This window comes from Pagrus major, chromosome 16 (genome assembly GCF_040436345.1).
Source record: "Pagrus major chromosome 16, Pma_NU_1.0".
NCBI classification, from domain to species: domain Eukaryota; kingdom Metazoa; phylum Chordata; class Actinopteri; order Spariformes; family Sparidae; genus Pagrus; species Pagrus major.
This window is the reverse complement of record NC_133230.1, coordinates 3,382,275-3,523,582: the sequence shown is the minus strand read 5'-3', so window position 1 is coordinate 3,523,582 and position 141,308 is coordinate 3,382,275. Positions and strand designations below refer to the sequence as shown.

The window sequence follows — 141,308 nt, the reverse complement described above, 5'->3', positions numbered from 1 at the left end:
TCATTGAGCTGGTGTTGTTGTTTTTACTAATTTTCAAAATGTTTATGGACCAAATCATTGATTATCGATAATGAAAATGTTTATACAGAACGACGACTTACATTTTAAAGATAACGTGTGAAAAATGTTCACTTGGTTTCACACATGAAAAGGTAAAAATAAATTCTCCTGGAATTTTTATTTTTTTTCTTATCAGATTTAATTTTCTTTGAAAAAGTTTGAATTTTGAATTTTTTTCCCGAAAATTTAGATTTTTTTTAAAAAAAAAATTGAAAAAGTTTTTTTCCAAAATTTTCAAAAAACTTTCAAAAATTCAAACTTTTTCAAAGAAAAAAAAGGCTGAAACAGACAAAAAAAAGTTTCCAGGATATTTTTTTTGCTTCTTTTACCAAATTAAAATGAATTCCAAGTCATTTTTATTCATAAATCTGCAGATTTTCTTAATCAATAGATTGTTTTGTCTCTAAAATCTCAGAGTACCTGTTACAATTTCTCACACCTGAAAGTGACGTCTTCAAATGTCTTTTTTTGTTCGACCAACAGTCTTAAAGGTAAAGATGTTTAGTTCAAAATAGTAGATGATAGTGAAAACAGTAAAATCCTCACATTTGAGCAGTTTGTTATATTTTTACTTAAATTATTAATCAAAACAGCTGCAGATTAATTTACTGTTGATCTGTTAATCAATTTATTTCAGATCAGACACGATGTATTCTTTGTTTGATATTTAAACTAAAACTCCTGTAAAAAGTCTTGAAAAGTCAGTTTTAGATCTTACTGGTTTATCCAGCAGACTACAGCTGAAACAATAAATTCATTGACCTGTTGTTGTTGTTGTTGTTGTTGTTTTTACTAATTTTCAAAATGTTTATGGACCAAATCATTGATTATTGATAATGAAAATGTTTATACAGAACAACAACTTACATTTTAAAGATAACGTGTGTGAAAAACGTTCACTCGGTTTCACACATGAAAAGGTAAAAAAATTATCCTGGAATTTTTTTTTGTCTGTTTCAGACTTATTTTTATCAGTTTTCACTTTTTCTTTGAAAAAGTTTGAATTTTGAATTTTTTTTCGAAAATTTAGAAAAAAATCTATTTTTGAAAGTTTTTGAAAAAGTTTGAATTTGTTCCAAAACTTTCCAAAAATTTCAAAAACTTTCCAAAATTTTTCAAGAATTAAAAAAAAAAAAAAAAAAAGCGTGAATTTTTTCCACAGATGAAAAGAAGCAAAAAAATTCTCCTGGTAACTTTTTTTTGTCTGATTCAGACTTTTCTTTCTTTGAAAAAGTCTGAAACGGACAAAAAAAGTTTCCATGTGAATTTTTTTGCTTCTTTTATCAAATTAAAATGAATTCAGTCATTTTTATCCATAAATCTGCAGATTTTCTTGATCAATAGATTGTTTTGTCTCTAAAATCTCAGAACCTGTTTTTCTTCAACCAACAGCCTTAAAAGTAAAGATACTTAATTTAAAATGATAGCTATGATTGTAAAAACAGTAAAATCCTCACATTTGAGCAGTTTGTGATGTTTTTACTTAAATTATTAGTTGAAATAGCCGCAGTTTAACTTTTTTTTTTTTTAATTTATACCAAAACTCCTGTAAAAGTTCCTGTAAACAGCTGGTAAAGATGAACACAGATGACACACAGATGATTTAAGTCCTCCAGAGTTTTTATTCCTCTTTGAGACCAAAGACAAAACAGGTTTCATTTTGCATAACAGTAGTACAGCAGCGGCCGAGGGTACAAAACACTTTTTTTTCTCAGTTTTCAGTGTAAAAATAATCTACTCATACCTCACACCTGTGCCGTCCTCTCGTAGTGCAAATTAAAGTTAGGCACATGATGGATACGATCGCAGTTCAATTACACTTAATTGCTGATGACAAGTGAAACGAGTCACTCCGAACTTTCCCAGTTCACGATCAACAATCTGAAGACATGGTGACAGCTGGAGTTTAAACAGCGATAAAAGGGCAGTTTGACTTCCTGTTTGTAGCTGATGAAGCTTGATTAAAAAAAAAAAAAGACCTATAGAGTCCTACTCCACTGACAGGATGAAGATTATCTGTGTCAGCTTCTGCGACTAAGTGCAACTGAGTTTTAATACTATCAAAGAAAAACAACTAATTACATCGCAAGCTTATGGTCCCAAGCAACGATCACAACTTCTCCCTCGCTGATGCTTTTGCTTGTAAATATCGGAGCGAGCGTTTAAGTGGCAACTTGACATCTCTCTACTTTTTAAAGGAACAGATGGCGCAGAAATGAAAAGTCAGTCGTTATCTGCTCACTGGTGGAAAGTTTAGTAGCTCACAAAACATTTCTGGAGCTTCACAGCTAAACAGCATTCTCCTAAACAGCTGAAGAAGCGAGGGACTTGTTTTAAAACGTAAGAAAACCACTAAAAATACATAAAATGGCTCCATGAAGCTCGTCTGAAGTGATCCAATAGTGACGATCCCCTGGCTGGGATCACTGATAACTCGTATTACGGCTGTCACGATATATTTTTAACCTCACGATTATCAAAGCCAAACGAATTCACAATAACATTATCGTGATATCTGTAGACATTTTTGCAGTTTTGCGGCGTCTTTGCCGTCACAGGGCTCCAGACTAGCTCTCTGAGCTGTAGGGATAAAGGTGCAGATAAATGTTTAATGGTAATTTGGAGTAAATCACACATTTACTCCAAATTACTGAGATTAGATATCGATTGTTCAAGGAAAATCAGTCCTAGAACAGAGATGTTTGGGAAGCGGATGTATCCATATTTCAGTGTAATCAAGTTACATCCTCAAGTCAAACTTCAGACGAGGTGCACACTAACGCTTTTAGCTTAGCGGCTACTGTGAAGATTTCTGCTTTACAAACGATGTAAATGACGTCTTTTTAAGATAAATTTATGATCTCGGGGCTTCCAGAGACTTAGATTTCACCGGATGAGCTGTATGGAGACATTTTATGATTTCTCCAGTCTCCAGCTGCTTCAGTTGTTTTGCTGTGAAGCTCCAGAAATGTTTTGTGGACAACGAAAGTTATCCCGACTTTCCACCCACAGGAGATAACGAGTGAGCTGGTATTTCAGACTGAACTGTTCCTTCAAGGGAAAAAAAAAATAAGAAAAACTAGCTCAAAATAAAGTAAAAAGTAAAATATTTCCCAGATTTACATATGTTACAAATAAAAAATAAATATCAGCTCTGTTTTTAATCTAGGCATTTTTTACGATTCATCCAGAAAAATAAAGGTACAAAGAGCGACCGTCGTTCTTTTCCGACTAACACAGTGCAGCTTATTTCTTAAGTGTTGCTCCGCCGTCAGGAGGCCAGCACGCCTCGGCGGATGATGTCAGACCCGTAGCGCCGGCCGAGAGACGAGTCGCCCCTCAGCTGGTGGGAGTGGCATCGTTTCAGGCAGGGCTCCATGTCGCCCTCGCCGGGTTTGGAGTCGGAGGCGTAGCCGTCGTTCTCCGTCCCCGTGCGGAGTCTCGTCCTGGGGTACGACGGCTCCGGCGTGTTGGTCAGCGGCCTCAGCAGCGGCTTGTGGTGCTCCTCCTCCTCCTCCTCGTCCTCCTCGTCCTTCATCAGAGGCCTCTCGCTCCTCTTTGGGATCCTGAACTTCCCCCAGCCCTTCAGATGTCCCGCCACAGGTCTGCTGGGCGTGTGCGAGCCGTTGGCGTGGTTTTTCCTCAGCCAGCCGTTAGTTTTGGTGGCAGCGGCGGCGTCCGACACCACGCCGGCTCTGTGGAGTTTAGTGTTGTTCACGTCCAGAGAGACGGAGCTTCTTTTCGTTATTCGTTCGTCCAGGAAGTAGTCGTCGCTGTCAGAGTTCCTGATGTCGACCAGCCTGATGGAAACGGTTTTCTCCAGATGTTTTGACCCGAGCTTGCTCTTCACCTGGCTGCTGCTGAAGCTCTCCATCACATCCTTATTCCTCTTCTTCTTCCTCTCCTCTTGTTCGTGGTCGTCTCGTTTCCGTCTGGCCAGCGCCTCGTGTTCGGGCCCCGGGGCCTCCCTCCTCGGGGCTTTCCTGCTCTCCAGTTTGTGCAGCTTGACGGTGATCGTCTCCTGAACGACCTCTGGCTTCTGAAGCTTTGGGAGCTGAATCTCTGCGCTGAGCTCAGAGGTTTGGATTTTGGCGTCGCTGATGGCCTCAGCAGGTGCAGACTCTTTGATTCGGGAGCCTTTACTGTCCTTCATTTCCAGTGGTTTGCTCAGATTGTCCTTCCTGTGAGTGTGCGGGGAGTCAGAGAGGCTTTTTCTGTCGCTGCTGCTGCTTTTCCTTTTTTCCTGCTTTAGAGAAGATCGTTTGGTTTTCAGTCCGGAGTGAGACTGGGAGCCCTGAGAGGATAACCAGCCCAGAGAGAAGAGCTTCTCCAAGTCCTTCGCTGAGGGATCACCTGCAACACGGAGAAGTGACGTAGTCAGATAAGCCACACAGTAAAAAATGTACCAGAACCAGCTATAATGAGTTTCTAATTTTAAAAAACGTTTCCTCGTCTTGCTGACTCACCTGTGAGCAGCTCGTGGTCGAGCAGTCGGACTTGGTGCTGGAAGATTTGCTCCTGGACTCTCCACATCGAGCGCTTCATCTTCTCCCTCCGAGTCACCATGTAGGTCAGGTTACGCACCTGAAGGAGCAACAACAATAAAATGCTTTAATTCTTTCTAATTGTATTTATTTACTTTTCTTCAATCAACCTACAACAACATGGTTCTGCTTCAAAATGACTCATAAATCAGGTTACTAGTAGCAGAAACCTACCCTCTCCAGGTCCTGACGGAGGTGCGTGAAGAGCTGCAGTCGTCGCAGCAGCACCTCCTGCTCGCGGCGTGCCAGGCTGTCCTCCTCGTCCTTCTTGGGCGTGAGGAGCGGCTGGTTGAAGTTGGCTTTGCGTTTCAGCTTCCAGTACTGGTACAGGAAGTCCACCACCTCCGGAGCCAGCTTCAGGTGGCTGGCCACGTCCTCCACCTCCACGTACTGGTAGAAGTCCTCCTCCATCGCCTCCAGCTTCAGTTTACGCATGTTGACTCTCTTCTCCTGCTGGGCGGTGAGCTGCTCCGCGTCGCTGGGCGCTCTGTTGATGATCTGAGGAGCCACATAGGACGACGAAGACGAGGAGGCAGCAGCGTCCTCCTCCCCTCTCACCCTGCCTCTCCTCTTGCCCTTCTTGTCTCTGGTGCTCTCCTTCTCCTTCTCCTTCTCCTCCTCTCCTCCTGAGTCTCGGTCCCTGGACTCGTCGCCCTCGAGCCCGGAGTGTTTGGGGCAGTAGGACTTGAACTTGACCTCGTCGTCCTCGGTGAGGATGGTGTTCATTTCAAGGCTGGCGTGGAGGCCGCACGTCACGTGGAAGGCAGTCCGGCAGTTTTTCGCTGAGCACTGCAGCGGCAAACACAAGATCGTTAGAGCTTTAAACATTTAAAACACACAGTACAACATGACTCAAACTCATTTAATGTGCAATGAGAGGACCTTCTTACAGATCAGAAAACTAGAATTACAAAATACTGTGTATCCAACCTCAAATACAAATCTGAAATAAACGTTTCTGATGTGTCCTGCTGAGCTGTGAAGTCATCTCAGTTTCATTCTCCTTGTTTGTTTGGTTGTGAAAAGCAGCAGAGACGCTCTGCAGTGTCTCAGTTATAACAACGCTGGCTCACACTTTGCTTTTTCACGTCTCATTAAATGTCTTTGTGAAGCGTGAGCGCCGACTCTACCTGTATACACGCTCCCGTCTTCTCTTTGCACATGCAGCAGATCAGAGCCCATCTGTTGCTGGGAATTTGGGACACGTTGGTGATCGGCTCCATCTTCTCTGGATTCCCGATGCTCACCTGCGCAGCACATTTAATAGATTATCGATCGCGTGTCAGCACAGGTGGCGCAGACTCGTTTAGAAATGCAAATACATCAACGTGTGGAGAGAAAAATCATCATCGTGTGTGCAGGAATACAACCTCCAGTTTGTGTCTGTGCTGTCAAAAAATACACACACATATACAGAAATACTGTAAAGAGGTAGATTTTATGTTCACCTCTGGAATCCACAAGGCACAGCTGACGTGGACCCACTTGGTTCCACTTCGGGTCGGCTTCATGGCTCCGCCCTTCTTGGGACACAACTGGCACTTTGGCAGGATGCCGAGGGCGCAGATCCGGCACAGCCAGCTGCCCTTTGGGACCTTCTGGATGCCGTAACACGCCTGGTGGTGAGAAACACACAACCACGGGGAGGCTCAGCTTCCAGGCAGCAAGCAGAAATCAATACAGCAGCAACAAATGAAGACGCAGAGTCAGCAGGTCAGAAATATGAGAAGCGTCACTTTCATTTTGCTTGCGACCACAGTGTGTTAAATAATCCTGCGTGTCGTTGACCTCTGACCTGGTGAACGCAGATGTTGCACTTGTCGCAGAACACCATCTCGTTGTTGTCCTCGCCGTCGGGCGACTGGCAGACGTCGCACACCACGTCCTCGTCGTACTCGATGCCCAGACCCTCCTCCGTCTCCATGGCGTGCGTCATGTTCTCGTGGCAGCAGCGCTCGAACTCCTCCATCACCCGCTCCATGGTGATCTCGTCCAACGGCGGCATGGCTGGAAAAAAAACAAAAACAGTTTAGTTTCCATTTTAACATCCAACATCCTCTCAGACTTTTATGCTCTGATTTTTCAGTTATTTCTTTCAGTTTTTAAAGACGTGCTGACACAAACATCAGCCTCAGTCCAAACATCCGCTCTATGACTCACCCATCTCTGCAAACTCCTCGTTGGCGATCTGCAGCCAGGACACGTCCTCCTCGTTCAGGTCGTAGCGACACATCCCCTCTGCCAGCGTCCGGATGTCCACGTAGCCCAGAGCCTCGGCGCCCGACGTCCGGATCAACTTCTTTGGCCTGATGAACATGACCTCCTTTCCTTTCTCTGCCAACACCCTGCAGGGCACAGACGACAGACATTTCAGTTCACAGTCCTGCATTTACAGTACGGTACGGAGCGAAAAGAGCAACGTTTCATGGGGCTTTGAGATTTCTTGGCCTTTTTGTGCCGTAACACGAGAGAGAAGTCAAAGAGCTGATGTGACCTAGATAAGATTTAAGCATCCGGCTGCTACACTCTCCTCACAGCAGTCGATCCTGCTCAAGTCAGGAGCCTTTTAAAGCATCTGCCATCTACAAAAACACAACCTGAAATGCCAGATAAAAGGGCACCTGCAACCGTCAACCTTTCACATCTAAATATATGATTCGCGTCTACGTACGTATCTGACAAGTGTGTCAAATCAAATCGGATCAAAACAACGACTCCCTCAAGAAACAGGCTTTTAAACTAGCCTCTCCTGGACAACAGGGGATTAGAAGAGACTTTCTTGGTCCCAAAGCGGTCTTTCTTTCTTTTGTCCTACCTGGTGACGGGCTGCGGGATGGACTGCGGGCTGACGGGAACCTGGACGCCTTTCTCCCACTCCTGCCTCCACGGGTCGGCGAGGACATAGTAGTCTTCGGGGTTCAGCTGGTACGAGTCGTGCACCTTCATGGCTGTGATCAGGTCTGTCCTGAAAACCTGCAGCAGGCGCAAAGAAAACAAGAGTCAGAACAAAACAGAATAACACAGCGCCGTCACGCTGCCTGGAGAGGAAACTTCTCTGGAAAAATGTTCGTCAAGTGAAATATGAGGCTCAGAAAACACAAAGAGAAACATTATAAATGAAGTAACACCATCAAATACTCTTTAAAGTAACCGTATAGCCACAAAAACTTCGGTACATCAGTGTTATAACAGCGCAATTACACTGTTTTTGTGGTTCACTTGTGGTTTTCCCCACAGAGATACTGTATATCAGTGTTTACACAGGGTTAAAGAAAAAAAGACCACGCTGTGTACATACTGACGAACAGGAACCAGCCAATCGGGATCCGGCTTAGACCAGAGTCATTGTTATGTTTTAATTTGATTGGCTCGTTGGTCACAGGGTGTGTACAGTGGCCTGCAGGGACCAAGTCCACAGACTGTGCAGGCAGATAACAGCAAGTCCGTTTCCACCTCAAGTGCCCACGTTACAACATGACGATCACAGTAACGAAGGCGTTAATGTCAGACCTCAGTGTGCTCCTTCAATATTTAAGATTATTTAGCAAACTCCTTTTGTTTTGATTTTAAATAATCACGTGTTTAAGGTCGTTTCCCCCCAAAAGATCCAGAAAATAAAAAGAAATAAATAAACAAACATCATCATCATCATGATTACGAGCTGAAGCCGACGTACCTCGGAGGGTTTCTGCCCCGTCCCCCTCCTGGGCTGTGATGAATGTTGGGACCAGCAGGTCGAATTACCTGAAGGAGAAACAACGGGAGCGTTAAACATCTCAGCATCTCTTCTTCGTCTGCTTGTTGTTCTGATAAACAACTACACATCATCAGAAACGTATGGATTTCCCCCACAAGGGAAACTTAAGGAGCTCATTTGAATAGTCAAAATGTCCCAACTGATATTTTCTGTTTGTTTCCTTTTCACCAGTTTGACTTTGAGTTTATAAAATTTAACAGTAGCAGCAGTTATTCAGCATTTAAAATCATCTGTGTGAAGCACAAGTGACGGGACGAGCTCTCAGTTTGCATTAATATCAGATAAACTGGACATTAATTAAATCCAAACATTCAGAGAAGCGTCTACATGTTTAATCACCGATGTCAGATTTGTGCCTGACCGACCGGGTTGTCTTTAAAGGTCCAAATGAGCCTCCTGTCCCTACTCTGCCTCTCAGACTGCAGTCTCTCTCTGTCTTTTCCTTAATCTTTGTCCATCTGTCTCCTCTCTTTCCTTCCTGTACGTGAAGAAGAAGACACAAGATGGAAGACACGTTTCCATGAAAGGACGAGATGTGACTCGACTTCTTATCTTTATGTAGTAACTTAGTTTCAGTCCAAAATAGACGTGTGGCATTGAAAGGATGATCCTCTGACCTCACGGTGCCACTTTGTAGTTTCGCTCGTCAAATTAAGGAAGTGGCAGAGACGCTGTACGAACCTCGTTCAGGTCTATATTTGGACGTGGTATGAATGAGTCAGGAGGGACTAAAGTTTGCTTACTGCCATTGTCAGAGTCCTCGCTGCTGCTGTGGTGCCTGCTTCTCTTCATCGTGGTCTGTCGGCGGAGCTCCGGCGTGGGGACACTTCACAAAAAAACCAGAACAAACCAGAAGTTTCGTTACAGGAGGGACTGGTGACAAGACGTGCAAGCTCTACACAGGGAAACCTGATGCACTCCTTGTATTTACTCATCCGAACAGCCCCTTTCTGATCTTCTGAAATGGATTTTGACCCCAGTTTTTAATCTAGTATCGTGATTATATCCCTCAATGTTTATCTGCTCTGCTAGAATATCAGTTCCTGGACACAGAGGAGGAAAACAGCGCATCAAAACAGTGTGACACATAGTATTTCCTTATTGATCTGGCAGCACACCAAGCCACAGTCACCGTTCAGCGATGTCAACAAGAAGCAACCACATGCAACACAAACACACACAGGGAAATACGCCCTGTGCGTTCAGCCTCAGGCGTGCACAAACACACCGGCAAAGGACTCTCAACTCCCGAGAAAAAGTGGAGATATCTCTGGGTCTGCAGCCAGCTTGCACAGGGGCGAGAAGTGCTAACCACAACTTAGCATGCTAGGCTAACAGCAAGCTTGTGTGACGCCCCTTTTTCAGGCAAACACATCAGAAAGTATCGGCTAACTAGCAAGCGGCTAACTTTGAGCTAGCGGGCTAAATGAGCTGGTTTTTTAAGTGTTAAGTTACACACACATGCACTACAATATTGTGTTCTCACGTGCTGCTCGCAAATGTGCTTAAAATCAGCACACAAATCGTTGCATTTTTGTAACGAGCCTGCAAAAAACACCAGCGGGGTAGCTAACATTAGCTAGCTGGCTAATCTCCCAGTAGCTACCGTTATGAAACGTGCGGGCCCACCCGCAGCCGGCGCCTCCGGTGGAAATGTTTACGACAAGGATTTTTGTCTTTTATCCGCTAATTTAACACAAACCAGAAACGGGCTAATATCAGAGGGAATCCCCGCTGGGTATGCACGTTTTGTTTCACGTTTCAACTTTAAGCTAGCAACATCGGCTAGTTTGTTAGCCGGACGTTAACACCCACGTAAGCGGAGTTAGCACTTAGCATTAGCCGACGCTGCTAACATGCTAACATACGGGAGGGGGGGCGGGTTGTTACGGTTTATTACAACCGTGTAAGCGCCCCTAAAGTCGGCTATCTGTCAAAGGTGAGGGGTCAACAACTGATCCAAACAAACTGACCTGAAATCGACGTGATTAAAAGTGATATTAAGGCCCGCGAGGGTGTTGTTGTTGTCGCTATCGGTGCTAGCCAGCGGGGCGCAGTGTGGCGGCTCCACCAGCGGTCCGCTGGCTCGGCTTAATCTTTGGCGCCATTTTAAAATGACGATGTCGCGTTTTTCCTAAGCGGACTTTGCTAGTGCGACCGACACCGAGCGAGACACGAACCCGCTCAGAATCAAGCCCGACCGGAACATTCTGTGCACACGAGTTTTAAATAAAAAAAAAAAAACAACCCGTGACGAGTTGAGAAGAAAGTGGACGGTACATACGGGAGCACGTCGGGGCCGAGGCGAGCCGGTGTTGTGAGTTTGACGCGAGGCGCAGCTTCAGCCGAGAGTTCCGCTTGACCCGCATTCCACATACACAAACACAGCGCGGCGGCGCGGCGGCGCGGCGCGGCCGGGGAGGAGGCGACCAGCGCGGCGCGGCGCGGCGCGGCGGGGCGGCGGGGCGGCGCGGCGGGGGGCCGCTGGAGGGCGGCAGAGGCGCCGCTCAGGTCCGGAGGAAGAAACGCTTTATAATATCTGTTAAATACACTATTATACAGACTAAAACATAATATCTGTTAAAATAAACTATTATACAGACTAAAACAGTGTATTTATGGTCATAATACTTTATAATATCTGTTAAAATACACTATTATACAGACTAAAACAGTGTATTTATGGTCATAATACTTTATAATATCTGTTAAATCATTAAAATAATCAATTAAAACTACTAAAAACATATATAATATCTGTTAAATCATTAAAATGAACTATTATACAGACTAAAACAGTGTATTTATGGTCATAATACTTTATAATATCTGTTAAAATACACTATTATACAGACTAAAACAGTGTATTTATGGTCATAATACTTTATAATATCTGTTAAAATAAACTATTATACAGACTAAAACAGTGTATTTATGGTCATAATACTTTATAATATCTGTTAAAATAAACTATTATACAGACTAAAACAGTGTATTTATGGTCATAATACTTTATAATATCTGTTAAATCATTAAAATAATCAATTAAAACTACTAAAAACATATATAATATCTGTTAAATCATTAAAATGAACTATTATACAGACTAAAACAGTGTATTTATGGTCATAATACTTTATAATATCTGTCATATAATTAAAATAAACTATTATACAGACTAAAGAAATATATTTATAGCTTATTAAACTTGAGTTAATAGTTATTTCACTGTTAAAAAGCAATTAAATGCTTTATAAACCATTTATTTGGCAATTTATGGTCATAACACTTTATAATATCTGTCATATCATTAAAATAACCAATTAAAACTACTAAAAAATTAAATTTATGGTTAATAAAACTTGAGTTTATAGTTATTTCACAATAAAATGCTTTGTTAACCATTTATTTTGCAATTTATGGTCATAACACTTTATAATATCTGTCATATTATTAAAATAAACAATTACAAAGACTAAAAAATCAAATTTATAGTTAATTAAACTTGAGTTAATAGTTATTTTACTGTTGAGAAGCAATTAAATGCTTTATAAACCATTTATGTGGCAATTAATGTTCATAATACTTTATAATATCTGTCATATCATTAAAATAAACCATTCTAACTATTAAAAAATGGCAAATTTATAGTTAATCAGACTTCAATTAATAGTTATTTCACAATAAAATGCTGTTAACCATTTATTTTGCAATTTATGGTCATAATACTTTATAATATCTGTCACATCATTAAAATAATCAATTAAAACTACTAAAAAGTTAAATTTTAAAGTTAATTAAACTTGAGTTAATAGTTATTTCACTGTTGAGAAGCAATAAAATGCTTTATAAACCATTTATTTGGCAACTGATGTTCATAACACTTTGTAAATGGTTAAAAAATGCTGTGTAGTTCATTAATAAACATTATTTGGAGCGCTTGATAAATGTTTTATGAACCCTTTCATCGTTTCTCAACAGTGAAATTACTTAGCTAAATATAATTAACTACAAATTTAGAGAAATAGAAATAAGTTTAATACATTTAAGTCAAAATCGGCCATTTTTGTTGCTTATCTTCTTCTTCTTCTGTCAGAATTTGAGTCCAGTTTTCACAGATATTATTTCCTGAGCGATTATTGCTCACATTTATACTACAGTCACATTTATACTACAGTCACATTTATACTGGTGGTTGGACGGTTCGGGGGGTTCAGGACCTCGGTAACATCTGAGCTCCGGCCCTGCAGCAGACGGTCGCTCCCTTCACAGCTTCATCTGTTTAAAGGGACACGACCACCAGCAACACTTAAAGTTGTGATTTAAAAAAAGGGAAATGTGAATTAATATCGCTCCGAAACACTCAGATCTGTGGGAGAGTATCAGCGCCGGGGGTGAGGGGGGAAAATTAGGTCGAAATGTCGAGAATAAACTTGACATTTCGAAATTAAGGTCGACCTTTTGAGACGACGTCCGGCCCTAAAACTCTGCACCCGAGCTCCTGTTACAGGAAACTCGACCTGCGAGCTCAACATCTTATTATTTCACGTCTTATTCTCCAATTATCTGATAAAACAACCTCATTTCAAACATTTTCACTTATTTTTTCCCCCGATTCAATTTAATTTTCCTTAAAGGGGCCCTATGAACTTTAATATTTACAGTATTAATGAGGTGATAATAACAATTTTCCTTTTTGTTTGTGTGTCTCTAGAAAGATATATAAGAAAACTGTTGGTCAAAAAGTGAAAATAATATTAAGAAATGAACAACAAACAATCCAGAATTATAAAACTTCTTGCAAAAGATCAATAATTATTTAAAAAAAGGCATTTTTCCTTCTATCTTTACGTATATTGTGTGATTTTAACCTGTGCAAACTAACAAAACAAAATAAAAACAACTGTTGTGATGAAAAGCGACAATATAAAGGTGTCGATGGGGCGTCCAGATGTTGTTTACACGTGCGTCGAACAACATTTTTAATAAATGAACAACAAACAAGAAGTCCGTGTTTGATTTAATGTGAACGATCAGGAGAAGATGGAGGTTACAGAACCAGGTGCCGATCCAGAAGATGACACACGTGCACATCACACAAATAAACACACACACAGAAACCTCGCTGCTCCTCTCCGGCTTCAACACGCGACGGCTGAGATGATGAAGATTATTTTCTGTTGTAAACATGTGACGCAACAAACAAACAAACAAACAAACACCGATCAGAAACAGGTTTTAAACATCTGAGCAGCAGCAGAGGAGGAACGACGGAGGTACAGTGAAGACCGTGACACAGAGTCTGATCTACATGCAGTCTGACAGTCGGAGAGGGAACCTGAACGCATCGCAGTGAAGAGGACACACACAGTCACAACACACATCTCAAAAACTCAGCGTTTTTCTGAAAACCGTGCTTCGTTGCTGTACTTTCACGGGTTTGGTTTGATTGTTTTTGTGAAGCAGAAACGACACCAGAATGAAAATAAATCCACACGACTGTAACTGAAGACTGACTTCACCGCTAAAGACTGCGAGAAAAATGATTTGTGGATTATAAGATGGGACAAAATGGCTGATTGTTCTTCAGAATAAAGAAAATGGCAGTCAGCTCCTGTACGAGCGATGGCATCCTTTCTTTTATCTTGTATTCTTCAACAACTTGATGATGTCGACTTAAAAAACAGATTTTATATCATGAAATAACACGTTTGCATAGATATTTTTGGTAGATTTCCTCCAACACTGTCTCCTATCGATGGTTTTAACTAGATTAAATCCAGATGTTTGCAGTTTAATGACGCGTTTAGGGGGCTCTTTTTTTATTTTCTTTGTATATCTCTAAAAAAAATATATATAAGAAACTGTTCAAGGTGAAAATAAGATAGAAATCAACAACAGCCAGTCCAGGATTATAAATACAACACTTCCTGTAAAAACAGAATTATTTACACACTATCATTTTGTGATATTCGTCCCAAATCTGCCTGAATATTCATAAAAAGCTCGTCAATAATTGGTTTACATCTTTTTTTAAATACACCTCCATGATACTCAAGATAACACTGTAAACTAACGCGACACGAGTGTTTGATTCTGGTTTATGTGATACGTGACTGCCGATAACGAGCGTATGTATCATATTTTGATATTTTTGAGAACGTTACAGGCAACAAAGTAAAAAAAAATGTATCAGTGCATTTATAAAGTATCAAAAAACTGACACCACATTTTGGGAAACGCTCGCTATCGACGAGAAGATTGAAAGAAAGATTTAAAATTCCCCAAATGTCAAAAATTTACTTGAACTAGAATCGAGTCTGTTTGAGTCTGATGCAACTTTTTGTATCCGATTCTTTTACAAAGACGCAGAACGTGTTTTTAAAAATATTATCTAGCAGCAACTTCAGTCCGGAAGGTTTGTATCAGTGCGATCTTTGAAAAAAACAAGTTGAATTTTGTTTACAACATCTCAAAATCATAAACTGAGATTCATGTGCCACCATTGATATGTTTGAGTCCACCTCCCAACCGCCTCAAGGCCTCGAAAACCTCCAGTTCAACTTTCCCGAGAGGCCGTCCAGGTCTCAGTCGTGAGCTCATCTGACGGCCAGGATGGCGTCGTACGACTTCCCGGTCCGGCACACCTGCACGTTGCGGAAGCCGGTCTTGGTGAGCATGCGGGTGTACTCGGACGGCGGGCGCTCCCGGCCCTCCGCCTGCACCAGCATGTTGAGGGAGAAGATCTGAGCCATGACGGGCCCTCGTCTGTTCTCGAACAGCATGGCCTCCACCAGCAGGACGCCGCCGCCTGACGGGGACGACGGACAAAAAGACACCGAGTGTTTCAGCGTTTATCAGCAGAGTTTTTTGGGGTTCAGATTCACCCGCACTCTTAAACTCACCTGGTTCGCAGGTGTCGTAGATCCTCTTCAGCAGCGTCAGGCACTTCTCTTCGGGCCAGTCATGGATGATTCTGGCCAGAACGTACAGGTCAGCAGGAGGGATCTCACCGGAGAAGAAGTCTCCTGCACACACGACAGAAAATACACGACCGCTTCAGTCAGCAGTCGTTTAATAAATCTTTATCTAAGTTGTTTTTGTTTTTCGAGGCTCACCTGTTTGAAACACGACGGCATCGTTCTCCTGACAGAAATGTTTCTGAGCCGTCTCGACGACCTGCGGGAGGTCGAACACCGTGACGGAGGAGGAGGGATACGCCTTCGCCATCTCACGGGCCAGAGCACCGGTGCATCCTGGGAGATATATACAGACATGAATAATGAAAACAAGGATTCACTGTGTGTAGTGTGAAATCACAGGGGCTATGTTTTCTCGTACCTCCGAGATCTACGATGTTGTGAAAGGTGGAGAGGTTGAACGCCGTCACGATGTCGTGTCCGTCGAGGACCCACGAGGAGTTCATCAGACCCATGAACTTCAGCATCTCCTCCTCTGATCTAGTTGACGATCGAACAAAAGGATTCAACACGACAGAGCGACGACGTTACAGACTAACTACACGTCTGATGCACCGACCTGTAAATAGCTTGAAAGATCTCCTCTGGTGGGAGGCCGAAGGTCTTCTCATTCTGGTTCTTCCCCTCTCTGAGTGGAGGAGACAGAAAGTTACGATCACTGAGATGAACTCCAGCAGCTCCGGAGGATTTTAGCTCACCTACAGATGACTTTATAAGTTTAGACTTCGGTTCCTACGTCTCAAACATTAACGAGCCAGAAAAACGTCACTCCTTCTGCTGCAGCCGAGCTCTGAAAACACTTAAAAGTCCCGGCGGAGCAGCGACATCCTGCTAACTTTAGGTCCATCTTCTTATCCAGTCACGTTACCTCGTCCACTCACCTGACAGCGTCCACCATGTTGTTCCACAGCGGGTAGATGGTCTGCGATTGGTAGATGATCATGTCGTGGAGAGACTTGGCGCTGCCTTTGGCCAGGTAGAGATTGGCCACGTCAGAGCTGCTGTACAGAGCCGCTGCAACGCAGGACGTTCACATTTAACAACTTCAGATCAGCGCGTCAGATTATAACTGAGACGATTAGTCGAGCAAGAGGAAACCGAAGCGAAACCACGTCGATAATCAATGAATCGTGTCATTTTTCAAGCTGAATACCAAACGTTCTTCACCTACACCTTCTCAAATGTGTAGATTTAATGCAGATAGTCTCACCTGTCCCCTTCGTGTTCTCCACCTCCAGGATCTCGATGCCCACCAGAGCGTCCAGCAGCCGCTCCATCCCGTCCTCGCTGGTCTTCAGCTCCTGAGCCACATGTCGGGCGCTCAGAGGCTCCTGAGACTTCAGCAGGAGGTCGAACACTCCCAGCTCACAGGCGGAGAAGATCACCTGGAGGGGACGAACACACTGACGCATCAACACCAACAGTTTCTTTTATTGCTCCATTGTGTTTTTGTTTTTTATTGTTTACAGCACCAACATCAGGTCACAGCTGACGGTGTTCCCATGAGCCTCGGCTGTGCTAATTAGCAAATGTTAGCCTGCTAACACGGTTAACACTGTAAAGATCCACTAAATATGTCAGAATCGTCATTGTGTGCACGTTTGCATGCTGATATTAGCATTTTAGCGAATTTAAAGGGACAGTTCACCTGAAAATTCAAAGCAAAATTGAGACACTGACAAGATTTCGACCGTTAAATCATAAAAATACCAAACTTCTGTATCATTACAGACGATGAAACGAGTAAAATAAGAGTGTGAGGGGCGTTTTTTAGAGCCCGATATCGGCCAATCACAGATACATTGGTAATCTGGCAATAACTTAACTTCTTTTTTAGAGATTATAATTTAGAAAAAGATGCTCGGGGAGATTTATAATCATCAAAATCTCAGCGAAGGTTACTGAAATAAAAAGATTACGTCGCAAAAAATGTATCGGTGCAGGCTGTATCGACCGATTAATCGATATCGGAAACAAAACATCACAAGACAATTAATCTTCATTCATTCTGATGATCTTTGTGTGCAGAAATATCCCAAAATTACTGTGAAATTTGAATTTTTGCACGAGATTAGCTTCATCAAACACAAAACTGCAATATGGGGATAATTTATGGACCAATAAATCAATTAACTGAGGCAATAATCACTGTTTGCAGCCAATAAAACATGCAAGTGACAACCCTGGATGCATTTCTGCAGAATGCATCTTCAATATGAATTAAATTAAAGTGTAAGCTGTCACCTTTGAGACCCTGAAGCCGTTGAAATACTCCAGAAGTTTGAATGGGTAGTCGAGCTCACTCTGGGACAGATGCTCTGCCATCTCTGCCCTCCTGATGGAGACACGAACCAAAACGAGAGAAAAAAACCTTTTTAATCTGCAGGAATCCAAACAACTTCACTCTGCATCCACTCCTGCATCTAAAATGCAGACGAGCATCTGTGTTTACGAGGTCAACACTCACCTGGTTTCCTGCAAAGCCTCTAAATGATCCGCGAGGAGGGTTTTTTTGGTTTTTAGGGGGCAGTTTTCAGCCCAAACAGCAGCCAAGATGTCGGTGTTGTGTTCAGGAGCTGCAGTCTGGGGGGGATGAGCTCGGTTCGAGATGATCGATGGATCAGCACCGGGTTGAACGCGTCCCGTGTCCGGTTCTTGAGGTTTCTTGTCGGGTCGCAGCTGCGATGGTCGTGAAACAACCGCAGCGACTGAAGCTTCACCTGAAACACACGCGAGTCAGCGTGAGGCTGCAGTTCAGGGAGCATCCGCAGCAGCAGGGGGGGCGCTGCTGAGCCGTGTACTCACAGGGCAGTGTGCACAGGAAGTGGTAATAGATTACATGCAACTGGGATTACATTTGAGAAAAGTGTGTAATCAGATTATAAGATTATGAAGGATTACTTCTTCAAAATGTGGCAATTAAAAGTGTTTTTCTTCTTCTCTAGATATAAATATGGTACATTTTGAGTACGAGTAACTAGTAACTTAAGAGTAACTAGTAACTTAAGAGTAACTAAAGCTGTCCGAGGTTGCCAGTTTTGTTTTTATTTTATTAATGAGGATGATTTAGTTTTTATTCTTTTTTATTTACATTGAAAATGGAAGATAAACATTTGGAGTATTGGTAACTAGTAACTAAAGAGTAACTAAAGCTGTCAGACAAATGTAGTGGAGTAAAGAGAAGAAGAAGCTTATAAGTTATTCCTCTGAGGTTGCCAGTTTTGTTGATGGCATCTTAACTAGTATTTGTTTTGTTTTTTAGTTGGGATTATAAACTGTTTATTCTCTTTTATTTAAATTGAAAATGGATATTTTGAGTAAGAGTAACTAGTAACTAAAGAGTAACTTAAGCAGTCAGACAAATGTAGTGGAGTAAAGAGAATAAGTATGACGTAGCTTAAAACAGTTTCTCCTCTGAGGTTGCCAGTTTTGTTTTTATTTTATTAATGAGGATGATTTAGTTTTTATTCACATTGGAAATGGAAGACGGACACTTTGAGTAATCGTAACTTGTAACTAAAGAGTAACTAAAGCTGTCAGACAAATGTAGTGGAGTAAAGAGAAGAAGTATGAAGTATCTTCTAACAGTTACTCCTCTGAGGTTGCCAGTTTTGTTAATGGCGATTTAGCTGTTATTTGTTTTGTGTTTTAATGATAATAAAGTGTTTACTCTCTTTTATTTACATTGAAAATGGATATTTTGAGTAAGAGTAACTAGTAACTAAAGAGTAACTAAACTGTCAGACAAATGTAGTGGAGTAAAATTACAATATTGGCCTCAGAGATGTGGAGAAGAAGAAGTAACTTTTGTTTTTTAATGAAGATGATTTAGTTTTTATTCTGTTTTATTTACATTGAAAATAGAAGATCAACATTTGGAGTACTAGTAACTAAAGAGTAACTTAAGCTGTCAGACAAATGTAGTGGAGTAAAGAGAAGAAGTATTAAGTAGCTACTAACAGTTACTCCTCTGAGGTTGCCAGTTTTGTTAATGGCAACTTAGCTGTTATTTGTTTTGTGTTTTAATGATAATAAAGTGTTTATTCTCTTTTATTTACATTGAAAATGGAAGATTGACACTTTGAGTACTCGTAACTTGTAACTAAAGAGTAACTAAAGCTGTCAGACAAATGTAGTGGAGTAAAATGGTTGCCAGTTTTGTTGATGATGACTTTACTAGCACTTGTTTGTGTTTTTCGGTGATGAGAATCAGCTGGTTATTCTTTTTTATTTACTGTACATTTAAAAATGTAAGATTAACATTTCTGAGTACGAGTAACTAAAGAGTAACTAAACTGTCAGACAGATGTAGTGGAGTAAAAGTACAATACTGGCCTCGGAGATGTGGTGGGCAGGTTACTCCTCTGAGGTTGCCAGTTTTGTTGATGGCAACTTAACTTTTGTTTTTAATGAGGATAATAAAGTGTTTATTCTTTTATTTACAGTGGAAAAGGACATTTTGAGAACAAGTAACTAGTAACTGAAGAGTATTAGTAGTTAGGATACATTTTAAGCATTATTTTTAGCATTATAAGCATTTTTTTAGTCTGAGATCTACTTATTTATTAATCTTTATTTCATTTCCTTCAGATTTCCTTTCTTCTGTACGTCTTTATTAATAACGAGGGTGTTTCCTCGATATTAAAGCATCTTTATTTACGTCCTCTTTGAGCAGCGATAATTAAACGAGGTGCAATAATTAGTTTAACGATTTGTTTCTTATTTTCCCAGAAGCAACTTGACATCTTACTTCCTAATATAGTAAAAAAACAAAACTGTCTCTTCTCTCTCCAACAACTTCTCAGTCTGCTGAACATCTGGAGTTGATCATCCAGAGGTTTCTCATGAAGCATCTGTACGTTGTACATTCTGTTCCTGGTGTTTTTTTATGAACGCAGCACTTTTAAAGACCTCTCTTGCTATAACTGTTTAAAAATTTAGTTAAAACGTCTACATCGCCGTCATCATCACCTGTTGTTGAAACGTGGAGTTCATTTTTACTGAACAGATATGAAACCTCCCGCTCCGTTACCGTCTGTGTTGTACAAACGCTCCTCTGTTTGCTCGACACTCTTACTGAACATTAAAACATTTTTTCCTGGTAGCGATCCAATCACGGCGTCCCTAAAAGCAAATAAAAAACCCCAGACATCTTCAATTATTAACCAAATCGATTTATTATGCATGAACAAATCCCTTCCTGCCTCTGTCACGCAGACACGCACACACACACACCCAACATTTAAATACATGACGTGGTGGGAAATTTCGCCATAGCTCGCTTTGTTGTTGCACATGCTTTTTTTTTAATAAAATGACAGATAATATTTACAGGATAAGCAACGTCTCCGGAGGAAGAAAAGAGAAAAAAAAAAAGAAGAAGAACAGCTCCCGGTCCCGCCCTGCAGCACTTTGCAACGCTCCTATCTTTTTTTTTTTTCTTTTGTTTGTTTTCTTTTTTGGAAATTCACCCACGTTTAAAAAGAAACGAAAAGAAACACAAACCATGGGGGTGGGGGGGGGGTTTGGCCAATACGACATAGCATTATACATATATGGAGTTCATCAACTACATAAATATGGCAGTAACACTGAGTAATTCATACGGTCTATTTACAAAGTTTGTGATGTGGGGAAATCGTACAGTCTGTGCGTGGACGACTGACAGAACGCATGCCTTCTTTTAAAGTCTGGGGGACCGACACCTCCATCCATCCCTCCGCTCGCCTCCTCTGTTAGCACGGTCAGGACTGACGCAACGAACAAAATAAGGCACAATTAATACTTGGACCATTTTTCAGGGGAATCTACAGACTTTGCAGCTGGCTTGTGAGGCATGTAAACAATTGAGTCGATTGATTAGGACTGCCTTATCACCTTCCCTTTGTATTCCCGATCAGTGATTCAGTCCGTCTGATGTGATTCAAAACAAGATTCATATGGCAAGGACCTTTTTAAAAACCCCCGAACCCAGCCGGAAAAACAAACAAACAAACAAAACAAAACAAAATAAACAAAACTCCTCTCCCGCCCGCCCGCCTTCCCTCTATGCTACTCAACAAATACAATCACATGGTGACAAACAAAGAAAACTAGTAGTGCATACACTACAAACACAACAGGAAAATGCGACGCTCCCGCCAATTTCCACAGCGCTGCTTTTCTCTCGGGCCGCAGCGCCGCCCTCTCGACAAGGGGTGAAAATGATTCGAACAAAAAAAAAAAAGAAAACAGAACTGATTGATTAAGTGATTGATGAGCTGTCCCGAAGCTTGAAGCAGTTTCAGTTTGCGATGTGACTGAACCAAAGATAAAAAAAAGAGAGAGAGAGAAAAATCCGTTTTTCCCCGTCCCCGATCCACTGATCATCTTTTCTGATCATCTCCCGACTACCTCTGATCAACTTCCACCCAGCGCTCAGCGGCGACCACGATGACCACACGTTCCCCCCTCTGGAGACTAAAAGATTTTGTGGTTTTTTGTTTTCAAATACACCTAATGGCACAAACCCCGAACTCTCTCCCTGCCCCAGACGTGTTTTCTGTCGTTTAAAAGAGCCCCCCCTTCGTCGAAGGGTTTTTCCGATCGCTTTTCTGTTGGTGGTGATCTTCGCAGGATGAAGAGGGAGGGAGGTCTGGGCGACTTGAGTCCTGCCCTTCCAGAACAGCCACGGCACCGGACAGATTTCGGGAGGTGAAGAGTTTGGGGTGGGGAGGTGGGGAGGCGGGGGCGGGAGAAAGGAGTGGCAGGTAGATCGATGGGGCAGGAGGAGGAAGAGGAGGAGGTCTGGGGGCGGTCTGTCGCAGCTGTGTGGGGCTCCAGGCTTTGGTCGGTGTGATGGAACCGCTCAGTCGTGCTTCAGGTGGTCCTTTATGTCCTCCTCGTCCGTGTACTCCGACGGCTCGTCTCCGGGCTTCAGCAACCTCCCGACGTAATCGTATTTTTCTGGAAGATATCGAGGAAATGTTGCGTTAAAAGCGCTGCAATAACAGTTTTTCATAATGCTTTCATTGTTTCGACACGACAGCTTCTTAAATGTGAATGTTTGCTGCTTTTCTTTGACATTTCTAACAGTCATTGAAGAGTCTTTGGGTTTTGGACTGTTGATTTGGGCTCTTTGACGTTTTTTAGACTAAATAATTAGTCATGAAAATAAGTTTGTTGCAGCTCTCGGAGGAGTGACGTCCTTTAAGGACCTGCGACTACTTTTACGTTGGAGTTTAGATAGTTAGCTGTGATTTTTGCCTGATTTGCTGGTTTTCTTTCTCCTCCATGTAGAGCTGAAACTGTGATTTTTCTCATATAATCACTTGATCTACAAAACATTAACGACAGAAAGAAAGAGAGAAAGGTTGGACAAAATAAGACATTTGAAACAGTCACCTTCAGTTCTGGGAGTTTGTGATGGATATATTAAAAGTCCACAGACGTGAACTGGGACTTTAAATCTGGTTGTTGTCTGTTAGCATGTTGTTGTTGTTGTTTAGATGATCCTCTTGAACAAATGTTTTTTGTCGTTTGCATTAACGGTTTTTGTTCTGTGGGTTTTTATTTCCCGGGTTTTGATCATCAGGGTCGGGTCTGTGACCGCTGAGCTTTTAAGGATGAATGAATTGAACCATTTGCACTAATCCTAAAGTCCAAATACCAAAAGATATTTAATTCTGATTTTCTTTGCTTACTACTAAACATCAGGCAGGACTCTGGCCTCAGTGAACAACATGCTGCGAGTAATCTACCGACATCTTCTTTCATGATTTAATCAGCCGACGTTTTGGGAAGCGCCAACTCGCGAAGCTGCCCAGTCGAGCTTTAACCGTGTTATTTGTATCAAGCCGACCGGCTGTGAGGTCCAGAGAGAGACGTGTTGTTTAAGTACGTTACCGAGACGGGTTTCGCTCCAGAATCAGACGCCCACGAGTGAAAAAAGTACACGTGAGCTCTGAGAAACAGTTTTAAATGAGATGCTGTAACAGAATCTGAAGCTGTTTTACATTCACACTTTGACACATAAGAAGGTCTGTTTCCTTCCAGTTTCAGCTTCCTGTGCTAACTGATTTTCAGCAGAAGATATTTTTAGTTTAGTTTAGTTCAGCTGCACCTGCAGGATGAAGTCTCTCTTTTCTTTTATTAGATGATTCGTGAGTGATTAAGCGTCCAATTATTTCCTCAGTTGTTTGATCGATGTATAAAACATCAGCTGGGTTTGTACAGATGTTTGTCCGACGTCTTCTCATCTCGATATTCAGGTGTTACCTTCACATCTCTGACTCTTTCCTTGTGTTTTCAGCTGAACAACACTCTGATTTTTACTTTGTATCCTTCTTTATCGTGCAGATAACCAAACAGAAATGATGCGCTGCAGTATAAAACATTACTTCTGGACATTTTCATACTTTTTGTCGGCTGCACAGTGAAACTGAAGACTTGCAGTACGTTCTTCCTCTGAATATAAAGTCTGTGTTCTGGCCGGCAGCTTTAAATTCTCCTGATTTAATAACAGAAATCACTTTGTTCAAACACGCAGGACACAGGGACACACTGTGCTTTGACCCGACTAAATATGCAGAGACATGCGATGAACACGGTGGATGCGTCTGTGAAATCTGAGCCCAATCGATGTCCTGCGGAGCGTTATCTCTGGCGACATCAGGAATGAAGCTTTACCCATGAACTGCATCTCCCACTCCCTCACGCTCTCCATCTGTACAGCGTTGAGGTCCGACAGGTCGTCGTACTCGTCCCTCAGGGCGTCTTTCTCCAGGCAGAAGGTGGCCAGGCCTCTCGAAGCATCCCGACCCGCGAAAATGCCGTAAGGACCATCTGAGGAAGAAACACAACACACAGGATTAGTAAGATTCTGTCTTTATCGTCCAATCCGACAGGTTAACGATCACTCGGGTCCAGTCCAACAACAAGTTAACCCTTAGCGATTAGCTCGACCGGCGTCATGTGACCGCTGCTGCTGCTCCACATTAAAAGCCTCCAGAGCTGCCAGTAAAGTAAACCACTTGAACGCAGCGTGGATACAGTGAGTTCACACACAGACTTCAGGCTCCACAGAAAATCAGACAAGCTGCTCTTTTTCTGAACGACTCTCGAGGGTGACTAAGCAGAAATTTCTCTCAATAAGATGTTTTCACTGGAGCCGGAGGATGTTTTAATATACGGGACGCAAGATCGTCTCGGTCTCAGGAGGGCCGTCGACACGGTCTCAAAGAGGTTTTCATTTACATTAGAGGTAACGCAGAGCGGCAGTAATTAGTCCATTAATCCATTAATCCATTAGTCGACTGTCACAAAATTAAATCAGCAACACTTTTGATTAAACATTCACAGTTTCCAGCTGCTCACGTGTGATGATTTGTTCTTTTATTGCCCTTTTTATCAACTGAATGAAGGAAATAATCTGCAAATTAATCAAGATAAACATAGAAAATACAGTAATAAACCCTCTGATCTTTGAAAATGAACATTAATGCCTCTACCTGCTACGTAACAACACCCACACTTCTATGGATCGTTTCCTAATACGGCCCGATCAATACTAAACGTGTGATGCCAATACTGATACTGATATTTGAGAATATGCTGGAAATTTTAACTTTTTTCAGGCCTGTTTTACCCCAAAACACATCTCAGACATTTGTGCATTTGTTTATTGATTAATCGATTAGTCGTTGGTCTATAAAATGTCAGAAATTAAGCCGAAGGTGACGTCCTCTAATGTTTTTTAGTGTCCACAACCCAAAGAGATTCAGTTTTCTGTCACAGAGGAGGAAACTATTCACTCAAACTGATTAATCGATTATCAAAATGGTTGGCTGTTAATCTAATGATTGATTAACAGCTGCAGCTCTACTGCAGATTCTTGTTATTGCTTCTCATCCACTGACGCACGATGTGGTTAAATCTGCTTCTAGCTAACAGCTGATTTATCGACACCGGCTCGTCCGCTGGTCTGGCTCTGGTTTTAGTGTTTTCTAAATAAAGTCTACTTTCTCCGCTAACAGAAAGCAACAGTAGCTAACGTTAAGTTTAGAAACTGATCGCTGAAGACCCACAGAGCCTCTTCAGGTCCGGCAAATTAACTCAGATCTTTCACACTGAAGATGAACGTTAAGATTAATATTGCAGTGTCGGTGTTTCTCCGATGTCGTGCAGCCGCGTCATCGATAAGCAGGAACTGATCTGATGTACAAGTTTAAGTACACAGATACTTAGAGATGCCCTGAGTTATACAAAAAAGCAATCAAACTGCAGTTATTGTCACTGATTTCACTGATAAACACATGATTTTGAGGTCAGGGCGTCTCTGTAGCTCGTTGTGACATATTTTTACCTTCATCAGCTCCACTGAGCTGACGACTAAGACTCTGCATCGATCAGTAGATCTCAACACATTGTGAATATGATATTTCATTGTGCAACGCTGCTCCTTCCTTTCTGTTGTCCTGTTGTGCAACTTGTAAGAATGACAAGGACAAACTGAATTAAAACGTCTTGTGAGTTTAAGTGCATTAGAGGAGGATTTAACAAAGAGCGCCGTGTTAACATAACTTACACGATGCTGAGAAATGTATCCGACTGTCGGCGCTCTCGACATTCAGTCTGATCGTAAATCTCGTGAGCGTCGCCTCGGGGCTCCCCTCGACTTCTCCCACCGTTTTAAATCCGTCGCCGTCTTCCAGATGAACATCATCTGACCGGCATGTGAAAACTCTGCAGGCGCCTCAGGTTCTTCTAATTGTGCAACAAGAGAGAAAACACACTCCGGTCCAGTGTTCAAACGGCCGGCCATAAAGCCGCGAAGCCTTATCGCCTCGGAGATTAGATGTGCTGCCACCTTGCACAACTTCAGAGCGAGTTTACAGCGACAGCAGCGCACGGATGTTTTTATTTCACCGTCTCTTATTAGAATCAACAAAAGAGGAAATTGCTGAGCCTGAATGATGTGTGATGAGCCCGAGCGTCAGCTGTACATGACAGCTCCACACGGACCGGGCTGGAAAGTACAGCTCAGGTTTATAATAATGACAAATGCACATGTTCGCTGAGGCCCAGCTGCTCATCTTGTCCGAGCAACAGAGCTGCAGCCAACAGCAGAGTGGTGTATCAACAGAAAAGGAGTTGTCAGTTAATATTTCAGCCCATTTTTCATTAATTATGCTTTCAAAAAGCGATGTTAACATGCCCCCAGCCTCCCCCGGTGTAAATCACACCTGTGATTTTGATAATCGATCAATCGTTTATCATTTTTCAAGCAAAAATGTCAACGAATGTCTGAAATGTGAAGGTTTGCTGTGTTTTGAGCTGCTGGCCGGACAAAAGAAGCAATTTAAGGAGGTGACTTTGAGCTCTGGTTAATCGTAGCGAACACTTTATCACACTTATAATATTCGCTAGTTTCAGGCGCCGACGAGCGAACAAACTCTCACTTTTTAGAAGCTAAACTGAGAAAATGTTTTGTGTTTTTTTTTAGTCGTAACTGTGCTGATATGAAACTGATGCACCGATGTCATTTTGGACAATAAAGTTTATTATTAAAACTGTAAAACATCCCGATTAGGGCTGCAGCAACATACTGTTTCCAAGGTACGCCGTGGTTGAAAACTTTGGCGGTTATCATACCGATAAATAAATATGATAAGTGCACAACACTGTGTACTGCAGTGTCTTCATGATGTCCTGTGTTGTATAAGAAGAAGGATAAAAGTAAATGTTTGCAAACAGACAAGCTGCAAATCTCACTTTCAGGAGCTTAACACAGAAAATGTTGCATATTTTTCCTTCATAACTGAACTTAAACAAGCCAAACGTTACTTTTCACACTACTATTCGTGTCATATACGTCCCCTGCTGTGAACCACACTATGTAACATATGGTGGGTGTCTCTGCACCTGTGTGTCATAATAACGTGGTGAGCTGGATCAGATCCGCAGCTTGGCTCGCTGCTGTCGGTGTAAAATAGCAGACGTGACACTTGAGGCTGCTGGGAATGTGTTTGAATAATTATAGGCCTGGTTCATCACAGAGTTGATGGGTGAGTCAGCCAAGCCGGAGACAATGTGGAGAAGCAGGCTAGCCTAGTAACCTTGTTTCTCAGGCTCAAACAGACTCACCTGTGGGGACTGAAATGCAGTATTTACTCTGCATATTTGCCAACACGAGCTGCATTTTAACTTTGCACAGCTAGCAAGGGGGCTAAAAACACCCATTTCCACGCTAAGCTAAGCCTCCACATCCTCCACCCAGCAGAATATAGCAAAACTATTATAATTCAAGATTAAAAGTTTGGTGCAAAGCTCCTAATATTCATGCATGTTGAGTCCCCATCAGTGTAAACAAGCGGCGGCTGCAGACCAGACACCCAGACAGTGCAGCGTCTCCATGCTAGCAGGCTAACACTAGCAAGCTAGCTCGTTAAAATCCTGCACTTTAGCCCCGACAGAGGAACTTAAATTAAAAATAAAGTTGCCCACGTTGAGCGTGCGGGGATGTAAAGTTCAGAGGCGGTCAAACATCCACCGCGACAGTCACGACCTCCGGGGCGCAGCGCTAGTTAGCTCGCAGCTAGCATCCCATTCAATAACATGGACAAAGCCACGGAGCTAGCTAGCTTAAGCTAACCACAACGGTTTGCGCCCAAATTTTTGTTCAGGACAACTCACCACAAGCGCGGACGTGTCACGCCAGCTCACCCCGGCTTTGTCAAGTGCCGAACTCACCTTTACCGTAAAACTTTTTGCCGCTGGTCACGTCGAAAACTTTCATGTTGACGGCCATCAGGATGCGCGGGTTCTGGAGTCCGTCGTACTCCCGCAACTGCTCCAGAGTGAAGTCCCGTCTCCTCATCTTGGGAAGCGCCGAGGCCTCGTCGCCCCGGGCCGCGTCGGAGACGAGCCGCCTGCCCCACCGCCGGTACGCCGCCAGACAGACCGCCGCCACCAGAACCAGAATGCCGATATTCAGCAACATCGCGCCGAGGCCGAGCCCGTCCGACTCGTCCGCCGCCGCCTGCCCGCCGCTTGTGTCGACTGGTCCGCTCGAACTGTCTCCATCGTCCGCCATACTGCTCGGTTAGCGCCTACCCGCCCCTGGCCCGCTGCTGCGTTCACGGCCCGTCGGGAATAGCAGGAACCACTAGTTGAGCGAAACGTGTTGTCACATCGTGTTCTTGTTCCTTGGTGCAATGGAAGAAAAAAAATTTTTTAAAAAACACCGTCCCATCACATGGCATGACATTTCATCAGCAGGAAGCTTTTTGGAGACAAAGTGACATTTTGCATGTCAACAAAAGTCCAAAATCCAAAGATATCGTCTTCTGTCTCACTGTTTACTATTACAAAGTCTAAAAAAAAGAAACATTTGAGAAGCAGGAACCAATTATATTTTTAATTTAAATTACTTATTTGACTATAAAACTCCTTGTCAGCTAGTTAATTGATTATTTGCCAATAAGCCTACATTTAAAACTTGTTTATTGAAATCAATACCCCACTGTTTCCCCCAACTGTCCTAAAATTTCATCATAGTGAGCAAAAAAATACTTTAAGTGACATCGGTTGTATTTGCAGATAACATAAACTAAGATAAGATAAAATAGGTTGTGCAGGGACACCAAGGGATATAAGGGGGATATAATACAGGAATTGTATATTTGTATCTATTGTATTTCTCTAAATACACACACATCAGAAAATATAAATTTAATATTTAAAATTTGGTTGAATTTGAACAAAAACGCACCAGAGACCTTTTAAAGACAGAAGAGCACCTGAAAGCCCCATAAAGATCCACATCTTATTCAGGTTTCAGATTTACGAGGGGCACCTGAAGGAGGCAAAACACCCGCCCACCTCTGCTCTAAGTTGAGACTTTGTGCGTTGCTGCTTTTTGTCCCTCTGCGGGACCCGTAGTGTCACAAACTGCCATTTAAATGCAATAAAACAACATAAAACCCACAAATTTAAACACTTTACACACTTCTTCACATGTTTACTGACTGGTTGTCTGTTTCCTCATCTGTTAGTGTCACGTTTCTTAAATATTAAGTCATTTCTATCACAATAAATGACATTTTTCCTTTAAATAAGACATTGTTTTGCTGTTTTTAATCTCAAATGCTTCACTGGATGTTTTATTATAGTGTCTCTGGTGTTTACCCAACACTTTCTCCTGTTCCCCCCGTGACGCTGTTATCTGTACGCTATTTGCACACTTTATGTCAACACCTTTTCCTCTGTGCTGCTTGTTTACTCCGTCAGAGATAAGCACTCGATGGTACTTTAGATTTACAATCGACCGAGATCCTCAGGCGGCTTTTGATCTGAGTGACGAGACGCCCTCAGCTGTTGTTGGGAGCAAAAACCTGCTGATCAGGCTCGATGAGTCGCCCTCAGCAACACCAGAGAATATCAGAAAGGTACGGGAGAGAGAAAGTAGGACAGATCACACAGACGCGTTCATACAATCAACTGTTATTTTATATTTTTTTGCATTTTACAATTCAAGACTCAAGGCATTAACATGCATCGCTTTAACCTAGAACACACTCAAAAAAAAAAAGAAACCACACTACCGATAAAACAAATCACTTCTTAAAATCAAGAGAATAAATTGAATAGCAAATGATTTTTTATAGTATTTACATTTTTTTTCTTTAAATTCAACTCTAAAAACCTCTTCCGTCGATAAAGTAAAAGGAAAGTTAAACGATTTTAAGTGCTCTAGAGCACTAAGCCTCAAACATAATACGAAGTAAACTTCAAGCTAAGATATATATACTGTAGTTTCATGATGCTAGCTTCACACCCATAATCCAGCAGAAACATTTCCTTTATTATCATATTCGATAGCAGAAGAAGCCAATAAAAACTGCAATGATTACCTAAGACTATTCCATTAAAATCAAGTACAAGGAGAAATAAAAACAAGAATAAAACAATAAATTATACTAACTCTGGGTGTAAAACGGGACTTAAAGCTCCCCAGATTTAATTTGTCATCATTTCTGCAGGTTTTAAATTAAAAAACCAGCGCGATAGTTTAGCCGCGACGCCCCGTCAGTCCGACTTTGAGGGCGACGTGTGTTAAAAGGAGCAGCAGCCTCGGGGGGGGGTCGGTCCTTCACAAATTTACGACTGCAGCTGTCAAACTTGATTGTCACGATAATAAAAATAAAAACAAAAAATAAACGGAAGATGTTAATGAAAAACCTGCGAGTGGTGTCAGTTTTTTTTAAAACCCCCCGAATAATTAAATCGGAAGACTTTCGAGAGCGGATTTAGGGTTATTTCATCACCGGCCGCCCTCCTGGTGGTCACGTTAAGGCACACAAGAATCGAGATCTTGGCAAACTAGAATCACAGTTCAACAGGCTGAGCGCTCGTCTGTCGTACGAGATTGTGTCGAAGAGTTTTTGGCATCCGAGAGAATAAAAAGGCTAAAATGCAGGGAATGCATTTTTTTTTTGTTTTTTTTTGTGTGTGTTGTTTTTGTAAACGTTAGGAGCTGTCAGGCGCGCAGATTCAAGCTCACTGCCTACGCTTTGCTTGCTTGCTTGCTTGCTTGGCTTTAAAATGAAATGCACAGATAAAAACAATCAAATTAAGTCAACCACGCTCAGTCGCTCTCCAAACCCAAACAGTTTGCAGCTGAAAGAGCGAACGCTGAGCTCAGAGCTGCTGCTGCCGCCGCCGCCGCCGCCGCTGCACCGCCTCGCTCTGCATCTCTTCTATCCAACGCCCACACCTGCAGGAGGGAGGGCTTCATTTATTTGGTGCAGCACTTTCCTTCTTCGCAGCTCCGGGCTCGGCGGTCTTCTTCCCCTGGGAGGCGGCGGCGGATGTTTTCTGGGTGTTTTCTTTGGGTGTGTCTTTCTGTGCAGCAGCAGCAGCAGCAGCAGCGGCGGTGGAGGATTTGGAGGCCTGCGTGGGTTTTGAGGTAGAGTTGGAAGGATGTCGCCGACGCCTTCCTTCATCCCCGGCCGAGGATGAGTGACGTCTCCTCCTGCCTCCCTCCTCTCCCATCGGGGGCTGCGGACACAAAGGTCAGAGGTCAGAAGTCGTTACCTCTTGTTTGAGCAACATGTCGATAAATTCAAGCATCGTTTGGGGCGCTCACCACCACCCTGAAGTCCTCCAGGTTCTTGAACTGGGAGAGGTGTTCCTGCAGCTTTGGGTCGATGGGCTGGTTCTTTATCTTAGAGTATTTCAGGAAGGCCCAGAACTTCTCCAGCCCGTACAGCTGACCTGGAGGAGCGGAAACAGCACAGAGCACAAGTCGTTCAATGGAAAAATGTTTGCATTGAGAGTCGCACCAATATTTCACTTATTCTCTCCTCCTTAAATAACACACATGCAATACTTTTTGCCTACGATGATCGTGAAGTGAAAATCTGATATCGTGACTCTGAACTCATGCAGACAGTAAATATGTTGCAGGGACTAAAGGACTGCTGCAGACTATTCAGCGGAGGTGACGGCGTCGCCCGTCTCCACCTTGTGAGTCTGTGCGTGTCCTGGAGAAACCTTTGGTCGCAGCAACACCCACAGAAGCTTTGCCAAGTGTTAATGTGTCTGCAGCTCAGCGTCACAACTGTACGAGACGCGGTGATGAAACTTTACAGGTGTGACGCTGAGATCTCAACGATGGCAGAGATAAAATCAATTTCCCTCACACTTGAGTTCATTAATTAACCTCTCTGGTTATGACTCATGAGTAAAGTATCAGGGCGGCGACTGTGGCCACACATTTTTTGTTTAGTCTTCAGCGTCTCATCTCTGCGAGCGACCAGCCTCCAGTCTGAGGAGGAGGAGGAGGACTGAATGGGCAACATTTAACTGAACACCAAAATAACTCAGCTGGAAATAAGAGGCTGAAGGCTTCACTGGCAATCCTCCATTCTGCTTCACTGGGTCACTCGCTGCGTGTTGAAATCGTTTGAGAAATCGACTTTAATCCTTTTTTTTTTTTCTCTCTCTCTCTTTTCACACAACGACACGTTCAGATTTAGAGCCGAGCGTCCGCAGAGTGAACTTTTAAGTCGGGTCAAGAAGGTTTACGGGATAAATGTAGCAATTATTTAAGCTGTATGTCAACGTTTACTGAATGTTTATTAGAGCTCTACCGTAGCTTACATTTATGACCAAAGACTATAATAAACACTTAGAAATCTCCTTACATGGGTTATAAAACATATTAATGTTGCTGTAGGACTTTTTCTTTGAGTTATAAAGAACTAAATAAAGATTGATCGAGTGTCTGTTTAGATTTCAAACACAGCCGATGTTTAATTTCCTGAAACTCTCACTTATCTTTTATTCCCGACATCACCTCTCTTGTTATAGTGTCTACACTGTAACCGTGCAGTGTCATGAACATTTTCTGGTTTTACCTTCTTTTCCCAGAGTCTTTTATTACACAAGTATCTGTATTTTGTGGTTATTGGTGCAGCTTTTGGTTGCTAAAACTGAAAATATGGTAAGAGTGAGCAGTTATGTGATTTTATTCTGAAAACCAGTGGAAATGGGAGGTGATATTTGGGACTTGTGTGCTTTTTTTTGATGTTATTACCTTTCTCAAAGTCTCTGAGGGTCTCTTCTTGAAAGTCCTTGAAGAGATCTAACCTGAATCTCTTCTCCAAACCGTAGCTGTAGTATCTGAAGAGACACTCCAGTCCGTACCTGCAGAGAGAAAACAAATATTCACCTGAACTCCGACGGCGACAAGTAAACAAATGAGCTTCTAGACACAAGTATGTTCACATGGCCTCAGCTCATCTTTACTGTAACACCTGTTTTCCCACCTGTACCTCCCAACACTTCAAACTTTGTCTCACAGGATTATTAATGATTTATGAAGCTGTCAAAGGATCCGGACGGACGAGTCGACAGGTTTTCAGTCAAATTAAGTCGATGTCAGCTGCCGCTTAAAAAGCTGACGGGGTTGTTTGCCAACACACCCTGAAACTTCATCGAGTCCCACTTCAACACGCAGCGCAGACGCCTACTTATTTAGACAAGAACGTGGCTTTGGCAGGTGAGTGGAGTCGCCTCTGGCAGACGCACAACAATGCTTCAGCGAGGTCGCCTCCCCTGTTAACCCTCTGCTGCCGGCAGGCCAACGCTGAGGGATCATCAATTAGTCAAGTTTACACAGAGGACACTGCGACTAAAGTGCTCCTCTTTCTTTACCATGTTCTGGTGATTTGAAGAAGAACGAAACTACAACTAAGTCTGACTGTCGACCCGCTCGGACACATCATAACTCCTCCAGCTCACTCAGCTGTTAGCATTTACACGTTTAATGGCTCTCTGTCAACAGCTGGCAGCGAGACGACTCCGAGTCGAGCCGTCTCCACAGCAACATGATGATGAGGATGACATAAAAACCGTGTGTAGGCATCATGACTGACAGCTCAATCACCTGTTGTTTTCTTTGGCGTCTTCCAGCGCGTACTGTTTGAACTCCTCGTACATCTTCCTGTTGAAGTTGTCTCTCAGGAAAAAGGACCAGAACCTGAACAGAGTGTTCATCTCCTGAGACATGCCGACCCCCAACCGTTTCCTCTCTGAAACGCACAAAAACCAGCCTCGTGTCTTTAATATACAGAAGATTTAAACACACGTACCATATCATCTGTTTAGTGTTGTGAACTTTACCGTTTAGGCACCGTCGGCGGTACTTGTGGTACCCCTGCTGGGTGAAGCCGTTGTCTTTCAGCAGCTCGTGTGATGGATGCCAGAACTTGGGCAGAGACTGAGGGGTGCAGCCGTAACTCCCTGTCAGCGGGGCTCCTTCTGACGGAGACGCGTTGGAGCTGCTGTAGGAGGACGGAGGAGGAGAGAGGACGTTTGAGCGACGAGGCCCCAATAAATGTATATTTGTATTTATTGTATCCATTAAAGCTTGATCAAGGTCTGTAGTCTGTAGTCTAAACCAGCTGAATTGGTCGGCTAGCAGAAAATAAACAACAATTTTTACCAACAAGTGGTCGTTTGTGTCATTTATTATGGAAAGAAGCCAAATATTTACTGGTTCAAGCCTCTCGAACATGAGGACTCGCTGCTCTTCTCTCTTTTTTCCTTGCAAATTAAATATTTTGGGTGTAGAGAACTCGATTTTAAATAACTCAGGCCAAGAATAACTTGTTCAGCAGGAATTAATAAAATCGTTTGTGGCTCTCTGAAGCATTTTTAGCTCCTTGTTTGGTTAAAAAGGTGACTGTTACTACAGAGAAGTAAATAAAAGGTCAAAGCAGAAGAATCAAAACAAAGAGATGACGGATAACGATAACGAAGAACAGGTAACGGACTGAAAGTGGGAAGTGACCAGTTTGTGTTCTTGTTTCCAAGTTTATAACTGAAACAACATCTTTTACTGAATGTTTTTCGAGCAGACGGACCTGATGGATGCAGAGCGCGGCCGGTGTTCACGGGAGTCCATCACCCAGCCGATGTGGGCTTCCTGAGGAGGGTTCGAACTGTGGCTGGTTTTCTTCTTCCTCGGCGTCTAGAAAACAACAACAGGAATTAAATCGATCACCCCGATAACAGACATACTGGGAATTCAGTGCAGAGTTTGCATTACTGATGGTTTGTTATAGTTTAGAGACAGATGCTAGATAATCTAACAAATGATCGGTCTGTTTCCGATCTCGAAATAATATTTATAAAGACTTTTTGTAAGTTGACGGCTCAGTGTTGATAAAACGAGGCCTTTAGACACCCCCACGAAAAAAAAGAGAGAAGTGTTTACAAAAGCTTGTTTGACTCAGCGACTATGTAAACAAACACGCATGCAAAACAGGTAACAGTCCAACAGTCTGCCTGCAGTTCGAGCTCAAACTGAAATGTGTGCAGGTTACTGTACCATGCAAAACAAGAAACAAATCGGGTAACATCAAGACTTAAATGCAAAGAGAGACTCGGACGTCAACACAAACATAAAGTAGAGAGTACAGCGTCGACGCCAGACCTGAAGTATTGATCTGCATGTGACTGGGGATTCACTCCTGCAATAGCAACTGGACGCACTCACCTGTCCGTCGATGGTGCCGCTCTCCTTCATGACGGGGTAGAAGCGGGGCGTCTTGTTCGGGTCCTGGCGTCCGGGGGTGCGAGGCGTTCTGGGGGTTCGGGGTTGGTGAGCGTGGGGAGACTCCGGGACCGTTGTAGGCAGAGAGCGGGCCAAATCTGCTCCGCTGTCCACTGAGAAAACACACAGACAACATCATTAATATTCAGACAACAAGATTATTTTCTTATCGTTATGGTTACACAACATGGACGTGACGGTATTTGGACTGAAACCCGGACAACGTACTGAACTGTAACAACATTTTGATTTGTTTTAATGTCTTAAAGTCTTAATATTTGTACCCAGGACGTCTTTTGATACCGAGTGTTGAGCTTTATAAAAGAATATGAACGTGTTTAACTACTAAACCAACAAATGTGTGAATCTAAGAAAAGTAAAAAACAAAAAAAAGTAAAAGAAAGAAAGAGAAAATATTACAAATGAGGTTGAAATGCAGAAAGCAGCAAACAGGAAGCTGCTCGGCTCACGTGAAACCGACTTCACAGCAGCTCCACAAAACCCACCTGGCATGGGAGGAGGCGGGATGTCCTGGTTCTGGTCGACGGGCATTTTGGGGGCGAGAGTTTCGAACTCATCTTGAGTGATGACGTTCAGCTTCTTGAAGCTCTCCACTTCCTGCTGGGGGAAACACAAACGGTGAAAAAACGAGCAGCAGAAGAAGAGTTCAGCTTCCTTCCTGTGAAGAAAAACAATCTTTAATCTGCAATATTACAAAAAAGCAGCACTGTGGAGAGTAAAAGTCAAATATGTTATTTATTTTCTGTAATTCAACTTAATAAACCTGAAAAAATGATGTAAAATACACATGAAGAAGCGTATAAAAGGAAAATCAGCTCACTTTACATTTCTCAATGAGCTGAGCCTCGTGTACGATCGGATCTTGAATTAATTTATCATCTGGTCGGACCAATCAATTTCTTTCCCATATTATTTATGTAATTGTCCTTTTTAACGTCTCTGACTTAGTTATCACCCCCCTTTTATTTTGAAAACACACAAACATAATGACGATAACAGACTTTAATACCTTGTAAAGCTGCAATTTATCGATAAGTTGATCAAAAGAAAATTAACAGCCGACTATTTCGATCATCTTTTCAATCAATACTGTCAAACATTTGCTTCTTAAACGTGAAGATTTGCTGCTTTTCTTCGCCATTTTTGACGCTAAATCATCAGTATTTGGGTTTTTGACTGTTGGTTGGACAAAAGAACAAGTTTTTGATATAATATAGACAAAAAGATCAATCAATCTATTGTGAAACTAATCAGTAGTTGTAGCCTTAATCCTTTAATGTGAAAAGAAGAGATAAAAGAGGTGGTGCCGGGAGGGTAAACTCTATTTTCAGTTTATTTTATTTCATCTGAGCTTTTCTTCTGCGTCTTTGTGTAGAAAAAACTCAACAGCGACACAACACAACCAACATTAAAGCACTCCTGCAGCTCCTCTCAGATACGAGGCGTCTAACGCTCGACCCTCTGCGGCCGCCGCTGGCTGTTTGAACTGATAACACGACGGCGACATGGTGGTAAAAACACTTGATGTGCCAGCGGCTGCCGCCGCGTCAGCGTCAGTGTCAGTGTGTGACACACCGCAGATGTGAAGCAGACTTCGAACTTTTACACGTCAGCGTCACAGGAGGAGAAATCAGGTGACCTTGGCATGTGTGTGTTCAGGCGTGACTTTTCCCACATGTGGCGACATTACTGACGACCTTTAACCGAGAACGAGCTGAAAAACTGACCGTCGACTGAACTTCTTTCATTCGGCCTTCGAACTGTTGTTGGTGCGACTGTTGTTTACTCGAGTCCTGCTGAGTGTACAGATGTGTGTGGTTGTGAGTCTCTGTATGCTTTGAGTGTGTGTGTCTGTACTTTTGACAGTTTTTATTGTGATTTCTCTTTTACATTATTTTTATTTTATGTTGTTGTTGTATACTTGTTTACTTTTCAGAGTAAGATTAATGTAAAACACACAATAACCTGTGGTAATATCAGGCTTTAAGTCGTACTTGTATCATTTTCTTTTCACTTTTTTCAGTTTTTATGTTGCGTTTTCTTATTTCAACCCCCTCGAGTGTTTTATTTGTAATATTATTTATACTTAAAACATTTTTTGAGGGCAGAACGTGAACTTTTCCTTCAGTACTTTGCATGTTAGTATTTGTTTGCTTTAGTAAACTGCATGAAAACTTTTTAATCACTACCATCAAATCTCTGCTGATGAGTTAAAACCACTGACAAATGATCAATATTTGATCTTCACTGATCTGTTTGTTCTGTTTTATTGTCCTGAGGTTTGGACCTCAGTGAGGCGGACAGCGTTGAGGTGGCGGACCTGAGGTTACCGTCACTGTTGGCTATCAAAGGTCATGAATACTTGGCTCCTTTTTTTTCCTGCAGACCTCTGACCCGACACCGTCCGTCCACAAACACCTCATCAGGCTGCAACTCAATAGACTCTCGTTTGAAGGAGATCTGAAGTGTCTCGTCAACATCTAACCAGCACTGCATGACAGACAAGCGTCACCCTGTTCCCTTTTATCATCTAATAAATATTCTTACTAGAGGGTGCTTGTACTCGTAGGCCTCAACGCTCCGCTCAAGATGCAGCTTACATCCATGTCCGCCCGGTCTCGTATAATACAGCCCATGGGGCGAAGACTTTGGAAGAATTTTAAATGGACAACCCGAAAACACAACGCCTCCTTCAAAGGCTATCGCAGGCTTGGAGGCATAAGAACGGAGGATGTTGGTGCACGACAGCGTCCGACAGAAACGGCAAACAGATTAGCTGTGACAGCAACGACAACACCAGCAGCTTTCCTTAAATATCAAGAGATTTTCAGAACAGAACAGAACAACAGGAGGTCGCTGCTATCAGCCGATCGATCTCATGAATTATACCTTAAATTCAAAATGTTTGCACAGTTAATTGTTTTCAACGTTCACCTCACACTTCCTGAACTAATGCTGTACTTTAGTTCGACTTCCACCTCAAAGAAGCAACAACAAAGTGTTCAAGTGCTGATAAAATCTAATATAATCACTGCTAATTAAAAGGTAAGCACGACCATTCGACACTGTTTATACTGTCACTGATGTAACGTTAGAGCGATCCCGTATTACTACATAATTTTGTAATTAAATAAGATTACGTAACGGTGTGTAATCTACAGACGGTGTTCCTGCAGACGAGGCATCTCTTCTAAAAAGCAGGTCACTCGATTCTGGCAGCAGCTGCATGACTGACACACACAGACACACACACAGACACACACACACACAGTCTGCAGGCTTGTATAGTGGGCGATAAATACTCGTTTATTTCCGTCCCCTGTACAGTGGGAGATTTAACAGCTCTGTCACAAAGTCCCGGTGTCAAAGTGCTCAGAGCGCCGGGAGGGCTGAGCTTTAACGAGGCAGCCGAAACCTGAAACTGTGGAGAAAGAATAATTCCCTACACGAGTCTTTGTGAGAAATCATTTAATTGTTTTTATTGACGGCGTTAAAAGGCACAATGTCAACATTCTGCCGGCACAGAGGTCAATGGTCCAGAAAATGACTGACCTACTTTTCCGCCCCCAGGATCAAATGTCAGGTCCCTCAACAGACTCGTCTGCTGCCTCTTGTGAGATATCGTGTTTTTCAGCTCAATGATTCAACTTCGGGGTTTTAAAATCCCAACAGTGTGTGAACATTTGTGCTAAACGACAGAACATTTAGCACAAGAAAAGGGATTTCTGGATAGAAATGGTTGAGTTTGGTCTGCACGCCGGTAAACACTGAAAAAATCTGAATCTGCAAAGTAACCAGTAACTTAAGTTTTCAAATAAATGCAGTGGAGTGGAAGAATTAATTATGACAGCAAGATTCAGCTCCAAATATCAGTTATCGGTCTCTTTGATTACTGATAATTGGTATCGGCTCTGAAAAAAACATATCGGGTGATCACTAATATTCAGCCCTTTCTTTTCTGGGTCAACTGAAGTCCAGGGTGACATTTTAAAATGTTCTCCAGGGAGGTCGCCAATAAAACGTACAAAACAGCCGTTGTCTAAGTTGCCTTTTAAGTTATCATGTTGCAAACGTTATAACGTGATACTGATCCTTCGTCAAGAAAATATCTTCCCCCCGTCGATCATTGTTCATGGCTGCAGTGAAGCAGGGAACTCAAAATGATACGTTTTCCAGTTTTCTGGAAATGTTTCAGAGTCTGAAAGTGTACGATCACAGCATGAGGACCGTCGATTATGGAAAATGAAAGTGTGGCGCTCTCAGCGTGCTGTGTTGTTTGTATCCAGCAGCTCCGCTGTGGACAGAGTTTCTCTCCTTTGACCCGCTGGCACGGCTCGAGCATTCAGCGGTTTTCGCGAGGGGGGCAGCGAATTCAATAACAGGAAGTGAATCATGATAAAGAAATGCCAAAAGACTAAAAACAATCTGACTTTTACTGGCTGTTGGACAGCCGGAGCTCCGGGGTTTAAGTAGCTGGCACTCATCAGTCATTACTCTTTGTTCTGACTCGACAGGAATTATTATTTTACGCTTCATTATTTATCACGTCACAGGTGTTGACGCTGAAAATATCTGAATAATTGATGATGGGGTCAGAAGGTGACGCTTGGATGGACACCAGGTTTTATCTTCTGCTGTCTCCATTTAAGTCTGTTTCTCCTGGGTGGAAGACGAATTTCCCTTCTTGGACAGTAACTTTAACTTTAACTGCAGAAAAACTTGTAATTATCATGAAACATGAGCTTGTTTTTTTTTCCTTTTCTGTGAACGGTGCAATGATTTAAAGACCCACATGCTCAGACACGACTTGATGTATGTGTGTTGCATGTTGGTTTAAGTACAGGTTGTTCTTCGGCTCACTGTAACAGACCTGCTCATACATGTCATGTTCCCCACGGCGATATATTTTTAATTAACTGTCAATCCAAAGAGAGATAAAATACTGAATTCAAGTCTTTTACACTTCAGTGAAGAAGAGTCTGTCAAGTAGAGTAAAAAGCAGCAAGTTCAAGCACTTTCAAGGTGCCTAAACCAACAATTTCCAGACTTTTGAATGACTTATAAATGCAATAGCGTAAAAAATACCCACAACAATCAAAGTACATTGTCACTTTGCTTATTCAACCAGCTGTTTATATCAAATTTGACTATATGCTTTGATTTAAAATACTTTGCTACGCCGAGTTTTGGAGTTAAAATGTCAAATATACAGATTTTGGAGTCCAAACTTCCAAGAAATTGACAGTAGAGACTAAGATTCAGATGTAGTGGCTTCAACTCGAGCTTCAGAAGCTCTCTAGTCCATCATTCATTTGTAAAAATTCAAATTCTTCTACTTGAGACACTTTTCTCCTTGTTTTTCTTACCTTGGTGCACTCGACCGTCTCCTCTCCCTTCCACAGGTCCTGTTCGTAGTAGAAGAGCCCGTCGTTGATGGCTTTGGCCAGGTCCGTGGTGATCTTGGCTCGGGACTCGTGGTTTCCCGTCCGGTCGCCTCCGGGGTGTTTGCGGATATAGGGAGGGGTCTGCGTGACGATAAGGATCTTGTTTACGTCTTGGTCGTCCATCTCGTAGTCTGAGTCGTCCTCGTCTGACCAGTCGGTGAACCTGTTCTTCCTGGGCGCCATCTGCTCCATCTCCTCATCGAACAGGAAGTCCAGCTCCTCCTGGTCGGGCTCGGCCTGCGGAGGAGCCTGGTGGCTGCGTGGAGACGTCTCGCTGCGCTCCTGGACGACAGAGTGACGAACAGAAGTTAACAAATGAACTGTGAAGAGGAGATTAAACCACAGGAGAGGATGATGACAGAGAGGATTTTTGGAAATCTGCTAAGTCGTGTCCTCGCAGAGAGTTAGATGAGAAGATCTTGTGTTTTGGGTTCAAGGTTAAACTTTAATTGCAGGAAAAGGGATCGTGGATATTACAACAATCATCATCGTGTTTCGTGGCATCAAGTGCTTTAACTCAACTGAGCCTCCAATTTGGACAATCAAAATCAAACGCAGAAATGTCAGTAAAGACTTGTTTTAGTAATTAGACCGTTCAGAAATTAGCAGAGACGGAGAAGGTAGAAACGACAGAGGAGAAGAGGTGATGAGCAAGTGAGAGCAGGAAAGTACTCAACTGCAGAGGGGAGGTGTTCAGGTTGGAGCGCTGAGGGAGGAGAGGAGCTGACAACACACACATCATCACTGACATGCTGCAGGCGAAGGGCGGAGGACAGAAATGGAGACGAACAACAGGAAAGGTGAAAGATGGAGGACATTAGAAGGATGAAATGTAATGAAACACAGAAAAAAAGGAGGATGGAGGGGATGAAAATATGACGCTAGAACTTGTAGGTTAAGTTTTTCCACCTTTGCTTTTCCGGAGGGCTGTCGGTGGCGTTTCTCCACCTGGATCCAGGCGTCGGGGTCGAGTTTCTGGGCGTCTTTGGAGGCGTCTGTGGCGGGGGGGAGTGACTCCTGGCTGGAGGAGGTGGGATCAGCCGAGTCCTGAGGCTCAGCGGACTCATCGGGAGTCTTCTTCACAGGCGATGAAGCTGAAAGGCCCAAAACATCGCGCTCAGACTACCTTCAGCACGGCTTTAACAATCACACATCTCACTGTCGGCTCGCGTTTAGCCACAGAGGTGCTAAAGACAAGAGATCTCAACACTGCAGAAGAGTCTGCGTCTCTAAACTTTGTCTACAATACATACAAGTAAAGAGGAAGAGGGGAAGTTTATGTGAGCGTGTTGTTTTTATGAAGCCCAGCAGGTATCAGAGGTCACATCTTTGTTATGAGCTACTGACCGGAGTTTGTTGAGCTGAGCGTCTGACGAGGGACGAACTCGGGACAGTTGATGAGCTGGGAGAAGTCGGTCCGAGGGGAGCCCACGATCGTTGGCGTGGGGATGGGCCAGCGCTCCGGGTCGACCTTACAGCGGACCTTGTCGTCCACCAGCTCCACCTCTTTGCTGCTCTTCAGAGCCTGGAGAGCAAGATGTATTAACACCAGGACCAATACATCTTCTTTTAGTCTAACATGAGCGGTCAACAGGCGCACTCTTGAACTTATTAACGATGAGATATTACCTCCATGATGAGGTTGATGTCCATGGTGAGGGCCTGCACTCTGTGGAAGCTGGCGATGAGGGAGATGGGGAGGAAGCCCTGCGCATCCATCTTTCTCCTCAGGAAGAAGTCTCGCTCCAGGTTGTGGAGGCTGAAGTAGTACTCACTGGAGGAGGACGTCAAAAACATCAACCAATCAGGAACATATCTATATCCATATCTGAGGGATTATTACAAAAAAATGTGCAGATATCTGAATTTTTCACTTCAAAATATGAGTATCGGCATCGGCCTCGAGTATCAGTCGGGCTCTGATTACAACAAAGGAAAATAAGAAACTTTTGTGGCGATTCAAGTGCACTTGAACGCACCACCAAGTTCCTCTGTCTTTGCCTTACGTGTGAAACTGTTTATATACAAAGATTTACTTCAGAGACGCAGTCACCCAATTAAATATCTGCCCGTATTTGGCACTTGGCAGGAAACAGTATAATAAAACATCGATCTCAGGACGTTCTGGATCAATAACGGATCATTGAAACGACTGAAATCTATTTTTTAAACCCATCTTCAATCATCTAATCAATCATTCACTGATTATTAATCAGGAGGTTTAATATTAAGAGCTCATCGACAATAGAGAAATCTACTTGTGTAAAACCGTCACACTATAAATCTTCTAAACGCTCCTGTAAGCCACAATAAAGGCAGAATCTTCTGACCCAAAAACCAAATCTGTGGTTGGAGAAGGCCTCTGTCTATTACTTGTCACACCACTTACAAGTCACCACAACACAAACACACACACACACAGACACACACAGACACACACACACGTCTGTGCGTCGCTCAGCCTGCAGGCAGCGTGCACTCGCTGTGGAGTAACGTCGGCTGAGCGAGCAGCCTGAATAACACCGAGGGAGACGAGAGAGGAGAAGACAAGAATGTCTCCCCCACCTCCTCCCCTCCCCCGTCTCCCCTCGCCCTCCTCCCCGAAAGGTTTTTTTTTTTTTTTACATTTCCTCGCTCGGCCCTGCGTATAATAATTCATCTCCTGTCCCCTCGGAGGCACTCAGACTATATTTAGGCGTCCACCTCACCCTCCGCTATTCTGAGTCCGCCGCTGCAACGAGGCCAGAGCTGTCAGTCAGACTCAGAGAGGACGCTGCCCCCTGCAGGACACAACGAGCGCTGAGGAGATTCATTTACCGACTGCTGCTCGTCACACACACACTCACACACACACACACACACACACCTGCTCGGTACAGACACGAAACACGACCATTTTTACACCTTGACCTTTTCTCCCATGTGTTTTTACATCATACTGATAAATTATTGAGGTCAAAATATCACTGAAGAGCTAATTAGCTCCATAAATCAAACTTTTACAAGATATTTTAAGCACAAACGTACACAGGTATTTCTTAAAACGTGTGTGTTTGTGTGTAACAGGAAAACCTGAGGCTTCTGATTGGCCATCGTGGCCTCACGGTAGAGGATATATCGCCACTTGTTGCTTTGGCACGCGCTTGACAACCTGCGTTTGCATACCGTTGGTGTGGACGGGAATTTTTTTGAAACCCGAGGAGGGTTTTTTAAAAAATACCTGTGTACGTGTGGACGAGGTCTCAGAGGCTTTCATGAGGATGGATGCGTTTGATGCACTTAAATGTGTTTTTTTAACAATTTCCTGCAGTTTCAGAGGTGAATCTTCACCAGTTAACAGCCACAATATATCAGTCGACTGAAAGAAAATATTTTGATAATCGTTTAATCAAAAAACGTCAAACATTTTCTGGTTTTAGCTTCTTAAATGTGAGGATTTGCTGCTTTTCTTTGTCATTCCTGGCGGTTAATGAGGAGTTTCTGGGTTTTGGACGGTTGGTTGGACAAAAGAAGCAATTTGAAGACGTCACTTTGGGATATTTCCCACCATTTTTGGACATTTTTTTGCACTGACGTCAACTGATAATGAAAATAATCATTAGTTGGAAAAAACATGCGAACTTTGAGATGGATAACATCTGTATTAAAGCTCCAAATACCACAGTTTTCTTAAAAAAAGGACACTTAGACACTTTCTATTTCCTTCTTTCTTTTCCTTTTCTGATATAAATCACTGAGTGTTATCTGTGCTGTCAAAACCAACCAAAATAATAGAGAACAAGGGGAAATAAATGGATTAATGGCTGCAGTTATGTTTCCTATCTCAAGCTCTGAATATTTATTAAACTAAAACGATGCATTTCTTCTCCTGTACGAGCAGAATCGGAGTCAGAGAGTCCAGATTGCAGAAAATGCTCTGCAGCCTAATGGATGTCAGATACTCACATTTGGCGTTTGATGTATTCTTTAAGAAGCTTTTCATCCACGGTGTACATCTGGACCTTGTTGCCGTCATCGTAGTAGTAAACCATGTTGGTGCCGAACTCTGAGGGGACCTGAACGGAGCCGTCGGACGACTGAGAGTCCCGGAAGCTCTGAGAGTATTCGTAACGGCCTGGAAAGAGAAAAGAGATGAGATAAGCAATCAGTGAGCGAGTGGTAAACACTGTAATGCTTTCTGGCAGAGGAAGTGAAGCAAAACATTATTTTTATAAACTGCTTCCAAGCTTTTCTCTCATTTCTAACTGCTGAAATGAATCCCTGACTCAGAGCTCTGCTGCGAGGAATCAAAACCAGACAAAGAAGTGACACACAACATAAACAGAGCGGGTCGAGTGAGGGTGAAGTGTTTGACAACAGACAGAAAATAGCACCATCGATCCAGCGTTCACAAATATGGCGAAACTAAAAACCCGCACCTCTTCCACGACCTCTCCCGCGCCCGCGACCTTTCCCTCGGCCTCGTATTCCTCCGCGAATGCTCCCGCCATCACTTCGGACGCTGGCGTTGTCGTCCGTGAAGTCTCGCTGCTGACTTCTCCAACCTGTCGACAAGAAACACGAAACCTTATCTGACACATTCTTCATGTGGAGGTTTCAACATAGAGGCAGTCGTTTCAGAGACTATTAACTTCTGATAAAGGAGCAGCCGAATACAAAGCAGAACTACAACGGACGATTTAACTTGTTGTTTTTAAATTTGACTTATCGGTTTAACGTTTTAATCTTGACTATAGTTGCTGAGGACCAGGAATGCAGCAACATCGACTATTGAATTAATCATCAACTATTTTGATAACCAGTTAAATCGAGCAATATTTTAAGAGAAGTAAAGGTCTAAATTGTGAACAGTAAACTGAGTATCTTTGAGTTGAGAACAAAACAAGACATTTAAGGACGCCATCTCTGGTTTTGGGAAACACAGACTGACGTTTATCACCATTTTCTGACATTTTACAGACCAAACGACTAATCGAGAAAACAATCAACAGTATAATTAATCTTTCGCTGCAGATGGAGGGCAAGAAATGTCTGTAAAGAAGCACTAAGTTTAGTCAGGATACCTAAACCACTTTTTCAAAGGCCATAGGGCTGCAATTAATAATTGTTTTCAGCATCAGCTACTCTGCAGACGGTTTTTACCTTAAATAAATTAACTGTTTGGTTTATAAAAAGTCAGAATATAGTAGAAATTATCCAAGTTGATGTCTACAAAGACGAAAAAATATGTAAAAGACAGATGTGTTTCAGTTTTGTGAGTCAAACTTGGAATATTTCTGGTTAAATAAAACAAATTAATAGGGTGTTTTCTCTCCCAAACAAGTGTGGTGATAGCAGGGATTATTTACGCCAGTTTATGTAGAAAAAGCTGAATTGTCTTGTTTACACTCTCTGTACACTGTATCCTCTCACGAGTAATGAAGGCTGAGAGGTTAAACAGGCTGTGAATCACCTGTCTGAGGCAAAACAAGGTCACAAAACTATCTTGAAAGAAAACTAGCACAGATTTTAATTTGGTTACTCAGTAAATTTGAGCACATGCTTTCATTCTGTTTTGCAATTAGTATAATAAAAGCTTGCAGACTCTGCAGAGACAGATGGCAGCGGTGAAAAGTGGTGAGCAAACATGAAGTGGAAGCAAACAGTGAAGCCGACCCAGCGAGTGAAGACGTAAAAAAAAAAACAACAGAGAAACAAGTGAGGCTGCTGGCCACTTACTCCTGCTGCTATCATGCGCCCTGTTATTATGGAGTGTGTGATTGGGCGACGTGGGGTCAGGTGAGTCGCCGGTTGCATCCGTGTCCGGACCGCCGTCGGGCGTCTTGTCGCCGTCGTCCCGGGACGCGTCCTCCAGCGGCAGAGAAACCCACTTACGTTTGTTACCTGGCGATGATTGCAGACCGGAAACAGAGCGTGAAGAGTTTTGTTCCGAAAGAGAAATCCAGTCCACAAATTAAAGCATCAGCTAAAGAAACGATTTAGTAAATTAGGATTAAAACTGAGTTATTATGAGGTTCAAAGGGTTTTTAAGTTAACGGCCTCCACGTGTTTCCCTCATCAAGTCAAAGACAAACCAAATCTGTAAAGTAACATCCTGTTCAACACTCTGTACGTCAGAAATAAACCTCACAGACGCCTTAAATATTATTATATTCATCAGTAACGATGACGTGAAGTCCTCCTCGACTCGTGGAACAAAACTCTTCACTTTATCTCTGGTTTAGACACTCAGGAGCTGATGGTTCTCGTTTAAAATGTGAATCAGGATGAGTGCAACACGTATGATCGTCAGAGCAGAACATGCATCAATCAGCAATCGCCACCTCGTGATCAACACAGTAACTGACATGCTCCTGCAGTGAAAACGTTCATCTCCAAATTTGGTTGTAGCCTCATGACGTCAGATGAAAAATGACATTCTGGAGATGAATCATTTCAAAGTTTCAGTTTCAACATGCTTCACCAAGCGAGAGAGAGAAAAAAAAAATACTCCTCACCCTCACCTCCGCGCTTCTTCAGGGCGGCGCTCTTGGCGTCCTGTCCCGCCTTGGACTCTCCGTCTTTGGGCAGCTCTCCCAGCGGGTCCAGCTGAGCCTCCTGGTTCTCTTTGCTCTCGCCGCCGTCATGGCTGCTCTCCGATTTCCTGTCCGGTCGCTCCCTCCTCTTCTCCTTCTCCCTGCGCGAGGAGGGAGGCTTCTTTCCGTTGTTGTTGAGGACATTTTGTTGTTGCTGGAAGAGACCGAATTTTTTATTTTTGGACGGCGAAACGTCACGTGTCCTTTGTTGCTTTCAGAAAATAAGTCTAGACTGAGAGAAAAACTAAAGCTCTCGAAGGAGTTTTTAGCTTTTTCTGAAATACTCAAATCTTTCCAGAGAGAAAAATCTGAGGTTGACAAGATTTTTGTCTTTCTTCTTGTTCGTTAAGCCTCTTTAATTCCTTCAAACAATCTGATAAGTGTTAAAACTCTTGTAAACAAAAGCTTTTCCCTGTCAAGTTTCTATTTTCTGTTCTGGCAGCGACTTTGATCAAGAATTTTGGTTTTCCAGATCATTTTGAAGCAGAAGAACACATTATAAAAAAGTGGAACAAGTCATTTCGTATTAATTTTTCTCTTTTGCAGTAGAGCTGCGATGATTTCTCGATTAAGTGGCCGGTTATCTTGATAATCAACCGTTTCGTTTGTTGGTTCCAGCTTCTTACATGTGAAGATTTGTTGCTTTTCTTTGTCATTTCTGACAGTAAATGAAGAGTCTTAATCTTAATTGGCAGATTAATCGTTAATTTGAATGATCTCAGCCCTACATTTCAGTGTTTTAGAGAGAAGAAAGGTCAAATATAATCAACTAAATGAAAGATTTTGTCAGATCTTTTCTCTTTTTTCTGTCTTATGAGCTCCTAAAGAACATTTTCTCTTCTGCAATGAGGTTTTAAAACATCTCAAAGTGCTCTGAATTTACATCTGGACTTTAAAATCACTGCAGAGTTACTTCCTTGACAGTGTTCGATGTCTTTAGTGCTCCATCTAGTGAGCAGAAATCAGAAAAGCTCTTCTGTTATTCAACCAGTCTGTCCAGTGAAAGTTGTTGCCTTTTTGTTTGACTTTACGTCACACACACTCTCAGACACACACTCTCAGACACACACTCTCAGACACACACAGTTGTCGTACCTCTTTGGCCAGTTCACCAGGTGTGGGCCAGTTTGTGATATCGCTGAAGTCACTTGACTGTAAAAAAAAAAAAAATCAGGACAGAAAAGAGAAGAAAATCAACAACAAATCAACATTTTTTTAACACAGCGAGTCGCTCCTCGTCAGCCGGACCCGCTCTGGTTACGTTAACGTCGTGTCGGGGGGTTCAGGTGAAGTCTGGTAGGAACCAGCTGGGGAGGATAAAGGAGGTCAGTGCTCCGTCTGTGGGGAAACTGCAAACAACGACGATAAACAGGCCGAGTCACTTTCCCCCCGCCGCGAACGTTGTAAATTTGGACAGACTGATATGAGATCAAGGTTAGACACACCAGGGTTACACTCGGACCTGCACAGTGAAAAAAAAACTGCAGTACTGATGAATCACTCTACTACAGGTGAGTTACCCCGGCTGGTTCTGTGATGCAACAAACGCGATTTCATCCTTCGGGGTTTTCTGGCTTTTAAACGACTCTCGCTGACCCGAAAAGTCTCTGTCCCTCCGTTAAACATTCGCTTAAAAGGGTCAGTCCGCCTAAATCACAAAAGAAAAACAATATTTTTATCCACTTTCTTGAAAGAACAGCAGCAGCTGAAGGAGCTAAATCCATTTCAGTGACAGCAGATCAGACAAATCTGCATTTTCAGGAAAATATATAAACTATTACTGATGTTTAAAACTGCGTCAGGAAACATTAACACTTTAGACTTTTTGTTTTTGGTGCATATCTGTTAATCTGGGCGTGATAGCAGCCGTTAATCCCGTTGTTATATCAGGGAGAATTAAAGGTGCCCTGCGGCGTTTTCTTGTCAACAAACAAAGCTCGTGTTTACATTCAGAGTTAATCACCAGAACACGTTGTGTTTATCTTTGAGCTCTTACTAAATGCGTTTAATACACTTCCTTCTTATACAACATTTGCAAAGTTGCTTTTTAAGAAGTATTTTAAAAAGTGTGTGGTATTTTGTGGCATCAGACAGCCCTTGTGTAACTTCCCCTGCGGTGGCTGCGAAATAGTGTCGTCAAAAGTTTCGAAATGTTGATAAATATCGATACTGAATTTTTAAAATGGTTTCAATACTCATTTCCTGTAGTATCGATAGGTTTTTATGTTTTCTGACAGCAAGTTGACACGAGCACATGCAGTCCCGCCTCCTCCAGAAGTAAATTAACAACTTCCTTGTTATATTTATGTTTAAATAAAAAATTATAAATGTTACGCCCTCATTTGTTGTGTCAATTGTTCCCTGGGGCGTTGAATATCGATTTTTTCAAGGTATTGTATCGAATTTATACATTTCAGTATCGCGACCGAGGGCCATCTCTAGAGTCTGTGTTTGGTTTGTCCTTCCTGGGCTACCGTAGCGACACGGCAGTGCAACATGGAGAAGCTGCTCCCTCTGTAGATATAAACGGTTCATCCTAAGTTAACGATAACACATCAATTATTAGTTTCAGGTGATTAAACACTAATGAAAACGTAATTCTGAATATTATATTTCATTTCTTACATCTGTGTTTACTAGTTAGCGTCTTCTTTCCTCCTTCATTTCCTCACCTTTCTGCACTACTAGAGGTCTAAAAACCCACTTAGTACCTTTAATTTCTTAACATAATAACTTAGGAAAATAAACTAATTAGACCTTCTGGTTGAGCAAAAAATAGAGTCTACAATATATTAATAAAGCAAAAGAAAAATAATATCTTCATCATATTACAACAAACTTTCTGTCGTCAGAATTAATAATTTGCAAGCTGAATTTAAGTAGTTTAAACATTAGTTTGACTATTTTGTGCAGGATTTTGCAAACATTTACTTCACCGTCTGTTCTGTACATTGAAAAACATACACTTTAATGTTTAACGAACTTATATTGTTACAGTGTTTCAGCCCTAACACTATCTACAGCGCAGCTTTAGTGTAACCTGTAACCTCTGACACGTGACTTTGAACATGAAAATGTCTCCGTTTGGGTCTGCAGGGCACAAAACAAGTAATACAATCCCGCTGTTTGTCCTGCTGTCGCTAAATCGATAAACTAACATTACAAAGCTTCAAAAATTTATAATAAAATGTAACAAAAAGTGCATAAACTGCGGCGTTACGGAGCCTCAGGGTCGACCTGCTGACTCACTTAAGACGTGTCAACATTTCCCCTTTTCAAAGTCATTTCAGAGTTTATTCAAATTCTGAAAATTTTACTATTTTACTCAGGTTCCCCCTTCGACCAATAATTTCAAACAGCTGCAGTGGAAAAACTGGTTGGAAAAAGCAAACACAAGATTGAAGACAGCGACGATTTGGCTTGTGGCAGATGTTCGTTTTCCCACCAAGCGTGTCGGTACCTGGCAGGTACGGCGCTGAAACACGAACATGTCACACTGAGACGCCTTCGCATCAAAAGAGCCGAATATTTATTTACAGGCGACAATTCAACGCAAACAACCGCGAGGTGTGACTTCTGAATAGTTTTAATCATCAGCGGAGACATTAAACAGGACAGAGAGTGTGTGAAAACACGTGTCTGACATCTAATCGATTAGTTGTCAACTGTTATGATGATTGATTATTCAATTTGAGTAATTTATAAGAAAATAAAAGTCACAATTCTCAGTTTTCAGCTTCTTAAATGTGATTATTTTCTGGTTTCTTTCCTCCTCTATAAGAATAAATTCAACATCTTTGGGTTGTGGACAAAACAAGGCATTTGAGCGACACATTCTGACATTATAGAAACCAAACAACTAATCGATTCATCAAGAAACTGATCGACAATGAAAATAATCATTAGCAGCAGCCCTACAGTCCTGATGTTTTTAAGGTCTGACACAGAAACTTCTGAAGCTTTTAAAAAAAAGGGGTAAAAACATTTGTATAACCCAGAAAAATTAGACCATTACCTTGCTGGACTTTCTCGTTCTGGGCTTGCTGGCACGGACGACTTTCAGAGCGTTTTGTTGATCTGCAGACACAGAATCAATAAGTGTGAGTGACATGATTACACCTGACAGCACCACAGGCCTGAATCCAGCCGAGTTTGATCCTTTTTTTTTTTTTAAGACCACCAGCGAGCAGGTAGCTGCCCAGGAAGCTCGCTCACACTGGACTCAAGCAGTCATCTAGTCTCGCTCGCTCTGATGTGAAGCGTTGGGAATTTCTGTCACTACAGACTGAATAAATATCCTCTTCCCACCCCCCCCAAGGGACCGAGCGACTGTGCTAGTCGAGGGTGTTTTGTGTACAGCCAGCAGCAGTATGTGGCTGCGTCTCTGCAGGCAGGCAGGCAGCAGCAGGCTGGGAGTGGCCCGCCGCAGCCTGCCGGTCCCTATCGCTCTGCAGAGGATGGTCGGATTGATAAGAGACCCGGGGCCGAGGCTTCCACATGAATGGGTGCACGCCTGCCTGGCTGAGCGTGCATACGTCCACCCACAGGGCCGGTTGTACAGTAACACTGTAAAACGATGCCTGTGCTCTCGTCAGACTGCAACGCTTCAAATATAGCTCCCCCCCGGTCGCTCTGAGCTCTGACACACATTTCACAACTTCAAATTCAGCCGACTCTGTTTCCAGCGAGGCTGCTTCGCCAAAAAGTTACAGGATAAATGGGACCACGGCGATCAATCGATATGTTCTCACACGTGCAGGGAGCCGTCTTTGTTTATTTCAAGAGTTAATTCTGATTAATCAATTAGCTGATCGGATAGAAAAGGGAGTTAATCGTCAGCTCGAGCCACAAAGATTAATCGTATTAATGATAACATTTTTATACATTTTCGGAAGTTTAACAGACCAAACTACTAATCGATTAATCAAGAAATTAATTGAATTAATCGCTACAATCAATTATCAAAAGGCTACTCCACGAATTAAACGTTAAGCTTGTGTAAAGTTTAAGAGACGTGCAAGAAAGAATTGATCAGGAGACGTGTCGATATCCTGACTTTTAACCTTTCAGACAAACACACTGAATCCTACATTTCCCATAATGCAACAGTGTCTTCCATTACACTCCAATAACATACACATTTTTTCAGACTCCCCTCTCCGAGTTTGTACCTCACACTTTTTGTTATTGCTTTAAAGGTTAAGTCTGACTTTTTATGACCAGTAATCTGAACTTTTCACCTAAAAATGAAGTTGCATTTGATCGAGTTAAGACGTCGAGAGAGAGAGAGAGATGTTTGAGGGCGTTTTTCTACATTTTTGTTAATTTTTCAGGGAATAACGGTGATTGATGAAGAAGAATCGGGCATATGAAGGCGTCTGGTCGAGCAGATTTAAATATGCTTTATTTGATATTGGATCAGGATCGATAGACTTATTATTTATTTGCACTTCTGAGCTAATAAAATAAACCGAACAGCAGATGATCAGCAGTATATCTGGTGTTTAAAGAAGCGGTTCAGCAGTCAGTTATCGAGCAAAACCACACTACTTTCTGTCCTTTTTTAAAAAATATGATTTAAAATTAACCCAACTGCTGTTTAATTATATTCCCTTATTTTTTGTGGGTACAAATATCAATCATGTCTGTTACCGTTAAAGGGATTTACAGCCTGTGTAGTCTTTATTTTGCATTTCATTTTCAAGTTTTATCTTATCGCATCTCTTATCTTTCGTTATTAAAAGCTGACAAGTCGCAGTTCTCAGATTAAAAGTGTGTTTTTGCTGCTCGCTCAGACTTTTGTCAGTCTGTGCAACACAAAAACAACCCTTAGATCCATCCAAACTTGACTTTAATCATTAAGTTTACAGCTTGAACCCACTTGTGAGTCCTCCACCTGTCCTGCCACCTTGTCCACACACTTTCACTAGTGACAGTGCAGAGAGAGGCTGGTGGGAGGAACTGCAGGCAGGCAGGCCATTGGACATGCAAAACGTGTCTCTACAGCAGCAGCAGCAGCAGCAGCTAGCCTGGCTGTCTTAGCTTCCCCCTGCACTGACACACCACCACACTTTAGCCCCGATTGTGTGTCTCATACAGCAGCTTCTCCAGGTGTTGTGAGCTGCGGCACCTGTGTCACCTGCACGTCCCACGAGGCTGAAGCAGCGTGAGAGAGCTAGCTGGGCTGAAGCTAACTCACAAGTTGTCAGCAGTCAACACGTGGTGCTCCGGAGCAATCCGAGCACACACAGGAGGTGGTGGGGGGGGGGGGGGGGGGGGGGGGATGGGGGCAAATAATATGCCCCCCTCTCTCTCCTGACATTTAAGTTTAAGATTCAACTCTAATAAAAAAGGTGAATTCAGGTGTGACCAGGTGAGATTAAAGTGTTTTTCTTTCCCCCCACTGCAGAGAAGCTGTCAAACAACGTGCAGGAAGGGGAGCTGAGAGTTTAATCACGGAGGGAAGGTGTTTAATTTATGATTTTTAAATAAAAAGACAGGCTCACCTTTCTCCTGGGAGGCGTTGATGTTGTTGCTCGGGACCCTGCCCGTCGTCCTCTTCGTCCACGGGTTCACTTTCGGCGGAGGAGCCTCGACAACTTTCCTCTTCACCGCCTCGACAGCCGCGTTGCTGCTCTGGTCGTTTTCCTTGTCGTCGTTTTCTTTGCACTTCTCGTGCGCGTCCGTCGCCGGGCTCCTGGTCGCCTCGTCCCCGGAGCCCCTCCGCCCCGGCTCCGCCTGCTCTCTCTGCGGGTGAGGGACCTCGGGCTCGTCTCGGCTCTTCTCCGCCGCTCCGCCGGAGCCGCTGGCCGCTGTCAAACCCGGGTCGACCTGGCTGCTCTCGACCTCCGCGGACATCCTGCTAGTTTCCTAACAGCGCGCGGTGTTAAATCCAGTGTGATGTCTTGGTCCTCGCTCTCTTATCCCAGAGAAAAAAAGTCGTGAAAAGCTCGAGGGGGGGGTGACCGCATCCACAACTTGAGGTAAACAACTTTTTTTTTTTTCCTTTCTCGGGGCTGGACCTCGCTAGCCAGCTAGCCGAGTAGCTCCTAGCCGCAGCTAACAGTTAGCTAGCTAGCGAGCGAGCATGCAGAAGTCCGCGAGCAGCGAGCTAAATGTTGTCGTTTCCCGCCCCGGGAGACCGTTTCATAGCAACGCGCAGTTACCCGCGAGTCCGTGGTCGGTCACCGTGCGAGGGACGCGCGCTGAATCGGCTCACCGGCGAGTTTGTGTAACTTTTTTTTGGACAACAACTCCGCAGCGACCTCCTGCCCGTCCGCCTCTGTGCTGCTGCTCCACGCGACCAGCTAGCAGCTCGTGCAGCAGCTGCCCCGAGCCTGTAAACAGTGGCTCTGCCGCCCCCCGCGGCCACGCGCCGGTACTGCAGCACGCACAGTACACACAGAGGGGGCAGAAGTACTCGTGTTTGTTACTTTAAAGTACTTTAATAGTACTTATAATTAACTTAAGTTATACAGCAGTTTTCTTAATATAGTTACAGAGTGGGTTACAGAAGAAAATAGCTGAAAATACTGATACCACAGTGTGAAAATACTCTGTATAGTCATACATTCAAAATCTTGCTGTTAAAAGTAACTAAAGTACAGTGATGGAATGTAACTAAGTATAATAGTACAAGTATAATACAGAAGAAGAGGAAGAAGAAGAAGAAGAAGAAGAAGAAGAAGAAGAAGAAGAAGAAAAAGAAAAGAAGAAGAGACAGAAGAAGAAGAAGAAGAAGAAGAAAAAGAAAAGCAGAAGAAGAGACAGAAGAAGTAGTAGTAGTAGAAGAAGAAAAAGAAGAAGAAGAAGAAGAAAAAGAAAAGAAGAAGAAGAAGAGGAAGAGAAGAAGAAGAAGAAGAAAAGAAGAAGAAGAAGAGTACATTAATGTCAGATACTTTCAGACTTACTTGTACTCAATTACTTTTTATGTCAGTGTTACAGTGATGGAATGAAACTAAGTATAATAGTACAAGTATAATACAGAAGAAGAGGAAGAAGAAGAAGAAGAAGAAGAAGAAGAAAAAGAAAAGAAGAAGAGACAGAAGAAGAAGAAGAAGAGACAGAAGAAGAGACAGAAGAAGAAGAAGAAGAAAAAGAAGAAGAAGAAGAGACAGAAGAAGAAGTAGTAGTAGTAGAAGAAGAAGAAGAGTACATTAATGTCAGATACTTTCAGACTTACTTGTACTCAAGTACTTTTTATGTCAGTGACTTTCAATTTTAACAAAGTGAATTTTTTATACAATATCTTTACTTTTACTTAAGTATGATATTGTGGTACTTTTTTTTACCATACTGTATAATAATAATAATAATAATAATAATAATAATAATAATAATAATAATCAACTTTTCTTACCAAAGTTACAAAGCGGGTTACAGAAGAAAATAGCTGAAAATACTAACACCACAGTATAAAAATAAACTATATAGTCATACATTCAAAATCTTACTATTAAAAGTACTTCAAGTACCAAAAGTACAGTGATGGAATGTAACTAAGTATAATAGTATAAGTATAATACTAAGAAGAAGAAGAATAGTACATTCTTCTTCTTCTTCATTAATGTCTGATACTTTAAGACTTACTCGTACTCAGGTACTTTTACTCACTTTAACAACACTGTATAATAACAACAACAATACTACTAATACTTCTACTACTACTACTACTACTAATAATAATAATAATAATAATAATCGTGTAACCCTAACATGTAGGTGTGGTGTATGAGATGGGGCTTTCATTTTGTCAAAACATTTTTAATATTTTATTGTGAAATTTTCTGGAAACATCAGGAACATTTTTTTAATATCTAATCATCACTAATGCACAAAAAACAACATATCGTCAATAAAATCTTATTTCTTTAGTCGTTGAAGATACAATCTGCAGCCTGAGGATTTTACCACAACACTTTTAAATAACAACAACCAACAGACATCGTTAGCTGCTCTTGATCGACACATAAGCTGATCAATCAGTCTCAATATTGTGGAAGTTACAGTTGTATTTTTTAGATTTGGACCCTCAACCCTGTCTACAGATAATTAAACCCAGAAAACAGAAACATCAGCATCAACGTGTTCAGGGAGAAATCTTTCATCAGCGGTGCAGACGATCTGCCGGTAACTCGTGGTCTGGTGTAGATGTAAGGATGCTCCTGCAGAAGAAGTATGAGAAAAAACACGTTTAAGGAGTTTTATTATCTACAAACACAATCATGAAAATCTTCAACACGTCGGCCATGTTGTACCTCCGTCGGGCAGATGAGGTTTATCGGCTCTGAAAACGTCTCTATCATCTCTTTACCTCCTTCAGGCTGGAACTGAGGAAACACGTGAAGCTCAGCGTCATGAGTTATGATGAAATCCAAACCACATGAAGTCACTTTTTATTCAAACTACTGCTGCAAACATCAATAAACTGGTCTTATCAACCTGCTGTTTAGCTAGAGATTACATCCGTACTTAAACCAAACTAAAACCATCTTTAACAGCTTTCCAAACATGAGTCATGACGACATTAAACTTCACCATGTTGTTCCACAGTCCCTTCGCCAGCTCCTCGTGTCCTTTAACAGTGAAGTGGAAACAATCTGCTGTGAAGAAGCTCACGTCGATTTTCCCGTCCTGAATTTGCAGAAATAATAACTTATTTTTATGGGTTTGTCGACATATTTATACACTTTGGAGTGAATGTTCATGTTGTTTTGCTTGAAATGTGACATACAACTGAAGGAAGGGGAACAAAAGTACGTGTTAGTTGTGTTAGAGACTCACAGGGAGTCTCGGTGGCTGTGCGATCTCTAAATAAGGTTGCAGAACAGCAGCAAAGTCCTTCTTGAAGAAACGATCGCTGTCCAGAAGCTTCTTTAATCTCCTCTGTAAAGAAGGGAAGTTAAATCGTGATTGTGCAGTTTTTTCTTGACTCTTCTTTCTTTACTGAAACCTGAACTCGTCCGACACCGTGCGGTTGGTGATGACCTTTCTCACCTGGAATTCGTAGTTAATCTCAACCAGCTCCTCCAGTTCAGGGGATCCTTCTTCAGGTTGAACGAGGCAAGAGCAGAAACTCCTGTGAGCGCGTTATCAGATTATTACTCTATTGGATTATCAGGTTATCAAATTAACAGATTATCAGAGCAGCTATCTGATACAAGGAAATATGAAACCCCTGTTTAGTCAGCGCACTGCATACGTGCTGGTCAAAGATAATTTTAGGAAGTAAAACAATAGTTTGGCAAGAATCTAAACCTAATATTCACGTTTTTACTTGTCATGACAAAGAAGTATTTATCCTAAAACAAGGTGTGAGAGGTCTAGAAAGCAAAAGAAGAAACTGCTCAGGTGACCTTTGCAGATTGCAGCCGAGCACCGGGCTCTGAACTTCCCTGAGAGCCTTCATGGGGAGAATCTGCACCACGTTTACGATCGTCCTGGGGATCTGAAACCAGAGGATAACACGACTCAAATCATGTCTGAAGACCGAAGAGTGTGGCTTTTAATGTTCTCCACATCCTCTCTCAGACTTCACACTTTCGGTTATCACAGTGGAGAAGTGAACAAACTGTTCCCAGAAAGCAAAAGGGAAGGAGAGCGTGAAGAAACTGTTCGTACGGACGAGGGAACGGTCAATAAAAAGCCTGAACAATACATTCACGGCTTACGCAAGAACTTCATGTGATTTTTATCTCTGAGACTGCTGAATGAACAGTTGCTACGTTGTGTAAGAAGAGTTAAACTCTCTGTATTTGCTCTATTTTTAGCCACAGGCTGACGAGTGACGGATTTCCAGTACGTTTACACAAAAAGAGAAAGAAATGGAGCTTAAAGGAGAAGCTCAACTGCTGTTTACTGTCACACCTGTGCACACCTGGGCTCATCATCTTTGACGGATAAAATCTCACCTCGTTCATCATCATGTCCAGAGCTGCAGTCATGTAGTGGATGAAGCTGTCGGGGGAGAACATCTCCTGTGGAGAGACTCAGAAGATCAGATTTAGACATTTTTTGCTCTCTTTTTAATTATTTTCATCGAAATGTTCAGTGTTTAAACATTTCTTTGCACGTTTATACATCCTGTATACTTTCTTCTGCTGGAAGACAACGGCTTGTTTTTCTTTCCCGTGATAATCACGTAATCAAACCATGAGGAAAACACTGAATACTTTTCATTTATTTAGCGTGACATACATCAACTTTGAAGAGTAACTTCATATCAAGAAGGTAAGCAGTGTTTCTCTGCCCTCCCTGGTTTTAAGTTTCACCTCTGACCACACCTAACATCACTGCTGGGTGTGGTTTGATGTCTTTTTTGATGCACTTGTAACCACACCCAGCAGACAAAAGTCAAACATCACGGTGAAGTAAGAACAAGATTTTCAGCTACTGGAAAGAAAAACCTACGAGCCTTTTACTTTTAAATTAATTTATATCAGATACTTTTACTTGATTATGACATTTGGGTACTTTTCACAGCACGTCTCAGTTTTCATTCCTCCTCAAACTTTCCGGGAAACAAACACTCTTACTTTGTTTTTGCAGTAATCACAGATGTCGTTCATGCCGATCAGCATCGTCACCACCTTCCAGTCCTCCTGGAAGTTCAGGCCCTGAAAAAAGAAGAAGCTCGGGCTGAGTTTGATGAACAAAATTAAGATTATTTATCATCTAATGATCAGAATGACGAACGCTGAGTCTTACTGGATAAGACTTGAACGTGTCGATCATGGTTGTAATCTGATCTGAGACGTTTCTGCAGAAGAACAGATAAACGCAGTGACTCACCAGTAACGCTGACATCAATAAAACATTATCATGTGATTATTAAGTAATTAGCAGCTGTAATTATGTTGATCTTTAAACCGAAGGGAGAACATTTTGCCTCCTGCAGCTGCAAGATGAAAATGATTGTGCAGCTTAAAGCTACACACCGTTATTTTACATTTTAATACACCAAAAATGTCCAAATATTCCCCCAGTTATTTGAAACTTGACACAGCTCACCATCCAATAATATTCAGGACATAACATAAAGTGAGAGAGTCTTACAGTGTGTTGTGTCCGGTGACGGCGAAGTTGAAGCCGGTCTTGTTGACGGTTGTTGCGGTGCCGTGCAGCGTCATCACAGGTGAAGGAAACATCAGTTTGGGATTGAAGAGTTTAAAAATATCTGGACAAAAAGACGAGCAAACGTTTCTTTAATAAAAGCAGAGAGGATAAAGTGATTTTGTCAACTGATAGCTCTCATATTCATGGCAAAGATGTTTCTTGGAAGAAATCACAGCTGTGGTGTTTTGGCTTCAAACACATAAATGAGATTATTTTTGCTGACTTACTTGCCAGCGTTATGACATTTTGAAAAGTGCCATATCCTCCGATGCTGCACACAGAAGAGGAGAAAGTTTACATCAACAACGACATAAATCATAATATAAACTTCACTATATGAAAATAACATTACATAACAACAACAACATGTATAATGTAACCGTCAAGATAAGATAAAGTGAAATCAGGTCAGTGAGTTTTAAAGCACTGTTGAAAAACAAATAGCAGCTTTGTGAGCAGATTGGTATCAAATATCTCCGATAACCTTTGACACTGATGACCAGTGAGAGTTGGAGGTCTTGATTTGTTGTAGAGTTTATTCAAAAAACAAGATTATTTCAAATGCAGCCTGGATTTGTGCTGCAGTGTTGATTTACCTCCAGGACACCTGCCGAAATTCAAAAGGTATCGCGAGAATCGTTGAACCGTTGGCACCGATAGCCGTCTGCAATAAAAACACACAGAAGAGAAACACCGTTAGAAAATGTTTCATCGCTTCGTGTCTTCCATCACAAGCTGTAAAATTATCAACGATGAATCCATTTGTAGATATTTCTGTGTTTTGCACCACGCGACTCACGGTTAAAGAGTCGCCCAGTGCGGCGATGACTTTCACGTCTGCAGCTTTGACGAATTCAACTGGAACAAACAAAAAACAATCGAGGAGTCAGAATAAAAATGAACACGTGACGCAGAGGAAGTGGAGCTGTGTTTCTTACTTCATAACCTTTTCTTAAGCTATTTTAAAAAAGGAGGATCAAGGATTTAAAAAGGTATTTTGGACCAAACTGCTTACTGGCAGTGGTGGAAGAAGTACTAAAAGTAGCAGTACCACAGTGTAGAAATACTCTGTTACAAGTAAAAGTCCTGCAATCTCACTTGAGAAACATTAGAAAGGTTTAATATACATCATGTTATATTAGTGAATTATAATCACTTTAATGTAGCAGCTAACTATTTTATATACTGCTGGGTATCTTAATTTATAATAAAACATCATAATTTATTAGTTAATTTATGTTTTGTACAAACAATCTGAATCTACAAAGTAACGTCAAATAAATTCAGGAAAAATCTGAACATTTGCCTCCAAACTGTAGTGGAGTAGAAGTATAATGTAGCATTAGATAAAAATACTCAAGTAAAGTAGAATAGAGTAAGTTTTACTTCAATAAAGTACTTGTAAATGTACTTAGTTACAATCCACTACTGGGAAAACATGAATAGAAAACATCTGTACAGAGAACAGATACAGAAATTGTCACTGTAGCTCTTAAATAAACAGAGTGCTGTAAAGAAAAGGGGCAACATGTGTCTCTTGAAAGTAGTGGAGTAGAAGTATAAATAAGCAGAAAATGGAAATACTTACTCACAGTAGTTGTAGTAAATGTACTTCAGGACTTAGGTGGCACTGACCTGAGGTGGGGACGGTGGGAGACGGGCTCATATCGGGGCAGCTGAACGCAGGATGCAGACGACGCTGGAGGAAATCTGTTCCCAGAAGATCCTGCAGGATATTCACACTGTTAACGCTCACAGAGTGGATGTCTGTTTATGTAGAGTTGTGTTTAAAGTGACTGGAGGCCTGTTTGTTGTCTGACAGTGTGACAGGGTTAGGGTTAGTGGTGTGTCTTTTAAAGGATGATCGTGTGTTGAATGTTTCAGATAGATGGAGACGATACCTGACTGAAATCTCCTTCTTCTAACTTTACTATGTTGCCTGCAAGAGAGAAGAGGAATTATAAATATATTGATTATAACGTTTGCTCCAGCAGACAGACTGGTTCAGAGCCACCATGTAAAACAACAAATTAAAAAGGGGAATTTTCTGTAAATACACACAGTCGAGGAAAATACAAACTACTCACATCCGTCCATGTTGATATATTTTAACTCTTACCGTCCACATGACAGGAGGCAAATATACAGACAGCGAGCAGCACGCAGGACAACATGTTGTCGCTCCACAACGAAAAGACAAAGAAATAACAATAAAGAGTCGCTGAGCTGGTTTTCGAAGCTTTATTGGTGTCATAAAACCTCTTTAATGAACACTGATCAACCTTATCTTTGACCTTTGTAGTCATTAGTGCAACCAGAGCTCTCAGCACGGAGCGATTTACTGCAGGTAATCAACTGGTAATAACAAGCAGGTCCAGATTAAAACGTCCGTGTTGTAACGATTTCAACACAATCAGATTAATGTGCTTAAATTTGAAGATTTAATATAGAAAAAACAAAAGATACCATCTGACTTTTTACATTTTTTTCTTCCCCAGATTGCAGACAACATCACATTGATGTCACTGTGTGTTGCTCCTGACAAATGAAGTCCAGAAAACTATCTGTAATCCACCTATATCATCTTTTTATCCAGTCTTCAGTTATAATAATGAGACAGACAAAGCTAACGCAACATATTCAGAAGGCAAAATCCCCAAAAATGTCAGAGCAAGACCAGATCAAGCTGAAGTTAAGAACAGTTTTAATCGTTTAACTAAAGTTAAAACAAGACAAAAGATGCAAAAATGCAACAGAAATTGCCCTTAAACTGGCAGATACTTGTCAAATAACCCCAAAAAAGCATATTTTAATCTCTATCTATAAAATCAACTAGTTGCAAAAAAGTTTGATGTGAGTTTAATTTGTTAATCAGTGTACAACACTAACTTAATTCACATATAGAGGGCAGTATTTAAGATTTCTTTTAAAGGCTTTAAGCCATCTAATTAACTCATTTGAGTTACTAATTAATACTCTAACAGTTTAATTCAAAGACGGTTATATTAAATTTAAAATACAAGAAAGACAAATCATTTTAAAACTTTAGTTTCCTTTGATTTGATTGTAATTTATTACTTTTTATTAACAACAAGAGGAAATTGCGGGGGTCATGACGTCATTATTGGGGTCACGGGGTGTTGCCTTCAGGTGTTAGTTTTTCAGGTTAGTTCCTGCTGAAGGTAAACAAATGGACTCGGCGGCGCTTTGCGGTAAAAACATGAAAAATGTGATCGATCCGCGCGGATTAAAGCGAGTAAAATGCCCGGACAGAAGAGGAGATATAATGTACGGTTCCCCCCGGTGAGTTTTCACTTTGTTTTGCGGCGTTGAAGCTGTTTAAAGGCGGATAAAACGAGCTAGAAGCGACGCTAGCTGCGTCTGGATAGCATGGAGTGGTGCTGCTTTCAGGGGCTGTCGGAAATCTGAGAGAGTAGTGAAACATCACGATTATGAGCCATAATTTTCAAGGATTAAACCCGGGATATTCTCAGTGTGGACAACACAGGTGCTGAGCTAACAATTTATAGTAAATCTGAAGCTGTGCACACCAACATTGAGACAATAGCAGAAGAAGTGCATGACGTGTGATGTTCTCGGCGCTGGTCTTGTTTTAACGACACAAATTCAACCTGGAAAATCACAAACATGACGTATAAAATGACGTAAAGTAAAGAGGGTAGAAAGCAAGAAAGGAAAAGGGAGCTAGAAAGTAAATGACAAGGGAAAATGTCTAGTTTCTAAGCTCATTTAGAAGTGTTCACATGTTGCTTGCATGGCCTCAGATCTAGGAAGCAGTAGTTTACTTCTGCGCCTGAACGCAGCAGCTACACTTGCATGTGTGTGATTTCTCTGAAAGTGTTGAAATCTTTTGTTTTTCTCTGCAGAGTCGCATCAAGAAGATCATGCAGAAGGATGCAGAGGTGGGCAGGATTGCGATGGCGGTTCCTGTGATCATCTGTATCCTTTTACACCTTTTGTCTGATCAGTGAGCGCGTAAATGTAGCCTACAGGAAGTGTTTCTGCGTTTAATTCACATTTCATCCACCTGTTTGTGCAGCAGTCCTATTCCCTATTTTCCTCCAGCTCCAACCTGAAGGGCTCCTGAGCATGCTGGGAGTTGTAGTCCCTCCAGTTTTTAGATTTCTTTCAGGTTTTGCAGCTCACTAAGGTAACAAAAGCCACCACCTACTCTGTTTAATACACTGCTACTTTTAAATGAGGCAATAATAAACAAAATAAAAAGCTGTAACAATAAATGATTCAATTAAAATGTATTTAAAATCTCCCTGTTGGTGATGCAGTCTGTTTTCTGCTGTAATCCTGGAGGAAAGTGTCACATATAAATGGACGACAGTGACTGTGTTTCATTAAAGGACTGTAGAGATCTGTTGAAACTGAAGCGTGGTAGATAAATCTGAGAAGTAAACCTGAACTGCAGCGATCAGCTCGGGCTCTGGAGATGTTCCTGAAGTGTCTGCTGACCAAAACCTGTCTGATAACTCAGTCGAAGCTCAGCACCGTCGTGTCTGTCGCTCACATGTAAGTAAGGCTGACAGCTCCACCGTGACTTTTCTGTCACATTTATATTTAAAAAAGTGACACGTGGAGTTAAATGATTGTGTCGTGTCGCTGTGTAGGAAGCAGTGCATCGAGTCAGAGAAGCTCTTCGACTTCCTCAGAGACCTGGTGGAGCGAGCCACGTCTACGGCAGGCCAGAAGGACAACAGAGGCATCAGCATGTGGCCGTTATACAGGTAGACACCTCTCAGTTATTGACCTGATGTGACCTGATGTCCTCAGTTGAGTATTTTCTCTCCTATCAGTGAGGCATCATCATCAAGTTGATATTATTCACACTTTTTACTTGCAAGTTGTTCCTAAACACAGTATTTTTAACGTTGTTCTCTCCAGGAACAGACGGCACGACATTTCTGTTAAAAAACCGGCTGAGGTGGTAGAAAAGGCGCCACGATCGAGCCTCGACTCGCTCGACAACGACTCCATCTCCAGCGTACGTGTCCGACAGCTGAACACATTCACTGTAGCGAAACGTTGATCTCTTGTTTTCTTACATCGATACAAATACACAGATTATATACGAGGATCTCTTTCTGTTTGTCACAACATGAGAACGCTCAGTAAAACGCCTCCGCCGTGAATAAAGTGGCCAAAAAGTGTATTAAAACAGCAAGATGCTGTTGCTCAGCGGCACTTTAGCAGCAGAATAGGTTGTTTGTGTTGGTGATTGAACCCTCAAGTGAAGAGAAGTAACAACAGCGGCCCCGTGAGGCTGAAATGTTCATTACACTCCAGACACCGAGCTGCAAGAGGCTTGTAGAGATGTTGCTATTCTCGTACTCTGACCTCAACTGGAGTAAAATATGTTTGTCTTGCGGTGCCGGAGGAGAGGACATGTAATTTGTCTGAGCTGAGGAACGAGTAGTAAACAAGCAGCTTTTATAAAAGATGTAAACAGGAGCATTGTTGAACATTTTTGATAACCAGTTATTATAACTTAATTAACCTCACTTGCTTTGTTTCTTCCAGGAGTCGGAGCTGTACATCTGCTTCTGACAGCGAACCTTCAACCAGACGGACGTGCTGTGAATTAAGAGCAGCGTCGTTATTTCATCACGTCACTTTTGTTTACATGTTTATCTTTATTTAAAGTGTGCTGGTACGGGTCAACATTTTACTTTAAACAAGCTGTTTAGGGAAAAAACATTTAAGTTGTGTCATATTTTAGACCTTTGCCTGTTTATTATACAGCATTTTTGTGTTGTTAAGCTTTTGTTTTGTAGTCGTGAACTGAAAATAAATGTGATGTTAAGCTCTGGATAAATAATGTCACAATTTACATGGTAAGATAATAAATCTGTTAGAAATCTAACAGCACAAACCTTTAAAACCAAAATAAGTGCTTTTTTTTTGCTAGAGAGTGGCCTTTGCGTTGCTGTTTTGAGCATTTAAATTTTAAAGCACTTGTAAATTAATGTTTTAAAGACAGTTAACCGTATGAAATGTAATCGAACTGTACATAAAAAAGTTTGTGTGATTGGCAGATTTAATGTGAAGAAGTCAAACGATGTGCTCACATGAATAAAAACAAATCAAGAGCATACAGGGATTGGTTTATTCCAACCAACTCATCTTTTTACATCGTGAAAGGATGAAATGATGAATAAATAGATGCCATTTTTATTCTGAAAACTTTTTTTTTTTTTACTGGAAATGCACATTATGAAGCCAAATATAGCAAAAACGTCTCTCTGAAGTTGCTACGCTAGCTACCTGCATAAGGTCGAAACTGTTCCCCTGTTCCAACATCGACAAACGTTTGCGTTCCTGCTGAAGGTCCGAGCTGATCCGATCACGCAGACCGAGCCGGACTGGTAATGAAACAGCTGAAGGTTCGGTACGGTTTAGCTATAAGTGACAGACTTCGTGAGTAAAGTTCAGATCCAGTCGTCTTTTCTTCTCTCCGACAGTTCGATAAATGAAACATGCATCGTCACTACAGTTACAGTTGAAAAGAGTAAAATAAGTAAAAAAACAAAACAAACAAATCATTTTCAAATCAACATTGTATTTTTTTCAAAACCAAACAAAACAAACATTTATTTTAACTCTTGCAGTAATTACATATTTATAGACGTGGAGGCCAATTTTTCATTAGTGGTTCAATATGTCGTTTACTTTATTCAATCCTTTTTTCCATTCAGAGTCCCAAAGGCACAGTCCATTTACGCTCCTTTGAACAACTGACCCGAATACTGACAGGGAGAAATCTAGATTTAAATATGTTCAGAAATTAAAACATTTACACGTACACACACACACACGGGTGACTGATCGGCCTTCGCCTCGTCGGTCTCTTTCGTTAACTCGTGTTATGAGTTTACAGCGGGGACTCGTCGTGCCGGACAGGTTGAAGGACAAGTTTTCTTAAAAATTCAGAACGGAAATGAAAACAGTGCTACGGTACGCCGTCTTCAGAAGAGTCGCGCTCCGTAGCCAAAAGTCTGTTTAATAGCCTCGAAGTAGTATCTCTTCCAGCCCTCTTTCGTCCGCTCCTCCTCGTTGTCCGGGACGCCTCGACACTCCACCTTCAGCTCCGTCTCGCTGCTCCGGTCCAAGAACGTCAGCGTAATCGTCGAGTAATGCTCTGAGGAGCACAAAGACGAGCACACGTTACCGCCAGTGTCTGACGTTGTACACCAAGTTCTCCTGTAGACTTTATTAGTAAAGAGTAAGCTCAAGCCCAAACATCTGACTTAGTGCTTTACGTATTAATTCTACCCTCTGCAGTTAAGGACATTTAGACAATTTCTAAATTATTTCTTATCTGGTGAGTTTCAGTATTTTGTCTCATGGACAATCAATAAAGGTTGATTGGATTGAATTACTAAATTTTGGGCTTATGTCTTAGATATTTTGATGTGTTAATGACTACTTGGTACAGAGGTTTTAGTCATGACAAATGCTGCAATGTAATCCTAAATGGCAACCAGACTCCATTTACAGAAACAATTATTTTATCATCATAAAACACACCTATCCAAACTTAGGAAAACAATAAAACTCACCAAAAACAACTTTTTTAGTCTTTTCCAGCAATCACCAACTCCACTCATAATATAAAAACACTCAGTTGACAACACTGGTAGAGGAACATGATGGAGGTTGGATGCGTTAATTAATGATTAAATTTGATAAAAACGAGAGTTGGTGATTGTTGGAACAGTTTTTTTCTGACTTTTATTTTGTTTCTGCAGCATTTGAAGTGTCTAAAGATGATAAAATTACTGTTTTTGTAAATGGAGTCTGGTGGACTTGGCGAGAGTGACAGCAGCAGCCATTTTTACTAAAAGTGTTTCAGCAAACGTAGTTTTTAGTACAAAAACTGATTGAGCTTAATGTGTCTGAATAAATAAATCTACAATTTTAATCCAAATGATGTTTTATTCGAGGGAAAATGTCTCTTTAAATATAAAAATATATAAATCAACATACCGCAGGGCCAGTTGTTATACCTCCACTTCATAACTATTTTCTCATCAGGTATCTGGTGGAGAGAAGAGTCACTGTTTCAGAAGGTGATGTGGTCGAGCACAACAAATTACACATGTACAAAAACCCAGAAAAGTAAATTAATCTTTAACGATGCATTACTGATACAAACATGAATATATTCCATATTATTTACGGTTTAAACTGTTGAACTTGAGTCTTACCAGCTCTGCGAATTCACCGAGAACGTTTCCGTCAAACAGACGAAACTTTCCCCCTCTCTCTGCGTCCACTGTGGCTGGAGCGTGCGTGAACGCCTGGATCATCTGCAGGTTTATAACAAACACGTTAGTTGACTCGTTCTTTCGGCTGTAACGCCGCTGAGAATAAAGTGAGCGTTCGTTGAAACCTGAACCCGAGCAGGGTCAGACACAGCAGATAAAGAGGTGAAGCTCACCTCCTGGTTGAGGAAGACCCTGAAGAGATCAGCCGGAGAGGTGAGGAACTTTTCCCTCATGCTGAATTTACAGGTGGGGATCTTGACGCCGGTGTTGACTGGAACAGCTGTGCTGCTCGAGGATGAAATCTGTTCCACACAACGAGAACAAAGGGCTGGTGAGGGAAGATCTGCTGCAAGCAAAACACTGACGCTTCATTAATGATGCTTCTGTTACAGTAAATTATTCAGGGACAAGAGCTCTGTGTGGAAATGTAAAGTGGGACTGTTTGTAGGTAATTCTGAGCACTAACTTGAGTTTTATCCAGCTTGGCTTTGGACTGCGATGTGGACTGAAGCTTGGCCATACCGTTGGCTGTAGGCAGGATCATTCCCTGTGTGAACTCTGCAATAAGAATGACACAAAATTTAGCTCAAAACCAACTTTTGTGAGGCTGATAACTGATCTTGTGTTGTGAGTTCTGGTGGTGAACTGAACCTGATTGTCTCAGTTTGGATCTCTGATTGTTTCTTTAAGATTGCGACTGATTTCACTCACCTGTTTTCAAGAATCCAACGTAGCTTCCCAGGGCTTCACGGATTTTCTCTGCTCCTTTTGTCCTCATCAGGCCGGTCAGCGGCGTCTCAGGTTCGTCTTTGTTCAACGATACGGAGATCTGGACAAAGATCGCAGGACGGGGATCAACACGCTGTTCCCACACGACTCAGAATCATTACACACAAGTTCTTCAGAGAAACTCACATCAAGATCCTCCATGTCGTTCTCATCAGACAGGTTCGGGACTTCAATTGTTCCTTTATATTTGATTCCTGCTTTCGACTCCCCTGGTGAAATAAAGAGCGTACAGATGTCAGCACAGATTCAAAGCTGCTTCGGTCCAACTTCTTTTCAATACTGGTGACAAAAGAAAACCTTTTTTTTTGATCAGCTCTGGAGTTACTGTCCTGTACTAACTTCTATTTTAAGAAGTGTTTGAGAGATACGGGTGATTGGGTTTGTCTCCTGATCATTTCCTCTGTATTCATTCAGCAGTGATAGCAGCAAAGTTTCACACATATCTCCTAGTCTCCTGCTTACCGGTCCAAGTAGCTTTCAGGTTCCATTCGTAAAAGAAAATAAGTTTCCCTTTGCGGTTGTTAATCGAGGCTTCTCCTTCCACCTTGCTGACTTCTGTCACCTCGCAGCTCCCCTCGTCGTTCTCCACGCTTATCCCGAGCATCAGCGATTTTAATTTGTCCGATGACCAGTTTGTTGCATCTCGTTCGGTCCTGAAAAGTCCAACAGAGAGCGCAGCGATGAGAGAGCGAATCCAAAACAGGTGCACAACACAAATCTACTGTTCTTCATTTCCATACCGTTTCATGTTTGTTTACTACGCTGACAGCAGATATCATTACACTAATTACCAACTTATCTTCAAGACAGAATCAGAATGTAGCGATTTACAAATATCATATTCTTGCCAGATTCATACAACAACCAGCTGTGGACACTTTGCTGTAATGCAGCAGTGTTGAGTGTGATCATTAGCAACTAATGCAGCTTTGCAAATCACTCAAGACTTTAATTAATCTTCACATACAATGATGATAAATAGCTTTTCCCTTGAGAACAAGCTACTGAAAGAGACTCTGTGTGGAAAATCTATCTTTCAATCTTGTTTTACATGCATACATTCCTTTTTTTGAAAGAATACTAATGTTTTATATACAATAACAAGTGTTATTGCGCTGCTAAACTCTGTAGATATGTCAGGTGAAGATAAAGATTTCTGAACTGAATTATGTTCCCACAGAAGTGAATTAGGTTACAGTGGGGAAACACTTAAAAGCAGCACACAGTTCAGTGAGTATATTACTACCACTCCGTGCTAATAAGAGAGAAACACCAGTGAGGACATTAAAATCAGGCTCTATTAAACATATTTTGAGCTAGCAGCTACAAGCTATAAGATGAGCACTGCTGTCACTTTTAAAATGGGGCTACTTCAGGTGTAATTACAGGAGCTGAAGACTAATTAACCATCTGATGACAATCTACAGTACGTTATTACACTGAAACACGTGTATTGTAAGCAGACACACCAAGGCTAGGCTAACAACCTCATTGCATTCATTTGAAGCTACAGCAGCGTTAGCCAGCTACGGGCTAAGCTAACTTGAAAGCGATCACAGGGTTAACTTAGCTTCATCCATCAAATGTGATCATTTACTACAATAATATTCAATATTTTACACTCTGGGCTATTTATAGATAGTATCCTAATATAAACACGCCTGCACAGATGACCAAAAACCCACGAAGAGCAGCTGCAGCTTGACACGAATCCGAGCTGGATGTGTGATGTTAGCATTAGCGCGCTAGCTTAGCTAGCAGTCAGTGTCCTTTATTAAAGTCTCACCAGTGCCAGTTGTTGACATTTGTCGCATCGGCTCTCTCCTCAACAATCCAACGAGGGTCCCCTTCGCCCCACTTGGCCATGTTGTCCGCTCAGGTGGTTGGAAAGTGTCGGTGTTTGTGGGCAGAGAGGGAGACGGAGGAGGCTCGTTTTGCCGGCGAGTGTCCGGTGCACGTTGCTTCTAGAAGCCTCGGCTGCGCTGCCTTTATCCGCCGCGCACAGAAAATGCTGGAAGCGGAACTTTGTGGGACGAGGCGACAATGTCCCCCCCCGGAAGTTCATTCGCGGAGACTACTTCCGCCTTCAGAGAAGAAGAAGAAGGACCTCTGGAGCTAAAGACACGCTAGATAACACCACCCCGAGACAGGACCGGGTCTGTTATCAGCCAAATGTCCGCTCTCCTGGTGTCTCGGAGATGCGTTCAAGGACGGTATGCCTAATTCTGCGAGGCTAATGCTAATTTGATTAGCTGGCTTAGTGAAAATGACATGCAAAGCTTAAGCTATTAAACAATCAGTTATATAATGAATATAAATGAGGATAAAATCAACAACAACAACAACAACAAAAAATCTGGTTCCAGCTTTTGGGAGGCTTCTGACGACCTTCCCATGAGCCTTTTTCACACTTTTCCAACATTTAATAATCAGACAATTGGCTAGTGTTTACCGCTGGGAAGCCAGTGAGGGATCATGCCCATAACGCTGCATTAAGCTTGATTTTTGGTCCATGGTGTAGATACAAGCCCTGCGCTGTAACCTTTGCTGTAACGCAGGCTGCAGCGCATTTCTGGCTTCTTCTGCACTCAGTGGCAGCGCTTGTACAGGCGACTTGTAGTTTCCCCAGTAAACACACCGCCTTCTTCTGCTGGTTTACTTGAGTTACACCCCTCATCCTCCTACAGACGCTTTTCACGGCAGACATTTTGACCCAAGCACAATACCCCCCTCAGCCCTACCCCTCCATTTCGAGTGTTCGTGCCGAGGGCAAAGTCCAAACTGAGGTTTTGACAGAGGCACAATTCAAACCGGGGGAAAACAAATTGCTTCTAGTAGCTGAGGTCTCCGTAGCTAACAAGCTAGGTAGCTCAAGTTTATGACAGTCCTGCATTTTCATGTATTTCAGTGATGCAGCGTCCGCTTGATGGCTAATGTTGCCCAAATTTGATCTAAAATCCAGCAGCAAAGTCGCTTTCATGGGGACGTTTCAACCACTACCCCTTGTTCCTCTCTTCTGAGGGTCACACAAAAGTGAGGGGTAGGGGTTAAAATAGGATTTAGTCAATGAGCAGGATAAGCACCAGTGAAAGACATTTTGTTAAGGATGGCTCGGTTCCAGGACAGTGAACCAGCATGAACAATACCAGGACCCTGGAACCAGTTCAACTACATGAAGTGCAGTAGTTTTTAACGTTATTGAGGCTCTGTGTTTACTTCGAATCGGCTGGTGAGTGTTTAACTCGTACTGCATAACGGAGAAAACACTTGTTTTACATCTTTTCAATCACTTTCATTAACTGTGTGAATTTTAACAACATCCAGGAGGAGTAATTATTGTCCTGATCCCATCAATCAGATCTAATCAGCTGTCTTTTGATTGAAGCCCGATCTTCCCCAAAAACGTTCAAATATGTCTTAAGGTTTCTGAAAAACACCGTTAATAGGAGGACAGATTAAACTAATTACCAACGTTGAAAACAAAAACCTCCATGGCAGAGGTAATAAGCATCAGCAGCGCAGATAATTACTGATAATTACACCTCTCTGATTCAAAGGGTGTTACATGTGGTAGTCATGGCATTAGAGAGAGAAAAACAACACGACTGAAAAGACTAAACTCGGCTGCTAAATATGTCAGTGATGTGCAAAAGGGAAGATTTTGACACTCAATTCATCTTGTAAATTATGAGCTTTGAAACCCAAATAGAGGTGAATACACGTCATTTTAAGACCTTGTTGACACCTGGTGTTAAAACTAACAACAAACATAAATGACATTTACACTTAGTCTCGATTATGTCCTCTTATTTTCTGCAATTTGTAATCAGCAGTTGTATTCAGAGAGGGTCAATAAGTCCCACCAAAAAGCTCCATCTCTGCATTCATCTCCTTATTAAAATAGTACTGAAATATGCCAATGTGTAATCAATAATGAAAAACCTGTCCGTCAGTGTTTGTCAGTATAAACAGGAGAGAATAAGCACAAATTAAGAAAAACTAAACATTATTTACTTGTCTTTTTACAGTCTGTTAACCAAACATTTTTGTAACTGGTTTCCTTACAGAGACGTGGTGGTGCAGCAGCTGTTGCATCAGAAAAAGGACTTCAAACTCACGAGGAGATCGTCGAGTTAGTTTCTTCAGTTTGCTCTCACAGACCATAAACATGCAGGTTAGGTTGATAAGTGACTGTATATTGCCTGTAGTGACACACACATCCATTCACAAGAACTCCTGGATAAAGACAATAATTTAAAATAGCTGGAAGTGCTCCGTCCAGAAAGATGAAATATTTTGTCCACTGTCTTCTTAAGACACACTGACAAAAGTACATCTTTCAATGGAGGAAAATTATTAAATGTTGTATAACTCGCCTTATATCAAAAACAGCAAGACAGATCAGTGCGCTGGTATCAAGTTTATTACACAAGTACAGAATTTTCTATGAATACATTGATTTGTGGTGAAAATCTGGTGCAAGAGTCCCAAATGATGCAACTTTAAGGTGACTGTTGTGATGTTTTTAAAGATATATTGTCACTACTGTGTGAAATACTGCTAATACAGTTAATTATGATTTATGTGATGATGTATTATGATGCAGTAGGATGTAAACTGTATGTCTGCTCATGTAGCTGTGGTGATGATAATGTTAAAGTACCACTACAACAAGCTTAAAATACTCTATTACAAGTAAATGTCCTTCAAAAGTATCATCAGCAAAATGCACTTTTTAGTATTAAAGGTAAAGTAAGTAATATATATTGACGTGTAAGTAGGATTGTACTGATCCAAAGGATCATGGGATGAACTTGAGGGGTTCTGGAGATGATTATATGAGTATATGTTTGTATTTTTTGTGAAACACTGGAAAATTATACCTCTTTGGGCCTTGAACAGTTATTCAAACGAAACGTTTTGTGGGGAAATGCTCAAAGCTCGACATCTGGAACCTGACATGAGGCCCCAACTTGACACTGCTTGTTGTCTGTGGCCACAAACCTTCTCTTAGAAAACACTCAGACCAAATCAGGTTTGTGTGGCGGCGTGTGACCGCGTGTGTGATGCGTTGGGTTTGCCGAGAGGCGAAGCTGCTGCGTTCCCACTACTGATCTTCTGTCCACATAGACAGATTTAAAATAACAGTAAACAACCAGAATGCCAGGCAGATCATTACTGTGTTTTAAACTAGGGCACAAAACCAAACCGAGTGATCGCAAGTAAAACATCACGCTACACAGACTGTTGTGTCCCCTCTGTAGCATTTAGCCATGCTAAATAACACACCCTGCTCCTGACGCGTTCTGCTCTGTTTAAGATCTGCGGTCACGCCTCTGCAAATGTAGGTTAAGCATGCAGTCCGACAGCGAACGTCGGCCTCCACAGATTCAAAAAAAGTGTTTTAAAGGTCCTATTTGTAAGAAAAGTTGATTTTTTTAGTCCTAACTCGTCAGATTCTGACACTCAGGGATTGTAGGACGTGTCGGCCACCAACCCAACGTGTCCAACGAGCCGGGAGTGAGACTCAAAAATCAACTTTTCTTACAAATAGGACCTTTAAACTGATCCACAATGCCAAACTGTGTGAATAACACATGAATGCCAGCTATTGTGATTGGCCAGTGTGACTGTCGCGCGGCGTTTCTCCAAACATTTTCTTTTTTCGTAACCCCTGCAGCTAGCATCGCCACCGCCAAAATGGCCTACTCTCATTGAAATGAATGGGAGGACCTGCGTTTATCTGGATCTGAACGTAGCCTTAGATGATGCATTATAGATTATTAGTGCTGTACCACCGGACTACAGACCAGCTTCCCTCCTCAGGCCGTGAGACTCCTCAATTCATCCTCAGCACCTCGCCGTACAAAATAGTTTGAATTTTGTGATTTATACAACCTGCATGAGTCGGGATCCGACCTGGCGACAGGTAAGGTGAGGCAAGTTAATCTGTATAGCACAATTCAGACAAAAGGCAACTCAAAGTGCTTTACAGGGGCATAAAATTACATTAAAAGACATTAAAAACAATATAGTAGAATAAGCTAAAAACAGAAGAGGTTTAAAAGAGACGAGACTAAAGAATAAAAGTCACAGTGCCGTTCAGAGTCTTAAAATTGCTTCAATGACTGAACGCTGCGTCTCCGTGTTTAGTTTTGAGTCTAGTGCCTGAAAGCAGACGTGTACCTGACGACCCCTGAGGTCTGGATGGTTCATAATGTGCAGCAGCAGCAGATCAGAAACCAGAGTTAGTCAGAATAAGTGCAATAAATATATAGAAATAGCCAGTTTCCTCCCTGATGGTCTAGTTTGCGAGTATGTAGGTCACACAGATGCATCGGCGTTAAACTGAAACCGTTTCATAACCAGTTTAAAGTTCCTCGTGGTGCGTTTGATGAAAGAAGAAATAAGTATAAAGTACAACGTGTTAGTGGAGTTTAAGTCTAATAAAGAATACAGTAAAAGTACCTCAAAATGGTGCTTCAGTGCAGTACTTGAGTACATATTTCCACCGGCAGGTAATAATGTTATTTATGTATCAGAATAATCTAAACATCAGAAACACAAAACACTAATTGTTTGTGTTTCTTTTGATTAAAAAAAACAAAAAAACATCCACAATAACTTCTAAAACCTTGTACATATATATATATTTTTTTGTTTGTTTGTTTGTTTGTTGTTGTCGATGCCACAGACAGGCTTTCACTTTGTTTGCGACATTAAAGCATTAGTGGGAGAGAAAAGCAGGCAGCAATGATTAGAGAGGAATCCCAGGCATATGGCTGGCTGTTGTCGGCTCCCCTCCCCCTCCCTGCCTCCCTGCCTGCCTGCCTGCCTGCCTCCCCTCCTGCCGTCCGCTCCGCAGCAGCAGCAGGACAGAGGTAGTTCAGTTTTTGAAGCCGTGGCATGAATGATCTCATCTGAACCTGATCTCCGCTTTCCCTGCCGTCGATCCTATGACCGAGACGGGAATAAAATAACACAAACACGAGGTGAGTACGGCTGCTCCCCAACACCACCCGTCGATAGACCAGCTACCCCGGGTGAGCGTTTGTTGTTTTGGGTTTTTTTTTAGGGGGGAACTTAGCAGCCCGGCCGCGGCGAAAGAACTCTTGTTTTTGGCTAGAAAGGAGGAAGGACCGCGGAGGATGTGTGGGTGGGCGCTTTTTGGCTAATTAGCTTCACGCTTGCTAGCATTCATTTTGTGTGTGTGTGTGTGTTTTAAAAAAAGGGGGGAATTAGCCAAAGAAGGCCACGCTGAGACGATCGCCAAACGTTTTGTTACCTCCGCGGAGGCATCGGTTTTTTTTTTTTTTTTTTTCCGTTTCACTGAACATCTTGGCCACAGTTAGCTAGCTAGCTAGCAAGGGGGCTGCCTCCATAAGCGTAAAGTCAGATCCGTAGCATAGCTAGCCGGCTAGCTGTTAGCTACTAGCGCAAAATGGCCTCATTGTCGCTCGGTGGCTCTGATGCTGAAAAGACAAAGCATGCGGCAGTCGCGGCCAGCGGCTCCCCGCCGCTCGCTCCGGCGGCCACACGGCCTCCAAGCGGGCGGCTGATGGTGGTTGTGTGACATTTTTGATGGAGATGCTGTAAAATTAACGCCGCCGTGTTTAGAGTTTATTTATTAATTTAGCACGGCGTGCTGTGAAAGTGCTGGTTTTCAGCGAGCAGTGGGGGATGGGGCATGCTAGGAGCCATTGACGTAAAGCGAGCCTGCATTTTGTTTGGCTTCTGGCTCCTAGCATAATACAGCAGCTCTGTTTAACCACAGTACACTTGTGTTTTTATATACATAACACTGTAGTATACGTGTGCATTATTGTGTAATACTTAGTAGTACTTGCCTAATTTGCAATGAGTGGATTTTTTTTTTTTCCGTTTGCACTTGATTACTCATTTCCTGATTTCTGCCAGACAAGTTTTTTGAACATCATGTGTGTGTGTCAGCATTTTCTTGTTAAATCTTGTCATGTTAATGTGACTAACTTAACTGTTAAGCATATACAGTAACAGGGACGTGTGATTTTTATTGAATTAATTAATCCTAGGCACTGCAATGAAGCATCTATAGCAGACAAAGTATGTCTTAAAATCAACATGTTGGTTAAAAGTGATGCACAATAACACATTTATGATGTTTTTGTACAAGAAATCCACCCAAGGCTGTAATTTTTTGGTTACTATGCACTTACAATCATTGTAGCACTATTGGCGTTATTAATATGTCCTTATTAATACAAGTAATGCGTAAAATTCTGCATGCACACTGTTTTTTTTGCATTGGTTGTGTGACTTAGTTTGTCTGCTACAGGTGCAACAACAGAATAATCAGGTTTAAACAGTCTGACGTAGGCCCTTTTTTACAATCAAGAAATTATTTAAATCAATATTGGACATTGCTTTTGTAGATTTAGTAGTTTCCCTGAGATTTAACCCCAAAATGCTAACCTATAGGGTGTTCAAAAACCACTTTTATCTATATATGTCATGTCCAAAACTGTTTTTTAATTCTCTGTGCAGTGTGCTTTCTCTCAGGTTGTAGGTCTCCCTGGTTGTATATCTCATTTCCTATTTGAACTTTTACACATTGTTGTTGTTTTTCCTTCAGGGAGATAGTGCTCTCTAGTGTCTCTTGTTTAACAGGGGCCAGCACAAACGCACCACACAAGGAAGACAACACATGTCTATAATTGTTTTCTCACCCTTTTGTATTTTTAGATCTCCGGGTACCTTCATAAATGACTTTTTTTTTTTTCCTATTCTGTCCACTGTCAGGAAATGTTGTTCTGTATTCAAGCGAGGACTCATTAGATCCACTTCCTTGTTTTTTTTGGTATGGGTTATAACTTTTTTACAACACGGTGCTGATTCCAGATAATCCATCTGATCAATCACGGGAGGACGGTAGCTGTAATGTAATCCCTTTTTCTCGTTTTATGTCAGGTTTCTTTGTATGTGTAAAGAAGCACGGTACCTCTCCCTCTATTGAAGTGACGACGAGTTTGCAACCATTTCCTGATTAGAAGTCATACAATTGTTTGATTACATGTTTGATTATATGTTGATTAAATGTAAAATGTTACATTTTTGTCATCCCTGTTTCTGGCTGCAAAAATCTTTGCGACAATGTCTTTAATTGTAAAATAGTATGTGTTTTCCACAGATCATAGGGCTTTAGTGAGTTTTGTCTGGCATCCTGAGATGAATATTTAAAGAAAACCATTCTTCTTTGTTGGTATGGAGATGAAGTGTGAGAATAACCGCAGAAAAGTGGGACGTTTTTTGTAAAAATTAACAACTTTCTGTTGTTTTTTGTGTTCTGTAAACCTTGATGCTATATTTTTTACAATCCAACATGTATCAGTACTGTTTTCATTGTACCCCTGGTTTTACTTTTTTGTGATTATTTCATAAAAAAATGTATCACAAATAGAAAATTGGAGCAAGTGGAATCACTCACCCAAACGCCCTGCCCGCAGGTTTTTACACAGAGGACACAGCCGGACACTGCAAACTATTTTTCTGTCTGATGGAAAATTAAATGCCACAGGCTGCAGTTCAGAGCTCAGTCTCCTATTTACTTGCATCCCGTTTATTTTGGGGAGTCAGAGGGCCTTTAATGTTGGCAGGACTGTTGTTTTGTTCCTCTTAAGACATCTGTGTACTCCAAACGGTGTGTAATAAGGAAGTTGACTCTACTTTTCTTCCCCTCCCTCAGTGAAGAGAAAGTGAAAATCTTGTTCTACTAGTTTTTGAAGCGTGTCGTGTGTAGACCTGGAAACCTGATATCCCTTGTAAACATTAGTGGATCATGGTGGTATGTTATATTGTGATTATTGTGAATGTTATTTTCCACATTTTTTATCACTTTTACCCCTTAAAAGCACCTTATTGATTAGGATATTTTCTTGATCACAGGTGGCAGTGGGAAAGAATATAAGTGCACTGATCATGTAACTTGAGTGCTGTTTTTGTTTTCTGACAAAGGTCTCTCTAGTCTGTGCTTACTTTGATGCAGCGTCGGCTTTTAGTTGGTAACCATGCTATTTTCGGTGGCTCAGTGGTCTGTTAAAAGTGTGGTTGTTCCGCCCAGCAGGAGTCTTGCCTCTGACTGGCCTAAAATGGGCAGAAATGGTGCTGAACAAAAGCTGCTTGTCGCTCGTACAAAAGTACTTGAAGCGTTGCAGCCGGGACCAAGCTGCATTGCTATTGCCTGTGCCTCTCAACAGGAAAGGTATAGCAAACTTTAAGAAAAAAACTACAACAAACAATTTACTGTTTACTGTAGTTCATACAGAGTTAAAACCTGTAGAGTTTATTGATAAAGTCACAGCTGCTGTTGAGCAGATTGTAGCCCTAGCTCCCTCATGTCCACACACAAATACTACGTCACATAGCCTCACTACATCACACATTCACATAATTAATTACATGGCACTTATTCTTTTCACTTTGATCTTAGCTAGTGACATTCAAGCATTTTGTGTGTTTGTCAGAGTGATCAATTAGTTGATGTTCAGATAAGTGTCGCTGTTGGATATCTGACTGTGTTTCTGTCTCCTCGCCATCACCACAGAGAGACAACATGTTCCCGAAGGGCACCAAGCGCAAGTTCTCAGACTCCGGGGAGGAGCCGGTCTCCAGCAGTGACCAGGGCCCGTCAGCAGCTTCATCAGCGGCAGCGGTGGCGGCTCGGACGCTGACGTCCTCTTACAGCCTGCAGAGGCAGTCGCTGCTTGACATGTCGCTGATCAAGCTGCAGCTCTGCCACATGTTGGTGGAGCCAAACCTGTGCCGCTCAGTGCTCATCGCTAACACGGTGCGGCAGATCCAGGAGGAGATGACCCAGGACGGCACCTGGCAGATAATGACCCAGGCCCTGGCAGCTGCGCAGTGTCCCGCAGACCGCCTGGTGGCTACCGAGGTGCTGTGCCGGCAGACGGACGCAGCAGCTCAGGCCGGGCAGAGCCCGAAGCCCTTCTCAGTGGTTGGTCTGGAGGAAGGCTACCACGCCGAGGAGGTGGTGATGGAGGGAGACGTTGAGACAGAGGTCACCATGTCCACTTTGTCGCCCGTCTCCCCCCAGCTGTCCTCTGCTTCTTACCTGGCAGGTCCATTCGGCATGGGACCGTGCTGGGAGGAGGAAGAGGAAGAAGGTGAGTGCGAGGAGGATGAAGACGAGGACAGCGAGGAGTGTGTGTCGGAGGGAGAGGAGGGAGACCGGGACCACCTGAGCGCAGACTCCAGGACAGGGGAGCAGGTTTTTGGGACTTTTGAGATCAAGCACCCGGCGCCGCCCCCTGACCCTGCGCTCGAGGAACTGTTTTCAGACGTGGACCCGTCCTACTATGACCTCGATACGGTGCTGACAGGCATGCAGAGCGCCCCAAAGATGGGGCCTTACGATCTGCTGGAGAGCCTTTCCTCCCACGGGCCGACCACCCTGAGCTCCAGCTCGAGCTGCAGGTCAGACCTGAATGAACTGGACCACATCATGGAGATCATAGTGGGATCCTGAAACTCAGAACATTCCTTTGGCCTGTACTGATCCCTCAGACTCTTTCCAGACTATGCACAGTACACATGTGCATGTTCTGTATGTGGTATTGTTACACATGGAGATTGTTGGAGGTTTTGGGGCAAGGTGGGAAATTAACAGCAAGCCAAGTAGATTTTGGGATCGGCTGTTAGAGGTGTAGTTAGTCCGCTCTAACGGCCGCTTAGGCAAGTCGGCAGCTGCTGTTGGGACCTTTTCATCTTTTATTAAACAAAAAAACCATGTAATTGGCAACAAACAGTGAGGGTGAAATTTAATGAATTTTGGGATTCACACGCCTACGCGGCCTGTGGGCAAAGCGGTTAGTTTCCTACTTTGTTGATGAAATCCAAAACATGACAATATCTGTGAGAAGGCAAAGATAATTACCTATACCATGATGCATTCTTATTTACGTACTTTCCATGTTTACGTCTGTCATACATTCTGTCATACTAGCTCCGTCTGGTCGTACTCTCTGCCATTTTGTCCATCTCTATTTATTGTTACATGGACTGAGGAACAATTCATCACACTACATGCATCAGAAAACCAGAACAAATTGTAAATCCAAATCTATGAATCAATGCATATTTTCCTAAAGATTTGAGCAATTATGAATGGAATATATGTATATGTACGTATGTGTATATAGAAATATATTTTTTGCATTATACAGCTGGGGGATTTTGCAAGTATCATTTGATATTATTTTTATTTTTCCCTCCCAGGCGGTTTTTAAGATTTTAATGTAGCCAGACTCGAGACAGTGTCTTCCCATGGTTTGGTATAACAAGTCGACTGTAACAGGTGTCAGGGCTGGCATTGTCACACTTTATAGGCGCTGTTCTTTCATTTTTCTTAAAGCTTTATGCAGGACAGGGAAATTACTTACCGGGTTTAAGATTGGACTGTTTCTGGTGAGTTAACAGTACCCAGAGTAAGTTTCCTGCCCTGCTTTACATACAGATCTAATAACAATAATAATAACAGCTTTTCCTGAAGCATTTGGAGAAACCACGGGGTGATAACTGCATCAAGAAGCCATATTTCTTTCTCTCATTTGTTCATACTGCAAATGAAGAATTCTGTGTGTTAACCCAACCTAATTTATTGTTGTTTTATTTATTGTATTTATTATATCTAGGTACAGACACGCCACATTGACTTCAAATCAACCACGAGGCCTGATGAAATTATATTTATCCAAATTTCGCCCTCCGTTTTTTGAATGCAGTACCTATTTATTCCTCACATTTTTTTTTTTTTGTAATTATTATCAGTAATAATAAAAAACCGGGTTACTATTCAAGTCACTATGCAGCTCTGTCATAACGTGTTTCAAAATGATTGTATACGACTCAAATGTCCTTTAATTCCTTTTATGCAAACAGTTGCCTTTCTCCTAAAGATGTGGAAAATCAAATGCATTTTTCAAAATTGTTCCTTACGATGAAGAGATTAACTCAGGCAAACAAAATGTATTGACAAAAATACAGTATTACGACACGCTTAATACCTTACCACAACACTCCTGAAGGATGTCACTCTGGTCTGAATGGGAGCTAGAACTTCAAAGACTAATTACCGTTGTAAAATGTATGCATTTTTTTATATTAAGGAAAAAACATTGTAGCATCTTTGTAAATATTTTTTATAATAAAAGGTGCAACTATTGACTGTGTGGTGTTTATTGGATCGCTTAGTTTAGGACTTTCTATGAAGGTTTATTGTTTCCCTTTTTTTAAAAAAAACTGCTTTTATCAAAAACCTGTATTGACTTCTGCTTTTGGGTGAAATGGTAAGTAAATATATATATATATATATATAGCTACTTTATACAGTTACTTCTGTGTAGACAACTGGCGGTTGTGTGTTATGTAAAATCGACAAACAACAATCGAAATGGTTAAAGATAAATAGATAAACTCGGTGTTTACGTGCTTATTTTACGTACTGTGCTGCTTTGGTAAACCACATTTATCTAACAGGGACATCTCAGACTGACGGCTAAAGTCAAGCTGCCATTTTCTTTAGTCTGTGGCCCAGCAGGCGAACAGATGAATGAGATGTATATACTTTTCAACCCGGAGGATTCATTTCATGGAAGACACACCTTTAAAAACAAAAATTTACTGAGCCTTTTTTTTAAAGGTTGATTTCCTGAAACAGCTGTGAAGTGTTTTTTCGCAAATGTTACTCAAAAAGCACTAAATAGTGCATTTATTAGGGACTTTTTACAGCTTGCAAGTATATGTAGTCTATGCAGGATCAGTTACAAATACACTACTGTGACTATGTTTATCACATTGAAGTAAAATGTGTCCCACTACAAAAGTGTGGCTCATTAATGTGTTTTTACATTAATGAGCTCTATGGCGCAGAGGAAGAAGATATCTTACAATACTTTTAAGTAGATTAAAATGATGGATTATTCAGATGCAAGCGTGATTGTCACTTCTCAGTCGGATCAATAGAAAACTGATTGAGGCAGCTACCGTATGAGGAAATAAGGAAATGGGCAGATGTTTGGCTGGAAATTGTAAACAACTTTTCAGTACTTGTGCCAAATCCAAAGACCAAAGAGGTGTGGACCAGATCAAGACTCTGGCCAAACATACATATTTATAATCTTGACACAAAATAATTATTTAAAGGCACAGTATGTAATTTCTGCCACTTGGGGTCTCTCAATCAAAACGAAGCAGAAGCTATAAGAAGCAAGGGATCATGGGAGTTGTTGTCCTCATTGTTAAACAACCACCATTGCTGATTATTTATGTTATGTTTAGTCACGTTCGCCAACTTTCCCAGAAGTCATAGTGACGTGACCGAATGAAAACGCACTATTACCTTTATTAAAAGGATTTTTCAGGGGTTCAACATTGTTGGAAACGTTTAGGAAAACAAAGGTGTATTCATTTCAGCCATTTCAATGTCTAAATTTGATTTGATTTCAGTGCTGCAACTGCAGGATTTGTCCTAAAAATGCACTTCACTTGGCAGCTGTCAAAATCAGATCGATCCTGAAGGTTAGACGCTCTGTTAAAGGGCACCGCGACACCACTGAGAAGTATTTCTGTGAGCAGATTTTCATTTGTGAAAATGCTGAAAGCGAATGAGTTGTGACTCAGCTGCAGTTTGGCTGCAGTCGGACCTTTGCCCTCACGTGCTCTCACATGATGAAGTTGGACCGAGAGATTCTGTGTCAGATATGCAGAGAGAGTTTCATTCTTCAGCTGAACAGGACGACGGTCTGTTTGCAGATCAGGACCTGGAACACAGCTAACCTGTTCACGGTGACATTAGGGAAGTCTCGCCTGAACTTTTTTACTTCTTATTCAGAGCTAATTACCCAGAAATGAGTTACAGTAAATGTGCAGTTGTTTGGCTGCAGAGCCTCATTCCCAGGACAAATTTTGTGTTGGTAAAGTGTCGTAAAATAATCTATAAGTCCCCTCAAATGAATCCAAACTAAAGTAATGAGCCTGTTTTGAAAAATGTAAGAAGAGGAAAGTACAGATTGCGCTCAAATGTACTTGTATAAGCAAAAAGTCAGAAAAATAAATACTATAGATACCTGAAAAATCTACTTAAGGACTGTACTTCCCACCTCTGAGAATCGTCTTGACACAAAATAATTAAAAACATCAAAAATATCCGACCAAATAATGAATAATGAGCATTCAGTATTTAGTTTAGAGACACTTAATAACATGCAGCACTTAAATAAAAACCTCAAAGTTGTGTCTACATCTGTCACAAGGTGTTTATGTGTAACTGTCTGGCTCACGCTGCGTGTTGGCCTGCCTCGGTTTGGTTTGCCTATAGTTAAAGATTAATGGCCTCTCAGTGACTCAGCAAATAGGCCGCCTGAGGAAAAAGCAAGTCTTTGGAGAAAGAGACTATTGTGTCTTCAGAAGCAGCAACACAGAAACAGTAAATGAGACGCACTAAAAATCAAGTTTTCACCATGTGATGTTAAACAGAGCGGGTTTTTTTTCACTTCTAACACGTCTGGAAGAAATTACTCTGACCTTCAACATCATGTACAACCTACTGTAGTTGTACTGTACTGCATGTGTCGTCTGCTGTCAGAGGACTGCTCCCTCTTCACAAACGTGAGCGGGTTATAAAGCCCGAACCAGGCCACAGGTCTCATGCTGCCTTCAGGTGCTTCTCATAAAACTTAAGATCTGGAGACGAGACAACCATTTCTCACAAATTCAAGTGCTCATAGCTGAGTATGTTCTGTGTTTGTCTGCAACCATAAAACATCTCACAACCACAAATGTCCAAAAGACTTAATCAACTACGTGAGTAAAGGTTATAATTTACTCACTACATCTTTTAGTTTTTCTGTTCATTGGCTCTTTTGGCACTGATGTTGAATTTAAAGAGCTCAGGCGCATCAGCAGTTTGGGTTTTAAGCTGGATTTTGTGGAAATACCACAAAATGTAGTTCAGAAAACAAACGCCGCAATAATGTCTTAATGTTGAACGTTTTCTTTCTGTTCGGAAGAAGACGACGACGAAAGGAGAAGTAGAAGTGCAGCTGTGTGACAAGAAACGGAAAAAACGTGAATGAACAGTTTCCTTATTTGGCGTTTGCCTTCCTCGTCTTTCCGGTCACCTCTCCCCGCTTCCCTTCTGAGTCATCTGTCCCTTTAAAATGCTGCGTTCAGGTGCTCACCGCGACTTCCCAGCTTCTGATACGCTGGTATACTGAAAGCTGTTTGATAATATTTGAATACATTAATACATTTTTAAGTCTACGTTTTTTATTTGTGCCCTCAGATATATTTTAACTCACATTTCACTTGTTTAAATCACTGGGTCATGACGTTTTTGGCATCTAGAACCAGTTTTATAGTAAAGTTTAAAAAAATCCAGTAAAATTAAATTAAATGCTTCTTACATGTTTTTGCATGTTTAACAACACTGACAAGGGACATTTTACAGCGTGATTAGTTTGGACAGTTTGCGAACATTTTGCCGATGATGCTTTAGTTTTACTTAAAGGTGCACTATGTAACTTTTTCAGCTCGTCCTCATCATACAAACAACCGTACAGGTCGACAGTAAAATGAGCTTATTATGACCCATATTGAAGTTTGCTGTGTGTATTGACCTTTTCACTACAATGCTGGTATTTATTCCTGTATTACACTTTAACAAATACTTGAATCACACCATGACACCTTGTTCTGTGGACTAAAATAGAAATGCATAGAAAAAGAGATTTTCGTCTCGTCATGTCATTACAGGCTACATTATAGAAGGTAAAGGTCTACTGTGTTTCATATGACTGAACCTACAATTCAAAATATTTATTGCTATTTCATAATATATCACACTTTGACCCTTTGTGTGCCTGCTGCTCCTGTGTCCATTCATTTATTTAAAAATATCTAGTCTATTTAATTGTTCTATGAAGGTTATTTGAGCATTTTGTTGAAGTCTTTAATTCCAATAAAAGGTCAATATCCTCACTGAGCTTCAGTTTTACTTTCTTACTTCTTAATGAGCGGAGGAGATACTTAAAACTCTGCTTTTTATTGTCGTATTCCAACTGAAAGGTGATTAAAAAGGCTTTAAATTCCAGTTCAGCCGCTCCATGTGCAGATTGTTTACAGCCTCCACCAGGTAGGACACCTTTTTGGCTCGTCTGTTCATCTTTTTGTTCGAACAATAGCTCAAGACATCTTTCAAATGAGTGGTTTTACTGAAATTTGGTGGAAAGAGAGAGTTTTAAGAGAACTACTGCTTACTCAATTTAAAAGTTGCTTCAATTCAATTCAATTCAAAATACTTTATTTGTCCCCGGGGGGCAATTTAAGGCACGTGGAGTAGTTGCAAGATATAGGTTGGGTTGTGCATGAAGGAGCAGCAGCAGGAAGTGCAAATGTGCAAATGTGAACAATGCAATAGAGAGGGAGATGTAGTGAACAGGTTACAGCTCAAACTTTATATTAGGGTTACAAAACAAATGCTCATTAACGATTAATGACATTTCAACCTATTATTATTTTATTAACTCTCATATTGTGACGTAATATGTTCCTTTAAAGTGAATTCAACTAGTAATATGCACTATAACGCATTTTGAATGTAACTTAACCTCATCATATGCGGTGTCCTCGCCTCTCACGTGTGCCCAGAAGTCGTGTCCGATTTTTCCGCGGCGCGCCTGAACGCACCGGCAGCCCGCAGCCGGAGCGCAGCGGCCGCACATTCGCTGCCCCGTGAGTGGCGGAGGCGGAGGCCGGATCATTGGGCCCACGAGCCAATCAGAACCGGCCTGCGAGCTCCGCTGCTCCCCCCCCCCCCCCACCTCCACCTCCTCCGCTCGCAGTCGCTGCGGATGGACCGAACATTCCTCATTCCTGGGACCGCGGCGACGACACGGAACCAGCCGGAGACACGACGCATTCAAGCCGCTCATGACGCTTTCGAAGAACACGTAAGGTTGTTTTTATTAAGCTCTGTTTATTTTAAAGGATTCATTCAAAACGTCCGCAAGTTTGTTGTTTTAACTCGGTTTTAAATGGAGATGTTTCCTTAGGGTCAGGGGGGGGTCTCCTTCTGGGTCCTGGGCGAGATAAGTAGGATGGAGGGGGTTTGTTTTCTTATTTTACTGCTATAAAAAGAGGAAATTGAAGGAATAAGTGCTTTAATCGTAGGTTGTTATGTATTCAAGTGTGAATCTCTGTTTAAAAAGACACCAAAGTAGCTTTTAATCTCTTTTAAACTCATGAAAAATGTTTTTTTTTTTTGTGGGAAACGTTTGAGACTCACTGATGTAATGCTAACTAACTCATGTGAATGAGTAAAGTCTCCGAGCCTGCAGGGGTGTCTCACTGTGACTCATAGCAGTCATAATGTCCATGTCTTCAATGAACAGACTCAAATGTCTGAGCAGCGTTCGTCTGCGAGTCTCCTCCTGATGTCGGGAGATGTGTTCCCGAGCTGTGTCGTTGAAAGTGAATGGGAAAACCGCTCCGCGTTTGCTCGGCTGCCGCTGTTACATAAACTGGATGCAAGGTTTTTATTACACGGCAATTCGGCTTGATGTGATCCTGAATGTGTCTCTGGTCCCAAAAATAATCTCAGCCGCTGCTGTCAGAGTTGGTTTTCTATTAGTCGACTGAACGGACGTCACAAATTTAAAATTACAGGTCCCAAAGAATATTAATCAGCAACATTTTTGATCGTCGATCGCGTAAATGGTGAAACCGGATACAAAAAAACACCGATATCGATTATCAGAGTGTGAAACCTGATTATCTAGTCTCTCCCTAGTTTGCGTGAGTTGATTTTATAGTAAAGATATTAATACGCTTTAGAAACATCAGTCTTTAAAATGCACATTGATCAAATGTACATCAAGTCTAATCTATGTATTTGTTAATGCAGGTCAATGTTGGGTCGCGGTGTAAAGCGGAAGTGGAGCTGCTTGGAGGAGCTGGAGGTCGAGACCCTCCCCGCCGCTGCAGAAAAGGAGAAACATGGGGAGGAGGACCTGGAGGACGAGGGCGGGTTCCGCGTGAGTCCGTCCAAATCCCACATGGACCACCTTCAGCAGCGTCAGCTGGTGCTCGGCCTCTGCTTGGAGAAGCTCCAGCACTACCAGGCCGGGGTGGAGCTCAGCCTGCGTCGCTCCGTGTTGCTCATCAACACGCTCAGGCAGATCCAGGAGGACATGCAGAGCGACGGGGTGGGAACCTGCACGTCGGAGGTACTCCTCAACAGCGGCCACGCCGACTCCTGCATTCTCAGGGACGACGTCAGGGAGGACATGGTGGTTACGTGCCCCGGGTGTGCAGAGGGTGACGGGGACACCCTGTCTCCGCCGCTGTCCCCAGAATTCCCCTCTCAGGAGGCAAACAGCTCGTCTGAGCAGCAGAAATCGCTTCCTGCTGCGACGATCAATGCTTTTAGCGATGCAGTAAACGCCATGGGCTACCTCAGCGACCTCGCCCTGGACGACATCTTTGAGGACATTGACACATCGATGTATGAGACTTCGGATCTGCCCTCTGCCTGGGCGGCGGGCTCCCTGTGGCCCGTCAGCGTGTCGCTTTGGGCGGACGAGGACGTTAAAATGCGCTCGTCGGGCCACACCTCTGCTGGGAGTCTCCAGTCATGTCTGATGGACCTGAACGAACTGGACCACATCATGGAGATTCTGGTGAAGTCATGATCACCAAGACGAACTCCTTCTGAACATTTACTGCACTGCTGATCACAGCTGGGAACAAGGACTGGGTTTGGGTAGCCGGACTCTAAAGTGGCGCTGGATTTTTAAGGCTCCATTTTACACTTTGGTTTAAAACGTGCTCAAGCTTCGGCCAGTTTAAAGTAGAATAAAACACTAATTTCATGCACGTAAACCATCGTGAGTTATGTACATGAACTTGTGCCTCAAATAAGTGATGAAATATTTATTATGTTAGATGAAAAATCCAGTTTAAAATGTCTCATGAGATGAGAAACCAGGGAAACATCCACTCTTAAACACTCGTATACGCATACAGATATTCCAGTGGAAGTCTCAGTGGACTTAAAATGGTAGAAATGTTGCTGTTGACATTCAACAAGGAGAAATGCATCTTGAACTTACAGAGTGACCAATTTCTGCAGCAACAGAGGCAGGAAACGACTGCAGTTTCAGGACTAGTTGTGTTTTGAGTCGCGGTTGAATAATCTGTAGTCAAAGTAGACGAGATGTGTCTAGACGTACACCGTCTGAAGCGCTTTAATGGACATGACTGCATAAATTGGTGCCAGGTAACAGTGTGAGGGTGTTTAAGGTGGATTTTCTTTAATTCGATAAAATGGAGCCTTAAATTTCTAGTTCGTGCCACTTTTCTCTCCTGTTTCATAAAGTTTGAGTCAAAGCAGCAGCTCCTCTCTGAGCGAATCCACTCCTCAGGAAGAAGAAACCCGAGCTGCCGCGGTTTTGGTGTCGCTCAGGCTGCTAGATCAGACCCGGGTTGATTATTAATTGAAATCCCTTCAATTACTTAAGAGGGCGTGCTTCGGCCAGCGAGGAGGGCAAAGGCCTGGGATTCCTGAATGGGTTTTTTTTTTATCGCTCCATGTAGGATCTTTAAATTAGAAAGTGTGGTCATGCAGCAGTCGGAGGGTGGACGGTTTGTATATTTATTTTACATAAGAGAAGAAGGATGTGGCCGCTGTATTTTGGGGATTCACCAGCCAAAGAAGTAAGCTTCCAATCCCTGGATGACATCTGATAGAGAGAGGGTGAAATGTTTAACTTGTTTGAACGCCTTTATCTATTATTATTCTTATTTATGAATGAAAAATCAACTATGAACTGCAGCAGATATTATTTGTTCTTTGTATGTAAAGTCTTTTGTTTTTTGGGCGTGAGTGTAACTTATAATTCAGATTCTTTATGACCTTTTTCTTGGCTGCCATGTCTACTGCTTTTTGCGCCACTTGTGACATCAATTGGGAGAAACTATCAGAGCCTGTACGAGAACTATCCTCACCTTTTTCACAATGAGGTTCGCGTGAACAGTTTGTCCTTCTCGGCAGCTTGTATTTAAATGCAACATGTCATGAACGTAAAACATGTATTTTAAATAGTAATGTAATCCCAGTCTGGTTCTGACTGAGGAGCCGATTGCCTCAAGTCAAAAATCAGGACGACTTTGCCATGTCTGAGAATTGTAAGTGAAACAGAAGCCTATGTATTTTTATGGCCGTGATGGTGAGTTTTTACTGCGATGCCGGTAGTTTTTTTAAGGCAGTTTTTTAATGTGTTTCTACCTGAAGCTCCAATCACCTGTCCTGTAGAAGAGATACAGCAGAGTGAAGGATGTTTGACCTTCGCTCTCTGTGGTTTACTCCTGTTCTACCTCCTGATGTCTGTCTGTTGTCGGTTTATCTGGACACTCCTGTTTTTACACCATGAGCCATTGATGGAAATCTTTTAGCTGTTGTGTGTTTCGCTGTTTTAACTCGGCTGAACATCCAATCCAACGGACTCTATGCTTTTCCTGTCAGACCGAAGCAATCCGTCCTCATCTCCATCTCATGTCGACAACGTGCCTTACTACTGAACCTAATTTTTATTCGTGTTGAGGGTTTTTTTGTGGCTGTCTGAGCTCGAGCTTCATTGATAAAAAAAAACCCTAAGAACTGTGGCGAGGTGTTATGTAAAGCACTGCAAGCAAGAACCGCCATCGCTCCTTCCTTCTTCTTGGCCTTTTTTTCTGTGCTCACTGAACACTAGTGGCATATGAGCTTAATGTATCCTGACAGGCTGACAGTGAACTAGCTGAGGGAGGAGGTGGCAGCGAGAGCCGGGAGGGAAAAATAAGAGGAGGAGGAGGAGGACATGGAGGAGGAGGAGGGGTGGGAGGAAGCAGCTTGCGTCACTCGTTCAGTAGGAGGGGTTTAGAGCTTGTTTTTGCCCAGACTCAGACCACCGACCAATCACATGAGACGGCGAGGAGCAAGATTGATGTATGGGGAGCACACGGCTGCTCCAACAACAACTTGTTTTTGCTCCTGACGGCTCTGCACAGAAATACAGTGTGGATCTGTTGGATTTTCAGCCGGTGAAATAAATCCACTTTTGTGTTTTTCTCATCCACCATAATCTATCTGACAGGACTGAATATAAAACGCAGACAGCTGCAGTGTTATTTATAATTGTATGAAAGAAAGCACAAGCTGTGTGTTGTTGATGCTGATTATGATTATACATGTATCTGAAGGACGAGTTTGACAGGTAATAAGATGATAATTAATAATGTATTGTATTTTTTGTGGAATATTTTATAGATTTTATTCAATAATACAGTAAAAATACCCGAACTGCCTTGTGTGAGTCTTTTTTTCTATTGACTGACTGTGAAGCAGGCCTCATTATGCAACATCACATGGATCAACAACACCAACATTTCATCCAGGTTACAAAAAAACTGAAATAAATTATAACTGCCAGCCTCTCGAAAACGTGCCTTACTGCACAGCAGCCATGCATACACAATGAGGTATTAGTCAATAGGCGACTGACTGCATGTGGTTAACAAAGAGGCATGTCTACCCTGAGTTCAGCCTCCCAGGCACAGCTTTCACTCAAACCCTGATCCTGCCTTCTTCATTTTGACTGCTTAACCCAAAAGTGTCAACATCTCCAACCTACAGCTTTGGAGAGGAGCTGTTTATGTGCGGTACGTGTCCTGAAAGGCAGAGCTGAGGGCAAATCCTCCCTCTCTATGTTTTTCCACACATGGCTCAGGAGTGAAAAGGAAGCAAAGACTGCCCTCTGGTGGCTGCTACACTGAAAAACACATGTCTGCTGATTGTAAAAGCATGACAGTGCAGATTCAAAGAGTGTGTTAGGGTGGTGTTAGTTGATGCTGTAGTCTGGTGTATTTATAAACCCCCGATCCTTGCACAAAACCAGCTTCGGTACCAGCACCAGTAGTTCTTATAGTGACGGTGATGGGGCTCATAGGAGCGTCACTTTCCAGTTAGGGAAGGCAGGCTACTGAGATAGAGAGGCCTCCTCTCATGTTTCACCCTCACCTCTGCTTCGGAAACATCTGCAGCACTATGGATCAGTACTTAAATCGCATTCAAATGCTTTAACTGTAGAAGGAATATCAACACCACAAAGGACAAATACTGCATTAAAGAAGTGGATACCTAAATTAGGTTATTAGAAACTTTCATTTTGAACACTGTAAGGATAAGCTTTAAAAATAAGGTTTTATTTAAGGGGTGAAATGTCTTAGTTTGTGGTCTTATGTCTGTTATACTCTTATTTGCGTTGTTCAATAGTGTGTTGTCTTTTTTTTTATAGCTAGATAGCACCTGGTTTGTTCTATTGTCCTGTCCTTTAAGATGTTTAAAAATAAACGTGCTCAGGGGGAAAAGGCGGCATTTTCAATCAAAAACAAAAAAATAGTCCTTATTAAATTATTGATGTGCTGACATGCAAGCAGTATTTTGAGCAGTGACATGAAAGTCTGGGATTAATTAAATAAAATCCCATTTCCTCAGACTTTGATGGGAGTTCATCACTAATAAGGGTCCTTAGTTACCTCCTACCAACAACAAAAAGCTTTTATACGGCTGCCTGTGATGAAATCTACTTGAACGTGGTTCTGGTTTGTTGTTTTTTTTTCTAACAGGGTCTATACAGATAAACAAAGCTCCTGTCCCTGGTTGGGCTTTTATTGTGATAAAACAGCTAAACAAACAGATAAAACACAACATTTTTAACTCTTTTGCAGCGTACATTATTTTCTTACTGCAGTGTCTGTGCATCGCTGAGTGCGATTTCACTCCAGAGTGTAAGACAGAAGCACAGTTGCAGTAGATGTTGTTGGAGCTGGAATTTCAGGGAGTGGTCACACATGAGGAGGAGCAACACGTGAGCTACTGCACACAGCTTCTGCTAATGCTCCCATTAAACACATGTGAAGACAGTGTGTTCAAACATACTATCTGTCTGTCTATCTGTCTAAAACTGTGGTATATATAAATGTCAAAATGTCGGCCTGAGTTCTGCAGTGTGTCAGTTTGGGTTTAATGTTTCTCTGCAGCCAGACATCAGTCTACTGCAGAGTGAAGCTGAGCTTTGGCTCCGTCCTCCAGGCTGACTCAGCACACACTCACAGAACAAACAAGCTCTGCTGCTGCAAAACAATGGGATGGACCGACCGGACTGATGCATACACACCGTAGATCCAGCAGCAGTTCCAGCACGTCAGTTGAAAACATGTTTTTAATGTGAAGAATCAACTTATACTGGCCATTAACATGCGTGTAATGTATTTATTAGTTCTGAAGCTTACATGAGATTTCAGCAAAGCGGGTCTGTATCTTTACAAGTTACAATCTTTTAGAACAAAACTCCCTCTTTTTGTTTCCGTGCTGAGCTGCAGTGAAAGGATCAAAACAAAAAGAGATACTTTTTTGCACGAAAAAGACTTTTGAGGAACTTGATTCCTCTGACCCAGACGGCTGACACCTCACATTAACTTGAGACAAACTTTTGAACACATTTTTGTGGAGCTTCTCTGCATCACTCACACTGGAAGTACATCAGGAAGAGATGTGACTCGTTCAGATAAGATCCTAATTATTGGGGATTTCAATATCCACTTAAATAAGCCTTCTGACCCTTAAAGTTTTTTTGGGACCGCTCGATATTTCCGCTGGATCATTGCTCTCCTCTGTTTCACTATCTCTTTATATCTGTATTTCTGTAAATTTTGCTCTCTCTCTCTCTTCACTCTGATCTCTCCGTCTATTACTAATTATCCTGTGTGGCCTGCCCTCTTCCAGGTCACCATGGTGGACGGGAGGTCGTGTGGCTCGTTATTGTGTTATGACGCAGCTCTAATATGATGAACAGACTGTTAATTTCCTTATTTTTACATTAATTTAACTGTATTTTATATTATTGCTGATAATTAATTGTTTTTCTTGCCATTTCTGTTTTAGATGTCAAGTTGTGGTGCCTTAAAGAGCTGCTAACTGAAAGGATTTCATTGGTCTGGTTTTAGTGAAGAGTTTTAGCGCCCCGCGCTGGACTACAAATGCTGCTTCAGCCTTTTCTCCTCTGGAAAAGAAACAACTCTGGACTTGTAATTTCTGGATATCAGCATCTTAAAAACAAAATATCAGCAAAAATATATTACTTTCAGTTTTTAAACCATCTTATAAAGGCTGCACATAAAATCCACCAGCAGAGACTTATTAGTCTGATGGTTCAATGTTCTGATCCAAATGTTCTTTTTTCTTTATTAATCAATAAACTGTTTGATCTACACGATGTCAGAACATAGTGAATACCTGTAGAACTTCAAAACTTTAACTTATAACTGGCCTATCTTTTGTCATTTTGCACAGTATTGCGCTGCATGTACAGAAATGATGTTTACACTGACAGCAGTTTTAACTATTTTTACAGTTTTCAACAGTTAAACAGTTCTTAGTTATTTTCTTTGTATTGTCTTGGTAATTTTTGCACAGTGACTTTCCACAGCTCATGTCTTGTGCTGCTTTTTCAATGTGCAACGTATATAACCTTGTGGTTTAAAGTTGTTTCTTTCACTGTGTACTTGCTGCATAAGGTTGAAATGATGATAAAGACAGTCTACTGTCTACAAATAACTTGTTTTTTCCTCAATTAATAGTCCAAAACACCACAATTGTTGATGTTCTATCACATTGAAGTCAAAGACAAACAGCCTATCCTCAAAATTAAGAAGCTGTAATGAGGGATTGTTTGTTTTAATTATCAAAATAGATGCCAATTAATCTCCTGTCGATTGACAGATCAATTATTTGACTGATTTCAGCTCTACTTCATCCCGTTCTTTTGTTTAATCTCTCCATGTTTGAATATTCCCTAAATTCTCGAGTCTACTTACTTAATTATAATGTGGTTTCAAACTCAATACAGAAACAGGTGGTTTACAAAAGTGACCCCTGAAACTATCTAACTAAAATGTCAAGAGGAGGGTAAGCACCAAACCTAATCAGGGGGTCAGTCTGAGAGAGAAACAACATGTACCTGTGTGAGAGACTTTCTTCTCGACTTTTACTTCGTTCCTGATGAAGTCAGATGTGGGAATGTGTCTGACAGGCTACATGACCCTGAGGGACAAATTCCTTTTTGTCTGATTATCTGTAAGTGATTTACAAGCTCCTCCAGACACCGTGGAGATTCAAGCGCAGGTCAGAGATGTGACCCGAATACCCGCGTTCACGTAGAAATGGATTTGAAGCAGATTGAAGGCTCCCATTCATTTTTCTTGGGGAAGCAAATTAGCTGCTGGTATGTTGTTTTTCTTGACTAACTGTAAGAGACAAAGCTCGGGCTGTGGTGATGTGTAGCCGGGCGTCCTTGGAAAAGGTTTTGACCTCGGACCACGTGGACTCGCTAATTAAAAAGGGAAATAAGGGGAAGTTAGGGACCAGGTAATTTATAAACAGCCGCTGCCAAAACGTTGTCTCACTCTGCATTTTTTAAAACCACAGTGGGACAGAAAAATATTGCAAATTGTGGCCATAATCAGATTTTGTTGAACAAGATTTAAAAATGACTATTTTGGCACCAGAGAAGACAGTGATTAAAATACGGCATAACGATGGTAATTGCATTTTCAATATTATCCTGGAAATCCCCCAAAGTTTAGCTTTCAATTGGTTCATCTGTTGTGGTCCGATGATGTGATGGGACCAGTGGTGAAAAGTACATTTACTCACATAATAAAGTAAGTTTGAGGTACTTGTACTTTACTTGTGTGAGTGTTGCTACTTTATATTTTACTTCAGAGGAAAATATTTACTTTTTACTGGATCTTTGACAGCTGTAGTTATTGGTTAATTTGCAGATTTAACAAACTACATTATGAGTTTTTAAATTTTATTTCCAGCTACAACATTAAAAAAGTACTGAAGTACTTTTGATTGAGTACATTTTGTAGCTAATATTCATGTACTTTTACTCAACTAAAATTTTGAATGCAGGAAGTTTCCAACGAGTAGTTTTACCTTGAGTAACTTAAGTTACTTAAGTACTGAATACTTTTTCCACCACTGATTATTATACACTGATATTAAGTATTAACCGTAGTAGAGCCTTGCCGACGTATCGGTTGGTGGATATTATCAGTATCGGTGTATTTGTTATCTAAAATGTGCCGATATGAAAACGTAATGCAGAAAGAGATGCCTGGAGTAATTTATAATTATTAAATTCACAGTTTATTTTATTGTTTCATTTCACTGATGTCATTTTGGACAATAGTTTATTGTTAAACTGTAAAATACCCTTCTCTATCATGTACATATTTTTTATTGCATTTGAGGGTCCATTGCAAAATGCAAATGGCTCTAAATATTCAGTATCGATCGAGCTCTAGAGTAAAATCTAAAATGTGATTAATATCGATGTCGTTAGGTGTAAAACATCAGTAACTGAGGAACTGAACTGAGTTAAAAAGCTACTGTAAAATAAGTGCAGGCCTGCAACTGTCTAATCTATCAAACACTTTATGGAGTAATCATTTTATTAATGTCCACATGAGTCCAGAACCTAAAGCGTTTCAGTTTATACTGATAAAAACTATGGAAAAGCAGCAAATACTCACATTTGTGAAGCTGAAATCAGAGAAGGATTGATCACCTGATCAATTATTTATCACTGATCAATTGTTTCAGCACAATATGGATTTTTCAGTTCACTTAATAGTGATGTGAAACGTTATTTGGCCTAAAGATTATTTGATTTCTCCAACTTCTGACGTGAAAATCAACATGAATTGATGATGATAATGATGGAGGCCAACTCAACCTCTGGAACAAGCCTGACACTGTCCCATATGGCTGCTCTGTCTGCACGGTTCAATCTAATTTTCTACAAATTAATTATACATGTGGTTAATTAAAGGCAGAGTAGAAGCTATTAGTCACATCTGCCGCAGGTCGCATGTAGATAAGACAGATAAGGCAGATGTGCTCGCAGCAACATGCATGGAGGCTCATCATGTGGCCGTCACATGACAGAGGGACACATTTTTGAGCCATAAGCTGTAATTACATCGATTACAGATACTAGTTAGACCTTAAAGTCAAGCATAATATATGATATATGATCTTAACCTGATCTTAAGTGATTAATATTATATTAATCACTTCCCAGATCCAGATTTTAGTCAGCTTTTTTATGTTTTATCGATCTGTGTATCAGGAATTATACTCGTCAATAAATGTCGTCAAATCTTTGAACATTTTACAACCTTACAAGAGAATCCCCCAAAATATTTTCAAGCATTTGGAGATTTCTTTGATTGCAGACATCAGATGGGCTTATCGATCAGTAATCGATCAGTATGTTATGCTGAAAAACTGATAAGCAGTCCTTACTGCACAGCTCACTGTGGGGGAAAACCGCTAACTGCTGCTCTCTTTGCTGCAGCTGTCTTTGGCTGTAGATAGCTGCTGTTGGTTAGTAAGCTCATTTAGCGGTGCCCATTATCTCATTAAACTACAGAAAACACAACTTGGCTCAGCAGCCTCCCAGTGAGCGCAGCCTCGAAGACCGACAGAGGCAGGTTTGACGACTAAATCCTGCGACGAGAAGACGTAGCATGTGCGGACATGAAGCAGAGATCAGAGACCATCAGCATGGAAAAGCAGCTCAGAACATTTTCATATGAATAAATGATTTATGCTCACCAGGACCATGCTAACATGCTGGTATTTCATCGATATAGTGTTTGCTATGTTCACCTTCTTAGTTTAGCATGTTGACATTTTAATTAGCACTAAGAAGCATTAAAAACTTGTGTTATTAGTTTTGAAGGTATGTTTTTCAACCAAAGTACTGAACAAATACATTTTTTTAAGTCAGGAAATCTGAGGAACAGTGTCGCACAATCCCTTCAATAGCTCTTCAGATACTTTCTGTCTGTACTGAAGAGGTGGAAGGACTGACTGATTTACTCCTGGATCAATCAGACTTCACTGAACAGTGAAACATAGCACCTACTTGCACATGCAGTTGTAAAAATCAGGATGTCAGTCCATCAGTTGGAGACAGAAAATCAGTAAGAGGATAAATCCGACCTGTCTGAAGATTCAGGCTTTTTTAGAGATTTTCTTGGAGGCAGGAAAAACTTGTATTTCAGCGAATATTTTACGAGTTTTTGCGACAGATTATCGAAAAGGATAATCTTCTTAAATCAGTCGAGTTAGTGTGGATGGGTTTTTTTTCTACTGTTGATTGTAGAGCTCAGTTTTAACATTTCTATACAGCTATTTTAGTATGAGGAGATAAAAATGGCAACTGATGGTCTATGTGGGTTCAGGGAATTGTTCTGTCTGGAATGTGTTATATAATATTCCACTCATCTTTCATTATCATGTTTTGAAACCGTCTACACGAAAAGGTCTGAAGCAACACAAGCATCAACTCTTATCCTCCAAATGCCAAACAAACTTATAGAAAAGTGGTTAATGAAGGTGGTGCACGAACCTCAACTATGAACACATTCCAAGGTATTTTATTAGTTGAGGGGAAAACTCTTTGAGGTTTATTTCACCAGAGACGCCCTGTTTCATAATCACACACTGCTTAACAAGCCAAGAAACTGATGGAATAACTCTTTACTTACCTGCGTGTGCAGTGATTTGAACCAGCAACCTTCCAGTCCATCTGGAAGAGAAAAACAAAATATGAGAAAAACATAAATAAAACAAAAATATATCCAATATCAACAATGTAGAATGACCCATGATTTAATTACAACATATATGGATGTAAACAAGCGACAATCGACTGATTATTTCTGTATTCAACATGATTGTAATGGTTTCTGTGGTGCAACAATATGAAGAGGCCACATGATAAAAAGAAAAATCCATCCATCCATAAATAAATGCATTTCAAATGATGTAAAGTCAAAGAATGTCACTGCAGCATTTCAAACATGCCTCTTCTGTCCACCTTCGGGAAGTCTTTTTTTTAATGTCCGTGGAGAATGAAATCACGCTGTCTGCATGGAGACGTAATTCATTTCCAACGCCGCCGAGTGGAAAGCGTGATGTTGATCAAAATCACCAGCTGAGATGTTCGCAGCTGTATCCCTCTTACACAACTGGATGCTTCTGCCATTTCAACACGGTCGGCGGGAATTTTCTTTGGTGAACTCACGCAACAAAACAAGAAACCTCAGAATGTAACAATCAACAATCACGACACCCGGTGCACCATAAACAAAATATGAGATCATTGGTATTTCCGACTGCTTCTCCTGTCTGTACTGGTGTGTGTCGTAAAACTAGATGCGAAGACAAACTGTGTTGTTTTATAATGAAGTTCACCTGATCCTCAAAAGGGAGAAAAGACAATAAAGGACACTTTAAAATCTCCACATACATTTTTTTGGGTGTTTTCCCATAGAGAAAAGGGAGGAGCTAGCTTATAATGTATCACGGTGATGACCAATGGCCACTTTGCTCCCGTTATGAAGTGTTTTACAGATGAGTTCACCAACAGTGACACAAAACATCACTTATCTCGACTTCTCATTAACACCAAGACGGCCAGACAGTCGCTATTAACCGGTTTTGTCGGTTGAGATGGGAAGGAACAGCGGTCTCTCGCTTGGCAGCCGTCTCGCCAAGCTGTCAAATAAAAATAAAAATAGTCACATCATCAGGATTTTAACTGTTTTTTCTGTGAATATTAAAATGGACAAAAGATCTTTAAAGTTATGCCAGTTCATCCTGAGGCGGACATGAACGCCTGAACCACATTCAGTGGTAAACCATCCGATATTTGTTTCATCATCTTACGCAAAACCACAAGTTACAACCTGATGGTGGTGCTAGAGTAAAATCTGAGGATCACCAAAGTCAGTGGGTTATGTTTGGGGATTATATATATCTGTTCAAAATGTTGTGCTTCATCCTCTGAGAACAAAATTCATCTTAATCCATCCAGTAGAGTTTCAGTGTGGAGCAAAGTGGTGGACCGACATTAGCCTGACATTACCTTCCAACGCTACCTTGACTAAAAACAAAATATCTTTTAAATCATAAAAGGGGCTTTGTGATTAAAAAAAAAAAGGGTTACAGGCTGATGAGTCAGCAGCTTCTGTATTTGCTTTCTGCTCCTCAGGTCCTCGAGTGCACTAATCTGCAAACAGCCTTGAAGTCAACCTTAATAAAACCTTTATATCTGTGCTGTCTCTGCTAATGAACACTAAGTGCTTGAATGTCCCACAGTATCTGAATCAAAATCGGTGTGACTCCATCAGAGCATGGAAATCACTTACGGTCTCATCCATGCACATTCCAGCAGGACAGTATGGAGTCTGTTGTATGTTTCTGCATGCGTGTTGTGTGTCTCTTTACATGTGTACTATAAGGCTGGGCTGCCATGTGACGCCGGCTCGTCCGCATCAGGTTTGCTTTTCACAGCGTGTCGTGTGAACTGAGCGCTCATCAGGTTTTTTTCTGGGAAGTGAAGAGCGTTCTGACTTCTCACAAGGTTGTACACCTTTCTCGACATTTTCACAGCAGGTTAACCGCAACAAATCCATCAGCGCCGCTCCAAGTGTTCGAGAAAACAACACTTTCAGACTGTCGCTGCCAAAATAGGAAAAGCCGGTTCTGTTTGTTTGTTTGTTTACGATGCTGAAGTCAGCTTGATGTAGGAGCAGCACTTTAACGTTATGGACTTTAAAACAGCTGAAATCGATATAGTTATTTTAACAGCTGATCAAATGAATCGGTACGTGATAGGAGTCACTTATAGTAATGAACATCTCACTCAGCTCTGCAGAGTTTCTCAGCATCTTTCAGCCTGATGTTTGGGTTTTCACAACTGTTTGCCAACACACTCTTTTAACTTTATCAGACAGTAATATTTCAACTTTGCTAAATAATCAACTGCTCGCTCACGAGTTCCCAAATCAATTTAAAAGTTGATCATATTTCAGTGTGTCGGCTTGTTTCGCTGAACCTTTAAGAACCTGTTGCAGCTCCATGATTTGTGCAAAGTTGATCATCTATTTGTTTTAAAATGAGACATCAGACTGTTTGTTATTTTGTTGTCACACACATTATAAATATTAGATGGTGTGGGTTTATCTTTAATTGTTGAAAAAAGAAAGACAGTGGCTGGTCTGTTATCATTTCTCAAAAAACATTCATGCATATGTTTTTTTAAGGTGCCCCCTGTGGACAAAAACAGTATGAGCACCTTTTTTTCTAAAGTACTGGGTAGTCTTTGCATTTGTTTTGGAAGTGAGTGAAAGAAAAATGTTACATATTAAACAAACATTAAAACAAATATAAAACCTCCATGGATCAAAAATCAGTAAAAGAAAAAGTCATTGTTGACCTGCTCTATGGGGAAACTACTTTTTGGGCAGCAGGGGAATTTTAATACCCTGAGTAGTAGGTTTAAATAAATTTGGGGCTAAAAAGAGGCCATGCAATTACAGAATGGGGCTTCATCTTACAGCTTCATTGCCTGATTGTTTAATACGTTTAGATATTTTGGAAAGGCAGAAGACAGAATGCTCCAAACTGTTTCTTACTGGTCTGAATTAATGCTTAATAAGATGGTTTCCAGACTTCCTGGAATGGAAACTGGGCTCGAAGGATACAGTCCTCTAGTTGGTGGACGTTGGTAGCATTAAACATTATCAGCAGAATGGACAGATGGTATCTTTAAAGCCAGTAATACGAGTTAATAAGGTGTGGCGAATCAGAAACAATAAGCTGTTGTCATACACCAAAGCTTCTGATATCACGAACCTTCATCAGCTCTGAGAGTAATGTCATTTGCAATTGCTTGTCTGCGGGATTAAAGTGGCGGGATGTTACATCCACGCTGGGTAAAAAGTGTGGGAATCGCAGCACTTTCCATCCTCTGGCGGTGTGAACTCAAAGGGCTGCAAACTCTTTGCAGTTCATCTGATGTGGATGCAAACACCCACACTGACAGGATGCAACTGAGCAACGTGCCTAAGTTGAATTTCATGCATATTTCTGAACATACCAACACAGCACAGAGTAACAGTTCCCAGTGCCAGTTCAGCTATTTATAGACACAATGGGCAACTTTAAATTGTTTTATTTTCATATTTTGTGTTTTTAAAGTCCTACATGGTGATTTCCTGCAGTTTTCTAGATAGTGATTCGACAATAAAGATTTGATCATTAAATCCAATTAGGGAGAAGAACATGATTGGGATCTTTTGTGTGTTGGGGGCGTGCAGATGAAAAGACGACCCTACATAATCGCTTAAATCACTAATAGCTCCAACTTTACCAGCTGTTAAAGCAGTTTCATGTCTGAGGACACGGCCTGGACAGGAACCAGATAGCATCAGGCATTTTTGAAAAAAAAAGAAAAAAAAGAAAACATTCCCGGAAAATGTTATTAAGGACACAGTGAGACAGTCTGTGGCTTCTTTCAGTGCCAGGTTTCACCCTTACTGCTATTTGCGTGTCATTAAAAAGATTTAATATTGATTAGCATCGTCTGGACAGATACTAGATTGAGGAGCTTGACTTACTACCGTTGCTGAGGAAAAAACTGGAATAAATCTAAACAGAACCACTTAAATTACTCTGCTACTCAATATAATAATTTATATATATAATAAATAAGAAATCTGTGACATTTTTCAAGGACATCGTGTTGTCACCTGAGAGGGAAAAACAGCAAACCACAGAACAGCACAATCGGCCTTTTCTGACTCTGGTACTGATGTCCACATTGTTCTGACTCGTGTCTTTCTGTCTCATGTTGCAGCTTTTAGACAAATGCTTCAAAATCTAAATTATATGACCGGAAAATGAAACAAAAGCCCGAGTGTGGTGGCACATCGTCTAGCTGTATTATCCACATGAATGAAGAATAGCAGCTGTTATTTTTTCCCTTTTTCACCGAAGCCAGAAATTGATTTAGGTTTTGAAATGTTTTTTGAACTTGTGCCAAAATTAAACGCTGTGTCATATCGTCTGCTCATAGCCAAGAAGAAGAAGAAGAAGAAGAAGAAGAAGAGAAGGAAAGATGTACAGACATGATCTCATTTGTCTGGACTTGAATGCACATTCAGAAACATTTATGAAATCACCAGTCGTTATGGGCAGAAAAGGGACAGAAAACAGAAATGTTCTCATTAAATTAGCTTAACTAATGTGTGATTCAATGTATAATGAGATAAAATAGCTGCAATTATTCCTTCACATTTGAATAATTGCTCATTTTGATTTAGCTGATTGAGTTGCTGCATCGCTGGAGAGTAACTGCATGCTGCAGCGAGCACAGATTGACAATGTGCCTGAAACATCTTCCCTGATACCTGATACTGTTATTTTTGCCCTGCTTGGGTAGACACACCCATCCTGAGCACAACTGCAAGTTTGATTCGGAAATACTCCTGCACTTGCGTTTTTATACTCGCTTTGTTTTTCCTTTCAAGCTATTTGGAGGAAGAAACCTTTATTAGAGACAAGACGCAGGCTACCTGATACCTGCGCTGCCTGTCACACTGTAATGCTGCCTTGCATTTCTGCCGTATTGATCTGAGTGCTTGTCCCATCATAGCTAATGCACTGCTAGCTTCACTCTCGGGTCCCAACATCACTTAGCACTGACGATCAAACACAAGGGAGCCCGCAGAGGGGATGAGTGCGGCGATGATTTGCTCAGATTTGTGGGATATTGGCCAACAGGCGTCCTAATAGATTTTCTAATAAAACCCGATGCTGACAGAGAGGATGTGTGCAAAGTTTTAAAGGGATGCCATCCTGCAAACTACCACCTGGGTAAATATACGGTCAACATTAGTAATCTCCTCCACGGGGAGTGTGTTGGTCTGCAGCCATGTCTTAATTGCCCAGTTTTAAAAAGCTCTTAACCTGTTTCTTCTTCTCCTTCACGTCCATCTGACCTTCATGACGTTACTGATGTGAAGGCTGAATCACTGAGGGATCCCTTCTTTGTTCGGTCAATTTAAAGGAAAGATCAGGGCCTCGTTACGGAAACTTACAGAGATCTCAGTTAGGATGACACGCAGGATTTTTGGTATTACAGAAACTAACTAAATACACTAAGTGTATTTAGAAAAAAATCATGTCTATCTTATCTTAGGATAGGAATTTAGCTTACAGAATCTGAATATTGAAATACTGAATCATTTCCTAAGTTAGGATGGCAAAGAGCCTGTCCTAAATTAAAAATAACTACCAAAAATGACAGCACCACAGTTGCTGGAGAAGCTAAGATTGATGTTAGCCTGTTGGAGAAACTACTGTAACACTGATGTTAACCTGTTAGCTTGATTAACTGCTGGGTCTATACAGTGCTATAAAATGGTAGACAATTACAATTTCCTATTTCTTTAAACAGCTTATTTTATTGGATGTATCTGTCCAGAACCAAATTATATTTAATTTACTGTGACTTAAGTCAAGCCTGGAGGTAATGTCTATCTTTTTTTCACCTGAAAAAGTCCTTAAAAGATTAATCAGTTATCCAAAAACCTTAAGAAGATGCAGAAATGACATGTTAACAGAAGTGGTTGCGATAAACGAAGATGATCATTGATTAATTGATGAATCCTTGCTTGATAATAGGGAAAAATGCTTGTAATATGTTTCTGGACCTGATCTGATATCTTTAAATATCTTTTTTACGTCATAAACCGAAAAGATATTTGATTTCCGAAGATATAAGAGAAAAGCAGGAAGCAAATCTTCACATTTTGGAGGCTGGAAACAGAGAATGTTTGATCTTTTTGCTTGATAAATGACTTTTTAATTAATTAAATGATGATTAAATGTGTTGTCGATTATTTTTCTATGCATCAACTACTTCATTAATTGATTTAAATTAATTTCAGCACTACACGAACTGAAGCAGAACTCTGTTATCTTTAATGAGATAACGTAAGACTGACGTAGATTTTTACAATGAGAGGTAACTCATCGTCAGGAGTTTCATTGCTCTCGGGGTGCAATAAAAATGACCTTTTTCACTGACTCACTAACTCAATTATTTGCTATTTGAAGATGTATTTATAGTTTCTGGTATTTTACATGTGATCACTGGGTGCTGCATGCTGTTTGTTATTGAGCTACATACTTTTCTGTGTGACTCAAAAGTGTGACTGGATTGACTCTTGCCAAAGTCCAGGAAGAAAAAAACGAATTGCCGGGATCTGACATCATTGCAAAGTCTTATAATTGACTTTTCTGACCGCTCATCTGCGCATCTTGACCTGAAACCCAAACTCAATCATCCTGCAGCCTCACAGGCCAGCATGACAACATGTTATGTTCGGTTTGATTCCCCTCGGTACAATACCAGATAAAATCTTCATCATCTTGCCTTTCTGTCCACAATGAGGGGGTTTAAACTAAGTGTACACAGCGTCCAATTGAGTTACGGCTCCATGTCAATAAACTATTTCACCCTCCGACCGTGAGCGCCGGAGCCAAGAGCTGACATCGTGATTGTCCTTGTCCGATTAGGCCGATCAATGAGACTGAACAGAGGAGAAAGGAGAAGAGGAGGAGGAGGAGTAGAAGGAGAAGTGAGGGATGTGTCTGTGTGTTGAGGGAGGGGGGCAGCTCCTCCCATAATTAAGTTAGCGTGCTGCGCTGGAGGTCCATGTTTACAGGGCAGGCGAGGGAGTTTCCTTCACTCGGTGGACAGCTCTGAGCGCGGAGACGGCAGCAGCGAGCTCTCTCTTCTCTCTCTGGTTATTTCTGCAAATCATCCCTCGCTGCGCTGCGACTGGCGACCTGCACACACAGGCTGATTCAGGACGAGCCGGAGGGGGGAAGCAGCAACTACAGCAGCTGCAGTGGCACCTGCCTAACCCTCCACCACCCTCCCTCCCTGCCCAGCCCAGGACCTCTTTTCTCCTGCCACTGCCTCCACCGCCGCTGCCATCATGTGCGACTGTTTCCACCTGGCCTTCCCCAACTGGCACGCCGCCTCCTCAGGGACGGGTGGGCATCACTCTCTCTGCTCTCTCTTCCCCCCTCTCTATGACTTTGTCTGTGCTGTTTTCCCCTGAGCAATTCACTGATTCAGCAGCAGGGTTCAGTAGTGCAGTGCAGTGGGAGAGATTACGTTTGTGTTTGTGATGGAGAGAGACAGTGAGTGAGTGTAAGGCGGCTGGTGCTGATGCTGAGTTGTGTTGCTGACCTGCAGTGAGCGCTGGGTGTGTCTGCAGAGTGCTGGGGAGTGTTTGAAGATGTCATCATCGAGGATGTCAGGCAGCTTCGCTCTTCTCCTGTTTCCCTCCTGCTGTGTCTTTGAAGCAGTGGCTGAAAGGCAAACACGCTCGGTTACAGCCGCGGTTCAGTGAAGAAAAAATAGTGGTGGAGGATAACTTCCTGGGGGTAAAGATGAAAAAGGCGACTGAAATATGGGAACAAAACTATTCCCAAAATTAGTAATGCGTTCACCACAGATCTGAGCTTTAAAGATGCAGCTTTTATGTGAAAGAGGGAAGAGCAACTACCTGTAACGTTGCATCAGTTTTACCGTAATAACCCAGAAAATGTTAAAACTTCTGAAAGTTAAGGATGTTGAAAGCTCTAAAACTTACACAGTGCATATTTTACTGATTACACTGCTCACAGTTCTTCTTTTCACGATTATAAGCGCAGCGTTTCAAGGAATCTGATAGAAAGGAATTTTCATGGGTCCATCAAATGCTTACATACCATATCTGATGACGTATGTGAGCGTAGAACAAAGTAATATATCTTGTTTGAAACTGTTTACATTCAAGCTATATTAATGATGACGCAAATTGCTTGTAATCTTCACAAAGAAAGTTTGAACTGGAAATCTTTATGAAGTCATGATTTTAGTACGCTTGGGCAGAAAACACTGGCTTTAAAACATTGTTTGAATTAGTTCCCGTACATTTAAGTTTTGACATTTGTGTGTGATTTATTCGGTTGTTTGCTTCAGCTGGATGTTTTCTGGTACCTAGGCCGTAATTTAATTGACAGTTACATCATTGGTTTCTACAGGGCGGGTGTTCCTACCAGGGATGCATTAAAAGAAATTGCTGCATCACCAACAAGTGGAAGATATATGATTCAGGCTCAGGAGGGAATCATAAAAGTTTATCTCATCAGCTCATTTAGCTGCCCAGTTGTGCTTAGTTTCTTCCAAGCACCTAGAGAATAATATTGTGTTTGTTATTAGTGGACATCATCAGGTAGTTTATACATTATATATGCTGTAAAATATATATCTGCTTTCTGTGCTTTCTGGTAAATTATTAATTTTCATATAATGCTTGGTTGTGTTTCTTTGCTGCCACTTTCCATTTCCCACAATTGCCCTGATTTACCTCTGCTGCTACTTTTAATTCAATCTGCCTGAGGATGTGAAGAGGTTTGTGTTGCTCTGAGAGGCTTCAGGCGACACTCAAGGTCAGAGAGAGAGAGAGAGAGAGAGAGACGGAGCTTAGCAGACGGGGCGGCTCGACAGTGGAGCCTTTAGCAGACGATTCTGATCCATTATGACCCATCAGCATCAGACAGGCTAATCCTGCTCTTAAATCAATATTTCAGTTTATAAGTGTTGCTGCTGAAAAGAGTCAATCTCAGCGTTTGTGTTTACCTGCTTGGAGCGTCAGTCAGCTGGAAGTTGCTTGTGATTTACAGTTTTGACAATGTTTTGGTCTATTTCGACACAGGGTATTTGATACTAACACGAAGTTGCTCGTATTTTGTGTTTCGGTATTTATTCAAATTCCATCTTGATTTTCTTTCTTCAAGGGAACGTTGCGAATTAGGTGAAAAACTGACCGTTATCCCGAATCTATTCATGGCTGCGTTCAAGATAAAACGTATTGTCTGTGCAAAACTTTGGCAGTAGTCGTTTCACTAACTTACATTTAATAAAAGACCGACATCCACCTATTATATCTGTAACTCAACTAAATGATCATGTTTAAATCTGAGTCACTGTGTGCTTCGGGCACGCAGAGCAAAACAAACACGGAGAAGTGTTGGCAAACAGAGTTCAACCCAGGCGTAGGTTACTGACCTAAAATAATATTGTGTCTCCGTATTTTTGGTGTAATTGCACGTCGTGGGAAAACAGGCAGATTAAGATCCGAATTCCAGAGATGTGATGAAACTCTCTGTAAGTTTGCAGCCGATTAGTAGATTGAAAGCATGCGCTTTTACAGTCTCATGTTCATATAATCCATGCAGAAAATCTAATTCTGTTTTCCTTTCCCTTCACTCAAATCTCATTATAATTTGGATCCAAACAAACTGCCCTGCAGTGAAAGGAGCTTGTGTCTGTCTGTTACGCGAAAAATTAGCAAATCCAAGAGCACAAATAATGAGCTGTATTACTTTATATTAGTTTAGTGAAGAGGGGGGCTTCGGGGAGCCTTCCAGGTGCTCCTCAACAGGAAGCACAAACTGGAGCAGAAGGTGGTTACGTAAGAGATGAGCTGAGGACAGGCAACTAACACAATACAGTTCTTCTGAGTCGAGAGAAAATCTACAAACTGATTTATATATTTCGAGGATTGCGGTTTTTGTTTTTGTCAGATCTTTTGAAGCAAATCGATGAATGTGAGGGGTTCACTGGCACCGCATTACGTCAGGACAGATGAGTTTCAGTCACAGTTTCTCGTCCCATCAGCACAAGCACTGAGGGATGAGCCACGCCCAAATCCAGAGCTGCAGTTGCACCCAAATATGAATCATGCAGGATCTGCACCGCAAAAGATTTCAGCATCGACTCCCTGTGCTTATATATCTGCAGAATATTGCCGTCCAATCAGAACGTTAGGCAGGAGGTTTATGAATATTTACGCTATCTGATCTATGATAAGTAAATAGGTCAATGTGATTTTTATTTTTGACAATTTTAGTCCGCAGTGAAAGTTGTTATCAGGCCCTCAGCAGCGCCCACATGACAAATATTTGAGAAAGGAGTTTCTACATGTGCGCTGCCAGTTGTCGGGGCAGGACTACTGGACATCCGCCTGGATGAAGTGGTGAATAAGACCAGGAATACATCATCCAGTCATGTCAAACCGGGCCTGAATCCTCCATAAAGCTCACTGCACACATTGACGCCATGATTGACTACGACAGCAGCTGTGTACTCGAGACATGGCACATGACAGATTTCAATCTAGAGGCACCCGAGAAGTCCGGTTAATTAAATTAATCCGTCTAATTCTGTTCTGTTTAACTTCCTGGACCTTCAGCAGCTCAGACAGAATATACAATTAGTATACAATTACTAATAACTAACGCTGTAGTTTTTTTTAATTATGTAATTTAGGTGAAATTGTAGACTCACATCAAAACAGGTGGTCCTCTGAAAGTAGAAAACATCTCTGCATCTCTCTCTAAAACACATTCTTCGTCCCTTAAACCCTTAACTGTTTCCATTAAGTTTCCATTAACAGTCTCTGTATTTAAAACAGTGGTGTCTTGTGCTAAATGCTTTCCTCAGCTTGATAACATGCTCACAACAACAACATGGTTATATATAGCAGGTTTCTCATGTCAACCACCTGAGTCTTGAGTTTTGACAAAGTAAACTTCTGAACCTGTGATGAAATTTCATGGCAATTTATTTGATCTTATTTATTTAATTGGCTACTTCCTCTTTTATCTCTTTCCGTCTGCATTTTCTGGATTTATTTCCTTTTGTAAAGTGCTTTCTAACATTGTTAGGTAAAGCATTATGTAGATTATTATCATTATTATTATTGTTATTCATCCTATTGTTGTGACATTTTACTAAAAATCACAAATCACCTCATCTTGGGACCATGAATGTCACTACAAAATTTTAATTTCTATCCAACAGGTTTAAGACATTTTAATCTGCGCTAAAGTGGTGGACCGACCAAACGCCTGACATTACCATCCCATGACAGCTCAGCTGTTTTATCTTAAAAAATGTTGGCATCATTGATTTTTATAAGGGACTTATTGATCAATTAGTTTATAGAAACTTTGGCAGTGCAGGGATTTTTAATGTGTTTGGGCAAAGGTTTGCTATTGGGGTACCTTTAAGTTTCTTCAGATGTGATTAAATGTCCCTTGGCTCATTACTTTTGACTCTACTTAAGTGAAACTATTAAATATAACTTTGTAAATGAAATTATTACAGGTGGATAATTACATTTTGTCTCGATGGCAAAAGCCTTTTGATAGAAATGTAAACTGACAATGATATTGAAAAGTGAGGAGTTGTTTAAGGTGGTTTTAAGTCAAAGTAAAGTGTTCTTCCTCTTCATTAGTTTATTAAGCAAATAAGTTTCGACTGAATGAAGAGATTCATGTAAATGTGAGGTTATTTTAAGGCATATGTGCTGCGAAGAGTTAAGTCTTTGAACTCAAGTGGACCTTTGAAACCACTTAATTCAGTTTGGGAGTGACACCCAAGGTATGACTGCAACCTAAAAGTGTCCCGCCTTCTTTGTCCTTCTGAGACTGAACAAATTCTTTTAGCCACTTTAGCAGCAACACTCACACCGGGAACGTTTCAAGGGCAGTTTGAGAGTAAAACAAGAAGCAGCAGCAGGTAGGTGAGCTGTTCGATTTCACAGAGTGGGCTTCAGGATTAAATTCTGAGAGGCTTTTGTTAGTCATACCTGATCTGAAGGAGTTGGAGGGTGATGACTGTGTGACAGGGATTCATGGTTAATGGTGTAGGCAGCTGCAGAGACTGTTGATTATAATATTTCACAACACATCTGGACTGTGGTGTGTTCAGTGTTCACAGTGTGAAGTGTCTGTCCTGTCAGATAAATGCTCTTTGATGTTGTTTCTGATCCTCATATCAGAGCAAGGTATGTCTGCGATGACAGCGCAGGTTGTGTTTCAGGTGCTTTATCAGGATCGGTCATGAATAAATCAGAAGTAAAGTGTCATTCAATAGCTTCTTGAACTCTCTTGAATTGTCAACCTTGAGGCAGCAACACACTCTGATTCATTTGAAGGTTTCTACATCAGCAGTTTGTTGGTTTAACTGTTTTCTAATGCACTTAAACAGGCAGTCAGAGCTCTTCACATGACATTTATTAAAGCAGAGGGTGGGGTGTCAATGAGGTGGCTGGTTAAGTTGACGGTGCTGCAGGATATACTGTATATGTTCAGCACTGTGAACGGCTGTTATATAATGTTGATTATAACATTATCTTTTTTTTTTAGGGTTTTGACCCCAAGGTTTTTCATCAGTTATTAGCAAGAAGACAGTTTTTCAGACTTTTCAAATCAATGCACAAAGAGTTTAGCCTCTTTTTGTGTTGCTATTTTGATGCAGATCAGCTGATTTTAACAGCAAAAGAAGATCGAAACATCCATCAAAACCCCTCAAACTACTTTTGTTCTGACTTATTTGCAAAGTAAATCACTTCCGCAAAATCTTGTAACCCTCACTTACTGGCCTCCATTATTGACATGCTGAGCAGCAATTCTGAATCTTGCTGCACAAGTACTTTGAGTTTTTAGTTAATGTTTTTATATTGATTTTGTTAAAAATGAGTCACCGACTAACTCCTAATTGAAATGCTTTTAAGACTTTCCTTGCTTGATTTGAACTGCAAACCTTTTAATCCAGTATTACAAGTTGTTATACACTTTTTCGGTGACATATTTATTTAATTTCTTGATGTTCAGGAGTTTAACGCTTTAATAAGACTTACAAAGACTGTAATGTCTGAATGTAGTCCTTCAAATGATCATTTATCCTAATCTCAGTAGAAAAATATTAATCAGCTGTTCAACCAACATTTTATCTGCAATGATTTATCTGCAAAATCTCCATGTGGAGTGCAACTGCATCTATTCAATAATTTTTCACAACATCTGCTGATCCATGGCATGTTAATGATATGAATTTATTAGCCATTAAAATCTGAAACCACAGAAAATGCAGACATGTGGAGGACAGAGCAGAACTATTCCTCCACAGTCGTTAAGCCTCAATTTATTCAAACTTATTCATTTGGGAATTTGCAGTTTTTAATGCCAAACACTTTAACAACTAACAAATAGACTACATCCTGAAGTAGGAGTCCTGATAGAATGAAGAGGTACCTTAAAATGGGATCCAATCAAATTGAGGTTAGGTATCAGATGGGATAATAACAATAATCTGACTAACCATATTCATTTGGAGTCAAAGTTTCCCTCTTAGTTCAGCACTGACGGTTGGAGCTGAGAGGCTGCAGAGTCTAATCTGTGGATCGATACTGTGGATCACTTAACAGACGAAGGAGGCAGAAGGTCTCCGGGGGGGATTTTTGCCAGGAAGAACTCTAAATAGTCTCATCATTGGCTCCAGTGTCTGCCTGAGCCTCAGAACAACCGTCAGGAGCAGGACCTGGTGAAGGTCTTAGCAGATAAATAACAGTGTTTAACTTCTGTTTCTTTGCATTCCCTGATTCCCAAAAAGTTTGGAGGCTTTGTAAAATGTTAACAACAACAGAATCAGACTAACTGTGATTACTGACAACAGATCCTTTATACAATCATGTGTTTAACGAAGTGGTGAACCTCGCCCCATCTTTGCTTGTGAACGACTGAGCCTTTCGAGGATGCCCCTTTCATACCCAATCATGATACTATCACCTGTAACAAAAACACATTCACCTTACTAACTCGTCAAATTCGGCAGGTTGGTCAGTGACCTTAAGCTTCAAACTTTTACTACCCCTCTAGAGAAGGGCAACGTCCAGTTAGACTTTGAAAATAAAGGCCCAGCAGTCAAGTTAGCAATAATACGTAATATTAAATGACCGGTTAGACTTTCAAAACAAAGCTTGCTGACAAACAGTTCACATAGTGTGACATATTGTGACTTTTGGACTGTTATAAACGTTGTCAAACGGTTGCGGTTTGATAAGGTTTAGGCCCCAAAACTACTTGATTAGGTTTAAAAAGTTAATCATTCTTTGGGTAAAACAACTACATTTAGTCTCGCATGTAACTCATGTCATGTAATTAAAATAAAAGTGACGTAAGTTAATTTATGTACACAAATCACCCCAACCCCATCCTGACTTGCACTTAAGTCGCACATTGTTCAGCTCTTTTGTGACAGTAGTTGCTAAAATTACCTAATGCAATTGTCCCGTTAGCTGTGCAGAACTTCTGAAGTAATCAGGTTGCGCTTGCAAAGTCTGTTGAAACGAAGCTCTGTTTACCAAAATGTTATTATAAACAGATGTCATGTCAGACTGGTATTTATGGTACATTCTGGGTATTTTCTTGTGTGTGTGAACAGGAGCTGGTCGAAGGCTGAGAGGACCAGAGCCCGGTGCAGAGGACAACTCAGTAAGTGACTTCAGTTTGACTTAAAGTTAAATGAATGTTTTATTTTGTCCTTCTGCCATTAAAGGATTCTGTCTTGGCTTCAATCAACAGAAAAACAGTATGTTATACACGTATACACTAAGGATGTCCTGATCCACATTTTTTTGGCCCTGATCCTGATCCGAGTCCTTTCATATCAGTATCTCTGACACTTATATTTACCTAAATGTTGAATAAAAATGTGTCTGACATTGAAATAGCAGCTGAAGGTTTCTACATTTGGCACATTTAATGTTCTTGTGCCCCTTCAGTTGATAAGTAATTAGGATTAATCCTCTCGGGAGCAATAATGTCTCTACACCAAATTTTATGGAATTAAATCAATTATTGTTGAGATTATTTGCTCTGAAACAAAGTGTTGGACAATCAGGCCGGCCAACATTGCCATCCCTGGAAACACACTACTAATGTGACAATTATTAAATGCCAAACAGCCAAACACCCAGTCAATGCTGCCTTTGGCATAGCAAGGTGTCATCACACTTGTGTGATCCAGTTTTCTCCACACCTGTTATGATTCATTCTGCAGGCGCTTCAACATTAAAAATGATTTTCAGGTGGCTGAAGAAGAGGAGAGAAAAATGTCTGACTGAAACTGACTCAAATGACACCATATCTCTTTAAAATGATACCAACCACTGTTTTGGGAATAGACCACGTGACTGTTTTTGTGCTGACTGACCTCATGTCCACGCAGATATGTGACGAGCCATCTCAGTTCACAGAGGGAGAGAGACCACGCCCTCAGGGATCGTCCCCCGTCGAGGAGTTTCCTGAAATTGAAAAATACAGCGAGAGTGACAAAGAGGTACAGAGCACCAACACATACACAACAAACCAGGTTAAGACAATAAATCAGAGAACCTGTTTACATGCAATTTCATGACCAAGAAATGTGGTTTCATAATCTTTCACCTCAACTGGGCTTATTATGACATTTTAGAAATCAGTTTATTACAGAGAGCAGATTTTAACCCGGTTACTTAAATACTTGTAAACAAACTGGGTCATTCAACAGTCTATTTTGTTTATGCTGTAGACGAATGACAAATGAAGTTAGAAATATCTTGTGACCAGGAGAAACAAGCTCGTGTATTTGGAGCTGAGCACATCCTTGAATCAAAGACTGCTCCACATGAAGCTCTCATACACAAAATCTACTCAATTGTTAGAAAGTTTTAGAAATAATCATTATTGGATTTTAAAAAAAGCTACTTTAAAAATCAGATTATAATCTTGAATACTTTTATTAGATGTTCTGTTAGTTACTTTCCTACAGGCCTCACCTGCGGGGGGTGATTAAATCATACACATCTCTTGCTGTGAAGTTGTAAATGCTCACAATGGCTGCCACTCTCAAAAAAATGTTTTTCTGTCAGCACTTTTAAACTAAATATTTAATTCTCTTTTTGTTTATTCAAAACCTTGAAGTAACCACGGCCTCTCAGGAAACAGTACCACTAATAGCTTGCTGTTGTACAAAATCTAGTAAGCACCAATGGGAATTTTTTAAATAAGTTGCTCCCTCAAAATGCTTTATTTACTCCCACACATTATCACCTTCCATTATTTAGTTTTCCCTCTACACTTTTACTATGGACAGCTTGCTTTTGATAGAAAATGATTTTGTTTGTGATTAATATGTATTTCTGCGCTCAAAGAGAGACTTTAGGGATTGAAGCTCAATGGTAGGACTCATACTAAGTATAGTGAATGTAAATATTACTAATTTAAGGGAACAATATAGCGTGATGTAGTGATGTGGTTTAAGATGCTCATCGCATTGCAGACTCCCATGTATGAATGTATGTACATACAGTGTATTACCCGTCATACAAGCCTGTTGATGAAATATCTCCTGTCGCCTTTTCCGTTTGCAGAAGCTCTGACTGCAACAATAATCTTTTTTGTTTCGTAAGAATTCAAAGATTTGTTTTTTTTATTTTCCTTTTAGTGTGAAGCAGAGCATGACCCACACCACAAAAGTGGGAGTGGAAAGAAAACTAAAAAGTCTGGGCTCGGGTCCATGTTTGAAAAGCGCTCAACTCCAAAGATGAGTAAACTGAAGGTGAGACATTCCCACCTTCTCCTCTCTGTACTCAATCTGTGAATCCCTCCAGGCTGTGCTGCAGCAGAGAGCAGCTCAGCTGAAGGTAAAATGATTTCATCCTTTCAATGTTGATGCGTTGGCAGGAAGTTCCCAGCCCTGAGTCTGGGGTGATAGTGAAAACAGCCGAAGATGGATGTGCAGAGGGTCTCGTTTATGGTGGAGGGAAAGAAGGGATCTTCATTAAGCAAGTGGTACCAGAGTCACCTGCTTCAAAAAGTCTGAAACTGAAAGAAGGTAAACTAGCAGTTGGAGATAAGATACAGTTATAGTGACACTGCCTCTCCAATTAAAATGAAAACTAACAATCCTGGAAAAACACATTTTCTTACTTGTTTTTTAATTTTCCAGATCCATTGGAAATAACCACACAAACTCATATTCAAAACCACAAATACAACTTTCAGAGGAAGTTGCACAGACTAATGACTAAGCATAGTGTATCTGTTGTTTTAATCATTAATTTATAAGTTCCCGATTATAAAAACAGATTCATAGACTGAAAGCCTTCTCATCCAAGTGCTCCTAAAATATTCTGCTCTTGTTTATGCAGGTGATCAGATTCTGAGTGCCACAGTGTATTTTGACAACATGTCATACGAGGATGCCATGCAGATTCTGGAGCACGCTCAGGCTTACAAAGTGAAGCTCTGCTTGAAACGCCAACCAGATATCGCAGAGACTGAACCAGCCATCGAATCTGACGTCATCCCTGTAACTATTTTCAAGTTGTCTACTCAGACTCTTTGTGATATGTAGGCTCGGTGCTAAAACTGACATTTCATATTTTTGTTGCTCAACAGGAGGACGACATCTACCCTCCAGATATGAGGGAACAAGGAAAAACCAAAAGGCGTGGGGATGCCCGCATTTCATGGCCTAAGTTTCCCTCCTTTGGAAAGGGAAAGAAGTCCCGCTTCACGAGGTCTCACAGTTCCTCAGAGGCTGATGAACAGAGAAAGCTTGAGCTTAGCCCCACCACAAGTGACACAGAGTCACCTATAAAATCTCAGGATGCTCTCAAAGGCAAGAAGAAGCATAAATTAAAGCTTTCTAGTCTGAAAAAGAGAGGCCGCATAAGTTCATCAGAAGACCAGGATACAGACACAACGACTGGGCAGATCGGTGGCAAAATTCCCCAGACACATGAAACAACTGACATGCTTTCACCTGAGTGCCTCGAAAGCCCCTCAAGAGAAACACCTGAAGTTTACGTGACAGAAGGTCTGAAAGTAGTGGAAGAGTTGAGACTTGAGCAAAATGATCAAAAACTCTCTGAACCTCAAACTGTTCAACACAAGGTGGAACTCATCACTTTAGATAGCACTTTGAAAACAGAAGATCTTACTGTGGCTCTGGCAGATAAAGAAATCGCTGATACCAAGTCCCCTGATGGCAAGAAAAAGAAGAAAGAACGGTCTGAATTAAAAATGAAAATTCTTGGGAAGGATAAATCGAAGAAAGATGCAAAAGCAAAGTCCTCCCCGAAAAGGCTGAAAACGCTGGGAGCAAGTATTGAAATACCAGATCAACCTCTCATCCCGGGAGATCAACTCGCACTTGATGCCAATACCGAAATAATCACCGGTGAGAGTCCAAAGGTTATCTCAGGCAAAACTGTGACAACTCATATGGAAACGAGTGTACCAAAGGTGGAACTTGATATATCAGATGTCGCACTTATACGCAAATCTCCAAAGGCAGGTGAAGAAAAAATGAAGAAAGACAACGACATTAAACAAAAGCAAGAAATAAAGACAGGTCCAACGTTCAAACTGCCTAAAATAGGTTTCGGTGACATTGCCACTGAGGAAACTATACAAAAAATAAATGTAAATGTTGAAGAATCCACAACAAAAATTGAGAGTACAGAAGTGAGAGGAGATCCTTACGAGCAACTGTCAAAAAGCGGTCTGTCCAGAACACAACTTCCCAAACGTGAAGAAATTGAGATTCCAGGTATGGAGGACATGTCTAGGACCACAGCCAAAGGACGAAAAGTGCCTAAAGCTGGTTTTAAGGGACATTATGAAGAACTTCAAGCTGAAACTGTACAAATGTCCATTGATGTCGACAGCGTGAAAGAGGCAGTTTCAAAATTGCCTGGATACAAGCTGCCTAAGGTTGACATGTCAGGAGCGCCTATTCCTGAAGACATTATTGTGATAGATGCAAATGCGCAGAGAATATCAGTGAAAACACCTACTAAAGTTGTAGACACCAAAAAGAAACACGAGTCACACTTTGCGGAGTTTGACATTACTGCCTCTCGAGAAATCTCCAAGACGACAGTCAAACAACCGAAGATCGCACCTGCTGATTTAACCTCAGAGGAACTCATAATTGAGACCAAGGTACATTTAAAAACACCTGAAAAGAAAGTGATTACAACTGAGGTCTTTAAACGAGAAGATATCATAATACCTGGAAAAGAAAGCATACAAGAGGTAACTATTCTTCAGGCACAAGATAAGAAATCAAAGAAGACAAAGATGACAACGGCCAGTTTTGGTATTACAAAACCAGACATAAAAATCCCTGACATCGGATTTGATCTGCCAAAACAAAAAATCTCCAAGCAAGAAGGTGTTATGGTAAAAGGAGAAGGGACTATATTCATCCAAGAAGTAAAAACATCAGAAACTGAAACAAGGAAAGGCAAGGGACATATTGGAGGAGTCATATCTGATGTCAAAGTACCTGAAATTGATGGCATTGAATACATTGATTCAGCTGGTGATTCACCAGCCAAAAAGGAAGGTGACAGTCTGCTTACAGGTTTTGGTGTTAGTCTTGATGCTGCAAAGCCACATTCTGACATCTCTATTCCAGAGATCAGAGCTGAAGTAAAATATGCCAATGCAAAGGACCAAGCAATCAAACTGCCCAAATCTGGAGCAGTTACTGCAGACATCAGTGCAAACGTACCTGATGTAGATAAGGACATGAGCATTGATGCAGCAGAGATAAAAACATTTGAAAGAGAGGGAAAGGGTAGAAAGTTTAAGATGCCGAATCTTGACATCTCCATGCCAAAGGTGAAAGGACCTAAAATCGATTCAAGCCTAACAAAGAAAGATGTAGGAGTCACACTACCAGGAGCTAAAGCTGAGGTCAAACTTCCAGATTTTCCTGAGGCTGATGTAACACTTAGAAACGTACATGTTTCTATTCCAGAGCAAAAGATGGATGTTGAAAAACCTGAATTCGAAATCAAACCTCTGGCGATTGAAGGTGAACTTGATGTACAAGGAGACAAGTTCAAAGTACCAAAATTTGGTATCAAAACACCAAAAATAAAAGGGCCTGAATTTGATTTAAGCGTATCAAAGAAAAATGTCAAAGTACCAGATGCTAAAGCTGAAGGGAAACTTCCACAAACCTCTGAAATTGACGTTACTCTTGGGGGCTCAGATGTTTCTATTCCACAAAAAAAGATGATGGTCAAAAAAGCTGAGGTGGAAATTAAACCTGTGCCAACTGATGGGGAACTTGATGGACAAGGTAGCAGGTTCAAAATGCCAAAGCTGGGAATCGCAATGCCAAAAGTAAAAGGGCCAGAAATTGATTTCAGCAAATCAAAGAAAGACATAGATGTGACACTACCAGAAGCCAAAGGAGAAGCTCAACTCCCTGATGTTGAATTAAAGGGACCCTCTGCAAAAGTGGAATTTAAAGCCCCTGAACTGAAAGGTGTAGCAAAGGATGTTGAAGGATCACCATCAAAATTCAAGATGCCTACATTTAAACTTCCAAAATTTGGAGTTGGTTCTCCAAACGTTTCTGTCGAAGTACGTGATATGGACAAAGATGTTAAATTTGACAGGGCTGACATTGATATTTCAGAGGAGGTACCTACAGGTAACATTGAAGCACCCAGCATTGACTTTGAAAGTCCATCAATAGATATGGAACCCACTGGAACTGAACATGAGGGAAAAGGAAGCATGTTTAAAAAGCCGCACTTCGGGTTTTCTATGCCTAAAGTCAAAGGGCCTCAAATAAATTTGAGTCTATCACAGAAAGACGTAGATGTCACACTGCCAGATGCCAGTGCTGAGGTCAAACTCCCAGAAGCTCCCAAAGTTGATGTCACTCTTGGAAGAGCAGAAGTTCTTCTTCCAGAGGAAGATTTGGAAGTTAAAAGGCCAGAAATTAGAATGAAACCTCCGCAAAGTGAAGTTGAACTTGATGGGCAAGGACACAAGTTTAAAATGCCAAAGTTGGGAATGTCAATGCCAAAAGTAAAAGGACCTGAAATTCACTTTGGCCTATCAAAGAAAGATGGAGATCTGACACTACCAGAAGCCAAAGCTGAAGTCCAACTACCTGAGGTTGAACTGAAAGAACCTTCAGTTGACGTAGAAGTTAAAGCTCCTGAGATCAAGGTTAAGACAAAGCATACAGAAGGATCACCATCAAAATTCAAGATGCCGTCATTCAAATTACCAAAATTCGGAGCTGGTACTCCAAGTGCCACCATAGAAGTGCCTGATACAGACAAAGATGTCAAAATCGATGGAGCTGACATAAATATCCCTGAAGAAGGCTCTGCAGTTCACATTGCAGCACCCAACGTTGACATTGAAGGACCTTCAATAGATATAAAAACTACAGGGACTGAGCAGGATGGGAAAGGAGGCAAGTTTAAAATGCCAACTCTTGGTTTCTCTATGCCAAAGGTGAAGGGACCTAAAGTCGATGTAAGCCTATCAAAGAAAGATGTAGATGTCACATTACCAGAGGCTAAAATGGATGTCACAGTCCCAGAGGTTGATCTTGGAAAAGTAGATGTTTCAGTTCCAGAGGCTAAGATCGATGTTCCAGATGTTAAAGCTGAATTTAATCTTCCAGGCGACCATAAAATTGCTGAAATGGAGCCACCAGAGTGGGAAGCAGAAATGGATGGTCATGGTGGGAAGTTTAAAATGCCCAAGTTTGGAATCAAAATGCCAAAAGTTAAAGGGCCTGAATTTGATTTTAGCTTATCGAAGAAAGACAGAGATGTCAAATTACCAGAGACAAAAGCTGATGTCAAACTTCCAGAGGTTGATCTTGGAAAAGTAGATGTTTCAATTCCAGAGGCTAAGATGGAGGTTGAAAAACCTGAACTGGAAATGCAGTCCTTGCAGATTAAAGGAGAACTTGATGGAAAAGAAGAAAGGTTCAAAATGCCAAAGTTTGGAATCAAAATGCCCAAAGTAAAAGGGCCAGAATTTGACTTATCAAAGAAAGGTGCAGATGGGACATTACCAGAGACAAAACTTGAGGCCAAACTTCCAGATGCCCCTAAATTAGATGTCGGTCTAAGAAAAGCAGAAGTTTTGGTTCCAGAGGTAAAGGCTGAAGTTGAAAAACCTGAGCTGGAAATTAGACCCTTGCAGACTGAAGTTGAAGGACAAGGAAGCAGGTTCAAAGTGCCAACGTTTGGGATTGCAGTGCCAAAGGTAAAAGGACCTGAGTTTCATCTAGGCTTCTCAAAGAAAGATGTAGATGTCACACTACCAGAAGCCAAAGCAGATGTCAAATTAAAAGAACCTTCAGCTAAAGCAGAAATCAAAGCTCCTGAAATTGAAGTTGTAGCTAAAGATACAGAAGTATCATCTTCAAAATTTAAAATGCCAACTTTCAGTGTCTCTATGCCTAAAGTCAAAGGGCCTGATATACATTTAAGCTCATCAAAGAAAGGCACAGATATCACTTTACCAGGGACTAAAGCTGACTTCGAACTCCAGGAAGCCCCTTCAACTGATGTAAGTCTTGGAAAAGCAGAAGTTTTGACTCCAAAAGTAAAGGTGGAAGTTCAAAAACCTGAAGTGGAAATCAAACCTTTGCAGACTGATGTTGAACTTGACGGACAAGGAGGCAAATTCAAAATGCCAAAGTTTGGATTTACAATGCCAAAAGTAAAAGGTCCTGAAATTGATTTTAGCCTTTCAAAGAAAGACGTAGATGTGACACTGCCAGAGGCTAAAGCTGAGGTCAAACTCCCAGAAGCTCCTAAAATTGCAATAGATATGAAAGCACCAGAGTGTGAGGCAGAAATCGATGGGCAAGAAGGCAAGTTTAAAGTGCCAAAGTTTGGAATATCCTTGCCAAAAGTAAAAGGTCCTGACATTGATTTAAGCCTCTCAAAGAAAGATCAAGATGTGACACTACCAGAAGCTAAAGTTGATGTCAATCTACCTGATGTTGAACTACAACAACCTTCTGCTAAAGTGGAAATTAAGGCAGCTGAGATTGATGCTCCATTAGTCAGTATGAAAGGATCACCATCAAAATTTAAAATGCCAACATTCAAATTTCCCAAATTTGGAGTTGCAACTCCAAATGTCAGCGCTGAAGTACCTGATAAAGATGTCAAAATCGATGGAGCTGATGCGAGCATTTCTGTGCCACACACAGATGTTGATGTACCAAAAGTCAAAGCAGAGGTCCATCTGCCAGAGGTTGAAGTCAAAGGACCTTCAGGTGGTGTTGTGATAGAGCAACCATCGGGTGTTGAGGTAGATGCAAAAATGAAAAAGCCAAGGTTTTCACTGCCCAGATTTTCTTTTTCAAAACCAAGTGTTAAGGCCCCAGAACTTGATGTCAGCATTCCAGATGTGAACGTTGCAATTCCAGAGGGGAAGGTGGAAATGAAAGGAGGGGAAGTGGACATGAAACCACCAGAGTGTGAAGTAGAAGTTGATGGACAAGGAAGCAAGCTTAAGATGCCAAAGTTTGGAATCACAATGCCAAAGGTAACAGGACCTGAAATTGATTTAAGTTTATCAAAGAAAGACATAGATGTGACACTACCAGAAGCCAAAGCTGAAGTCAAACTTCCTGACATTGATCTGAAACAACCTTCAGCTGAAATGAAAATTAAGGCTCCTGAGATCAAGTTTGAGAAAAAGGATACAAAAGGATCATCATCGAAATTTAAGATGCCAACATTTGAACTACCAAAATTTGGAGCTGGTACACCAAGTGCCACCATAGAAGTGCCCAGTGTGGACAAAGACATTGAAATTGATGGAGCTGACATTAAATTTCCTGAAGAGGTTCTCACAGTTGACATTGCAGCACCCAGTATTGACACTGAAGGCCCATCAATACATATGAAAATGACAGGACCTGAACATGAGGGAAAAGGACGGAAGTTTAAAATGCCAAGTCTCGGTTTTTCTGCGCCTCAAGTCAAGCGACCTGACATTGATTTAAGCTTATCAGAGAAAGATGTTGATTTGACACTACCAGAAGCCAAAGCTGAAGTCAAACTCCCTGGAGTTGAACTGAAAGAACCTGCAGCTGAAGTAGAAATTAAAGCTCCTGAGATCAAGGTTACGACAAAGAGCACAGAAGAATCACCATCAAAATTCAAGATGCCGACATTCAAGTTACCAAAATTTGGAGTTGCAACTCCAAGTGCCACCACAGAAGTGCCTGATACAGACAAAGATGTCAAACTTTTTGAAGCTGACATGAGCATTTCTGTCCCACACACAGATGTTGATGTACCAGATGTTAAAGCAGAGGTCCATCTGCCAGAGGTTGAAGTCAAAGGACCTTCAGGTGGTGTTGTGATAGAGCAACCATCGGGTGTTGAGGTAGATGCAAAAATGAAAAAGCCAAGGTTTTCACTGCCCAGATTTTCTTTTTCAAAACCAAGTGTTAAGGCCCCAGAACTTGATGTCAGCGTTCCAGATGTGAACATTGCAATTCCAGAGGGAAAGGTGGAAGTGAAAGTAGGGGAAGTGGATATGAAACCACCAGAGTGTGAAGCAGAAGTTGATGGGCAAGGAAGCAAGTTTAAGATGCCAAAGTTTGGAATCACAATGCCAAAGGTAACAGGACCTGATATTGATTTAAGTTTATCAAAGAAAGATATAGATGTGACACTACCAGAAGCCAAAGCTGAAGTCAAACTTCCTGACATTGATCTGAAACAACCTTCAGCTGAAGTGAAAATTAAAGCTCCTGAGATCAAGCTTGAGAAAAAGGATACGAAAGGATCATCATCAAAATTTAAGATGCCAACATTTGAACTACCAAAGTTGGGAGCTGGTACACCACGGGCCAATGTAGAAGTGCCCAATGTTGACAAAGATATCAAAATTGATGGAGCTGACATTAAAATTCCTGAAGAGGTTCTCACAGTTGACATTGCAGCACCCAGTATTGACATTGAAGGCCCATCAATACATATGAAAACAACAGGACCTGAACATGAAGGAAAAGGAGGCAAGTTCAAAATGCCAAGTCTCGGTTTTTCTGGGCCTACAGTCAAGCGACCTGACATTGATTTAAGCTTATCAAAGAAAGATGTAGATGTGACACTACCAGAAGCCAAAGCTGAAGTCAAACTACCTGAAGTTGAACTGAAAGAACCTTCAGTTGACATGGAAGTTAAAGCTCCTGAGATCAAGGTTAAGACAAAGAGTACAGAAGTATCTCCATCAAAATTCAAGATGCCGTCATTCAAATTACCAAAATTCGGAGCTGGTACTCCAAGTGCCACCATAGAAGTGCCTGATACAGACAAAGATGTCAAAATTGATGGACCTGAGATTAAAATTCCTGAAGAGGTTCTCACAGTTCACATTGCAGCACCCAGCATTGACACTGAAGGCCCATCAATTCATATGAAAACAACAGGACCTGAACATGAAGGAAAAGGAGGCAAGTTCAAAATGCCAAGTCTTGGTTTTTCTGGGCCTACAGTCAAGCGACCTGACATTGATTTAAGCTTATCAAAGAAAGATGTAGATGTGACACTACCAGAAGCCAAAGCTGAAGTCAAACTCCCTGAGGTTGAACTGAAAGAACCTTCAGTTGATGTAGAAGTTAAAGCTCCTGAGATCAAGGTTAAGACAAAGAGTACAGAAGGATCACCATCAAAATTCAAGATGCCGTCATTCAAATTACCAAAATTCGGAGCTGGTACTCCAAGTGCCACCATAGAAGTGCCTGATACAGACAAAGATGTCAAAATTGATGGACCTGAGATTAAAATTCCTGAAGAAGTTCTCACAGTTCACATTGCAGCACCCAGCATTGACACTGAAGGCCCATCAATTCATATGAAAACAACAGGAGCTGAACATGAAGGAAAAGGAGGCAAGTTTAAAATGCCAAGTCTTGGTTTTTCTGGGCCTACAGTCAAGCGACCTGACATTGATTTAAGCTTATCAAAGAAAGATGTAGATGTGACACTACCAGAAGCCAAAGCTGAAGTCAAACTCCCTGAGGTTGAACTGAAAGAACCTTCAGCTGAGGTAGAAGTTAAAGCTCCTGAGATCAAGGTTAAGACAAAGAGTACAGAAGGATCACCATCAAAATTTAAGATGCCGTCATTCAAATTACCAAAATTCGGAGCTGGTACTCCAAGTGCCACCATAGAAGTGCCTGGTACAGACAAAGATGTCAAAATCGATGGACCTGAGATTAAAATTCCTGAAGAGGTTCTTACAGTTGACATTGCAGCACCCAGCATTGAAACTGAAGGTCCATCAATACATATGAAAACTACAGGATCAGAACATGAAGGAAAAGGAAGCAAGTTCAAAATGCCAAGTCTTGGTTTTTCTGGGCCTACAGTCAAGCGTCCTGACATTGATTTAAGCTTATCAAAGAAAGATGTAGATGTAACATTACCAGAAGCCAAAGCTGAAGTCAAACTCCCTGAAGTTGAACTGAAAGAACTTTCAGCTGACGTAGAAGTTAAAGCACCTGAGATCAAGGTTAAGACAAAGGGGACAGAAGGATCACCATCAAAATTCAAGATGCCTTCATTCAAATTACCAAAATTCGGAGCTGGTACTCCAAGTGCCACCATAGAAGTGCCTGATACAGACAAAGATGTCAAAATTGATGGACCTGGGCTTAAAATTCCTGAAGAGGTTCTCACAGTTGACATTGCAGCACCCAGTATTGACACTGAAGGCCCATCAATTCATATGAAAACAACAGGACCTGAACATGAAGGAAAAGGAGGCAAGTTCAAAATGCCAAGTCTTGGTTTTTCTGGGCCTACAGTCAAGCGACCTGACATTGATTTAAGCTTATCAAAGAAAGATGTAGATGTGACACTACCAGAAGCCAAAGCTGAAGTCAAACTCCCTGAGGTTGAACTGAAAGAACCTTCAGCTGAGGTAGAAGTTAAAGCTCCTGAGATCAAGGTTAAGACAAAGAGTACAGAAGTATCTCCATCAAAATTCAAGATGCCATCATTCAAATTACCAAAATTCGGAGCTGGTACTCCAAGTGCCACCATAGAAGTGCCTGATACAGACAAAGATGTCAAAATCGATGGAGCTGAGATTAAAATTCCTGAAGATGTTCTCACGGTTGACATTGCAGCCCCCAGCATTGAAACTGAAGGTCCATCAATACATATAAAAACTACAGGATCAGAACATGAAGGAAAAGGAAGCAAGTTTAAAATGCCAAGTCTCGGTTTTTCTGGGCCTACAGTCAAGCGACCTGACATTGATTTAAGCTTATCAAAGAAAGATGTAGATGTGAAACTACCAGAAGCCAAAGCTGAAGTCAAACTCCCTGATGTTGAACTAAAAGAATCTTCTGCTAAAGTGGAAATTAAAGCTCCTGGAATTGATGTTCAGATGAGTAATGTTGACGGATCACCATCAAAATTTAAAATGCCAACATTCAAATTACCTAAATTTGGAGCTACTGCTCCGCAGGTCAGTGTGGAAGTACCTGATGTCGACAAAGATATTAAAATCGATGGAGCAAAGCTGGAAGTATCAAAAGAGGGAGCTAAAGTGGATGTCACAGCACCTAGCATTGACAAAGAAGGCCTATCTATAGATGTGAAAGCTAAAGGAGGTGAAGTGGAAGGATCAGGAAGCAAATTTAAAATGCCAAAGTTTGGCATCTCAGTGCCCAAAGTTAAAGGACCAGAAATTGATTTGAGCTTGTCAAAGAAAGACACAGATGTCAAACTCCCAGAGGCCAAAGCTGAAGTTCAACTTCCAGATGTTAAAGTAAAACAACCATCTGCTAAAGTGGAGATTAAAGCTCAAGCAGGTAGTGTTGAAGGATCCCCATCAAAACTTAAAATGCCAACATTCACATTACCTAAATTCGGAGCATCTACTCCAAAGGTCAGTGTGGAAGTACCTGATGTAGACAAAGATATTAAAATCGATGGAGGAAAGCTGGAAATATCTAAAAAGGGAGCTACAGTTGATGTCACAGCACCCAGCATTGACACAGAAGGCCTATCTGTAGATATGAAAGCCAAAGGAAGTGAAGTGGAAGGATCAGCAAGCAGATTTAAAATGCCGAAGTTTGGCATCTCAATGCCCAAAATTCAAGGACCTGAAATTGATTTGAGCGTGTCAAAGAAAGATGTTGATGTCACAGTACCAGAAGCTAAAGCTGAGGTCAAACTACCCAAAGTCAAAGAACCTGAGGGTGCCATTTCACTACCAGATGCACCTACAGTTGAAGTTGAAGGTAAGGTGAGACGACCAAGCTGGGCTTTTCCTACATTTTCATTTTCAAGAACAAGTGGTAAAGCTTCTGATGTTGATGTGAACCTTGAAACACCCAGAGTTGATGTTACAGTACCAGAGGCCAAAGCAGAAGTCTGTCTGCCAGATGTTGAAGTTCAAGGACCTTCGGGGGCTATTTCAATGGCAGAGCCTCCTGCTGCAGAACTTGATGCAAACTTGAAAAAAACAACATTTTCACTACCTAGACTCTCGTTTTCAAAGTCAAGTGTTAAAGCACCTGCAGTCAGTGCTGAACTTCCACATGTAGATGTTTCTCTTCCAGAAGGAAATGTGGTAGTCAAACAACCTGACGTGGAGCTTAAGCCAGGAGAGGGTGATTTACAATTAGATGGACAGGGAAGCAAGTTTAAAATGCCAAAGTTTGGCATCTCAATGCCTAAGGTTAAAGGGCCTGAAATTGATTTGAGCTTGTCAAAGAAAGATGTCGATGTCAAACTCCCAGAAGCAAAAGCTGAAGTTCAACTTCCAGATGTCAAAATGAAACAACCATCTGCTAAAGTGGATATTAAAGCTCCTGAGATTGAAGCTCAAGCAAGTAGTGTAAAAGGATCCCCATCGAAACTTAAAATGCCAACATTCACATTACCCAAATTTGGAGCATCTAGTCCAAAGGTCAGTGTGGAAGGACCTGCTGTGGACAAAGACATTAAAATTGATGGAGCAAAACTGGAGGTATCTAAAAAGGGACCTACGGTGGATGTCACAGCACCCACCATTGACACAGAGGTATCTGTAGATGTGAAAGCTAAAGGAAGTGAACTTGAAGAAACAGGAAGCAAATTCAAAATGCCAAAGTTTGGCATCTCAATGCCCAAAGTTCAAGGACCTGAAATTGATTTGAGCTTGTCAAAGAAAGATGTTGAAGTCACAATACCAGAAGCTAAAGCTGAGGTCAAACTACCCAAAGTCAAAGAACCTGAAGGTACCATTTCACTACCAGATGCACCTACAGTTGAAGTTGAAGGTAAGGTGACACGACCAGGCTGGGCTTTTCCTACATTTTCATTTTCAAGAACTAGTGGTAAAGCTTCTGATGTTGATGTGAACCTTGAAACACCCAGAGTTGATGTTACAGTACCAGAGGCCAAAGCAGAAGTCTGTCTGCCAGATGTTGAAGTTCAAGGACCTTCGGGGGCTATTTCAATGGCAGAGCCACCTGCTGCAGAACTTGATGCAAACTTGAAAAAAACAAAATTTTCACTACCTAGACTCTCTTTTTCAAAGTCAAGTGTTAAAGCACCTGCAGTCAGTGCTGAACTTCCACGTGTTGATGTTTCTCTTCCAGAGGGAGAAGTGAAAATCAAACAAACAGAAATGGAAATCAAAGCTCCTGAGCTTGAAGCTGAACACGATGGACAAGGAAGCAAGTTTAAATTGCCAAAGTTCGGCATTGATTTAAAAACATCACAGAAAAATGTAGACATCACACTGCCAGAAGTTGAAGCAGAGGTCAAACTCCCTGAAACTGAAGTCAAGTCTTCAGCTAGTGTGAAAGGTTCTGAGACTGACGCTAAGTCAAAAGATGTTGGAGGATCATCATTAAAATTTAAAATGCCAACAATGAAAATGCAGAAATCTGGAAGTGCTACTTATGATGTCACTGTAGAGACACCTGATGTAGACAAAGCAGCTGAAACTGATGGATCTAAAGTTAAAGCGGATGTGTCTGTCAACATCAAAGGTCCAAGTCTTGATATTAAAACGGATGTGTCCAACGCAGCAGTAACGGATACAGAAATGCCAAAGACTGAGACTGACAGTGTGGTTCTTGGCTCTCCAAGTAAATTCAAACTACCATTATTTAAAATGCCAAAACTGAGTTTCTCCAGAACCAAATCAGAGGATGAACATGTCCCTGTTGAGACTGAAAGCAAAGAAGATCAGCTGAAAATGGAAGTTGAGCCGAAAGGAGAAATGAAATCACCAAAAATGTCTTTGACATCATTCGGTGAGATCCTCAAGACTATTGATGTTGAATTTGATGTTCCAAAAGCAGAGAACGGGGAAGAAAAACTTGAAACCTCAAAGGACGTTCATGAAACTGATGGATCTGGTGGAAAGCAGTTAGAGCCAAAGGAAAAGGACACAAATACAAAGCAAGAGACGGTCAAAAGTCCTGAGAGGACGGGTTGGTTCAAGTTCCCTCGTTTTGGACTGTCCTCCCCATCAGAACCTGCAAAGATTTCTGAAAAAGACGAGCGCAAAGATGAGAAGAGCCCAGCAGATGAGGAACCAAGCCCCACCTGTTCTGTCCTGTCGTCAGATGCCTTCGCTGATATTAGCTCTGCAATGACAAGTGAGCATGCTGGCCTGTCTTTATCGTCTCCAACCAAAGTGACTGTCAAATACTCTGATCCTACCGTCGCAGCAGGGCTTGGAGAGACGCACAGTAACGTCATCACTTCCACCACGAGGACGGAAGTGATCTCGGTTGAGCCCAACTTACCTGAGAAAATCACCATTCTGTCATCTGGAGTTTCATCCTCATCGGACGACACGTTCCAACTGGCATCTGAAAAAATACATATCATTACATCAAACATACAAGCAACCCCAGCAGCCCAGCAGGCCAAGCTACTGACTGATGTCCAAATCCAATCAGCTGGAGACTTTCCCCTGAAATCAGGGGCGAACGAAGCTGCATCGTGGACTGTTGAGGAATCACAGAGCGGCAAGAGAACGGTGATCGGGAAGCATTTCTTCAGGGAGACATCAAGTGAAAGAAGTGAAAGCAAAGAAACAATTGTCATAACTAAACAAATCACACATGTGTTTGACTCTTCTGAGCCGATCTCAGGTGAGACGGCTTCATCCATTCAACGACTGAGAGACTCTGTGCACTCTGACAAAATGAGGTTCTTTGACGGAGCTAAAAAGTGAAATAATTTGATCTAAATTATGTCAGAAGATAGAAGTTTAACTTACCTATCATAGGGAAGATTTTGTCAACGCTCAGGTGTCAACATCAATCTCTGGTTGCATTCTGTTGACCCGCGAAGAGATGGATTAATGTTTTTCACGCTGACGATGTGGTTAAGTTGTTAATAAACTGTGTAACTGAGTGCCCTTACTGCAAGTTAAGACGAGGCTTGACCAAATATCTTTGCTTATAATGTTGCAAAAATAAAGTAAGCCATGTCATTTGCTAATCAACACTTATAATATCTTTGTCGTTTGATAGTTTTTAATGTACAACACCGATCCGACTTACTCGTGCTCTTATTTGTCGATTGATAATCACCAGTGCATTTGATTTAAAAACAGTTGAACAGCACTGTTGCGTAAATCGATCAATGTGACTGACATTCCAAAATATGTTTACAATAATTTCACTGTAAAGTTGACTCGTGAACACCTATAATACAACAGTGCGGTATATTATAGAAAAATGAATATGTATCACCAAGATATTCTTGTTGCTGTAGCTAAAAATGTAAAGAAACGATAGCAAAGCTGAGATGAAAACGCTTATGATAGAATACAGCACTGCTGCAACTATATTTTTATTAATATTTTTGCTTAGAACCTAATTTGCTACAGTAAAAATAAAACCTATGGTATGTTTTCTTGCAATATCGCTGTACAAAGTGGGAATATTAAACCGGCTGTGTAAATAGCTTTTAATGATTTCTGGAGTTTTATCTGATTACTGCTCTTCTCTTTGAAATCTAACTGAATGTTTGCAAAGTTATATACAATAAATAAATATGATTATATGCAAACCTGTGGCTGACAATGATGAGTTATGTTTTGCAATCCAGGTCTGTGGGTGTCAGGTTTGGCTTTTAGCCCAAAATACATTAAAGTTGCAGGGATTAATCAATCAGTTGTTAACTACTGAATTATTGGAAACTATTTTTTGATAATAGATAATCAGTTTGAGTAGTTTTTTTAAGAAAATAAAGTCAAAATTCTTTGATTTCAGCGTCTTAAATGTGAATATTTCCTTTTCTCCCCTACTCTATGACAAATAAACTGAATATTCTGACATTCGAGGACGTCATCTTGACATTTTTCAACATTTTAAATAATCGATCAATAGGTTTGAGGCATTTTTTTAAAGAAAAAAGAGTCAAAATTTTGATTCAAGCCTCTTAAATGTGAATATTTTCTGGTCTCTTTCCTCCTCTATGCCAATAAACTGATGATCTGATAGTCTTTAGGTGGTGGACAAAATAAGACATTTGAGAATTAGGCTTTGGGAAACACTGATTGACATTTTTTTTACCATGATATAGATAAAAAAAACAATTGATTAGTCAAGAAAATAATTGACAATGAAAATAGCTGTAGCTTAATTCCACCAACAGGTGTTTCTGCTGAAATAGGTGAAATTTTGTGACAGTACAGTTAAATTAACATACTTTTTAGTGCTGTCAAATCTGGTAAAAATGATAATAAATAAATATAAAATCTGAATATTATACTGTCTTACCAGTGGAGCAAAAATGAGAGGACATGTCTTTGAAAACAATATGACATTATTTAAAATGTTATGACCACACTACACTGTCAAATGAAGCATTAATACATTTGCTCACTGGAGGGAGACAAAGCTCACAAATATAATGTCACCATCTGTCTTCTTGTTATAAAATAAGAGGTTAGAAATGTGAATTATTTGTGTAAGACTCAAGGAAACCTCTCCTTGCTAGCTTAATGACAAGAAAGCAACGTTAGCATAATTTCCTCGCCATTAGCTTTGATGCTTTGTTAATAGTTGGCATTAAATAACCCTCCAATAACTTCACTTAAATGTCCTCACATAAAATAGCCCCATAATAAGAGAAAATACATCTATGTGTGTCTCTAAATTCACGTTTATAAAGTATAAGAAGTTACCTGACGAGTTCAGCTAAATGCTAACAAGGTTAGCTCGTTTAAAATCTTTAACGGCTGCCTCTGATCAGGTGCCGCCTTCATGGTGCGACCAGCTCCTCGGAATTTCCAGCTTCGACGTTAATCGATTTAAGGGTCGTACAAAAACAGATGGCAACGAGAGGCACAAAACAGAGTTTAAAACTATTTGTTTTAATTATCATCTCATACTGAAGCATTAAAATAAGTCAGGCGTCTTCACTAAAACTAAAAGTGCACCAAAAGTACACAAAAGCCTGCATGTGCAAGGGTGTCCACACGTTTCCGACTGTTCCTCGAAGGCATCAGCGGCTCCACTGCGCAGCCTCCGAGCACTTTAACGCGAGCGGCAACTTCACTGGGAGCCTCGCGCGCCCCGCCGCCTGTCGCCCACAACAGCCCGCATCATCACCATCATCATCATCATCATCATCACCATCATCATCATCACCAGCAGCAGCAGCAGCAGCAGCATCAGTGTGATGAAGCAGCGGAGGACGGAGACCTTCCTGCTCTGAGACACTGGATCACACACACACACAGGTACGGAGCTTTTTTTAATTTATTCTTGAATTATCTTTTTTTTTTTTATATACTCCTTTTATTAAAAAAAACACTCACATGAACGTTTCTGCATCTAAAAAAAACAACAAACAACTGAACTAGCAGCTGATTTTATCCATTTTTGTAAAAGTAACTATCTGATTAGTTTAAAGGATTCAAACTGTTTTGGATGTTTTTTTTTTATTTTTTAGGAGAATTGATAGAAAATCTGCTTCACCTTGTGGGTTTTCTGCACTGCTGGTGCTCAGTGTGTGGGATTGTGGGCAGAAAAGCACTGATCAAGCCTGTGTGGTGTGTTCAAGTGTAGGTGTAGCAGAAGCTGTGTGTTCTTTACACTGCTATTTAAATCTATTAATAGTTCCTGCTACCTGCACTTAAACCTGCTACCTGTTGTGTGACGCTCCAGAATCATTCACAATCAATTATTACTGCGCGCTGTAAATGTATAAAAATGCATGTAAGTAAGTTTACGTGCCATTAAAACATCAATCCAGTGCATCTGGAGTCAAAAATAGAACAGGAAACTGCATAAATCTAATTAAACTGCTGCTTAAAGCAAAGCAGAGGAGCGTTTCACGGCTGCATGGTAAGAAAAGAGGAATATTTCTTTATTTCTTCATGTCCTTGGGCTGTTAAAACTTACAGAGGGACCTGCGTTTGAGGAGGTGGTGTTGCTGCCGGCTCTGATTTAGTAGCAGAAAATGGGAAAAAAATGTTTGAAGTGCAGCCGGGGCGATAAGAGGAGAGAGAGCGGAGCGGCCATTCTGGCAAAAAAAAAAGAAAATCCCATCAATATCCTGTATCTGTAAAAAAATAAATAAATAAAAACTGAATAGTGGGATATAAAAATGATTGTTGAGGAGCCCGGCGCTGCCTCTATAACTGGACAGCCTGCACCGTGATGGCTCTCATGATGGACAGAGGAGAGGAGGAATTTTAATCCGTGAGGTCACACCAGATGCACATCCTCCGTCCGAAAAAGCAAAGATGAGACGAGTGTCTGCAGGGAGAATTATTTTCTGGAGGTTTTTTGGGGTGTGGAAATCAGATTTTTTTTATAAAGACTAGTAGGTGGAAGCATCTGGCTTCAAACTCAAGTCGGAGATGCTGCAGAACATCAAGGTGCTCCTGTGGGTTTTGGCTCGTACAGTTGATTTTTTTTTTTTTTTTTTTTTTAGAGGAACAACTAACAAGTTATTCATTATCAGTTCACCTGCCAAGAAAATATCGGTTTATAAAATCAGGAAATGCTGAAAAATAGCTGTTGAAATGTCCTGAAACTCAACAAGATGTCCTCAAATGTTAGTCCGAAAGATATAAAGATTACAATCAGGAAGAGAAAAGAAGCAAATCCTCACAATTAAGTAAGAATTTGGCTTAAACCAGCGTTTTTAAAACTTTTTATAGCACGTACCACAACATTATTTTAAATTTACATTTCAGTTTCAAGTTTTTTCATTCGATAGAGCAGTTTTCATTTTTAAAAATATGTTTTTGCGACGTACCACTAGAGGGAGCAACAGTGGTAATCGTACCATAGTTTGAGAATATCGGACTTTTCAGCTCTTTAGTCAAGTTTTTGAAAAGAGCGAGTTATAACAAAAATAATGACTAGTGCGGAAATGATTGCTTTTGATTAATCAACCAGCCGATCAACAGAGAAGTAACTGAGGACAGTTCTGACGTTTGATTTGTTGTTATTTAGTAAAAAAACTCAAATATTTGGTGGCTGCAGTTTGTAAAAAAATCAAGATTGCTGCTTGCAAGAATGCTCTGTGAAGCAGAAGACAGCCAGGAGGTCAACACAGAAGTAAATCAGGCATTAATTAAAGGTCCAGTGTGTAGGATTTATGTCTTTGAAGCCAGTTTTCGTAGTGGCCAACCCGCGTAATTACATCGTCACGTTACGCACTGCGACCCTTTCTTGTTTTTTGTATTTTTAGCAGCCACCGTAGAGGAGAGTGAGACGAGGGGTGTTCAGTTGGTTGCGACCTGCGTCCTCACCATTAGAGTCACTTTTCCTCCGCCACCATCCAATCTCCTCCCAGCTGTTCGATAGTAACTGTTTGTCGTTGTGTCCCGGCGAAGTAACACCCGAAAACTTCTCGCCAACTCGCGTAACTTTTCCACAAAGTGTTCGGCCATTTTAAAAACTTGTTGTTGTTGTTGTTTTCAGAAAATACGGACAAAGTGAAAGCAGAGTTCGGACAGAAGGCTTCGTTCTTTTCTGTTTTTTAGTTTACGTGAAAACTTCACATGCAGTGCACCTTTAATATCTGTGTTTCTGAGTTTATAATCTATTTCTGTTGTCTTGTTGAAAAATATTGATTCACTTCCTTCAATCAAGCAACAATAAGCATGAAATCTTCACTCCACTAAGATCGTAAATGACTGCAGGCTAAAAACTGAATCTTTCCTGCCAAGAATTTTTGCCCTCTGCTCAGTTCAGCTCAACAATTTGATTTATTAAATTATTTTTTTGCCATTCAAGATGCCTTAATTCGAACCACCAGTTGAAACACTTGCCGGCTCATCTTCAGCCGGTTAAAGATTGTAAAGTATCTTAACATTTCAGGTCTCTGTTGAGGCGGAAGTGAAGCGGCTTCCTGCAGAGATAAACACACGGATAACCTCGTTCAGACCTAATGGCTCAAATAAGAAATGATTATTCAACTGGAGAGAAAAAATAGACGCCTGTCAGAAGCGTCACGCCTGGCATCAACATTTAAATCCTTGTGTCTGTTACGCTTCACGTCCTCGCTTCTCTGAAACGAGACCAAACTGGCATCGTGTGCAGGCCTCTTCAGTTTCTACCTCCAGAAGAAGAAAAAAAAAAACCCTGGACACAAGACCGGCTGGAAGTGACCGCACAGATTCATCTCTAGAGGAACAATACGAGCCTCTGATGAAGAATAAAGGCGGTATTGTCTCGGCGCTGCGACGATGGACGGGCAGGAGGCGATTCCAGGTTTCACAAGAGGAGTCTCACAACAGCGCGGCCCCGTCCTGACGGCGGTAATTGCTGCGTAACGGCACACATGAATACCCCCCCCCAAATCAGCTCTCGGCCTCGTGCGCTCAGCCAAAGTGCACTACTCAGACAATCAGAGGCATACAATCTCAATCGCCCGTCCCCATGGCAACAGCAACTGCCAGTGTGATTGTATGGAAAGTGGTGTTTCTGATAACTTGTCACATGTAAAGACCGCCTTTCACCAGCGAGCAGGAGACTGATACTGTTGGCTGGGTTTTAAAGAGACAATGCAGAGTAGCAGTCAAACATTATTCTGCTTTCTGTGATGAAGGACGTCATGATGTTCAGCATCTCTAGCATCCTCTATTAAGACGTGTCATCACATCAGATAGAGGCGCAACATGTAAGGCGATAGTTTCTAGAGGGAGCTCTGTTTAGTGTATTAAATCAACAAAATAAACTCACAAAATGTCCAGAAATTAAATAACCTTACTTCTTTTTTCCTTACTAAACAGAAAAATACAACCGCACACCTTCTGAATTCAAGTTTCTCTCTTTGTCGATTAAGACAAGCTAAATTGCCTTGTTAACGCATCGTAAAACACTCTCGACATAAACTAAATCAAACTCACAAACTTGGTGGAATAAATCCTCAGTTCACAGAGTGACGTGTGAAAATATTGCGGCCCGCTGCGTATTGTCACTCCCACAGTCATAGTCTTGATCAGCGCTGCTGTAAATCGCCTCCATACCGTATCCCTTGATGTCAAACTGACCTCCGTCGTCTTGGAGGCTAACTGATCCATGAGCGAATTAGCTGACAGTAGCTAGCTACATCCAGGGACTGCTAGTAACAGCTGTTGCTATGCTATGCTGCCCCCTTGCTATATTGCTAGCACTACAGTCCATCAGGGCAACTGTGACACATGAACCTGGAGCCTACATTACCCACAATGCAACTTAGCCACTGAGTGACATCACTGGAGGTTATTTATCAGATCACATGCAGCTTCCTCTGGAGCCATAAAAGGCTTTATAGTACTCGCCAAGCCCTGTAAACACACTTTAATGTGTAAAATTGGTGGAGTTACCCTTTAACTTTAAAGAAACTGGTACCTGGACGATGAGTGTTTGACAGCTGTGAAGAAAGCAGTTAAGAGAGGACTAAGTAATGAAACCCTGAGTTAATTTATAAACTGAGTGACGTCAGATTAGATAAGAGACCCTCGAACATTCAGCGTCACGTCGTTTACAGACGGTTTATTGATTGATGATCGTCGGCACGTGCTTTTTCCCTCCAGGATGACCGAGGTGATGAACTCTCTGGAGCCAGGTACGGAGGACTTCAGCGGGGGTGGAGCGGCAACAGATCAGGGCGCCGTATCCTTCCAGGTGTGCGTGAATGTGTCGGTTCAGTTTTATCGGAGTTGAAATCATACATCGGTGAGTCACAGGAGTGATGAGCAAGAGTAAAATGTGGGATGATGCGACTGAGGTCACCGGCTGGACTCAGTCCTGCTGTGAGTAAATGGTATGTGTCTATCCAGCTGAGCTGAAAGGACAAGTGTGTGTTATCATCTACAACTGTGTGATTTATCTTTTAATCATAATGTATCATCGTTAAGTGTAAAGACTGATCACGCATGTTGTTTTATATTGCCAGTTAGATGTTTTGTTTGATGAATCCTCCCAGTTTCTTTCCTTGCTGCTGATGTTTTTCAACTTTTCAGTCTGAAATCTCCGGAAAATAACTTGAGTGAGGCTGCAACGAATGATTATTTTGATCGATTAGTCTATAAAATGTAAAGAAATTGTGAAAAATGCTCATCACAGTTTCCCAGATTTGCGTATTTTGTCCAACCAACAGTCCAAAACCCAAAGACTCTTCACTTACTGTCATAAATGACAAAGAAAAGCAGCAAATTATTATATTTAAGAAGCTGTAACCAACAAATATTTGACATTTTTACTTAAAAAATCACTCAAATGATTAACTGATTATCAAAATACGTAGTTGGCAATTTATTAACTCTCTAGCTCTTACTTAAAATGCTAATTATTTCCTTCTCATTCTCATTTTCAGGAATAATATCTCTCATATATTACAAATACTGTGTTACTGTACTTCAGTAGTTTTTCCAGGTATCTGTACTTTACTCAAATATCTGAACTTTCTCCTCCTCACATTTTCAAAACAGGCTCGTTACTTTAGTTTGATGCATTTGAGGGGAATTATGGATTATTTTTAATTGGTGTCATCGCACGGCGCCTTCCCAACATCACAAGACTGATTTCAGACGCAGCGAGACAAAGCAAAGACGTAAACAGACAGAGAGGGAGGCTGGAATGGGGAGAAAAGGCGTGTTAGTGTCTCGTATCTGCAGAGACTTTCTTATTTTCTCACTTTGTTGCTGCTCGGGACGCTTTACCAACCCAACATGTGGCTATTTGACGTCCTGGGAATGAGACTCAACAATCAACTTATCTTTGTGGTGCGTTCAGGAACAGCTGGGACAAATCCTACTGACTCTACCTTTAACTTTAATAGTCTTTGAATTATATTAATATGACGTGAGCTTCAGTTAGCTTTGACCACAAATGTCCTTCAGAGGGAGACTTTTTACTGTGATACTCTGAGTACATGTCAGAGCCTGTACTCGATTACTTCTACTGGAGTAAAGAATATGTTGACTTTTGATACCTCTGCCTCTGCAGTTGCTTTTTGGTACAAAGCTTTTATGTTCCTGTTTTCTCCACTGTTACTGGACCAACGATGTGTCAAGATAAAACTGTTTAAATAGAAAATAGAAACGCTGGGATCATATTTGCACATTTGAAGTCAGACAAGTAACAGATCAGTCCAGCTGCTCATCCATCTTCTCACACACATAGTTGTCCTAATCCGATTTACCGCATTGTTGTTCATTCACGTGTTGCGAATGCTGATGTTCTTCTCATCCCCACAAACCCTTCAGTCGACCTTACATAAGCCTCAAAACAGATCTTCCCAGATACCCATGAAAGGTATCCAAAGTTGTCCAAGAGGCTTCCCTCCATCGTGGTCGAGCCGACGGATGGAGCCGACGTGGAGAGCGGCGAGCTCCGCTGGCCGCCGGACGAGCCGGGATCTCCTGACGCCCAGACCAAGAGACAGAGCGCAGAGGGACAAACTGCAGGTGAGCGTGAAGACATTGACAATAGTGATCGTGCAAACAATCTCTCTGAACAAGATGAGAAATATCATCCACGTCTTTATACCCATGAAAGGTCATTTCCTGTATCAACTTCCTGTTAGCTCTTTATGCAAATGAAGCAGGTTTCAGTCGGTCTCGGCTGACCGGACGAACGAACAGACGGAGGAAACACTCAGAGACGTGATGATCTTCTCTGGTCTCATATTTTGCACAGAAATGTGATGATCTGCTCCACTGAGCTAAAACTGATCATTTGGCTCCGAAACAGACACACAACTTAGAATAAATGCAATTTTCCACTCAGGCTGAATCATCCGAGGGAACACAGCTTCACCTGAACCCTGCGTGGATGTGCAGCTGTCTGCCTCTGGCCGCCTCTTTCCATTGACTTTATTAGCATTCGTGCTGCCTCTGAGTGCCACTTGACGTTGTAACTGAACAGCAGCGTTCACCACATCTGATGTAGAAAATCGGGGGTTTGTGACCGACTGAGCTGTTAGAGAACATTATTCAAACTGAGTTCAAACATCTGTGCTTTACTTTAAAGTGGACGTATGTATTTTATCCTCTATTCAGCCTGATTGAATTATTGATCTGCTGTTTTGAGCATGAGAACATTTTCTCTCCTGCTGATTTTTTACACGTTAACGTTTAATAGTTGTCATTTATGCACATTTTTAAACGTGCAATGTGTCAGAAGGAGCAGCCTATCACCAGAGTAACCGCTAACTGCCTCTAACTGCAGCCACTGCTAGCTAGTTAGCTCTGGTAGGCGTGCAGCTAGTGGTCCAGACTTGGAGCTTTAGACTGGAATGAGATGGGGCTAACTGGTTAGCATGCTAACATCTCTGCAACACAATAAAAAGACGTTATAACTGTTTTTTCGTCACATGCAGTTGATGATTCAAAGTTCATGTTGATAACATTTTATGGAGACGAGAACAGCTTGTCCTTAAAAACATTATTATGATTGGGAATTAGTCATTTTAAAATGTTTGTCGGGCCCAAAATAATTTTTTTTTTAAGAATTCAGACAACGAAATTAAAAGGGCTTCCCAATAAGGTGCACAAAAACAGGCATCCACACAACAAACTACAAAATGCAGGCAACCCAGCACAAAAATACATATATATGTTTATATTGCATGTGCACGAGTGGCAAAAACTGGCAACCACTTGAGGGATCAGATGATTCGAACAACAGCGGTGTTGTGACGTGAATGCAGTCGACTGTATGCTATCAATAACACCTTTAAGCTATTTATTTTGAATGTTTCTCACTAAATTCTTACACATTGCCCCAATAAAATGAATCTAAATTGCTGCCTTAGATCTCACTCTTCCTCCGTGAACCGTGAATTATACATGTGTATATGTGCTCTATTTTTTTTATTTTGAAACCGTAATAAAAAGCCCCTCATCCCACAGGCTAAAGTTAAATCTGGTAAATTGCTGTCTCATCCCTATTTATACCATTTCGGGCTCGCACTCAAACACTTCAGGGGGACTAATCTGCTAATTCTCCCTGTTTTTTTTCCTCCAGATGAGGAGCAGTCGAATGTCGGCGAGGATGAAGAGGATGAAGAGGCTTCAGGTGCGGAGATGCAGGACTCCAACTGAGCAAAACTCTCCTCCCTGCGTAATCCACTGTTACTGTGAGTGAGTCCAGACTTGGATAAATGAGTGAAAAGAGTCCAGCACGATGCATTGATAGGAAGATTACAGCGAAAAGACAGATTCCCAAACCCCAGCTGACGGGCTTGGAGCCAGAAACCTGCTGTCACCTTCTTAAATAGACGCACAGAAGGTGTTTGTTTTTCTTTTCGTGTGCTCGTTTTCGCTCATTAAGGACAGTTGATGATTGAAGGGACCAAGCCGCCATCTTGAACCTTGTTTTTTTTTCCCAGCTTGTTTTTCCCTTAAGAACAAATAAGACTTTAACTGTTGGCAGCTTTTAATGTCAGAACTTAAAGCACAGAAGCTTAAATCTCCACTTTAAGTATCTAATGTAACTGATTTTCTCATATATAGATTTTTCTCTCTCTGGCTCCAAGCCCTCGCCGTCCAGATTCCCACACATCTGACATCTGGACAGATGTTTCTAAATGCTGTCTTAAGTATTTAGCTCATGTGTGCCATACTACTACTACTACTACTTCTACTACTACTACTACTAATGGTAGCTACTGTATTTTGTGCACAGTTTTTACATTAACTCTAGATGTAAATGACATCACTGTATGTTAAGTGCTGACTGCTGTAGTTTTGGTGATCTGTGGTCTCACTTTGTAACAAATAGCTACGATGTTTTAACGAGCAGTATTTGATTGGGAAAGCCTTCATCGCTTTAATCGATGTTATTACGAGACATTCTTTAAAAATAATATATTATAATGTGTCTTCATACAGTAGGTGTTAAAGGGAATGTAATCGTTGTTGTTTTACTTCAGATATTGGAGCAATATGTTCACGGGAATTTAAAAAGGCGGTTGCATTTTGTTACAGACTTACAGAAGTGAAAATAAAACCCAGTATATTTTAGATGTGTGTGGCTTGTCACAGACATGATATTTTTTAAAATACTGGAAGCCTAAATTATTGCACAAGTAATAAATCTTTTGAAAATGTTCTTTAATTTATTTATTTCCTGTGGTTTGTTCTGGTTGAAGAGAAGATTAGGTTTACTCCTGTCGAGGATCTGACGCCGTGATAAACGACGACAGTTTTACTTCAGGCTCTTGGAAAGAAACCCAACTAACTGACTGAATCATTTAAACCAGTTTATTCCATTATTGCATTACTAAAGTGCATGTAAACACACGTCAAATCAGATTATTATCAAAACCTGATTATTCCCAGTTATCAGATTATTGTGGTGGTTTTTTTTTGAGTCAACTAGTGGAAAGAAAATGTCACAAAATGCACATTTAGGTGTTTATTTCGCCAG

At 41.3% G+C, this 141,308-nt stretch overlaps 10 protein-coding genes across 23 annotated transcripts; 5 read left to right on the top strand and 5 right to left on the bottom strand.

The window, feature by feature from the left end:
• Nucleotides 1-1,662: 1,662 nt before the first annotated feature.
• On the bottom strand, nt 1,663-10,737 carry jade1 (jade family PHD finger 1). 2 transcript variants are annotated; one of them, XM_073483372.1, is made up of 11 exons: nt 10,646-10,737; nt 9,105-9,187; nt 8,281-8,348; nt 7,420-7,577; nt 6,765-6,949; nt 6,400-6,611; nt 6,053-6,220; nt 5,735-5,851; nt 4,779-5,393; nt 4,527-4,644; nt 1,663-4,413 (listed from the first exon to the last, which is right to left on the bottom strand). In XM_073483372.1, exons 1-11 carry the CDS (start codon nt 10,735-10,737, stop codon nt 3,332-3,334), a joined length of 2,898 nt encoding a protein of 965 aa, XP_073339473.1. In that variant the 3' UTR covers nt 1,663-3,331. The 2 variants fall into 2 exon arrangements, with proteins under 2 accessions (XP_073339473.1, XP_073339475.1); XM_073483374.1 differs by lacking the exon at nt 10,646-10,737 and adding an exon at nt 10,335-10,609.
• A 2,631-nt stretch (nt 10,738-13,368) lies between these two features.
• On the bottom strand, nt 13,369-18,071 carry asmt2 (acetylserotonin O-methyltransferase 2). The gene is made up of 9 exons (XM_073483794.1): nt 17,809-18,071; nt 17,586-17,676; nt 16,552-16,726; nt 16,223-16,355; nt 15,901-15,969; nt 15,703-15,821; nt 15,480-15,617; nt 15,267-15,389; nt 13,369-15,172 (listed from the first exon to the last, which is right to left on the bottom strand). The coding sequence occupies exons 2-9, from the start codon at nt 17,664-17,666 to the stop codon at nt 14,961-14,963; spliced, it is 1,050 nt and encodes a 349-aa protein (XP_073339895.1). The 5' UTR covers nt 17,667-17,676; nt 17,809-18,071; the 3' UTR covers nt 13,369-14,960.
• A 2,423-nt stretch (nt 18,072-20,494) lies between these two features.
• pgrmc2 (progesterone receptor membrane component 2) lies at nt 20,495-28,463 on the bottom strand. Its single transcript, XM_073483687.1, has 3 exons — nt 28,071-28,463; nt 24,009-24,164; nt 20,495-22,286 (listed from the first exon to the last, which is right to left on the bottom strand). Exons 1-3 carry the CDS (start codon nt 28,411-28,413, stop codon nt 22,189-22,191), a joined length of 597 nt encoding a protein of 198 aa, XP_073339788.1. The 5' UTR covers nt 28,414-28,463; the 3' UTR covers nt 20,495-22,188.
• A 1,347-nt stretch (nt 28,464-29,810) lies between these two features.
• On the bottom strand, nt 29,811-54,786 carry larp1b (La ribonucleoprotein 1B). Of its 7 annotated transcripts, none has more exons than XM_073482984.1 (20): nt 53,989-54,757; nt 51,498-51,559; nt 48,578-48,634; nt 47,405-47,636; nt 46,626-46,790; nt 45,326-45,451; nt 44,853-45,021; nt 42,537-42,681; nt 42,255-42,432; nt 41,817-42,001; nt 41,585-41,659; nt 40,830-41,189; nt 35,949-36,063; nt 35,386-35,555; nt 34,751-34,857; nt 34,008-34,168; nt 33,772-33,916; nt 32,920-33,029; nt 31,468-31,595; nt 29,811-31,379 (listed from the first exon to the last, which is right to left on the bottom strand). In XM_073482984.1, exons 1-20 carry the CDS (start codon nt 54,338-54,340, stop codon nt 31,113-31,115), a joined length of 3,309 nt encoding a protein of 1,102 aa, XP_073339085.1. In that variant the 5' UTR covers nt 54,341-54,757; the 3' UTR covers nt 29,811-31,112. The 7 variants fall into 7 exon arrangements, with proteins under 7 accessions (XP_073339085.1, XP_073339086.1, XP_073339087.1 ...); XM_073482985.1 differs by having other exon boundaries at nt 35,949-36,060; XM_073482986.1 differs by having other exon boundaries at nt 47,411-47,636.
• Nucleotides 48,962-65,718, top strand: LOC141010142 (dr1-associated corepressor). Of its 2 annotated transcripts, none has more exons than XM_073483000.1 (6): nt 48,962-48,993; nt 63,484-63,556; nt 64,045-64,138; nt 64,237-64,353; nt 64,511-64,610; nt 65,147-65,718. In XM_073483000.1, the coding sequence occupies exons 2-6, from the start codon at nt 63,502-63,504 to the stop codon at nt 65,171-65,173; spliced, it is 393 nt and encodes a 130-aa protein (XP_073339101.1). In that variant the 5' UTR covers nt 48,962-48,993; nt 63,484-63,501; the 3' UTR covers nt 65,174-65,718. The 2 variants fall into 2 exon arrangements, with proteins under 2 accessions (XP_073339101.1, XP_073339100.1); XM_073482999.1 differs by lacking the exon at nt 48,962-48,993 and adding an exon at nt 62,761-62,899.
• Nucleotides 65,719-66,323: 605 nt separating this feature from the next.
• On the bottom strand, nt 66,324-70,988 carry LOC141010139 (activator of 90 kDa heat shock protein ATPase homolog 1-like). Its single transcript, XM_073482992.1, has 9 exons — nt 70,469-70,988; nt 69,145-69,335; nt 68,809-68,891; nt 68,605-68,722; nt 68,360-68,451; nt 68,067-68,195; nt 67,834-67,935; nt 67,613-67,664; nt 66,324-66,764 (listed from the first exon to the last, which is right to left on the bottom strand). The coding sequence occupies exons 1-9, from the start codon at nt 70,546-70,548 to the stop codon at nt 66,592-66,594; spliced, it is 1,020 nt and encodes a 339-aa protein (XP_073339093.1). The 5' UTR covers nt 70,549-70,988; the 3' UTR covers nt 66,324-66,591.
• cdca4 (cell division cycle associated 4) lies at nt 70,809-81,900 on the top strand. Of its 6 annotated transcripts, none has more exons than XM_073482993.1 (3): nt 70,809-70,895; nt 72,750-72,856; nt 79,262-81,900. In XM_073482993.1, the coding sequence occupies exons 2-3, from the start codon at nt 72,851-72,853 to the stop codon at nt 80,201-80,203; spliced, it is 948 nt and encodes a 315-aa protein (XP_073339094.1). In that variant the 5' UTR covers nt 70,809-70,895; nt 72,750-72,850; the 3' UTR covers nt 80,204-81,900. The 6 variants fall into 6 exon arrangements, with proteins under 6 accessions (XP_073339094.1, XP_073339095.1, XP_073339098.1 ...); XM_073482994.1 differs by lacking the exon at nt 70,809-70,895 and adding an exon at nt 71,519-71,911; XM_073482997.1 differs by lacking the exons at nt 70,809-70,895; nt 72,750-72,856 and adding exons at nt 71,520-71,911; nt 78,782-78,919.
• A 4,706-nt stretch (nt 81,901-86,606) lies between these two features.
• Nucleotides 86,607-91,072, top strand: LOC141009976 (cell division cycle-associated protein 4). The gene is made up of 2 exons (XM_073482719.1): nt 86,607-86,684; nt 87,638-91,072. The coding sequence occupies exons 1-2, from the start codon at nt 86,665-86,667 to the stop codon at nt 88,422-88,424; spliced, it is 807 nt and encodes a 268-aa protein (XP_073338820.1). The 5' UTR covers nt 86,607-86,664; the 3' UTR covers nt 88,425-91,072.
• A 14,633-nt stretch (nt 91,073-105,705) lies between these two features.
• Nucleotides 105,706-129,652, top strand: LOC141010218 (uncharacterized). The gene is made up of 13 exons (XM_073483092.1): nt 105,706-105,763; nt 113,055-113,101; nt 113,838-113,948; nt 115,095-115,208; nt 115,334-115,484; nt 115,801-115,961; nt 116,051-117,694; nt 117,734-117,752; nt 117,876-121,660; nt 121,880-122,746; nt 122,783-122,804; nt 122,988-126,713; nt 127,035-129,652. The coding sequence occupies exons 1-13, from the start codon at nt 105,706-105,708 to the stop codon at nt 129,650-129,652; spliced, it is 13,323 nt and encodes a 4,440-aa protein (XP_073339193.1).
• A 6,817-nt stretch (nt 129,653-136,469) lies between these two features.
• On the top strand, nt 136,470-140,980 carry LOC141009950 (protein LBH-like). The gene is made up of 3 exons (XM_073482686.1): nt 136,470-136,547; nt 138,169-138,343; nt 139,905-140,980. Exons 1-3 carry the CDS (start codon nt 136,470-136,472, stop codon nt 139,979-139,981), a joined length of 330 nt encoding a protein of 109 aa, XP_073338787.1. The 3' UTR covers nt 139,982-140,980.
• Nucleotides 140,981-141,308: the final 328 nt, after the last annotated feature.

Excerpts from the sequence above, each read along its gene's own strand:
- jade1 (XM_073483372.1), bottom strand. The coding sequence starts at position 10,737 with ATGTGGAATGCGGGTCAAGCGGAACTCTCGGCTGAAGCTGCGCCTCGC. Across the intron at positions 6,612-6,764 it reads CGAGGAGTTTGCAGAGATGG|CCATGCCGCCGTTGGACGAG; the intron begins GTGAGTCATAGA and ends TTTTTTTTCCAG. Across the intron at positions 5,852-6,052 it reads GTGCCTTGTGGATTCCAGAG|GTGAGCATCGGGAATCCAGA; the intron begins GTGAACATAAAA and ends TGTGCTGCGCAG.
- asmt2 (XM_073483794.1), bottom strand. The coding sequence starts at position 17,666 with ATGGCAGAGCATCTGTCCCAGAGTGAGCTCGACTACCCATTCAAACTT. Across the intron at positions 15,970-16,222 it reads AACATGGTGGACGCTGTCAG|AGAGGGGAAGAACCAGAATG; the intron begins GTGAGTGGACGA and ends TCCTCCACTCAG. Across the intron at positions 15,173-15,266 it reads CTACGACACCTGCGAACCAG|GCGGCGGCGTCCTGCTGGTG; the intron begins GTGAGTTTAAGA and ends CGTCCCCGTCAG.
- pgrmc2 (XM_073483687.1), bottom strand. The coding sequence starts at position 28,413 with ATGGCGGACGATGGAGACAGTTCGAGCGGACCAGTCGACACAAGCGGC. Across the intron at positions 24,165-28,070 it reads CAAAAAGTTTTACGGTAAAG|ATGGTCCTTACGGCATTTTC; the intron begins GTGAGTTCGGCA and ends TTTCTTCCTCAG. Across the intron at positions 22,287-24,008 it reads GTGGGAGATGCAGTTCATGG|AAAAATACGATTACGTCGGG; the intron begins GTAAAGCTTCAT and ends GATATCTTCCAG.
- larp1b (XM_073482984.1), bottom strand. The coding sequence starts at position 54,340 with ATGTCCGCGGAGGTCGAGAGCAGCCAGGTCGACCCGGGTTTGACAGCG. Across the intron at positions 42,433-42,536 it reads ACATCAACCTCATCATGGAG|GCTCTGAAGAGCAGCAAAGA; the intron begins GTAATATCTCAT and ends CTTGCTCTCCAG. Across the intron at positions 34,169-34,750 it reads CCGCGCTCTGCATCCATCAG|CAGCTCCAACGCGTCTCCGT; the intron begins GTCCGTCTGCTC and ends GTCCTCCTACAG.
- LOC141010142 (XM_073482999.1), top strand. The coding sequence starts at position 62,858 with ATGCCCGGACAGAAGAGGAGATATAATGTACGGTTCCCCCCG. Across the intron at positions 62,900-63,483 it reads ATAATGTACGGTTCCCCCCG|AGTCGCATCAAGAAGATCAT; the intron begins GTGAGTTTTCAC and ends TTTTCTCTGCAG. Across the intron at positions 63,557-64,044 it reads GGCGGTTCCTGTGATCATCT|CTCGGGCTCTGGAGATGTTC; the intron begins GTATCCTTTTAC and ends TGCAGCGATCAG.
- LOC141010139 (XM_073482992.1), bottom strand. The coding sequence starts at position 70,548 with ATGGCCAAGTGGGGCGAAGGGGACCCTCGTTGGATTGTTGAGGAGAGA. Across the intron at positions 68,892-69,144 it reads CCTGAAAGCTACTTGGACCG|GGGAGTCGAAAGCAGGAATC; the intron begins GTAAGCAGGAGA and ends TTATTTCACCAG. Across the intron at positions 68,723-68,808 it reads ACGACATGGAGGATCTTGAT|ATCTCCGTATCGTTGAACAA; the intron begins GTGAGTTTCTCT and ends ATCTTTGTCCAG.
- LOC141009976 (XM_073482719.1), top strand. The coding sequence starts at position 86,665 with ATGACGCTTTCGAAGAACAC. Across the intron at positions 86,685-87,637 it reads ATGACGCTTTCGAAGAACAC|GTCAATGTTGGGTCGCGGTG; the intron begins GTAAGGTTGTTT and ends TTGTTAATGCAG.
- LOC141010218 (XM_073483092.1), top strand. The coding sequence starts at position 105,706 with ATGTGCGACTGTTTCCACCTGGCCTTCCCCAACTGGCACGCCGCCTCC. Across the intron at positions 115,209-115,333 it reads CAAAGATGAGTAAACTGAAG|GAAGTTCCCAGCCCTGAGTC; the intron begins GTGAGACATTCC and ends ATGCGTTGGCAG. Across the intron at positions 122,747-122,782 it reads TCCCACACACAGATGTTGAT|GTTGAAGTCAAAGGACCTTC; the intron begins GTACCAGATGTT and ends CATCTGCCAGAG.
- LOC141009950 (XM_073482686.1), top strand. The coding sequence starts at position 136,470 with ATGACCGAGGTGATGAACTCTCTGGAGCCAGGTACGGAGGACTTCAGC. Across the intron at positions 136,548-138,168 it reads CGGCAACAGATCAGGGCGCC|ATCTTCCCAGATACCCATGA; the intron begins GTATCCTTCCAG and ends GCCTCAAAACAG. Across the intron at positions 138,344-139,904 it reads CGCAGAGGGACAAACTGCAG|ATGAGGAGCAGTCGAATGTC; the intron begins GTGAGCGTGAAG and ends TTTTTCCTCCAG.